The sequence below is a fragment of the Archocentrus centrarchus genome, chromosome 10, assembly GCF_007364275.1.
Source record: "Archocentrus centrarchus isolate MPI-CPG fArcCen1 chromosome 10, fArcCen1, whole genome shotgun sequence".
Taxonomy (NCBI): Eukaryota; Metazoa; Chordata; class Actinopteri; order Cichliformes; family Cichlidae; genus Archocentrus; species Archocentrus centrarchus.
This window is the reverse complement of record NC_044355.1, coordinates 20,511,389-20,655,567: the sequence shown is the minus strand read 5'-3', so window position 1 is coordinate 20,655,567 and position 144,179 is coordinate 20,511,389. Positions and strand designations below refer to the sequence as shown.

At 40.6% G+C, this 144,179-nt stretch overlaps 1 protein-coding gene across 1 annotated transcript; it reads right to left on the bottom strand.

The window, feature by feature from the left end:
* Positions 1-31,792: 31,792 nt before the first annotated feature.
* On the bottom strand, positions 31,793-119,439 carry LOC115786450 (glutamate receptor 3). The gene is made up of 16 exons (XM_030738599.1): positions 119,224-119,439; positions 118,627-118,785; positions 95,264-95,503; positions 71,299-71,486; positions 58,598-58,651; positions 57,365-57,526; positions 56,439-56,606; positions 55,974-56,078; positions 53,856-53,960; positions 51,741-51,947; positions 49,360-49,733; positions 48,650-48,848; positions 41,234-41,481; positions 40,351-40,465; positions 35,804-36,051; positions 31,793-32,976 (listed from the first exon to the last, which is right to left on the bottom strand). Exons 1-15 carry the CDS (start codon positions 119,300-119,302, stop codon positions 35,806-35,808), a joined length of 2,649 nt encoding a protein of 882 aa, XP_030594459.1. The 5' UTR covers positions 119,303-119,439; the 3' UTR covers positions 31,793-32,976; positions 35,804-35,805.
* Positions 119,440-144,179: the final 24,740 nt, after the last annotated feature.

The window sequence follows — 144,179 nt, the reverse complement described above, 5'->3', positions numbered from 1 at the left end:
TGGTAAGAGTTAATGATTGGCAGAACAAAAGAGGAGAAAGAAAATGTAAGGCGGGAGGAGAAGAAAAGAAAGCGTTGGAAACAAGAGGAGAGGAGGAAAATGAGAAAAAGAAAAAGCTGCCCTATTAAAAGAAATGACACCGTCATGGTTCACTGAACACCTGCACTGGGCAGCGGTACTCCTGTGCTTAATGCTCTCTGGCTGTCAGCACCACAGTCAGCAGCAGTGGCTGGACGCTCCCAGGGGGAAGCTGTGTTGGTCTATGCTCTCGATTAACTCTGCTGCTTATTAGAATAGATACCAGGGAAGGACTCAGCCAACCAAAGAACAGGTCCAATAGAAGGAGGACGCCGCGCTCTGCAATCATAATGTGAAGTGTAATTTTGAGAGTTCCTAAGCAAGTCAGACGTGAGGTTTAGATACTGCATCAGTTTCTTTTTGTTACACCCAAATCTGAACTCCTTATGCGCTGGTTTTGACTGATACACAGAGGCATTTTAATTGCCATCACATTTATATTCCTTGGATGAATAAGTAGATGTGTCTGTCAGGGGGATGTAAAAGCTGGCGTGCATCTGCATCCAGAAGAATTTGACACCTTGTGCTGAGACTGTAAAAGCACTAGTCTCTCTCTCAAATTCTTGTGGGCACCCTGGGGATTCAGGTACACTGAAAGAACTGTCAAAAGAAGTTTGGAGAAACAGCTGAAATTATAGCTTTCATCCACATGCAAAGCAGATAAAGGCTCTCGAAATTGGCTCTTTTCAGTGCAGCACAAAGAAAGGTCACTGCATTGGTGAATTGCAACAAGGTATAGTGTTTAATAACATCCCCCTTTCTTTTTTTTTTTTTGTCATGGATGATGCAAAATTCACACAACCGCTGACCTTCTCCTACATTTGTAGATACTCTAAATAAGTCGGAACTAAACTCTGCTTTTGTGCACTCCTGGTAAAGGAGACAAGGAGCGAGTGCAATTTCATCCGTGAGATATAAAGATGTGAGGCTGGGAAAGGCTGACGATGGCGCACTAAGTTGCCATATTAGCATTTCAGAAGGAATAGTAGAGGAATCAGCTAAGAAACTAAAAGGCTGGTTCAGCACTGACTGACACAACCAAGGACTAATGTTCAGTAAAAAAAAAGAAGCAAAATCTCATCCTCCTTCTTCCCTTCTGCCTTTCCTTCCAACTCCACTCAGCCAGAACCAGCTAAAGATGAATGACTGCCAGGCTTTCATTGTGGCTGGTCCTTTTTAAAGCTAGAGTCATTGTTGGTGCAAAGACTTATTCGTATTTCCACACATTCACGGCCGTTATTTTCGCTATAGAAAAATTATGTTTTCTGTCTCTAGTGGTCAAGAAAAGGTCAAAACCAATTATAAGCGGTGAGAAGTGAAATAATTTACTGCCGCGCTGCACTTGAGTTGAGGTATTTCAATTTTATGTTACCTTATACCTTTACAACAATTAAAGCTCCTCCACATTTCACTTTGAACTCCAAACATATGGCCATTTTTAATAAACACAATAATAAAGTTATGCCAGCATACATCACCTTTAACCATGCTGCAACATTAAAAGGCTGTTTTTTATGCTTGTACAGTTCTTACATGGTATTCCTTTTCTACTAAAGATATCTAGGAGATTTTTCCGACTTCCTGGAAAGTTAGCCATTTTTCTCAATCCGAACAGACAGTGTGACCATCTGTGTTTGTATGCACAGCTATTTACTGTATGTTTGCAGATCTATCACTGGCTGAATATGCTGTTCTGTTCCCTGATGTGTGTAATGTGGCTTCAGGAGCTGGCATGCCAGTTAGGCAGTCTACATGTCCCCTCATTCAGTCAGATTTCCTTGAAGATGATCGGGGCACAGGGGTCCTGGGTGCTGCCCTGTCAGCTTGACCTGCTTTAAAAAGCTACCATCATCAGAGGAAAAGAGCCTTGAAATGCCTGTTAGTGCTGAGTTCCAGTTTCCTATTCACAGCCCTCTCAAAGCGCCACTCATCGCAACCTGATAACAGCTCCAGGTGTCTGGGTGGCATCCAAATAGCTGCCTATAGTCTTCAGTTAGAAAGGCTCAGTCCTAGGGCCCATGCTTTCACCCCACCCCCTTCACTTTTTTCCTCACTCTGCCCTTATTATTCTCTCTCCTACTCCCCCTTTCTTACAGCCGCTCATCTTCCCTTTGCCTCTGCCTGGGAAACCTTACTTACAGGCTTTCTAAAATGATGATTGTGCATTGATAAACATGGTCACCAAGTTTCTTGTCAAAGTCACTTCAGTCTGTACAGTCTTCAGTTCAATGCCTTTCAGCACCGGTTAAACTGCAGGCTAAGATGGGAGTCATATTTACTGCAGTCAGCAACTTTATTATGGATTATATTGCTCTGGAAGCTGCAGTTTTCATATATTTTTTTTTGTAATGTCACATCTCTTGGGATAGTTTGTATAAGGCGAGGTAAAGCCATTAAAGTACTTTTTTTTTTTTTTTTGCTATTGTATGGCTTTTGTGCATTATTCATGTGCTGGGCCATTTTGGGTAAATTACTTTGGGGCATCCCTGTTCTCATATTAAACCCATAGGAAATGCATATTTCTCTTATTTTTGTTCTGTATTGAGAATAACACACCATTTTTTGTTGCAAATGTGAGATTTTGGTTTTGATAACCTTGAGTCAGTGAGTCTTAGGGACTGAGGTAATGCTTACAACTTCTCTCCCCGCCTCTTCTATCCCCTCACTGCAGTTAAGTGGTCCAACTAACTCCTTCCATGTTCTGCTGGAAAACAGCAGTCACCAAGGTTCACCGGCTGAATTAGATTTGGCTGTTTTAGTTTCCACTATAAAGATGAGAGCTGTAATACTGTAACGCCATAAAACACTATACTGCAATTTAGTGCAATCCACTAATCTTCTTAAACTTAGCAGAGGTTGTATTGTTTCAAAGGTAATTTAGCTGTGATTTGTATCTCGCTCAAACAGTCAAGAACATTTAAAAAAAATGCAAGCATTGGGAAAATCTATTTAAACAAAAGTATTCTTCATGCAAATCAACCTTCTCTGTGTTGTATTTTAATATAACGAGTACATGCTCACGAGCCAGTATTGTTTGGTTTGTTCGTGCTGTTGGCAAACTGATATACCTCATCATATTAAGGAAAGTCAAATAGGGGTGCATGCCTAGGTGCTCGGTTTATACACCTGTGGCCATGGAAGTAATTGGAACACCTGGATTCAATGAAACCGGGATGGGTGAGTGAATAATTTTGGCAATACAGTGTAGGTAAGAATCTTTAGGGGCCTAAGATGTGCCTGTTTGCTTAGCTTGGTTGCTGAACTCCTGATTGTGTAGGAGGAGTTCAAGGGCAGAGAGAGACAGAGATTTGGTGTATTACAGTAAAATATTGGATTATTATCACTGATGCCTTTCCACATAAGCAATCTGGAGACCCATCAGCCAGTCTGCAGACTTAGCCTCTGGAGGCAGCTATCAATTTTTCTGAACTTCCACTGTAGTCAAGCAATATCTAGCCCAGAGCTTCCTATTTCATCTGCCAGTCATTCACATTTACATTTTTAAAAATCTGTGAAATAGCTTAATACTCGTCAGACAATAGCCAATGACTCCAAGACCACTTCAGAACTTATAAACATGACTTGGGGTACTTTAATTGAAATGATGAGTCGAATGAGTTCATTCAACTCATTAAACTTAAAAAAAGACAGTATCCAAGAATTAAGCTTTTTTTCTAAGGTAAAATTCTCCAGACTTTAATTGTGAAGAAAAATATGGAGAAACTTACTTGAATTATTCTTAAATCATTTGTGTCTACTAATAACAATAAAAAAACTCTTAATCATATTGGCAGATGTTAAAATTCCCTTGCTTCCCCAAGTGTTTAAAATAAAAAAAAAGTGGGAAAAATTGGAAGTTGTTATTGTTTAATTAAGAACTGACTCTTCAAATTGATAAAATGTGAGTGGAAAGCAAATCTGACTGTAATGTTTGTGAGTGTGACTTAAGAGCTGTTGATTAATCTTGAGTTTGTTTTCTCCCAGTTAATTTAGCTTAGCTGGTTTAAAATTTTTAAAATTAATTAGGAGACTAATTGCTCCACCTTCGAGTTCAGTTTGCTCATATTTTCAAGGCAGCTGGGGAACTTGGGTTTTTGAACTTATGCCAACTTATTTATAGTAAATGCAAATGCTCAGAAGTTCTCCTTCCAACTGAAATCATGAGACTGGAATATGAGAGTGGTAGTTTGACCCAGTTTCTCTATTATCACAAAATGTTGAACACGCAAAAAATGGGAAGATGAGCCTTAAAATGAGAAGACCCAGTATATCCCCGAGGCATATGGCTGGAATGAAATCTACCCGACCCAGGCAATGTGTTTGCCAAGGAAGGAGACATTCAAGTCGTTTTGATATATTCATGTTTCATCCGTCCACCTAGCACCTGTCTTCATTTCCTCCTTGCCTTCACTTGCTTTTTGGCTTCCTGTGTAGATGGCGCTTGTCCCATGAGCCCTCTGGCACTTTAGGTAATGGAAGTATGGGGCAAGTATAGGTTAGACGTAGATTATGTGAGAATTCTCAGCTTCCTGTCATAGGATAATCACGGTGTCATCTTCCTTGACCAAGAGAACACCTTCAGATGGCTGATAGGCTGCTAAGGGGTGTCGTTACCTATTGGATAAAGTTCTGACAGAAATAACACATTTTACATATTTAACACCGCTCCCACATTTTTAATTTTGGCCTGTCAGTGCTGACTGCAGCACGATGAGGAAATGATTTAATAGTCCCATTAAAATGCTGTCATTAATTTCAGTTGTGTTTGCATTTGATTTGCAGAATTGGCAGCTAAAAGACACTCTGAGCTTATTCGAGATGAGATTCTTCTTTCACAGCTCAGCAAAACTGTGATTAGTCAAAATGCAGTTGACTATTGGCGAAACCCCACCCATCAACAGTGATGCTCTCATTAAGCGTAGCAAATGTAAATGGGCCCAACAGATCTGTCACTTTGAATTATTTTGCCTGTATCTGTTTTAGATTCTATATTTTGAACTCAGCTTTAGTGTTTTGGTCAATGACATCAGAATCAGAATCAGAAGGTTTTTATTGCCATATGGGTGAACAGGTTCACATCATCAGGAAATTGCTGCGGTACTTCGTGCTTACATAAAAAACAATAAGTATAAAAACTATAAGACAATGTTACAAATATACAAATTACAAATATACAGAGGTATTAGAACTATAACTATAACGCAATGTTACAAAATATACAGTGCAGAGAATAATTAAAAGATAAAAGAATGTAAACTATAGTCCAGCTTTATAATATGTACATCAGTGCAAACAGACAGGTGCATAAACATAGGGTCATTGGCGTTTGTGGAGGGTGGTGGTAACAGACTTAGGGTTATTGTTCATGAGTCCAACAGCAGAGGGGAAGAAACTGTTCTTATGATGGGAGGTTCTGGTCCGAATGGACCGTAGCCTCCTGCCTGAGGGGAGAGGGTGAGAGTGGTCGGGTGTGGTCCGACCTGCACGCCCCAGTGTCCTGGAGGTGTACAGGTCCTGGAGAGATGGGAGGTTACAGCCAATCACCTTCTCAGCAGAGTGCACAACACGCTGTAGTCTCTGTTTGTCCCTAGTGGTGGCTCCAGCGTACCACACAGTGATGGAGGAGGTAAGAATGGACTCGATGATGGCAGTATAGAACTGCACCATGGTCCTTACTGGCAAGTTGAATTTCTTCAACTTCCGCAGGAAGTACATCCTCTGCTGGGCCTTTTTGACGACAGAGGTGATGGTGGGCTTCCACTTGAGGTCCTGGGTGATGGTAGTTCCCAGGAAGCGAAATGAGTCCACTGTGGTGATGGGGGTGCCAGTCAGGATGATGGAGGGCAGAGGGGCTGTGTGCTTCCTAAAGTCCACTATAATCTCCACTGTCTTCTGGGCGTTCAGCACCAGGTTATTGTGGCTGCACCAGGACACCAAACGTTTGACCTCCATCCTGTAGGCAGACTCGTCCCCGTCTGAGATGAGTCCGGTGAGAGTCGTGTCATCTGCAAACTTAATAAGCTTGACAGACAGGTGGTCAGAGGTGCAGCAGTTGGTGTACAGGGAGAAGAGCAGAGGAGAGAGGACACAGCCCTGAGGAGTGCCAGTGCTGATGGTCCGGGAGTCCGAGACATTCTTCCCCGGCCTCACGTGCTGCTTTCTGTTCGTCAGGAAGTCAGTCATGCTAGCTTTTTTGGAGCTAGAAGTTATATTTTGATGTGAGGGTTGAGTGCTAATTTATCAGCTAAGGTTAGCAAGTTGGATTCAAAAATAGTACAGTTATGTTTGGCACAACAATGCATTCAGATCACAATTCTGCTTGCAAACAGTGCCAGACATGACAGGCTGTAAGAAAAGAAAAAAAAAAAATTGTACAGTTAGAGGCACAGACCTGAACTGCAGTTATTGCTAGGTAACAAACCAAGATGGATGTTTTGTGACACCACCCATTAGTTTCCAAAGCCCTCTCTGACTTTGCCTTTTTGGTTGCAAAAAAATGGATGTGCCAATAAGGGGTGGGCCTGACTGTGAAACTACACGGTCACTGGCTAATGACTAGCAATTGACAAGTTGTTAGCTTAAATTTAATACGTGACTGAGCCCATAAACTTTGCAGGAAGTGTTTATAGCAGTCAAGACAGAAAGCTGTTTTCCCATAGACGTCTATGGGATGGAAGTCTTTTTGTAAACACAGCTAAAACCATCTGGTGGCTTTCAGGTGGAATGAAAGTTAAAGACACTTTCGCTCGACTGTTTTGGAGCCAACCTGGAATAGTGCTATTGCAACTTTTTGTAAACATTGTAAACATTTAAGAAACATTTAAGAAAAAAAATAAATCATGTTTTAGCATAACCCAACACTAAAAAAATACCAAAGGTTTCCACTTGCCACATCTACCACTGATATTCTTCTGTGCATGGAAACTTGCACAGAAAACAGTAAAAGGGGAAGCCGGTTCATCCAGCAATAGGCAGAGCATTATGTGCCAGACACATATTAAAAGTGACAAACTTTTACATATAGCAAGTTCCTCCTTAGAATATGTACTTCAGTAGAATTTCTTGTTATTAGCTTCAAATCCAACATTTATGCTGAAGTAATGGAAAGGGCTTAAGTTGTCTGGAAGAGATGAAAAATCAATGCTGGCTAATAAATATGTGCAAAAAAAATCTAATAACACCGTCTCACCCTACAAATTTCAGTGCATGCGCGCACACAAACCCATGAACATTAAGCTTCCTGTGATGCCAGCTGTAGTGCGTATTTCTGCTGCTGTTTATTCCCCCCCATCCCTCTCACTTATCTATGCCTTTCACTGCAGATGGTGCAACAAACAAACTGCAACCATTTGAGTCATGTTTCATAAAGGCAAGCCAATTACTGAAAACATATTCTTTCAGCCATTTTTCTATGAATGACTTAAATTAAAGCATTTTGGAGCCCAGTCCTCTTTGCATCATAGAAATTTCTGTCTCTGGGTCCAATTTGCAACAGGGTGTGCCGATGGAAGCATTAGGCTTCCTTGCCGCAGTAGGAGGGTGGTATCATGATTAATTTAGGCTTGTTTTGTCAGCGCAGGAAGCCACAAAAAAAGCTCATTACAATCAGCTGGGTTTTGTCACAGTCCGGGCTCCCTCTTATCCCCCATAGCGAAGCAGAGCGATGCAGCCTCCGTGAATATGCATTGATGATGATTGCATGATTTATGCATGAGCGTCATGGAACCTTAAGACTATCCCGCCCAATAGAAGTCCTTGAAATCATGAAATTAGAGCTTTTGTCTCTGTTCTTAAAATGTTTGTGTAAGCCACTCAGCTACATCACTCACAGGCCATTCTCAAATGTGTGGGAACACAACTGAATAAGTGGAAGTATAAGATAACAGTGGCTTGTTTGTTTTAATATTTACTAAGTGCTTGTACAGAGTTATTAGGAGACTGTTGTAAACTGCCATGTTTCCTTGCAGTCTGCATTTGGTATTCAGTTTGTTACATGTCTCTGTTTGACTTTGGGCTTTCACTGACATTACCTGCAATTAGGCTGTCATAATTGCATAATTGGGTGATATAATTGACTTGCCGGCAACAGACTTGAATCAGGATTGTGATTTATGGGTGTATGAGCATTATGGAAGTGATGTGTGCACTGACCTTCCAGTGAGCTCAGCTCATGTGGGTGCTGACCCTTCGATAAACACAGACAAGGCCTCCCAGGCAGCCTGTGTGTATGTGTCTGTTCCAACATGCCCTAGAGTTTTCCTGTTGGCTCTGATAGATGATAATGCACTCTTCTACACAGTTCCTTCCATGCACAACACCTGACTTTATTATATGCAGCTTGTATTATATAAACCTTACAATTACATACAGACCTTATATAAAAATTGTAGGTGAAATATGAAGCAAAATCTGTCATAATGAAACAGTGATTATGAGGAACTCAAGGTTAGCCAGTCTAAGCACGGTCATATGATGCCGATGTGATGTTAAAATTTGCACAAATTCGAGTTCTGTCAGGACAAGCAGTGCTTGAAAACAGTCACCAATTAAAACCTGCTAAAGTGAAAGCGATCTCTCTCCTTGCATCTCAAACAGCATTCTGTCATTAAGCTTTTGCTTGTTTGCATCCATCCATTAATTTAAAGCTGTCTTGTGGCTGCAGCTGACTGTCTCTGGAAGCAGGCTTGACTCTGCTGGAGTCTGATTTCATTGGAATCCACAGTGTGATGTTCTGATCGCCACGTCTGTGTCCCATTAACAAAGGTTTGAGCTTGCCAAGTCGAGAGGCCAGCGGCTTTTTCTGGTTTGTCCATGCGTGTTGTGGATAAACCTCTGGTCTTTTCTTCGGAAACTGATGGGTGACCAGCGTGCTGGACAAGATGCTGGTGGCTCTGTTTTCACTGGAAAACAGTGGAAACACTGGAAACAGAGCTAGCATTAGAAAGTAAATGAGCTTCTGTGATTTGCCATTTATCAGCAGATAAGTTTCCTCTTCCTAACCACCGTGGCTGACATGTGATCCAGAGGAATTCGAGTGTAGTGTGAAGAAGTTTTTAATAACTCCTTCAGCACAATAGCATAGAAAACCATGGTGCTATGTCCAGTTTATTAACAGGCAAGTTTGACAGGTGCAGGCTCAAACAGCACTTTCAGATTAGAACCTATGACAAATTGCTTGATTGACCAAATGCAGTTTAATCAGTTGTTTTGCCAACACACAACCTTAATTTTTCATTAATACTTTAACCTCCCTGAAAATATAGATATTTAACTATGTCACAAGGTAAAAAGACAAAAAAAAAAAAAAAAAACTATGTCACAAGGTGTAGGCCTGTTTTTATGAGCTCATTTAAAGCTGTGTTTTTAGTGATAAGTGGTCCTCACAGGACAGCCACAGAACAAACGGAATATGATGCCTCATCGTCTCAGGGTTACAGTATAAAGCAATGAAGTGTGAGAAAAATCCTCAGCTCTGCTGATAGTATTCACCTCCTTGTTTCTGCCCAGTCTGTCCGCTATATGGTTAAACAAGCAGACGCATAAGTCACTGACAGATTGACCAGCATTGCGACGGACCTCTCCCTCCCACTACAGGATGAATGATGGATGGAGGCTATCCTAACATCTTTAAAGAAAAAACAAAAAACAAAAAAACTCTGTCTCTCAGATAGTGTTTCCTCCATTTGAAGAGTAGGCTGCATGTGTCAGTTACATTATTAACAGCAACACGAAAAAATACAAACCAGCCTTGAGCCTCTGATGTCTGTGTTCATAGCAACTTTCTCACCTCTCACCGCAGACTCCAAATTTCCCTTCCACCCATTTATCCCCTCCCACTCTCACTTTCCTCTCCAACTTTCTTCTCTCCCCGCTCTCTCATCTCCCTCCGCTGAGCCAGATCTCTTCCATATTCCTTTTGCTCAGGTCCGCAGGCTGAGACAGACTTATTTAACAAGCGCCTGGCAGGCTGGGTGGTGGATGTGGCAGCTGTGGAATAGAGGTTGATGTGGCCCTTTGTACCACAGGAGAGTGAATCCCAGGGAGGGAGTCTCCAGATGGGCTCGGTTTGAAGCGGTTCACCCCGGTTTTCTGTAAATGAATACCGTACGGGATAACACTGCATATTTGAATACTAAAAAGCAGATTGAGTGTAATTAATTACCTGACTATATTTTGGTTTCTATTTACATGCTGCATTGACAGAATTTCCACTTTAGAATATGCAATAATAAAGCTAATTTTATATCCACACATAAGTGGCTGGAACACTTTTTTTTTTCCCCATTCATGCACACAAAGAAACTGACCTCTGCCACCATGCATTCACAATGTGTGACAGATGCTTTGATCTATATCTATTTATTCTTTTCTAACTTGTCCAAGCTCCTGGTATTCTCCCTGCGTGCTGCTGTGCTGACACTGCTTTCCTCTGCATCCCATTGATTCAGGAGCCCTGAGTGATAGATGGGTTTAATAAAGCAAGGTGCAGTCTCCCCAAATAAATGAGCAAACGCAGGATTTATTACCAACATCTGCATTTTAAGGGGAGTAAACAGGCCCTAAGCTGGGAAACAGTTTCATGATACTCCTTCAAACCAAAGTCTGTGCCAGAAAAAGTGTGCACACAGTTGTGCACATAAACGCTCAGACACTAACATGCTTACTACACACCCTGGCTCATGCACATACTTCCACTCATTGCTTTTTTCCCGTCCGCTCTGTTTCAGTCTATCCGTCACTTAATTCTCACATCTTCTGCCATTTGTCTTTCCCTTCAATAAAAGGAGACCTTGGCTCTTCTGGGCATCTCTCGTCTTCTCACTTCTGCATGTTCTTCAGTCTTTTCTTTTTTCTTTTGTCTTTCCACTCTTATTCTGACAGACATTCCCACCCTTTGAAGCTGCAGAGCGTTTTCTCTTTGAACCAAAGTGCTCATCACTAGTTTGCCATCATATATAATGGTCTTTTTTGTCATAAACAGCAGCACATTTAATTTGCCCTCTTGCTTTTTTTTTGCTTTTTTCCCCCCTCCATGGCAGTGCTACAGGCTGCTTAGTGGTGGTGATTTATCCATGCACAGTGCCAGTGGAGCTAAATCTCTTCTCCCCTTGGCACCCAAGCAGTAGCGTGCATGGTTTAATTTCAGCTTTGAAAGACTGTCGTGCTGCAGTGATAATGCAGGCCTGTTTGCCAGTGATTGGACTAATTAACAGGCTCACAGATGATCCGTGACTGTCTTAACCAGTCACAGCGGAGGAAGGTGAGAAGAGAGAGAGAGGGAGAGAGAGAGAAAATGAAGAAGACTGGAAAAGTAGCTTGACCTGCGAAGCGCTTTTAAAAAGCATCACCTCACTTGTTCATTTCCGTGTGTACTTATGGGGCTCTAGGACGCACAATGCCAAATTATTTCACTCACAGATAAGAGACTTTCCCCCCCCAAGCATGTTGTTTTTCAGATTAATGACAATGCAGCTAATAATTACAAACACATTTGCGAGGTCTTTCATGGGGCTCACACACGTTTTTTTTCACTGTAAACTTGCGGCTGTTCCTTTCAAATCTGATACCCTGAAAGGTTCACTGGGGACTTTTATCCCTCTCTGTCTCACTGCAAACAACCTACCAAAGCTCTGAACAATGAGCGTTAGCCTGATAGCTATCCCTCTGTGTAATTACTGACTGAGCTGTGACTAAGTGAAAGAAATGGTATGTTTACCACGCATTCATTAGTCAGCTATATGTTTCACGATGGGGGAGTGTAATGTGTATGCACACTCCTGACACTGATGTATGGCTATAGGGTAGAACAACTGGGCAATTTGTTCTCAAACCTTACCTAGGCAGTCTAGAATTTAAGTGCTAGCCTGAAGTGTACAGTTTGCAACATTTGCAAACTAATAAGATGTGAACTTATTTGTCACAAGTGTCATGCACATGCCCCCCCCCCCCCCCCCCCCCCCCGACAGTTTTAATATGTAAAGCGCTTTACTTCAATATATGCACTTCAAAGAACAGTTAGTAAAACAAAGGCAGCATGAGGGGTTTTTAACAGAGGGCGCCACACTGCAAAGAGAGATTCTCAAATGTTTGCTGCAGAGTGCTTCATACTCATCTGATTAACCCAGTTTATCCAGTGTAAAGGCGCAGCATGTGGGCAATGTGCAACAATGAAAGTACAGATGTATTCAATATAATCGTGCTTGTGAGACACTTGCATAGATGTGAGGGTCCTGGTGATATAAGAAAACGTGCGTCGATGTTTTGGAGTTTTTTTTTTAAACACAGGGCTGTGATCACCTGACATATTGCACTAATTTAAGGACACCCCAGCCCATATCGCCAGTGCTGCTAGACTATTAATGAAGCCGATTGCATAAATCATTACTGACCCCGCTGCCTCATTTTCATGTTTTACTGCCAGGCTATCTGTATTACAGAAAGCCATCAATGTTTTAAATGCAATCTTTTCATTCTGTCATGTCCAGCAACCTTTTTCATGTTCACAACTTCCATAAATGGAAATCTACCTGATCTAGTGAAAAATTCCTCTCTTTTTTTTCTCCAAGATGATAATTTGATTTATTTTTTCATTAGGTCCAAAATCTAATATGAATTGCACGAAGGACAAAGAGACTGTGCTTACTTATGTCACACACACACACATGATCAGTTTAACTTGTCACTTTTTATGTCAACACAATCATAGGTCAGACCAAAGTTATTAGATTTCTGTAACATTTCTACACTCTTTGAACCAAATGAATTTATGGTAACGTTAAAGGTTGTAGCACATATTTGAAGGAACTGTAATGGCACCCAGATTATATTTCTCTTAATATAATGAAGGAACCATGTTGTTATGGGATCACACCATCCATGATGCCAAAGACTTCCCAGATTGCGTCCATCTTTGACAGATTCATTTTGATGTTTGATGCCACATAGCTGCAAATTTTTGTGACTGCATCTCTGAGGGCTAATTTCATATGGACAAAACTGCTGCTAATAAACGTGCCGATTCTTGATGTATCAGTATATTATTTATCTATTATCTGATTCTGTAATGCAATATCTGCTCACGCATGCCTAAAACATTTTAAGAAAACACCAATCTCCTTTGTAAAAGACCTCATATAACTGCAGCAATAACAACAGGTCATTTCCTTCCAGTTACACTTAGTTCTGAGTCATTCTATTAAAAAAAAAGGAAAATAGCTGTGACCATGTAATCTGTGTACAAGATACCCAAATCTGAAGGGCATAGGTGTCTTATCTCAGTTACTTTAAATGATGCAGATGAGATGTTTCATATTCAATATCTTAAAGAGAGTTAATGATTAAGTTTGAGTCACTTCACCTTTAGGGAAATGGATAATTTGCAATTCACTCTCTGGAACCTCCCTACTGTAGTGCAAGAAAACATACAAATATAGTTCACAACTGTGAGGGCCAAACGCAGAGGAAACTCTTATATAACCTTATAAATACACCACGAAAATTGGAAGAATTCATTCCCAGCTTTTTTATGTGAGAAATGTTACACTAGGTGGAAGTAGCCCGAGAGCAAGGGAGTCCTTGGTTCAAATCTCAACAGGGGCCTTCTGTTTGCATGTGAGGGTTTCTCCCTTGACCAAGCCATGGCCTTACACCTTCAAGGCTCAATAAAGGACAGCTTACCTTATGCAGAGTTTGACTATGTATTTGAAATAATATTAACATTTCATTTCCTGTCTAAAAGCAAAAATAAATCTTCAAACAGACTTTTGCAGCTCTAACTCTTTGAAGGTCTCAGGCCATTTCCTGGGATCACAAAGCACTAGACCACCAAAGAACCTGCTGCACAGATCAGTCCTAACTAGCCAACCCTAAATCAGCTACAAAAGCACCATCAGGATAGGAAGAGTGAAGTCAGCCACGACCCCTCAGTAAGCCCTCTCTGTGGGGTGAAAAGTGTGCAGCACTGCCTTACCTACATAACATTGCATTCCTACATGGACATCTGGGGTCAAAATCATTGTGTATTCCTGAGCCACTGGTTCACGGTTGCTTGGGGGGAGTTGGAGAGCACAGCAGCATGTTAGCAAGCTGTTAGAGCACGGCTGTAAATGATTCATATTGTACAGGCAGGCACGTTCATGCTAGCACCGATTTTAAAGCAGCAGCTGAATGATGTCCTCTAACTCAAGGTCTGGGGTCCCTGAGCAGATATTATGCCTCAGGTTAGTCCTATTAATGAGGAAGAAGTGATTTCCCCCTTTCCCTGCAATGTTGTTCACATATGTTTCAGGAGACTTTTGATGAAATGTGGCATTGGAGGACCATTAGTCCAGGCATGCTCAAGTCACTGCAAAGCTGATAGTAATCTGCTCTGGGACAATCTGCACTGGCACCATTCCTCCCAGTGGGAATGTGACAGTCTACTAGTAGTAAAATGAACACCTCTCTCGTACTTTATATTCCTCTCCCTTCTCCTTTCTCTTGGGGCTCGTCTTCTTCTCTTCTCTTCTCTTCTCTTCTCTTCTCTTCTCTCTCTTCTCTTCTCTTCTCTTCTCTTCTCTTCTCTTTCTCTTCTCTTTTCTTTTCTTTCTTCTCTTCTCTTCTCTTCTCTTGTCTTCTCTTCTCTTCTCTTCTCTTCTCTTCTCTTCTCTTCTCTTCTCTTCTCTTCTCCTTTTCTTTCCCCCTCTTCCTCTATCCTGAGCATGTATTCTACCTCAGTCATCCCCAAGAAGATGGAGTGGCAGGATAAGGTCGCAGCATCTGTAAAGGCTCTCGTTGGGGCTTAATGAATACCATTAATTCAATCACGGGACTTGTTGGGATGGCCATGGCCTTTGTCCAGTCATGATTAAGCGATGCTATCAGTTATCAATCGTAATGAGCTCTTGCAGCTGTGGGAGACGAGAGCTGGCTGGTGAAATAATAACATCTTGCTCTGATGATAGCGGGTAAGGCCAGACACCTATCATCCCAACCTAATGATATTGAGGCGTGTGTGTGGGATTGGTATATCTCTTAGCTTAGCACAAGTCAGATGGAAACATTAACACTTTGATGCATTATTGAGATAGCAATGATAAGATTTCATGTGACAGTCTTTCTTGTTGAAAACATCTGTGAGTTCATTTCCTTAAGGCAGCTATAATCAGTGCTGTTGCTATAAACAATGGATCCATGAAAGGCATGGCTCATAATGACAAGCATATAGATTTATTAACTGAATCTAACACTTCCCTTGGCTTTATGGAGCTTTAGCCCACCGTTAGGTGTCTTTTCTAAAACGATACTGTTTTTGCGTTCTCTTCCTACTTTAATTGCTTTGTTTTTAGCCACAGCAGGTATCTCTTTTCAGTAACAAACCACTAGCTGTGGAGCATTTGGTCCCTACAGGGTTTGGTATTTCCCTCTGGAGTTGGAAACTAAAAGAAAGGTAGAGGAGAATTAATATTGGGCTTACATTGACCGGGTGGCAGCATGATAATAAAAAAAATTACGTTGCTTTGTAACTGGTACTCCTCATGTGGCTTTTTCTGAGTGACTCCCCAGTAAACACCAATGTCAGCAAGTTAGACCAAATCAGTTTTGTGTGATATAAATCACAGGTACATTAGAAAAATGGAATCAAAAGTACACCCTCTGTCAAATCTGAGGTTTTACTTAAAAATAATCTAACAAATAATAAATAAAAAGTATAAAGTGCAGAAGCAACGTGTGAAAAGCTAAGTACAGCCTCACTGCCAGATGCTGCTAATCAAGTGCACTTGATTAATGGATCATCAGCATGTGTTAGCTTCCAGTCTCCCCAAGACTGGACGTTCCAGAAATTTTAACCCAAGGTCAGACTTGTAACACTCAGAGAAACTGCAAAAAAAGCCAAGAGCTACAACCCAGACACTACAGGCCTCAGTTAGCATGTTAAATGTTAAAGTTCATGACAGTACAATTAGAAAAAAGACAGCATATCAACACAAAGACCTCATACCAGCGGTGGAGGGATGATGATTTGGGCTTGTTTGTTTGTTTGTTTGGGCACCTTGCAGTCATTGAGTTGAGTACCATCATTGAGTTGTAAACCAAAGTATTCTAGAGTAAACCGTGAGGCCATCTGTCTGGCAGCTAAAGCTTGTCAGAAACTGGGTCATGCAACAGGACAATGATCCCAAGGACAGCCACAAACAGAATAGCTGAAGGTCCAGACCTCAACCTGACTGAAATGCTGGGGCAAGACTTTAAGAGAGCTGTTCATAAACAAATGCCCACAAACCTCAATTAAATGAAACAACGTTGTAAAGAAGAGTGGACCAAAATTCCACTACAGTTATATACGAGACTCATAGTCTTACAGAGAATAATCACTTAGTTATTCCTACTAAAGGTGGTTCTACAAACTGCTGAATCATAGGATGCGCTTACTTTGTCATACATTGCTTGTCATAGTCTATGGTGCTGATGGGACTCAGATGCAGACAGGCTTATTTTACAATGAAGCAAAGGCAAGATTTTAATAGCCAAAGGATTTCCAGCTGGTGAATCCAAGGCTCCAATACAAACAGGTCCACAAATAATTCTGTCCACAGGGAAAACTCTCTCTCTCTGTAACTCTAGTGATGGGACATACTGTGTCGACAAATCCAGGAAGTCTTTTATGAAGCACATGTTGAGGCTCGTTTTTTTTCAGGGTGAATACTGTACTGATGACGTATGAAGCCTCGCTGGTTCAGGTAGCTGTTTGAATGTTGGCGTGATTTAAAGAGCAACAAATCCCAGCAAAATTTGTGTGTTAGTGTTCGTGTTGGAGTTTCACTGAGTTGCCTGTGACACAGAGGAGCTTGTTTTCACAAAACTTGCTAAAAGAAAAAGGGGTTTCTCCTGCATGGCAACAGCTTGAGCGGATCTCACCCAATAAGGTATTACACATAATATGCTTGTAAATAATGAAATGTGTTACTACTATAATATTCACAAGTCTTTTTTTTCACTCCAAGGTGAAGTGTTGTTGTTGTGTGTCAAGCAACTTGGGTACAACAACAACGCCTCATCCATGGGTATCATCTAGGCAGAGGTGCGTATATCCAGACCTATACAGGCCCACTGTGGGATACTCGTGCAGCCCTGCCTTCTCAGTACCATGAAAGAATTTCTCCAAAGTCAGTGAGCTTGTTTTCAAAAAGAGAAACCGACTGAGTCCAAGCACATTGGAAAAAATATTATTTCTTAATAAAAATGAATAAAGTCACCGTCACCCCAACATTCATAAGCACTGCAACAGTTTTAATATCAACATCTCGCGTCCTACTGGATTCATTTAAACACTGACTGAAATTACACAGACAAGTTTTTTGACATTGATAGACCTCTATTACCATCACCCACACATTAGTCAAAAACAGATAAGATGAATGAACCACACAAAATCAAGTTAAGGTGTTTTCATTTCTATTCTCAGCGGTGATTATTCCCCTGCTGACACTGTTGCAAGACAGGCAAGAGGTCATCACAAATCAATGAAATGACAATAAAGGTTTTGACCAGCGGGGTGTGTGTGTGTGTGTGTGTGTGTGTGTGTGTGTGTGTGTGTGTGTGTGTGTGTGTGTGTGTGTGTGTGTGTGCGTGTGTGTGTGTGTGTGTGCACATGAAGCCTCAAGAAATTAACTCTTATTTTTCAACCAATTGGATGGAAAGCTTCAATGCTTCATCTGACCACCTCTACTGGATTCCTGCATAGAGGAGAACAAACAGGTGAGGCAAAGGCACGGAGTTGTAGCAAGCAAATGTTCTGATGGAAGGAGCCAACTTCATGAACTGTTTCCAGATTAACAATCAGCCGTTGACTGAAGGGCTTCCATCCCAGGATGATTACCAACAGGTGAGTTCATTAATCCCAGGCGTGCAGGACTGCAGGGCAGGTGCGGAGGTAGGCCCCGCCCCTGAAACGCACGGTGAGGTTAACTCAAACACCCACACTCACACACACAGAGGGAGAGAAGAGAGAGAGAGAGAAACTAAAGAGCAGTGAGAAAGAGAGAATGGGTGAGCCAGTGCAGGAGGACTGGAGGACCATGGCACTGCTTCTGCATACAAATAATGACACAGCATGATATGTCATGTGTTGCCATTTATCTGAGGCTCTATTTTCCTAATTTTAAGGACTAAATTTTTTTAATCATATCCTGATATGTAAAACCTTCGAACTGAAAGAGGGTACACTTTCTTTTCATCATGACAGTTTGTAGAAGATAAACATAGGTACTGTAATGTTAGCCAACTTTGTGGAGCCAGGAGTGACCATATCTGGATGATAGTCACCTAAACTGGAGCACATGCCTGGTGGACAGACTATTAAGATACAGTTAACCACAAGTTATTGTCAGATAATTGAGTTAAAAAAAAAAAAGGGAACAAACATCAAAAACATGATTGAGAGATCCAGCTGGGTGACTCCAGTTAACTAAAGTGATTAATAGCAGACAGTTAGTGGGTATACCTGCCTGTGTAACTACTCCCAGCTACTGCTGGCTTCAGTTTTCAGCCCTGGAAGTTGGTTAGCACAACTACTAGTTTTAGCAAAATCTATGTGCAGCATATAGCATGTTTTTAAAGTACTGGTAGATTATTTTCCCTTTAGATAGAGCTATGCCAGGTGTAACCTGTGTATCCAGTCTTTGTGCTAAGCTTGCTGGCTTCATGCGAATTGCTCAGACTTTAGAATGCTGTTTATCACTCCCAAGGTCAAAATTCACCAGCTTGCACTCAACATGAATGCACAGCTTAAAAACACTGAAGACCGGCATTTATATACAAACTTTTGTGTGTATAAGCAGATTTTATACCACAAAATTTGATACTGAGCAAACATTTTACTGATACATTAAGGCTGAATGTTTTTTTTCTTTCTTTCTTTCTTTTTTTTTTTTAGCAGCAGTGATAGCAAAGCTGGTATTCTTTTCATCCTGTGAGCCTGTCTGTGTTTTTGTGTCTGCTCATCTGTCATATCGCGTCATGTCAAATTGCAGTCCCGGAGATACTTTGGTAGGTGTTTATATATCCGTCTGCTACGTCCACATGAAAGCAACCCTCAAAGACGCAGTCACAAGACCGATCTAAACATCAGTAATTAAAACAATTTTTTTTTTCCCTCAACCATATAACACCCTGTTGCAGTTATGTGCTGAACTCCAGTAATCTTGTTAACCACCCTCTGGCATTTGGTTCATATTTACCAGAGAGATATGGGAGTGGGAGTTAATTTTCTGTCTTGGCAAGAAAGCAAATATGTCGAAAACATTTACTGTTGTTTTAAACAGCTGTATTGTGGCATATGGTATAACTACATGTGTATACATAAGCATGGCTAGTCGCATGCTTAGGAAAACAAACTAGGTCTCAGTTTTCTGTAAACTTCTTCTTTCTAAATGCAGATTACAGGTCTAAATGAAGATGATGCCCATCCCCGCCCATACTCTTTAAGAATGCAGCATGTGTATGGTTTTTGTCCACCAGATTTAAATAATTCACATAAAGCAGTCTCCATTCAGTTTTTATGAGCCCCCAGTGGCAGTTCAAGACAGTTCAGGCTGTTTATATCACAATCTCCCTCCTGTGCCCTCATCTTAGCCTTTCTTAATTTTGCATTTGGTTGCGGCCTCACAAAACCTATAACCTCTATGTTCTTCTCTGATTTTTAATAACAAGCTCCATCTCTATCATATAGATTCTGTGGCCTTTACAAAGAGCTGCTGTCTTTGTAAACACTCAGCACTACTATGACTCATGGCGCAAGGTATTTAAGAGCACAAATGACTTTGAATATAAATCCCAAGGGCGCATTCCTTGACGGCTTATAGGAGAATCAAAAACAAACACCTCATCACGCGGAGGCACCGGCAACTACAGGAAGTGCCTATTGTGGAGAGTGACTGAGCAGAGCTAGCTGCACCAGGCCCGGAGTGATGCACTACTCTCATCTCTCGCTTAACGTTATTAAAAGTTTGAGCCTGGAGGCCATGAAGGTTTAGCGGAGGATTATTATTTCAAGCTCTCTGAAAAATAAATCAATCCTTTATCAAAGTCCGCAGTCCCCATGAACTGCGTAATCAAATAGAACACTGTTCTAGGCTAGTATCCTGTTACTGTTCTATTAAACTGAGCTATTGCTGTGGGAGATGGCTCAAAAATAGCCATCCTCATAAGACATGGGTGTTATGTGCAGACAATTGAAAAATCCCATAAATTTGTCACTGTAAAGCATTTTTCCTAAAGGATCCTTTCTTTGAAGTTTTTCCTCTCTTCATTACCTTCTCAGTGTGAAAGATTCTTTGTGTTAAGGCAAAGTCTACAGTGTGTAGGGTTTGCTGTAGTGGTTGCATATCATTTTTAATATGAAAGACGCTTTACCCAGTGTACCAACTAAGTCTCCGTTCACTCTTAACTTTGCATTAAGTAACCGTAAATGGCTCCCTGACATTTCAAGCAAATGTATTGATCAGACCTATTTCTTTTGTTCATGCATTCCTGTAATGCAATTTATGGCCAACAGTGTTTTTCCCACTGCTCCGTCTCTCGCTCTCGCTCTCTCTCTCTCTCTGTGATTGGACGTGGCTTTCCTGCGGGCTTGGCACTTCTATTGAACCAGTCCCTGTTGTATAGCGTCCGTCAAGCGGCGGAGCAGTTGAAGTGTATTTGCTGTTATGGTCAATGAAGAACATGACAGTGAATTCAAAAATATGCTGATGACTCCAGTTGAAAGAGCAGTTTGCACTGAATTTAGACGAGGCAGTGTTTCCACCGCAGCCCCTCCGCTCCCTTCAGAAGCTCCCCACAATGTTGGTTGGGATTTCACTTTGGAGATGATGGAAAATGATATTGTCCCGCACAATGAATGCAATGTGTGACTGATCCCATGCTATGGATTAGTTTTTCAAACAATTCTGGGTTTCATTTTTTTTTTTTTTTCTTTATATTTTCAGTCCTCAGTGCCACATGGGAATACATAAACAAAGGGATGTAAATATTTTACAGGGAAAAAAAAAAACATCATAATGTTTGCATGTCAGTGACACGAAGTGTACAGAGTGAAGTAATTCTAAGGTTGAGAGATAATCAAGTTATGGGTGAATCCTGGCAAACGCTGCTACCCTGACCTTATGGTTTTTATAAAATATGAGAGTGCAAAATTTAGGAGAGAATAAAACATCACCTCATTAATTCTCCATTCAAAACTAAAGACATTTTTAACATTAAGCAACACCAGCAGAGGCTAAAACATCTGGTGTCCTTGACTGGAGTGTCAGTGTAGTAAAACAGCATAGCAGAATATCTCTTAAATTGACCTTTTTCTTCAGATGCATCAGATTGAAAATCATTAGTGACTCCTGCGTGCACAGACTTTTCTATGCCAAACACGCAGCATTGATGGCATTTGTACTTTGTACCTCATCTCCTGCAACTTAGCATGTGTGATTAAAAGGGATCGTAGAAAAGCAACTTACAGTCAAGCTTTGATATAACTTTTGATGATTGCTCAAAGGTGTTTTTTTTAGGTATATCCTCACTACCCACCTGGACGACAAGTGAGAGCCGCTTTGTCTTTTGTGCTTTAATTAGGTTTTAGTGGAGCAACTGTGACAAAAACATCACTTCCTTTTCAAAGCATGGACTGTGTCACTCATCTACTGTACACACGCTTTATTTCCAACAATAATGAGACGGGCACATTCGCTCAGTGCGTCTCATGCAGGTTTTGTGTTTTTTACATCCTCTTATTCAGAAGCTACATTTTATTTATTTGCTCAAGGGCTTGTCAAATTTAAAAAGCAGTGCTATTATCTTGTAACTGCTGTCAGTTGTGAATAGAAACATCAAACAAGTAGGGTATTACCACGTCTTTTTCTCTGCCTCTCACACTTGCTTTCAGACGCACTAACACACTGTTTTTCTTTTCTGATGCTTCGCTGAAAGGAGGAAATTACTTCTCTGACTCTGCTCATCCTCGTTATTCAAGTAACATCTTGGCCTGCACCTCATCTGACTTTGTTGCAGGAGTAGTTGAACCCTGGTATTTTAAAATATTGATGGGACTTCATGCACTTTCACAACCCTGACCCTAACAGCCCTTTGCTTTGGATATACGTAGGTCTGCTGGTGTTCTAACAGACTGGCACAGCCTTTATAAGAGTGTAATAGGTGTGTAGAAGTTCTTAATAACTAGTTAAACTAATATACTGAAAAATTAAAAGAAAAATGCCCTGAGTTGTAATCATGACCCTAGTTAGTCATGAGAAGAGTATATAGTCAACCACAATCATTGTGACAAGTTCAATTGCTGGCATTCTGTTCTTAAGGAGTCAAACCCACACTTTAATCTGGATAAAACTGGAGTGAAAAATATCCCATCTGCTGGTTCTCCATAGAGAAATGTCATTGCTCAACTTCGAGACTGTTCAGATTTTGATGCCATGAATGGCTGTTCATGCATCTCCATGATGCAAAAAAGTCCATTCTCCTTGGCAACTGCCAACAATACGCATCAGCCAGTCTTGATCTATATGCTGGAAAATGTTAAGGGCAGTTCAAAAGCAGGGATCTTTTTCCTCAACATTAAAGGAAAACTGAAATGCTTGAGCCCTAAAGTGAATGATCTGCTGTGTTGTGTGTGTGTGTGTGTGTGTGTGTGTGTGTGTATATGTGTGTGCATGCACACATATACAGTGCATGTGTACTGATGGAAATGGCCTCCTGCTTTCACAGGGGAATGGATTATTCACAGTAGTATAAAAGTTGGACATAGCTACCATGATGTGCTGGTTTCTGAAGTCCCATTTCAATTTTAAATTAGATTTTATTTATATAGTGCCTAATCACAACAACAGTCACCTCAAGGCACATTATATTGTAAGGTAAAGACCAAACAATAATACAGAGAAAACCCCAACCATCAAACAAACCCTTGTGAACAAGCACTTGGTGATAGTGGGAAGGAAAAGCTCCCTTCAAACAGGAAGAAACCTCCAGCAGAACCAGGCTCAGGCGGGGCAGCCATCTGCTGCGATTGGTTGGGGGGGTGACAGGAGGGAGACAGAACAAAAGACACACTGTGGAAGAGAGCCAGAGATTAATAATAACTAGGGGTGGGACTTTAATGCTTTAATTTTGATTAATTAATTACAGGGAAAATAATGAATAAAAAATTTTAACGCATTTTAATCGCACTTTGCACCGTGGAACATTTCTCAGTGCACGAGTTCCAGGCATACAGATTATATCGACACAATGTCCAAATTCAGGGGCCGCATCGTTCGAAGCATAGACATATACATGTCTATATATACTATGTATATATGTCTATGGTTCGAAGGACCCGGCCCACGTAGACCGGGTCCTTTGCAGTCCACGAAGACCGCAAAGGCCGGAAGTGAGCGCGGCTAGCCTTCATATCAGCATCGCCCGCCCTCACCTCTGCGTAGCTCATGTCGCCTAGCAAAGTGAGCGCGAAGCACAGCTGTGGAAAAGCAGCTGGTTAAACGGAGAACGAACATTTGCTCCTTTTTGTGGTTTAATTTTAATTCTTTTATTCAAAATAAGCTGTTAAAACAAGCATAACACATTTCAACATCAAGGAATACAGCTGAGCGAATGATTCATTTCCAACTATATTAAGTGAGACATTAATGTTGACCAAAACTATCCAGTTATGATGCTTAACTTTAATTTCAGGAGTTTCTTGTCACAGGAGCACTTCCACCCTTCGTTGGTCTGTGTAGTAGACTGGTGGGAAAATATACAAAATTTTGAAGTTTAAGCTTATGTATATTGATACATTCATCAACCAAACTTAAATGAATATTTATCATGTTAAATATTGAAATGTGATTAAAATGCGATTAATTTCAATTAATTAATTACAAAGCTTCTAATTAATTTGATTAATTTTTTTAATCGAGTCCCACCCCTAATAATAACTAATGATTAAATGCAAAGTGGTGTGTAAACACAGAGAGAGTGACAAGAGGTGAGTAAAGAAGAAACATCATGGGAAACCCCAGCAGCCAAGGCCTATTACAGCATAACTAAGGGAGGGTTCAGGGTCACCTGCTTCATCAAAAAGTAAAGTTTTAAGGTTAATCTTAAGGTAGGGAACCACAGGTAAGCCAGCACTATAAGAGTAAAGTTCTCTGTTTGGTAATATGGTACTATGAGGTCCTTAAGATAAGATTTGGCCTGATTATTCAAGGCTTTTATGTGAGAAGGAAACCAATGAAGAGAAGCCAGTATGGGAGAAAACTCTCTTTGTAGTCCCTGTCAGTACTCTCTCTGCAGCATTTTGGATCAATTGAAGGCTTTTCAGGGAGTTTTTAGCATAACCCGATAGTAATCAATTACAGTAGTCCAGCCTAGAAGTAATAAATTCATGAACTAGTCTTTCAGCATCACTCTGAGAGAAGATGTTTCTAATTTTAGAGATATTGCACAAGCATTTATAATGTAAATAGAAGTGGTCCTAGCACAAAACCCTGTGGAACTCCATAATTAACCTTAGTGAATGAAGAAGACTCCCCATTTACGTGAACAAATCTGAGTCTATTAGATATGATTCAAACCAGTGCAGAGGTGAATCCACTGTTAGAGGCCATGAGAAGATCAATTGTAACCTTCACTAATGTTTCTGTACTCTGATGAAGTCTGAAACCTGACTGAAACTCTTCAAATAAACCATTTCTCTGCAGATGATCAATTAGCTGGTTTACAACTATTCTTTCAAGAATTTTTGAGATAAAAGGAAAAAAAAAAGTTGCACACTAATTCAATATTAACTCCAGTGACCTCCAATTGATGTAACTGGGTGTCATTAGTGTCGATGTGAATTATTATTTTACAAATTCTACACTTCCTTAGCCAGCAGTTTCAGATTTCCATCTATGTTGCCTTCTCTGACTCCAAAGTTCCAATGGGAACAATGATAAAGATGCACAAAGGACAAATACCTCTAAAAGGTAAGACAGGTGCTGAGAAGCCAGTTGAATGGTATGGATATGATCCATACCATCAATGCATAGGCCCTACCAGTCATCAAATACTTTGCTGGAATAATAAGCTGGCCACAGGAGGAGATAGATGCCACTGATGCCAAGACACGAAAACTCCTCACACTGCACGGAGGCTGAAGTTCAGCACCCTGAGGCTTGATTTAAAAAAAAATTTTTTTAAACCTTTATTTAACCAGGCAGACAGATTCTTATTTACAACTGTGGCCTGATGAGCAATGGAAAGAGGGAAAGAGAAGATTAGTGAGTGTAAGAGCTGCAATCCAGGATGAAACATGGAGCATTTGAAAATGCATCAGGAAAATGGTCCCTTGAGATAAGCTGTTCCAGGCAGCTGAAGACAAAGGCTGATGAGGAATAGGAAGAGGAACTATCATGGATGACCAAGGGATGCACCATCAACTGATAAGAGGATGTGGCTAAGAAATCCTACGAGTGGCTAGAAAAGGCCAGCTGAAAGGACAGCACGGAGACTCTGATGGAAGCACAAGAATGGGCCCTAAGAACCAGATCTATAGAGGCAGGCGTCTACCACAATGGACTGGACCCAAGTTGCAGCCTGCGCAAAGGTACCCCAGAGACTATCCAGCACATAGTGGGAGGATGTACGATGCAAGGTGGGGTACACTGAGAGGCACAACTAAGTGGTTGGGATAGTGTACAGGAACTTCAGTGCTGCATATAGACCAGAAGCCCCTAAGTTCTAATGGGAGAAACCAGACATAGTGGTGGTTGACAAGGAACAGAAGAACACAGTTGTGATAGATGTGACAATACCAACAGACAACAACATCAGGAAGAAGCATAGAAGTAGCAGGAACCGAAGGAATAACTGGAGCAGATATAGAAGGTAAAGTCCAAAGTGGTCCCAGTGGTAATAGGAGCATTGGGAGATGTAACCCCAAAACTGAAAGTATTTCCAGCAGATTTTAGGCACATCAGAGGTCTCTGTTCAGAAGAGTGCAGTCCCAGGAACAGCTAAGATACTGCACAGAACCTTCAAACTCCCAGGCCTCTGGTAGAGGACCTGATCTTGAGGAACACACACATAGCACCCCCCACCCCCACCCCCACCCCAGGTGTGAGAAGGAGATTTTTTTTAAATATATGCACATATTCTTCCCACATATCCTGCCTTTCCTTCTCTCTCACTGCCTCTGAAAATCCCTTGTCTTCAGGCAGCAGTAGCATAATTTCCACCAGCACCTTGCTGGTCAGCAGCACCAGTGGCGGTCATTAACCTCGGTCTCTGCCGATCTCATATGGAAATCTAATTTCTGATGTTCTGCATGTTTGATTTGGCAAAGATTTTGCGCCAAATCTTTTTTCTGACACAACCATTCCAATGTTTCTGGGCACAAGGCGTACAGACACACACACACACACACACTTGCATTCACAACTTGAATTTGTCACCCGCCTGTTCAAATATTGTGAAATACTCTCTGAGTAAAACGGTTTTAACTTTTAACAAGAAAATCCAATAAGCAAAATCTGCCAAAATGTCAAACTATTCCTTCAAGGCAAAGATAATCTTAATGTGATTGTAATTCCATGTGTTACAATCATTTAAGCTTCAAGAAGCCTTTGGGAAGCATGGCCCAGATCAGGCTCTGATATTACTGCATATGACTCACATATGAGTGAAGAAATTCTGTGGTGACCTTTCGATGGGATAGTCTGTTTATTTATGAATACATGAGACTGTTATAATTCCTCACAGTTTAGTAAAAATACACCATGTAGTGATTTAGGAAATGCTACAGTTGAGCAACAACATACAGCTGAAATTTCAGCATCAGCCACTCAGTGGTTTCTAGGGGGCAGGACCACAGCTGACTCATATTCCCTTTTGTTATTGTGGGAAGTAATCATAGCATCACAGAAAAGCTATTATGATGTTTGGATTACACATTAGACTGCAGAAGCCAGTGCTGAAGACCAGTGACCAGCACAAACCAAAGGACTAGACATAAAGTGCAAATTCTTGTGTTTGAGAAATAAAACAGCTTGTGGCAGCTGATGAATAATGATGATTTCATTTCATAAATGTACACTGAAGTGTGCATTACATCTAGACCAATATATTTGAAAGGCTATGATTTTGCAGTCAGCTGTATGCCAAATCTATTTCTGTATAAAAGCCTGCAGCCTGTAGCTATAATGAACAAATGCAATGTCCAGATGTGATGTCACACTGAGCTACTTGTCAGTTCTAATGGAGCTTTAAATGAAGCTCTGAAGGCCCTCAGCCCCTCCTACTTTTTTCTGATCTTTGTGATCCAACACAGCAAATCCCTCCAGTGCTTTTTCTCTGTCCTCCACATGTTTAGTGAAAGTACAAACCTACATACATGAACAATCAAAGCTGGCATAAATCAGTTCAACACACTCAATAGTGCACGCAACCCACGCTGCACTGGACTTGCTTTTCCCTCCGGTTCATCAAAGCATGGATTCAGCTTGATGCTAAGAAGTGCTCTGCAGGGATATATGCCCATGCTGTCTCGCTGCTGTCCTCCAGTACCTGCAGGTGAAGATCCCGTTCCAACTCATCTCAGATTACTTATTTTGTGAAATACAAGTGAATTAAAAGAGGGATCCATCTTAACATACAGGATGTTGTAACTGTTTGTTATACAGGCTGTATGGCTGCAGCCAGTATCCAGACTGACAACATATGGAGACAGCTATTACAGACCTACACCATGGTTACAAATCAAAATAATACATGTAGCAGCATTGCAAAAATGTACTAAGTAACATGCTATATCTTGTTTGTTACAGAAAAACTCTCATGTAAAAATGACTTGTTTGCATGGGAACTGAAGAATGTGCCAATATTTCTTATATCAACAGCTGCAAACCTATAACAAATGTGTTATTACAGCTGAAGTACAGATGTCCCTTAGAATCAGGGTGCTAAGGCTTGCTAGACTCACAGCGAATACTAATATTGGGGTGAAATCCTTGTTGTAGAAGAAGAGCAGCCGATCTCTCCTCTGAGCTTTAGGAATCAATAATGTAATGCAGCCGCAAGATATTTTTGTGCTTTGAGCAAGGAGTCCAACATCATCTGAAGACTCCCTAAGCACTTTTTTTTTTTTTTTTTAAATCTTTGGATGGAAATGAGAGAAATATAAAAAATGATGACCTGAGGTATCAGCTGGGCAGGTTAGAGGAAAAACATCTGAGACCTTGCATTTGGGGGCTAGGGTTGTTGGTTGTGGCCTTCTTCTTTAGTCCACTGAGCCCGGAGAGTTCTGTCACATGCAACTGTCTCACAAATTAAGGCAGTTCTCCATTTTATTTTAGCCACTGATCACATAAGAATCGAGCCAGCATAAGTTAAAATGTTTTCTCTAGCTGCCCGCACGCAGCAGCAGAGAGGCTTTTGTTGGAGAAGGTGCCTTTTTATATTAGAAGCCTCTTCCTGAGGGCTTGAGCAGCTCTTTTCCATCCTCGTCTGACCTTTCACTTTGAAGTGTTTTGCTGTCAGGATGGTAGTCGACTGTATGTGTCTTGTATATTGCACCATTCATTCTCTATTAACTGTAGACCCTGATGCACAACGCTCCCATGAGGGCAGCTGTCTCTGCAGATCCATGTGCTGGCACATCTATCGCCAGTGATCACACTGTGTTCAAAGTCGTATCATGAGTCTTGCCCATTCAGGTTTGATCAAACAGTAACAGGATCTCTTCTCGCTGTCTGTCTGGTTTCTGTGAGTCACACCTGCATTATTCACTGTCTGGAGAAAGCAGGTTTTGCATAAATGGGAGACATGCCTACAAAAACAAAGCAAATGCAAACGCTTCATGAAAAAGTTAATGTTAAAGAATGACTTGCGAGCCACGGTTCGTGTAAATTATTCAGCGCAGAATACAAATTATGTTTTTGTGCTAATATTCATTTCATATCTCGTTTCAGAGGTGCCCCAGAGGCTCCATATGTGATCTCCATGTTACCTCTCTACATCTTTATTGTCGTTGCATTCATTAAAATGCACTTCAAAAAAGCTTAATGAAAGCGAATGAGAATTTGTTAATGCTAAAATATTGTAAACAGCAAAGAACAGAGCACAGAAGTAGCTGCAGTTGGTGTAAAAGTGCTTATGCCAAAAAGTCAGTGGATAAAAGTGCTCTAGGTGTAGCAAGGACTTTTTTTTTTCTTTCTTAAATAACAGGGCACATGTTTCGGAAGCTGATCAATGTCAACTGAACTTCAAGTGCAGGTCTCTTCAGGTGCAATTGAAGACAGCTGAAGAGCTAAAGTGGAGGAAAGAGAAATAGAACAACTGAGTTGGAATCTGATTTATTCATTGTGTCCTTGAAGAGAGAGACAGGGCGAAAGACTGCAGTAAGCGGCAAAGTGAGGGAGCTATTGAACCAGAAAGTTCTTTTATTCTACAGTAATCAAAGTATCATCCCCATGACATGTCCTCCTTCTGCCTTTTCAGTTTTCCCTCAGTCTTTCTGTTATTCTCTCATGCACGCACACACATGCATATATATATATATATATATATATATATATATATATATATATATATATATATATATATATATATATATATATATATATATATATATATATATATATATATATATATATATAGTGACAGAGCCCATGTTAGATCAGATTAGGTCTCACAGCTACAGGCCCAAAGAGGCAACGATCATGAGGAAGCCAGCCTCTGTTCGTAGAGTTCTGCACGTTCGAGAAAGTGTGCTACACCACAGTGGGGGATGATTAGTTGTCCTCTGGTGGGAGGAAATGTGCTCTCCTGCTCCTTTGATTAGGTTAACACTTCCTTTCCTCGTGTCACTTTCTGAATGAAAGGACTCCTCCTAATTGCCCCTTGTTTTTCTCCTACCCTTGCAGCACAAATGGTGCCACCATGTTACCCCCTTCGATAGGTGAGTAAACTAATTCCAGCCAACAGTCTCATGAGCACAGTTTACTGCAGTGCAGTGCCATCTTTGCACACCACTCCTCCACATTGTCTCATTCCTATTTGGAAGCAGTCCAGGCATAACAAAGAATTAAAAAAAATATACAAAAGGCAAGGCAGTGAAGCAAAGGAAGAACAAAAAAGCAATATCCTTTCATGCTTTGTCAGAAATGGGTTGTTTGGATCGTAGAGTAGCATTTCATGCAGCCCAAGTCTGTTCCACAGGACTGGTGCAGTGAATAAATCCTGAATCATAGAGTCTGCATCCAGAAATGAATAAAAAAAAAGATAAAAAAGAAAAAAAAAGCTGGGGTTTTGCCATGTTTGTTGGATTTGTTATTTGAGCTGTGGCAGGCAGCATCTCTGGAAAGAGGAATTCATTTTACCACACAATGCAGTCCCAGAGACTAGTAAAATGACACAGGCTGGGCAATCTACTGAGCATTGTGCTGGTTCACTCTATACTGTATGAGAATTTACACTGTGGGAATAAGCAGCTGAGAGTTCAAGTGATTAACTGCCCGTTTGCTGGATTTGTTTTAGTAAATGCACATGAAAGCATCCTCCCTGAACTACAGTTTTAAAAATCTTGAAACTTGTGATGGAATTATGGCTGACACGGCATGTGTGCGCAGTATTCTTTGCAGACAGTTTGTGGCCGTAATAATACATTATTGATTGTGTCGCGAAGCGTCGTATGAAGAGAGAGAGGGAAAGAAAGATCACATGCCAGATGAAGCTGTCAATGGAGCCCTCAATCAGCGGATGCAATGCAGAGAGAGCGAGCGCGAGAGAAGCAGATGGTGCTTACTATTGATCCAAAACATGCACACATGCTTCCACAGCTCAATATTGAACTAGTACAGGAAAAACTCCTCTCTCGGTGCTGCTGTTGTCTGCAGGGGGGCTGCCCACGGTGCTCGTACTCCACTGGTATCACATTTGAGTTAAAGTATGCAGCATGCTAAACCTCAGCTGAGATGTTTGCTTGTAATCCCTTCAGGCCACTGAATCAGCTGCAGTGTTTTGTTCGGTGTAGACGGGTTTAAACAATGTTGTGAAAGCACATCAACAAGGACACAGGACCCTTTCTGTACATTTTTATTTACAAAATGTATTAAAATTCTCTATACAGCGCCTCACTAATGAGGTTCAGCAAATTATGCATGCATCTTTTGCTCTTTTGTACCCACTACTATGCCTGGCGATATTAGGTTTTTTTGCAGAAGATGAGACTTAAGAAAAAGAAGAAGAAAAAAAAAAAAGGTGAGACTGATTGTACCAGGATTTCTAACGTTAACCTAAGGTGGCTTTGTGAGTAGCAGAGCTTGTCAAGCATCACTGATTTCACATGCAATTTTTTTTTTTAAATATAAAAAAAAGCAACAAATAAAGAAGAAAACGGGGAAAGCAATATTTCATTGTGTAATATAAATAATTCTTATTTATTTAAATGTACACATCTGTCTGTTTGATCTTTCCTTTTTTTCACATTGTCAGTTTTTTTATATATATTTTATATATATATATATATATAAAACTATCTGCCCATAGTTTCAGGTGATTTGATAAGTGTCTCCCTAAATCCTATGGAATCACAGTCTTTTTGAAAGGAAAGAAATTATTACAGCAATATGTAAATGTGCTAAGCTTCAGGACTCTCCCTGGTATAACCTTGTAGAAATCTATTTCCATTGTATTCATATTTTTTTTTTTTTTTTTGTGTGTGTGTGTGTGTAATTTTCATTTACTAAGTGAAGTCACTAAACACTAATGCTCATTAGAAGGAAAGGAAATCAAATCAAAAGCGAACCACAGCTCACTGTAAAATGTGCAACTGTTAAAGAAAATGGTAAGGTAATCCAAAATACTACAGTTTAAAAGCCATTGCTGTTATCCTTTAATTGGACTGCAGTTAATCTACAATTGAATTACCCTTTTTGTTTGGTTTTACTTTGATGTACAGAAGACTTCAATGACTCAGGAAAACACTGTTCAGAGCGACAAACCTTAGTGAGTCAGTGCTCCTTTGATATTTTACAAACTGTAAATCACAAACAGATTTTTCTTTACCCAGGCATGAATACTTCGCTTTACACACTCGTCATACAAAACACACTCTTGGCAGTATTGGAAGTGTGAATTATGACCTGGTCCCGTAGCGCGCAAAAGCCGAACCAGATCATCTTCCCATCTCCGTGAGTCCTGTCAAACTTTCAGAAGACAGTGGCAGCAGCACCAGAGTTAAGAGTACAAACAACACACGTCATTGTTTTGGGCTGAATGGCATTTTACTCTAATAAGATAAATCTATCTTTTTAAAACTAGTACATGGTCACTAGACGTGACTTACAGCAGTATAAAAGCTATTATGTAATTGTAATCAGTGTGTAACAGTGCACTGTGTAGATCTAATAAAATAATTTGAACACATAACCAGTGAAAATCTGGCAGCAGAAGAATGAAGAGTAATCTGATCGCATTAAATACAAGAAACCAATTATACACTTGTCATGTAAGATTCGTCGTCTTTCTGGCACTTCAAAATGTGCTTAGGGTTGCAAATGATGGCTTTAGTTCTCTCATTCATGTTTATATATAGATCTATATATCTATATAGATATATAGATATATATGGATTACTGCACCAGTCCTCTGTTTTGTATGAGTTTCAAGCAAAAAGCAATAATATCAATGAGTTGCATTGATTGGACTTGGAGTTCCATAAGGCACTGATAGGAGGGAACCACGTTGGCTCGTCCCATGACCAGTCCAGTCGTGTCGTCATTGCAGATTATCGTGCCGAGTCCGCCAAGGAGGATCTGGCTTGAAGCTCAATCCTCGTGATCCTGTGCCTTTCTTAGATACAGTCACAGTTGTAAGGGAAAATGGAAATGTTTCCTAAACCTGTGACAGCATAAAGAACAGAAGCATACATTGGGAAAATTAAGGTTTTGTTTTTCTGCAACAACTCGTGTTAAACACATGATTTTTATTATTTTTTTTTTTTGAAAGTCTGCAAATGTGGGAATTTTATTGTCTAAAATATCTTTTTTTATTAAGCTTGGTTTGAAACACTCAGCAACATTAAATATTTTTAACCATATTAACTACAAGAGGGAAAAAATACACCTTTTCTCGTCCATCCTAATCTGCTTGAACGCGACTGCACCAACACGGTTTGTGGGAAACAAAAGCAAACGACTCCCTCAGCTGTGATCAGATTTTGACTATTTGACGTACGTGACATCATCATCATCCAACCAAGCCTTGCCCACTTCAAACCAGTCAGAAGAACACAGAAAAAACAATACAGAGGCCTCTTGTGTAAACAATCAAAATGCAAGAGAAAAAAAAACAACAAAAAAAAAAGTGTGTGTTGGTGGATTCTTTAGTGAGAATGAGGAACTGATTGAGAAAATGTGTTCTGAAGGCAGTGAAAATCTGTTGACAAGTCACACTTTATGTCTGATGAGAGCACACATGCAAACAATCTGCTCAAATGCAAAATGAATATTTAATTGTGTGCTTATCAGTGCATGCTTATCTTTGTTCAGAGCAGTTCTGTAGTACTGCTGCAGAGTTGTACTCCAGCTTCTCACTAGCCTCTACTGATATTTTCTGTGCAGTTTTCCTGGAAGTAGTTATTTATTCAGTAGAAATGTATGTGGAAAAAGAGCCCACAGAAACAGGCCAGCGTGTTCTGGGGATCATTCAGAATGATGTGGTCTAGGTTTTTGGTATGGACAAGGTGGATGTTTTTTAAAGCTGCAAAACACTATTTATATTAGCGATGACTGTGTGCAATATGGTGGGGGTCGCTTGCAGTGATAAACCCTCAGAATTATCACACAACCCATATTCCTTTAGCACTAGATAGTTCAGCAGCTTTTGACTCCTTTCACTTGGTTTTCCCTTAGAATTCTTATAAATTATGACGGTGCCCACTGTTGCTTTAACCACTTGTTTGTGAATGCTTGTTTTTGCCACTTTGCACATTGCTGCCTTTTTGTTTTGTGTTGTCTTTTGAAGCCAGACATCACAAGAAAGAGGCGTCTGTCTGAGTATCTGAGGGTACTGCATCCAAACATATGCTGCTTTATCGTATGTTTCACTCTAAATGGGACCATCATGTAATAAATGATAATGGTAAAAGATAATGCTGTATTAAATAAACTAAAATTAGCAAGACTCTAAACTAATTAGGAACATTTTTACCGAGGTCATAAATGAAGGGAGAAGTAGGGTAATATCTCTGTAGACTTCTACAGTATATAGCTGGACTTCTTTTTTCTTTTTGCAACCTGCTGGTTATTAGTTATGTTTTTTATACATATATATAGTCAAGGGGTTTTACAAAATCTAATGTGGTTTGGAAATTCAATGCACTCTTTAATGTGCATTCTTTAACGCATGTGGAGGAATTTCTGAATTCCTCCACATATAGTGACAGTCACCTACAAAGTGACACAGGTGCTTGGCAACATTGCTTTTATATAGGAACATAACCAGAATCCAGCCACTCGCAAAGAGACGTGCCGCAGACTTGTTGGGTTAATCGGTACAGAGTGACTCTGACTGATTGCAATGTGTTGGCAATCTGACAGCAATTAATTGCAAACCTTCACCAATGTGTTCGAGAGTGACCACAGTCAGTCTGAGTAAGACTGAGAAAGGTTGGCTCCCATCAGGCAACCTGTGCAATCCTAGTGTGACTGAGCCATAAATGTCAAATTAAGTGAAGTATATAGATTTTTTTTTTTATAATTTAGGAGAACAAATCATATATATCAAACCGCAATCATAGATTCCTAAATATAAAAGTTTTTGGTATTGTTCCATAGCACAAAAGAACTCTAAACAAAAACTTGAATCTTTTGCAGTTGAGCTGAGCATTGCACAGTCTGACCTTGGGGTAAATTTGCTGGGCGGTCCAGTCCCGGGAAGATTGGCAGCTGTCTTGAATGTTTTGCACTTGTGAATAGTATCTCGCCCTTTAGAACGATGGGCTTCGAATTGTTTGGAAATAGACTTCCCAGATAGATGGGCAGCAACAACTGCATCTCTAAGATTATTGCTGATGTCTTTTTTTCTTTGGCATTGTGTTAACACACACCTGAATGCTGCCAAAACGTCTGCTTTTATAGAGGTGCTCACACTTGCTTATGATCAGTTAATCAAGTGTATTTGATTAGCAGCACCTGGCTGCTACTTAGCCTTTTAATTCCTGTGGAAACAGTAACAGGGCACTTAGTTTTTTCACGCACTGCTTTATTTTTGTTAAACAAATAATGACACAGTGTAATAGTCATGTGTTGTTTATCTAAGATTGTATTTACTTCATTTTGAGACTTGCTAAGAACCATTGTCATGTCCTGATACGTAAAACCTTAGAACTCAAAGAGGGCGTAATTGCTTTTTACTGTAAGCATATGTGTTACAGCACAAAACAAAGAACAGGATAAACTAGTAAGTTGATACGATCATGCACATAGCCCGAGGTGCTATCCACACAGCTATATGTTACATGGTATAAACAGTATCTCAGAATTTTAAAATTTGAGCGGGCGTGTGTGTTCTGTTTCGCCCAACATGACAACCACAAACAATTTCACAAGAAGCAGCTACATACCAAACACAGAGCTAAATAATTAACTGATATGGCGGGGAGCTAAATGATTCATCCCTCACAGTGCACGGGGGACCATGCGGACAGTAAGGAGAGGCGACATACCTCTAGATCTTAACGCTCTCGGTTCCGTATACGTTGTAGCCTTCTCTGTATGTGGCAAAGTTCTGGGTGTTGGTCGGGGGAGCCGGCTTAAAATTCTGGGCATTCTTGGCCATTTTCAGTCGTTTAGTTTCTTGTCGTGATTTATAACAGAACTCTATCAGAGCCACCATCATGGCCAGCCCCAGCCCTCCGACCAGAATATAGAAGACACCAGCCACATTGCTTAGGCTGAGAGCACTTGTCTTGTCCTGGGGGAAAGTGAATAACATCGTTAAGAGTTTTGCAGTGGAGCAAGGGCAGCAGAACAAAATGCAGCCTGCATCCTTCAAACTGAGCCTTGACTCAACAGTAAAACTGACTTAGTAGTAAATTATAATACAGCAGATTACTGATGCTACCAAAGGGAGTTTATGGTTACTAACAGCTACAAGCAGTACAAATTAAACATGTAATGAGGTGCTAAAGTTGTAATTTGGACTGAAATTATATTCCTATGTTACAAATTTATAAGGAGCGTCAGACTGCTAAAGTTAAACCATTCTCCTCTAAAGAAACTCTTAGCAATTTTTCTTTTCCTTTTTTACTGGTGAATGTAGAGCTACCCTGGTCCTATGCTTCATACATATAAAATGGCTTCTGCTCTTGACCACATAAGGAAGCTGGTCAGTATCGCATAGGTCGACAGCTGTGAAAATCCCTGTCCTTTCCACTAATGGCAACACTGTCATACAATACAGTCAAATTCATAGTAGATGAATGATAGCTTGATTAAAGAACACTATATCTCAAACCATTTTGCTGCTGTTTACCTACCAAACATATTCAATAAAATTTGTTCATTGGAGTTTTACTATTTGCAGTTTAACCCTATGAGCATGGAGGTACCATGAAGCTATCTAGCAACCCTAACCTGTAATCTGAGGCTTTGACTGGATCTCAGAGGGTTAAATAGTGGGTGTATTACATTCCTCGACTTCTTGTAATGTGCAAACAAACCCTCTAACCTCATCTGAAAGCAGCCACACGATTTAGAGGACACCCTACGGCGCTCTCTCCGCTTCGAGAAGTTGAATTTGTGTAAATCATCACAATAAGAGGCTTTGCTTGTTCATCACACCACAGGAGGCCAAAGAATCTAATAGACACATCTCGATGCAAACTAGTAACAACACAAATAAATCAAATTTTCATTAACAGTGTGGTAAATAGAAGCAGCAGCATAATGGTCAAAGTATCATGAATGTCAAGAATGAAAATGAGCAAAAATAGCATTTATCAACAACTATTAACTGCTGTGATTCAATCAAAAGAGTGTGTCTGAAAGGCACTTTAGAAACGTCCCCGCAGCATTATCATTACAGTTTTCACAAAAAAAAGAGAGAGTTCATGTTGTCAAAAAGTAGCTCATTTCTACAGTATAAAAAAAAAAAGGTGAATCTGGGGAAGCAGTGCCTTCAATTAAAGCCACCGTTAAGCTGAGTTACAGCTCGTGGCGGGAAAAACAGAAGAAAAGAAAGATTATGTGTGGCAAATAAACAGAATGCATACTATAGATGTTAGAGAAGTCTTGTCTTGCATATGAACAGTACGTCAAAATGCAATTTGGAATCAGTACAAAAGACCTGCAGCGACTGACCTTACTTCCAGAGTCCTTGGTTCCACATTCACCCTTATCGTACCACCATTTGTTTTTCAGCTTGTCTAAGATGCCTTGTTCACTGAGTTTCAATACTGCAAGGTTTACAGGAGTTCTTCACGTGGGAAATAACATAAATAACATTATATTATGTTATTTTATGTTATTCAACTTTTAAACTACTACATACTTTACAAAGCGATAAAGCAGGGCACCTGGCTATTCAACATCACAAAGAGCAGGCATTCTACCTATTACCTTTAAACCCCTAGTCTAAAGCCAGGACCTACCCATATCGCTTTGAGTAATCGGCAGACGCTGTTCATAGGGCGACAAGCAGGTACGCGAAGTACGATCTGCAAGTCTGCAAACGTCAAAAAAAAAAACAAAAGCACCAATGGCGCATTGGTTTTGGGGGTGAGTAGTCACAGAGGCTTTCAGTACAGCATCTAACAAGTTCGTTCCTACATGAGCGTTGTCTTAACAAACAGAAAAATCTAAGCAGACTACCTTTGCATGTGCAGTGTCAGTATAATCCTGTGATGGCCAATGCAGCTGTCACTGCACTGACAACAGTCAATTCTGGCGGTATTACAACCAATTTCCTATTCAAGCAGCTGTGCCCAAAAGTGAAAGCCTAATTAATTCTCGCATGTTCTATCCTGACATATCGCTAAGAAAACCTTATCTTCCAATTACACCAGATTAGTGTCAGATGAGTGTGTCCCAACTAAACTGCACGGTGCTGCAGGACTAAGCTCAGAAGAGTCAGTGGAATAACTCATCTCGTATTTGCCTGTAGCTGCACAAACTGACGTTTGACACAGCTGTTTCCTGCTGCATTGCTTTTTCTAGAAGCTATATCATGGTATTGTAATATTGTATGTCAATATAAATTTGCATAATATTCTATTGGGGTATATTTCCTTGGGGGGGAAAAAAAGAAATGCAAAGCTTGATAAAGATCACATTTTGTAGTCATATTATAACTATATTTGTTTGGGTAAATCTCTCTGTGAGAGCAAAAAGCAAATTGGAAGGAAAGAAAAAGTGGATCAATAAATTAGTGACCTGACGACTCCCTGGGAACAATGTTCCCCGGGGGGATCACTGCAATGCATAATGCACTGAGAGAAGATTACACCACTATATATCCCTCATCGTCAATCTGGAGAAACAGACTGTGAAGACCATACCATTGTCTTGGCTTGGATAGACATTGATTAACAATGCAATTACCCTGTAACATGCTCTGTGTCTGAAACTCAATCTAGGCTGCGCTGTGTTGTGCCTGAGGGCAAGAAAGAGCAGTGTTAACTGTGTGTGCATGCAGCTGTGTGCACGTCTATGTGCATCTCCTGATGTCGGCTGGAGCATGTAGTTGTGAGCGGGACGGGGCCAGGCGATTCACTGGTTGGAACACAGCGCTTCAGGTTGCTTTATTTCCACCTAATCAGACCTTTCCACTGAGTCCTGGAGAGCCAAAACAAGCCAGGAAACAGACAGACGGCGCGTACCTGTGCATGATAATAGATCAATGGCACCACAAGAGGCAGGTGCTTTCAAATGCTCTCAGCAGCACAGGGAGGCTTCCTGATCTCACTGACTACACAATATTGCAGTGTTAGTGACATATTGAAGAAAGATGTGACTTCTGAACAATACTTTCCAGTAATGAAACCTCCTTTTTTTTTTTTTTAACTTTATTTGATATATGCCTCATGAAGCCTCTTGTGGTGATTCCAAAAGTGAATTGCTGCTGCTTACCTGCTCATTGTAGTCCAAGCCAATCCATGACAAATGACAGAGTGCACAGACACAATCTGCACTTCATGGGATCCTGCAGCTTGACTATAATGTCACCAGTTACCCGACCTATACCATCATATGTGCGCTGACAGCATCATTTGTCATTAAAATGACCTGCATTTTAAAAGATGTAATGCTCATGCCTTATGGTCTATGTAACCTGGTGAATGTAGCACAATGCTTAATGGCACATAGGTCTAAGTGGCATTACACTAAACTGCCACGGAAAAGTCATCCATCATTTAACCACATGTAAAGATGGTGCGATCTGATGGTCAAAAAAGGGTCACAGCTGGGTTATTAATGTGTTCAATTAGAACCACATGTAGTGGAACCAAAGCACAGGTTGTTTATCAGATCTCCTAATAAAAAGTCTTTTTGTTTAATTAGACTTCTCACGTTTGCCTGCAATGCTTAGTCCCCTCAAGACGCCGCTGTTCCCCTTGCTTTCCTGTTGGCCTCTGCTGAGCATCCGTTTAGAGTGTCTTTAAGGTGAATTGGCTTTTAAGTTCACGGGTTGTGGTCCACTGTCACTGATGTGAAGCAATAGTGTGGCCATGTTTTACAGGATTAGCAAAACTCACCTCACCTACTTCACCTAAATGGAAGCCTTTTAAGTTCAGTGTCACTGGAAAAGTCTGTTCTTGAATTAGACCAACTGGCAACACTCATCATCACAGCTACCTTAAATAAAGCCTTAATGTCTGAGACTAGGTGATCTGTCCTACACGTGAGTCAGGGTGAATAAACAAGGCTCAGTCTCTCACAGCGGCAGGGGAGACATGTTTACACTTTTCTTCTTAAATTTTCCAGCAAATACTAGGAAACATATGTCCTAAGTCACATTTGTACTCTTTTCTGTGTAGAGGATTACAGTCAACATCCACAAAATATTTTTCTGTTGGTTAAGCAAGAGCTCCTTAGTTTGATCTGAGCTGGTAAGCCGTCTGGTCAGACTGTGGGTAAATTTGGTAATCTGCCTTGGGGGCAGCAGCAGGTTGGTTGGGGGCAGACATTTGGTTTGGTTCTGGTTGATTTGCCGTAACAGCCTTGCCGATTACTCTGCACTATGGTACCCGATTGTGGTGACATCGAGGCTGACCTTGGAGTCACCTCCCCCGCTGCCGCACTCTCCCTTGTCGTACCACCATTTGTTTTTCAATTTGTCCAAGAGGCCTTGCTCATTCAGTTTTAAAACTGCCAGGTTAACAGCATTTCTTGAAACGATAAAACATAACTTGTAAGAAAATGCACAGGTCCGTGAGAAATCTAATGCAAGGTAATAATTGTACTAAGCATCATAGTAATGGTTAATGGTAGAAAGACTACCACTGTCAAAGCAGGGGCTTATGCACAGAAAACTATCCGTTAAATCAGAATGGTCTAGGAAAGGACAAATTTTTTTAAAGAATTTCAGGGATATAGAGAGATAAGAAAGGCTCATATGAGGCAGAGACAGTGTTAAATCTTGGAAAAGGTGGCATAAAGGAATACGTAGTTTAGAACTGAAGTGTGCGGGATGGGGACACTTGTCATTGAGAAGAAAAGTAACAACAACAAACATCATGCAATTAACATTCGTCACAAGTGACAGCGCAGCTTTTAAAGGCTAAATTGAAAAACCATTGAACTGTTAAATTAAAAGTGACAACACAACAGTCAGGTAGGACAGCACACGGGACAGAAGGAGAGATCGAAGGAGAGAGAAAAGCAGTAAGAGAGACATAAATATGGAATTATTGTTAGCTTTAGCCTCATTATCTGGATTTGATTGTTCTACTATAAAATAGCAACTCTTTAGATATACAGCATAAATATCATTAATTAACTTTTGTATCCAAGTGCATTGAAAGGCATACAACCGTTACCTCTGTGTCCATAAAAAAAAACAAGAAGAGGAAGAGAAGAGAATGACAACAGGGGGACATCAGGGTAGGTGGAATACTATAACAACATAGGGGATATTGTTATATTATTCCACCCACCTTAATGCTGAGCCTTTGGGCGTCGCCACACCGTAGCCTTTCGAGTCGAGGTTCCCGCCAACCTTCATGGTGTCGCACGGCTTCCGCTGCTCGATGTACTCGTTCATGGTGGATTCGAGGAGAAAGGCGAACTTGCCCTTCGACTTTCGTACCCGGGCTACGCCATCGGGCGTGGTCTTAACAAACACCGAGGGTTCGGCCGATTTCATGTACGACCACATCTTCTCGTAAACTGCTATTTTGGATCGCTGCGCAGAGAAGAGAGGGAGAAAAGAAGCAGTTCAGAAAGGCGAAAGCCACACGTGTGCAATGGATTTTGTCAGATTTTTGTGCTTCGTGATCGTATCATTTTAAAATGGCATTGTGAAGTATTTATAGACATCTTGGAAAGTAATTGTGTGATATCTTTAAATACTTCCAGGGAATGGAGCTGGCAGACCTTTATGAGATCGTGAAGTACAAGAATGTACAAAATCCATTTCTTTTCATCAGCATACTGTAAATGTACTCTTTAAGTATGTCACTTGAAATCTGCTGAATGGAAAGACCAGTTATGCATAAAAAAGATCTTTAACAATTCAAATGGAGTGAATTGTAGGTGATGATCAGTCTATTCCAATAACTCGCACAGGCCTCGGATCCGTTTGTTGAAAGTTCAGCCTCAGTGCACTGAGCCCGAGTTTATAGTCCTAATTTAACTTGTATAACTTATTACATTCATTTATTTCAACAACACTGCTAATGAAATATCTCAACTGTGACTGTGCACTGTAGAAGAAGCAGGAGAAGCGAACAACACGGCAACTCATCACAAAGTGACAAAGATGAGCATTTTACCAGCGCCCGCAGACAGGCTTAGTGAGCCTGTAAAATCTGGGGGAGTTGGGTGCTATCTATAATAAGCATCAATTAAATTATTCAATGCCGCTGGATTTATTTTGGCATAGGCATTTCACACATCCTGGTGTGATCCTGGTCCAAGCAATGATGAGCCATACTTTCCAAGTGCCGCTGTGTGTGCTGAAGATTGGATCCCGCATTAAAAAAAAAATACTCTTTCTTTAAAGCAAAGGCCAGAAAAAGGCAAAGAGGCTGGCAAAAAAGAAAAAAAAAAATCATGAATTTGCATATGCAATTTAGATATAGCACTTGATACACCAATGTCAACCAGAGATACTTCACTGTGGCCTTTTTATTTGTACAATCTCATACCTCAAATCATTAGCTTAACAACAATGAATAATGTATGATGTTAGTCAATTTAGATAATAAGACTGTATCTGGGTGTAAAGGGAGTCAGACCTGCTTTAAACTATAATACTTACATGTGCCATTTTCTTAACATGTCTTAAAATGGTACTTTTTAACCACACTAAATGACACTTTATTTCTTTTAGTGTTTTTTGGACTGTTTGTTGCACCAAAAAAAAGCATTGATTTATATTTGATAGATTCAGCATGCTTAATTGAAAAGATAATGCCCATAATTGTTAGTTGTACAGCTTGCTAAAGTTAGGAATGCAACGTAAAAGTAAAGATCAAACGCATCAACCCCTCATCAGTACACAGGCCTTGAATTGGTAACACCCCCCCCCCCCCACCCCCCCACAACAAAGAACAAATCCATCTCTGATTCATCTCTGTTAATAAACAAAAGCATTAACCTTGACTTAACCAAAGTGCTTTACTTGCTTTATGTAATCATATACAATTTGTTTGCTGGCATCTGTCACAGTGCAACTGGGCCAGGGGTGAGGATGAAATGAGACAACAGCGTAACAAATTAAAAAGCCTGCATAAAAAGCTGTAACGATAGCCACTCTCCTTTAATTCAAACACATCAGATGAGGGTAAATAGAGTTAGATGTAATATATTTGACAACAGCCATGTTCAATGTCTTCAGTTTGCATGTGTCAGACAGCGTGAGAAGGATGCTAGTTTTGGAGGACATTTCCCCAAAGACACTGGGCTCATCTGCTCAGCGGTGGGAGAGCTCCAGACGCCTCCTAGAATGAAGAGAAAAGAATGGATCTGGGCATTGATTACTGACGACAGAGTGTGCTGCCTCAGTGCTTTATGAAGTCAATTCATCAATAGCAGGACGGGGAGTGGGGACCGAGTGCGACCAAAACCTAAATAGGCTGGTTTCACTGCTTCTACTAAAGTCGCCAGAGAGACGCTTAGAGCAGACACAGATAGAGAAAATAAGACACAGTGAGAAAGCCCAGCAGGGAAAGAGGGACATTTGATTATTGTCTGCTGGTGCACAAATGTACATACTGGCAACACATTGGCACGTACAGTGCACCCACATGAGCACACCACTAAGAGCCTACTTTCATCTCCCTCCCAATGTAATCATTCACATTCTCATCTATGGTGGTCATTTAAAATTCAATTAGGGAATAATGACCGTAAAAGCCCATAATCAATGAACAGACAATTTGTAGAGCAATTAAATACAGTCATAAATACAGATTTATACACGTGCCACGCCTTCACACTATATAATAACCCTGTTAGAATATACTACTGTGTCCTAAATGAGTTGACAGCGAATGGCTGCATTTGATGCCTACTGTAAACATGACTCTGTGTTGGGCTCCATACAGATGTCATAACCTTCCTCCCCTGGATGTCTATTAAATTACTAAGATCAATCACAATGTTCCTCTTTTTTTATAATGGAGTACCTAAGTAGTCAATCTCAGCCTACCCTCCTACCTACCTAAGCCACATTGTTACATCATCTGTGTAGGTGTTCATCCTGCAAATCTGTCTGAAGCTGTGAGTTTCCTGCATAAATATAAGCTCAGGTCTGTTATTTAAGCCTGCTGACCTATGAAGAGACATAAAAAGATCAGGATTTTCCCTGAGTAAGTCCCAGTTAGAGGGAAAAATGGTTGTTCTTTTAGCTCTGTTAGTGAGTCTCCACTAACTCTGGTGGATTCACTGTTTATGGATCGCATTTTCCCAGTAGGGCTTGAACATTAAAACACTGTAGTTGCTAGTAAATGACTCATATGCTAAGATATTCTCTGTGTTGCAATATAAGACAAGATATTTAATTAAAAGGGTATCCAGCCAGTAAATGTTGGCCCGCATCATTAATAATTAAATGGAAGTATTGTTTTTGTTGCCTTAATGGAAGCTGACATTAGAAAACCAGATTTCAACTCTAAGTTTGAATAAAAATGTCTTTAAAAGATAATGTTGTGATTTTTTTGGAATATAAATGAAAGAATGTTACAATAATTAAATACCAGCCTCACTTGAAGATCTTTGTTTTTTTTTTTTTTCCTTTTTCTGTTTTTTTTAGAAGAGCTGTTAAGCTCTGGTAAAATAATAATTTCTTAGAACAAGTGTTGTAATAAACAGTAATTGATCTTAGAGTACAAAATGTGGTTATTTAAAAACAAAAAAACAAAAAAACAACAATGACTGGTGAAGAACATGTTTCACTGAGATTGCAGAAGCTGGTGAAAGATCGTCTTCTTTCGATTTACATAAGTCTTAAAAAAAAAAGACCCTGTTTTTTTAATCTGCCACTGGCCACTATTCCACCTTAAACTGCTTTGGAAGCTACAACAAGATTTTCCTCTCAATCTAATCAGGTTAGCCTGTAGGTATCTCTTTGCAGTCTAGAGAAGAATGCCTATTGGCCTGAAAACACTCTTTAAAGCCTCCTGTGATGCAGAAGAAGAGAAACAAAAGACAAGCAAGATTTGCATTCCTGCATTTTGAAGATCATTACCAGTAAAATCATTTGAACATGTTATTATTCCAGCATCTCCAACAATGTCATTGAAATGTCCAAGGAGAAACAACAAGTGATTAAAGTCCAAAGTCAAAGAAACTGATCTCTCTGTTCTAAATAACCGCTTAATCCGTATTGATTCGGAATTACGCTGCGTTTCCAGGATGCTGTCCACCGCCCTTCGAACCGCAACCTGTTTTTTATTCTTCCGTCGGCATTGCCGGCTGCTTTCATTATAGCCTCCCCTGCATACGCTCCACTGCTTGTGTATCTTAAAGGCCATCTCCAAACACCCACCACTACATTTCATTTGACTTTACTTCACTTCCATTTTGTTTGTAGACATCACCACTTTCCTCCAATATCCTGTATGCCAAGACTACCTGTATCTCAAGTATGCAGAGATGAAAGTTGAGGCTCTGGGGGTGTACTTTGTCATTGAAGTGCCACATGCTACACCCTGAATACCAACTGCTCGTCTTTGATGCTTGTTGCCGGACTCCAGTAACTGCTCTCACGCCCGCTGTTGCTGCTGATCTAATGTTCGACCGGGCCCTCTGAGGATGGCGCTTTCCCTCTGAGGTTATGCCTATCTTGCATTAGACACTTTTGTCAGCTTTCTCTTTTATGAAAACAGCCTCTAATCTTTATAGGAGCCACCGCTTTACCCAGCACTGTACTGAAACACAAAGTGACAAGAGCTCAGGGAGTTGTGTTACAATGTGCTGCATATGATTGCGGGGCAACCTAAGAATTTCTTGCATAAATCTCCTTGACTACTCTTCTTCATGCTACCCTGCCCAAATGCAGGTCTATTCCGCATAAAAAAAGCTACTTATTAAACATTGCGTTAGACCTTGCCGAAGCTAGTGTGTCTGTGCCACGGCAGCTGAGACGTGAAATTGATTTTCATGCTTAGTAAAATGCATTGGTGACTGCACTCAAGCGGCTGTTCTCATCTCCAACACACCTGCAGATCAGTAAGATGCATGATGTTTGCTCTTGAGGCTCGGGGGGTAATGTGCAGTCTTATGAGGACAATAGAAAACAATGCTGCACTCTCATTTCTCCGTGCAATTATCATTCTTTCATTATTACACTGTTAAATGAGGTGCATGAAGGGACAGCAGTGTGGTTGTCTTTGATGGTCTCACCCCAGTCTTTACACATAATTAAACAGCCACATCAGCTCATTTTATCATCCCAGCCATTATTATGATCCAGCTTCTGCTTCCATGTACATTTCAAAATGTAACCGAGCCAAGCCTTTCTGATGGAATAAAACCTCATCAAGAGGATAAACATGGCCTCGCTGGTACAACTCATCATTTTCTAATCACCCAAAACCCAAATATTCAAATGGCTGCATGAAAAGATCCATGACAGGAATTCAAATGATGAAACAAACCACAGTGGAGCACCAGAGCATGACAGCTGCTGTGTTGAGGAAGAGCATTACAAAGCTCGAAGCTATCCCGCACTGTCTCAAGGTAAAGCAGCACACGGGCTGGGAGACAGAGGAGAAGAGAGGGTGCCCAAACTAGCAGGGTAGTCTTGGGAAGAAGAGCCAAGAACGGGCAGAGGCAGTGCCAAACGCCTAGAGCCAGTCAGGCTTCCACTGGGCACGTCAGCGGGCTCCCTGGCCAGCTGTCCTATAGCTGGTTGTGAGCAGCAGAATCGGGGCTTTCTGGGGGATGGACTCTTAACACTGAAAATTCCTCTACAGCTTTTCTAAAATTTCCATCATAGATGCACACAGTGATGGCAGTATTTTCACTGTCAGCTCTGTTATCAGCCACTGAGAAAAACAGCCTAGGAGGGATGTCTGAACTGCAATAGATAATGGGATAATTCATTTGATATTAATACATTGAAATCACATAGGAGTTGGAGAGCTTGGCAGCTTATTATAACAAGCAATAGTTTTTTTCTGTACTTTTTTGTATTAGAAAAGAAAATAGTATTTTCCAGCAGTGTTCTCCCTGTCAGGGAGCTCTGGAAAAGAAACCAGGTGAAATCATAAAAAATTCAAGGCCAGCGGTGTCAGATATGATGGCATATGTCTTGTTTGAAACTTTGGACTTGATTTAAAATTTCCAGCTGGTTGATGCCGTATGGGTCTAATTAAGCCTGAATGTATTTCCTGAAAACAGATCTGAAATAGAACTTGAACTCCTATTAATCAGTGTGTTTTTTTCCTTGTCAGCTTTCTACAGCTTTAATTAAAAGTCCCTTGGATTAGCGGCTCACACATGTCATTTCCTATTTGAAGACTCTGGGATGTATCTAGGACGCTCATTATACAGAATACAAGAAAACTCCGACTTCCCGACCACTTCTCACACTGTTCCTACCAGCAGACCTCTGCTGGCTCTATTGTCAAACTGGAAGCCTAATTTGTAATTGGCATCCATCACGTCTCCGACACAAAGGCGTACAGTACACTGTTTACCCACCTGTGCCGCATCTCTGGTGAAAGGGAAAGTGATGACAGATTTATGAGGTGTTGCAGAGAGAATAAAAAAGATGCGGCCATGTGCCACGTTTCCTAGAATATGCGGCGTTACCTTCGAGTACGCCCTTTTATAAACAGCCCCGGAGTTTGCAGACTTGAAACAAAAGGATTTCAAACATTAAGCTGCGCAGACGCTATCTTTCCCCACTTTGTCTAAAAAAACCACAGATTTGACTCTGTATTTTGTTGTTGTGAGCAACGCAACCCAGGGGTAATACAAATGAAGTGTTCTTTCTGCCAACAGGCTGCAGCTGTGAAACATATGAATTGTTTCTCTCCTGCTGATGAGTAATGAGGGAGCGTAAGATAAAAGACTGTCATATTGCCTTTTCGTCATCACAGGCAGAGCGCTGTTTCATTAATTCTTGGACTGCTAGTGTAGCCACAACCATGAGCTAAGCCATCTCTGCATTTCACATCAGAAGGTCGATCACCTTAGATATGAGCGCTAACTGCTGCATAGTGAGCATGCGGTTGCCTTTCAGAGACTAATACACTTTTGCATCAGATTTGAGTTAATTTATGATCTAATTGCCGGCTTAGTCCCTCACGCCGACGGCCGTATTGCTTATTGCATCTAAAATGTCTTTCAGACCGCTCTGTTTGACCTACAGGGCTCTTCTTCATCAGGTCCAATTTGCCTGCCATGGCCAGCTAGCTAATTATACTTCATGAACTGACCCTTCTGAGTTTGAGTCTGATGTTGGTGCTTTGATTAGCCTCCTGTTTTTATCACCTCTGAGTCTTCCATGTTGTTATCACGCTTTCTGCTGACAGGCCCTGTGCCTCAAGGTTGCACACTGCAGTAGTACTGCATAAATTTCACGTTCATGTCATAAGAGTTCAAGAACTGCTTCTGTGTCAACACGCCTCATTTGGAGCAATCTTGCACAGGTCAAGAGTGCTGCACTAAAGGTACAAAATGGAAAAGTTATGAGGAGGAGTTTATCAAGGACATTACACAGAGTAGATTTCATGATTCAGTACGCCTGAGTGCAAAATATTTAAACCAAATGCATTATTTGCCATTTGAGCTGAAAGAAAAAGGAGCCACTGGCTGATTAGTGTGATGCTGTGTGTGTGTGTTTGTGTGTGTGTGTGTGTGTGTGTGTGTGTGTGTGTGTGTTTCCTGGCACTACTCACCCTAAAGAACTCTTTTGTGGAGCCTGAGTCTAGAGTGCCATATGCTATCTCTGTCTGCTTGGCCAGATCTTCAGCACTTTCTATAGGAGAGACCATTCTTTCTACTGTCAGGAAGGCAGCCAGGTTGGCTGTGTAGGAGGAGATGATGATGAGGGTGAAGAACCACCACACACCACCAACGATACGACCTGACAGAGACCTGCGAGAGAGGGGTTGATGACAGGGAAACACGGAGTGTAATTACACAGTGGCATTTGGTGGCCATCAACCCGCTAAGATCTACCAGTTGTGTTTAATGTACCTAATTGCATCAGTCATCAGAATTTCCATGTAAATCATTAACAACAACCTGGTGCTGCATCAGCGCTCTAAAACAGCACATTTCCATGGAAAGCAGTGCAAGTTGTTTAAATGTACTATAATCCAAGTCTTTAATTGAGTGTGAAACAATCGGGGTCAAAAGTCATTTCATGGCCGGTAGACCGTATTGATCCGTCTATTATGGTGATGAATATTATATCTTACACACTGACAAACTCAATTGGACATATGATACCTGCAATAAACGTAAAACTAGTAGAAGTAATGAACACATAAAGGAGAAGGACAGGAAAATAAAGATCCCTGATGGACCCGTGATGTTAAAATTTCATGTAGCAGTCAGATTTGTTTTCTACTTTCCTCTGCTGTGTCTACTGGAGCTGACCCACCTGGGGGAGATGTCACAGCCCTGCTGCATGAAGGCGCCCAGTGAGAACCAGAGTGAATTGAAGATGCCAAAGTCATTGGGAGGGTCAGGGGGAGTCTGAGGGTCTTTGGTCTCATCCTGTTCCTCGAGGTTCCACTCATAGGGACTAAACCGACTGACCAGGAAGAGGACCACGCTCACCCCGATATAGGCAAACACTATACACATCCAGATTTCATAGGCCAGAGGGTCCAGGAAGGAAAAAACACCAGGCTTGGACTTTTGCGGCTTCTTTATCATAATGGAGATGCCCAAGCTCATAAACGGCTTGGAAAAGTCTATCACCTCTTCTCGCACCAGAGTAATGGTGAGAGGTGCAATGGCTATATCTGCTCTCTGGAAACAGGGACATGCACAGCAAGTGTTAGTTATGACCTGCATAAAGAAAGAGGTTATTTTTAAATATTTGAATGGCTGGAGCTGAGGGGATTTAAAACAACAATTTTATCACATATTATACACGTTCTTTCCATAAATGAGCCACCACATTTGAAGACAGGCTGCAAAATGCACACACACAGACACATACACACACACAATCACACACGGAAAGAAAGCACAGTCACATTTGCGCTGTGTGTTTTGTCATGACCTGGGATATTAGCCAATGCTTGGAACACTAAATGAATCAAAATAAACAGAACTGTTTGCAATCAAACACAAAGCAAAATTAAGTGTTAAGTGTGTGCGCTAATTAGAACTGTTAACTTTTAATTTGCAAAATGTAAACAGGTTGCTGTATAGAGAAATCTGCAAGCCCTCCCTGTGTACACTTCATCACATGGCATTCAGCACGCTGGGTTTCCCAAACAGTTTATTCTGGCATTAGCTCCCCCCCCCCCCCCCCCAAGCTGTTTCTCTTTATCTCTCTCCTTTGCTCTGTTGCTTCAATCACATTATATTATCAAAACACATCCATGGAGGTGGTGCTGCCTTTTTAGAAATCACAATGGGTTTCTCTGTAAAGGCAGAAGAAAATAATTAATCATGTTCAACAGTGTTCCTGCAGCTTGTGTGTGTGTGTGTGTGTCTGTGTGTGCGATTAATTAAATAACTGCTCCTCTTCAAAGGAGACAATACGTAGAAGACAATTCTTTGTATTTGGCCCGCATTGTCTTCTTTGCAGCGAAACCGAGAACACGTTGGATTGAAGCAGCGCGAGGCAGAAAGTGTTTCTTACAAGGTCAGCCGAGGAGCAACACAAATAGAGCCAATAAACACGACTGTTTTCTTTGCCCTGTCAACACAACATTGTGAGGAGCTATAACCATTTAATCCTGGTGCGGGCGTAAGCAGCACTCAATCAATGGTGAGGGAAACAAAGCAATAAAGAGCAGCCTCAGGCCTAACCTTTAAAAGACAACTAAAATCAAATTAATTTACTGGTCAAAAGGTCAAAATGTGCAAAACTATTAGTCCCGGCCCACCTGCTGGAAAATTACAGGCCTGGAAAGACTTGACAGAAATGTGATTGGGAGATTTTTTTTTTCTTTTTGCCCCCCCCCTTCCATCTGCAAGGAGTGGACTTTTCCCATTTGAAAGATAATTTGGTGGCGATAGCACATCAAACCAGGCAATCTCTCAAGCTGATAGTTAGGAAATTGAACAGATGAGGAAGCCAAACCCTCATGCATTTTGCATTTGGCCCCCACTCAACTGTTGTGGCCTCGAAGAGGGGTTAATGGGTCAGTGGGGGTGGATAGGGTGGGGTAATTTTGGAACGCTTGAGGTGTCGCACGGGCCCGAGCGCTGTCAGATGTAAAACACGGTGTGACCCTTCGCTAATGCGAGAGGTTCAACATTTATGGAGCGCTCCACATATGGATCTTGTTGCTCCAAACCGCAAGCCACAATTTAGCTGTTGATTCTAAAGCAGATTTTCTCAGCTGTGAATTTACAATGTGGCGTATTCATCATACACATGAAACATTGAGCGTAATTACACAATCACTTCAAAGGCATACAATCTTTCATTCATCAAAGTGATCACAGTGTGTTTGCCATATGGACTCCTTGTTTTCCTTCTACCTACCTCGGTATCGCCTGTAAGAGAGTTACGATTTTCAGGCTAAAGCAAAGAGCATTAATTGCAATGAACAGCACTGAGAAATGATTTCATTTTCTCCGTCTCAAGATGATCACCAACTCCCCAATGCTTGAGGCTGCATTTGACAAATTCACTCACAGCTGAGCTTCCTGGGACAACATTAGGCTTTGCACTGGGCAAGAGCTGATGAGTTCACAATGGGTTGGTGGTAACCTTAAGACAGAAAAATGAGATCTCCTCTCATGTTGAAGTTCCTTGCAAACTGTCATGTAATCAGTGAGACTCCCAGTACTCACCCCATAGACCAGTTCACCCACCATCCCGTTCCACGTCTTGGTCTCAGGGTCTCGGGCTCCGTACTTTCCATCCATTACTATAGACAGTTTGTACTTAATTCCAACATGTTTGGCAATCTCAGATGCTAAATCGACGCAGTAGCCTTCATATCTGTCATTCCCCTCCAGATGAAAATAATTTTTCTTGTACATCACATAAGGAGCTTCCTGTTGATTCAAACACACACTGGTTTATTCACTCCCATGCCCTTGCACAGATTCCATTATACAGATGTATGCATACATGCTCTCACATAAATCCATGCGCACACACACACACACACACACGCACGCACGCACGCACGCACGCACGCACGCACACAGAGAATGAGAAACTGCTATAACCACATCCATGCAGCCGTGCATACACAGATGATGCCCTGCGAATGCACAAATATGCACTGATAACAGCAGCGTGATCGAGTGGTCACACTGCTCTCATCAAGCGGTGGCAGCCAGCAAACACCAAGGCCAATGCACCCAACCCATTTTGAGCCCAAGGGTGCAACTCTGTGGCATAATAAAGAGAGTTAGTAAGAAAGGAGGATAATGTTTTTCATTTCAGTAGGAGATAATTTTTTTTTAAGTTTATCACTTCTTAGGGAGGTCACAGTAGGCCAGAATGCACTTTAATAGGGTTGGGAGTCATTGGTAAGCAAGGTGTAGGTCAGCTCAGAGGTGGGTGGGGATGGGGATGGGTTTCATAAGTAAATGCCAGTGACAGGAGAGGGATCAGAGAGTGCCCATCGTATCTTAACATATTCAAGCACATTGCATCAATGCGCAGTTAAAGGCTGTTTCATTCCAAAAAAAAAAAAAAAATTGAGAAATTAAAATTAAAAAAAGCTGTTGTTTGCCATCTAGGGAAAAAAAATGCAAATGAATACTCCATAAAATAAAATAACTACATCAGGAGAGCAGGAGCGTGCTAGTGTTCCTCTCCTTTTCAAAATGCCGGTGCAGCTCATCTTTTCTCTTACTGAGCACATCATCATCATTATCAAACAATAGGACCGCTCAGGAGAGCAGGCATTGTCATTACAGCCACACACAATTAGAGTGCAAGTAGGAGAGCAATGGTTTGTTTGTTCTGTGCTGAATGTATCCCCTCACCTTGGATCCACTGAGTATTTTGCTCTCGTTAACACACGTTTGCCTCCTGACTGTATTTTTTTAACCTGGAGATGTTAAATGTTTCCTCTTGCTATTGAGTGATGCTGGCTTACATCTTGGAATACAGATAAAGATCTAAATGCGCACAAATCCCACAGATACTCATCACTTTTCCAAACATTTTTCTTCACAATTTCGAAATGTTTGTTTGAAGAGAATGAGGTACTGCATCAGGTAATTAGAATGCCATTAAACAGTCAGTAAATATGCTTGCAGTGGAAGCTGTCCAATAAGCCTGAAATGTTTTGTTACTAAATACAGTTAAAAGAAAAATAAATGTAAAAATATGTCTGGTTGTCATGTGTTGCTTTGCGAAAATGCCTTCAATATGATCCTCCTTTAAAAATCTAACAGGAAGCTGCGTATACTTCAACACAGAACACACAAAGGAGCAGTACAAAATAAACTGAAGAGGTGATAACAAGGACAAAATACAACACCTTCTCATCCCCCTCCAATACTGTTTATTTCGCTTTGCCCCACTTGGGAAACCATTGCAGTATCATTCTGTCGTCATTCTACGGCCAGTCTATCCCAAGTGTCATTGAACATTTACTTGATGAGGACAGACAGGTCTACTTACGTATGCGTTTGTATGCTTTTTTTATATATATAAAACTGATGGAGTCAACCATAATCATTTATACCATTATTGTGATGTCACTGCTACGACAGGCCACTGAAGTATGGAAAATCAAAATGCTTTGACACCCACACGGATACAGTTGAAACACTCCTCCGTGTCGGACCGACTGTTTCAACATGTAGTGAGTGGATGGAAAGCAACACAAAAAAGATGTGGTTCTACCCGCCCAGGACAGAATGTATCACTCATTGGAATCAACACCATGACCTTGAGTGGCAGAATACGTGAAACATTTAAATTTTGCATGGAAAGTGTACCATAATAGTAGTGACCACAATCGTTCGGTTTTCCACTGAGGAGTCGTTGGAGACCTGCAGGTCCATAATATTTACAAATCGCGAGTACTCATTCCAGTACCCGATCTGCAAAGAGAAAACAGTGGTTAGTGATGCACCCAAACTCACAGTCAAGATATAAGTGAGCATATAGAAGAGAAATGAACAAATATTACAGGGGAATGCAGTGCTGCAGTGCTCATTAAAAAAAAACAGATCATTCCCTAGAGGCCTGCTGCCTCTGCCCTGATATTCAACCAACACAGTAGCGACTGAGCAGAGTACTAAAACAGACCAGATAAACACAAGTTTCACAGTAATCCAGACACAGGATACTGCATTTATACTTCTGCATTCAACATGCAGATAACTGTCACAATTACAAATTGTGTCTTTTATGATCTACCCAAATTCAGATACCCAACTGTGCAGGAACCGAACTGCCTCTTTGCAATACATGAGCATATGGCAACTTCAATCCCTTCCACCTTTTTATGGTAAATAATTGATATTCAGACCTGTGAACTGCATACACATTTAATAATTTAGCATAATATTGCAGTGGCTCCACAGTTTCCTCTGCGCAGTCCTGCCGCTGCAGTTATTCTGCATTCTGCTCTACAGATGCTTAAGTCAAACCAGTGTCAAGTGTTTGTTTGCCCATCTGAAATAATAGCTGCTCTGGCTCATGATGAAACGTGTTGCATATGTTGTTGCCAATAGTCTAACTGTTGCTGGCTTGGATTTTTCTTCTCTTCACATCTGGTCTGCATTTTTTTTTTCTTTCTTTTTTTTTTTTTTTTTTGCCTGAGATCTTTCATGTTTGGGACAAACAGGTGTACAACAGAGATTGAACACCAAGTGGGGGCGCTAGATAGCAGCATACGCCTCGAACTTGAGCTCCCAATCGTTACAGTTGTGGCTGTATTAAGTGCACTTGGCAGACTGGGGTGGGACGTTATTAAATGTTTATTCCAAGCTCTAGTCCTTGAGTGATATTTGAGAGGCTTTGCTCGGGGGACACGGCTGCTGGGACCTGTGTCATGGAGTGCTGCTCCAGTGGCACTGTCCCGATCTCACCCCAAGCAGCCGGGACAGACATCAGCCCATGCATCAATCGTGACAGTCACAGCTAAGAACCTTCATCCTCTAACTGTCACTGGGGTGACTGGGGCTCCAGGTCCATGACAAAGTGCCGCCCAGCCTGCCCAACTTGTCTCATCGTCCCTCGCTCCCTCACTCTCTCCCGCTGACCTCCTTTCTCCCCGGTCCCTCTCCCTGCTCTCTCCTCCTCTGTTTGACAGTGTGGGGATAGCTGTGAGGGCTTTGCAATGCTAATTGAAGTGTGGGCTTTAGAGGCCTGGGAGGCAGGCAGCATAATCACACATCACATCACACTGAGCCCACACTTATCCAGCTAACGAGAAATTCACAGCTGTCTCTTGGAACTCCAAAGAGGTTATGAAATAAAACCAGAGGTCATCATATGGTGCTGGTTATAATATGAATGTACCACTGGGAATTAGCATTTTGAAGAGGAGCCAGAGGAATTCTTGGATCCTCTTTACAGTAATTGGTTATTTGAATGGTGATTGCTGTCAGAAGAGGACTAAATATCAAATCTGTGCTATCCTACGGCAATGAAATAGCCGTCTATCATTCTTTTGATAGGGCAGTTTTAGCTATCAGATTGCAGGCTATGTGTGATTTGTGGGGCTTGTAATACTTGGCATAGCTCATCAGTGCTGCTACCTAACAGAGGTTGAGAAAGGCAATCAGCATTACTCTGTGCTGTCCTCTCAGCCCTGCTGGTCCCACCTGGCCCTCAGTACTTTAATAAATGGAGGCAGAGGCTTGCTTGAAAATGTTTTTCACTTTTGCACAATCATGCATTTGTCTCTAAATGGCTTGAAGCAACATGTGACCAACAGTAACCGAGTTCTGTTCTTTAGGGCAGAGAAATAAATCATTTATGAATTACACTTTGGCTAGATTCCATGATTTTGATGTGTGCCAGCTGTTTTTGAGAAAGCTGAGAATTACTATTTTTTTGATCAGGTCTGTATGTGACAGCTGATAGAAGCCACCGGTCTCTCTTACCTTCCTCGGCCCACCGGTTTTCATTTCATAAACATCTATGGTGTAATTGGTCCTGCGGCCATAGTTGTCAAACTGGATGTTCCCAGTCATCCCGTGCACTTGGACCTAATGGACAGACAGAAAGACAAAGCAGAATGTGCAGTAGATTTAACACAGGGTACATACTGTAGCTGGTATTAAGGTACTTTAGTCCATGGAACTACTGAAGTGCATGCTGTCTGTTAATCAAATGATGAACTGGATACGCTTTAATAAAAGATGTAGTTTTATGGTAATGAGGGCCTGGATTTGAGTGAGCTCTGTGCAGAGATATCTGCAGGCACAGGGAGGAGAATAGCTCTACACTCGCTTCCCTTCTCTCTGTCACTTTCCATCTTTATCACTCTCTCACTTGCTATTTGTGCTTCACTTCCTCCAGCCTTTTCTTTAGTTTTTAGCTTGTCACTCAGTCCCCCCTCCCCCTACCGTTTTGAGAGCTCTCTCGATGTCTATGCCTTGGCTCCAAGGTACAGCGGGATTGGCCAGGCAGTCTCCAGCACTGCCTCGACGAGAGACATCCACACGTTGGCGCCGCAGGTACCTGAATGCCTCTGCTATCACCAGGATTGCATCATGGGTCAAAGCTGAAGTGTACTGTACACACACACACACACACACACACACACACACACACACACACACACACACACACACACACACACACACACACGAAAGTCAAACAACAACAAAACACATTGAATTGGTGTGAAGCAAAAAAAAAAAAAAAAAGAGTGCTGCTTTTGTAGTAAAGCTGTTAAAATTAGACAATCCTGGTGGAATTGGTGCAGTCTATATGTTGCTGTCATGACTTGCATTTCAGCGCTTGCAGGGTGGGTCAGTGCGGGTGAAACCTCTGACAGCTTGCGCCTGCTAAAAATAGTTTGATTAGATAGATCGGATTAGAAAAGCCAGGACTTCTCTGAGGGTCAGGACCTCTTTGAAAACTTTTAGCGAGGAGAATTAAATAGAGAATTAATGCATGATTTTATCTCCCACGCACTTCCCTTCCAACTTCGCCTGACCTTTTCACCACTGAGGGTAGAGCCACTTGTTTGTTGACCACTGCACCGTGACAAAATCTAATTAAATGCCATTCAAAATCCATTTCTTTCTTGATTATTGTTTAATTAGATGTAAATTGAAGCAGCTATATAACCTTGGCTTGCACTGCCTATCAATATATCGATTGCTCTGAGGGATGCAAAGCTAAGACGGAGGAAGCAAAGGGTGGGAAGACAAGAGAATGACAAAGGCAAACAGAGGATGAGAGGAGAAGAACCAATAGACAGCACTTTAGAAGGGATGATCGTTGTACTCTGCATGCACAATGAAAGGCCTTGCAAGCATAGCACCTTCAGAGGAGTGTTTCGGGCTTCTGGGAATTCTCTTTCATCTAGCCGCTCCCAGCGCTGCATAAACTGCTGCACAATCGGGTTCTCAGGGTTGACTATCTGAAACCCTGAAATGTTGGCTCCACCGGCGAAGACTTTGTCCAGGCTCACATTAGAAAATCCCTGAGACGAGACAAAAGAGAAACGGGGAAGGATGAGACTCATGTAACTTGTTTTTCTTTGAGGATTTTTAATATAACCCGGGGCAAAGCTCCACAAAATATTAGCAGCTATTCTGGCAGTGCGTAAGGTGCATTTTATTAAGGATCCTGTGCTGTAGGAGAGAGCAGCATGTGTTTGCAATTACACTGAAGCAAATGTTTCTCTTCACACTTTGCGGTGTAACCTGAATTCATTTTCACATACACAACCAGCCAGTAGATACTTTAGAGTTTGTGTCATACCATGTAAAGACTAAATTTTTTACTTGAACCAGCTGGCCTACTTTCATTCAGAAAGCCTTGCCATGTTAAAAAAACAAACAAAAAAAAACTAACACTTTTTAATGCATTTCAAAAAATTATGCCGCTCCAGCTGCCTTTAAATTTCCTTCTTCACCCTGGAGCTCTGACAGTTATTTCTTTTTATGGTCAAATCACTGTTTTTTAAGTGCAGCATTGTGTCATGTTGTGCAAGGACATGAGTCTGACTGCTGCATAATCACATCTTCTAAAGTCGGAGAAATGGCAGCAGGAGATCAGCAAGTGAGAGCAGGGCCAGCCTTTCAGTTAAAAACGCTCATGCTAATATCAAGGCTAAATGAACATTACATTCCCAAGAGTAAGGGAAAAATATGGCTGCCCTCTACGGATCATTATAAAGGTTAAATCCTGTTTATTTATTGCTAAGGATGCTTGTTGATATTTAAATATGACTGTATTTTAAGCAGAATTGCAATGTAGTATAACTGTGGGACTGTGAATTATAAAACATGAGCAACAAACTTGAAAAGCCCTATATATATATATATATATATATATATATATATATATATATATATATATATATATATATATATATATATATATATATATATATATATATATATATATAAACTATATACAGCCCTATACAAAAGCCTTTAATCCACTTATTGTCCATGCACATTTGCGCTCCAGGCTGAGACTTAGCTCCATGCAGAAAAAAGCAGGTTTCACCCCCCACCCCCAGGGGAGCTGCATAGTTATTACTCACAAGATTGGCCAGAATGTAGTGGTAACCACGGCTGTTCTTCCCCAGGGTCACAACCTATGGGAGGAAAAACATCAATACAGTAAACCACCCATGAGATGAGAGCTAAGAACCAGGGCTAATGTAAGTGACTACAGCAATCTCAGTAAACGCAGCAGCGTCCGCCGAGCACACGGGATGCCGCCGTCATTTAAACAAAGCAAATTTTCTATGGAATAACAAGAAGGGGAGCGGTTGGGGGGAAGTATTCATTAAAGAGGAACTGATAATGAGAGAGAAACAGTAGCAACATGGAACATCCTTAAATATTCTGCTCACTTTTAAGTCATTCATGGTGCTGGAATATGAGTCCTGGGTAACTGCTGGACATAAGGTAGAAAGATGTTTCAAAGGAATTTATAGTGACAGAGTAAGATGTAGATCTCTCACTGCTTTGAAAATATCACACCTTTGGAGCATAACAGCATGTTTCAACCCACACAGTTTGTCTGAAAATAGTAAGTGGTGTTCTAAGCCATTCCATCACTGTGGTACTAACCATATGCTGCCTTTTATTCTAGATTTTCTTCTTTTTTTTTGCCCTGCAGATAAATCCAATAGTGAAACTCTAAACAGCCCTGGCTTTTCTGTGCATTACATGCTGGACAGGATTTTCAGCTGGACCTCATGAGGTCTGTTATTTATGAGTTTGCAGCCTTATGCGGACGGACTTCTGAGTGGCTGCCATGCAGAAACCTGTCAACCATGTCTCAGTTTTCATCTGCGTTCTACAAACAGAGCAACACAAGTTTACAGCAAAATCAGCATGTTTGCACATGTTCTGGCTCTGTCACAAAAACAAACTGTCAGTTTATCATCTGTTTGTGCACGCGTGTTAGGCTGGGGACGTTGGATATTTGTTACTGTGGATCGTTTATGACATTCCCGCAGAGTAGGAGAGAGTGATGAAAAGCACTCTTGCATCTTTGCATCTTTGCACACAGAAATTTTTGAAAAAGCATTTACAGTTTTACTTGTATTAAATACAATTGCGGCATCATTTTAACTCACCTGTGTGCATTGGTACGCAGTAGCACCAAATCATTAGACAATCTCCCTCACTTGGACTGAGTATTCCCCCCCCCCACCCCCCCAATAGAAAAAATAAAAAACAAACAAACCACTTGTCTCCTTGTGGACATTTGAAGGTTGTCCGTGAAGGGAAGAGACACACAGTGGTGCATGAGGGAGCGCAAACACACAGAGCCTTTCACTCATGCCATCAAACTGTTTGGGTGGGTCTGACAGCTTCCCCATCATTAAGGCTTTAAACTTCCACCACAGCAGAATGTCAGACAGACAAGTACAAACCAAAAAAAAAAAAAAAGGGAAATAGAAACAAAGGAGAAATGAGCTGATTATAATACAGAAATAGCCAGAGACGACTGTTAGAATCCATCAATCTCCTTCTAATGATTAAGTGACACAAAGCTTCATGAAAATAGCTCTCGGCAACACTTTTACTGCAGTGAAATCACAGCTAGACAGATCAGAGTAATTCTTCATGAGCCAATTTGAACTCTGAGCACTGCTGCATTTCCGTTGGACAAACAAAGCAGCTCCACTTTTCTTTTTCTTTTTTTTTTTTTTTTTCCACTGTGTGCTAACCTTGACTCTGGCCATAAGCCTCATCACACCTGCTCAGGAACTGGGCAAAGAAAGACCTCACCACCTGCCTGCAGCCTACAGCTCACAGCCAGCCTGGCAATAGCTACAAAAGGCAACCTTGGGATGGAGCGCAGTGAGACACTGATGACAGTGATACACATAACCTCCAGCCAGAGTACAGAAACCTTTCCCCTCAACCTCTTTAATTGAGCAGACAGAAAGACCCTTGGCTGCTCCAGTTGACACGGACAGAGTTCATTGTTAAATGAAAATTTCTTTTTAAAAGTCCATTTGAGAGTTATTTGTGTAATATCACAGTATTAATACAAACAATACTTAATCAGTTTGGAGAAGGAGAAATAAGTTCTAGTGTGTTTGTATTAGTCTTGAAGGGTAGAGCTGGGTATGACACACCTACCCAAACCTACATCTAGGGTATATAAGGGTATATAATTCTAATGAGCTTGAATGTCAATATTTGGTATGAATGCCTTTATTCTTCAGCACAGTCTGAACTCTCTGCGGCAGCTTTCTTGTAATTTCTGTAGTCTTCAGGAATAGTCCTCCAGGCTTCTTGAAGGACATTCAGAGTTCTTCTTTGGATGTTGGCGGCCCTTTGTTCTGTTCTCTGTCATGATGATCCCACACTGCTTCAATAATGTTTGGAGGCCAGTCCATGACTGATGCTGTTCCAATGTGCGTTTTTCTATCCAGGTATGTGTTTACTGCACTGGCAGTGATCAGTGTGATCATTGTCATGTTGCAAAATTAAGCCAATCAGATGCCACTGGCTGAAATGCAGCACCAAACCATGACAGAGCCCCCACCGTGTTTTACAGATGGCTGTAGACGCTCACTGTTGTACCTCTCTCCTGAACTCCTGTGTACATCTTGACGATGATTTGAACCAAAAATTTGACATTTGGATTCACTCCACAAGAACTGATTTTCAGTCCAGTTCTTGTGTATTTTGGCATGCCTCAAACTTTTCTCCGTTTCCCTTCCTTAAGAATGGCTTCATGACAGCCACCTTTCCACTGAGAACATTTCTGAGCTGGCTTTGGCAAAGAGTAGCTGCATCAAGTGAAGGGCCAGAAGCATCTCTGGGGTAGCTGTAGTTCAGGAGGTAGAGCAGGTCATCTACTAATCCAAAGGTTGGTAGTTCGATCCCTGCCTGCTCCAGTCTTTATGCCAAAATAGCCTTGGGCAAGATGTTGAACCCTGAGTTCCTGATGTGTTTGTCGGAGTGTGATTATTTGTATAAATGTTAGATAGAAAGCACTTAGACATAGAAAGTGCTTGTGTGAATGAGACATGCTGCATAAAATGCTTTGAGTGCTCATGTAGAGTAGAAAAGTCCATTTATCATCTCTCAGTTCGTGTGTCAGGGCTTTGCTGGATTTCTCCTATTTCTTAAGGACATGACTTTCAGACACTGTTCTTCTTCTGTAGATAGTTTTCAGGCTCTTTTGTTCTCCAATTTCCTCAAAATTTTTAAAGACACACTGCACACCATGCTGAGAGATGCCAAGTTTTCAGCTAATAGCTCTTTGAGAATCACCGTGTTGCAAAAGTACTATTTTATACCTGTAAAACCGTGTTATCTTCGCCATTTTTCAACTAAAGGAATTGGAACGAATTATGTGTTTTTGCAACAGGCTGTTTGCAACAGAGTGCCTAAATATATCATTTAAAATGGGTTCTTTACTAAGTTGTCCATTATGTGTAGACACAACCCTGGTTCTTCCCTTGAGTTAGGTGACTTTTTCATGCTTGGATGATTCAGTCAAACAAACAAAACAAAAAAAAAAACTCTGAAAATGATCAGGTGCAAGAACTGGACTGAACATGAGTGGAAAAGCTCCAATGTTCAAAGAAAAACTTTGAAGGACCTTCAGAAAGGCTGGAGAACTACTGCTGAAGATATAAATATATAAAGAAATGAGGGACTTGTGTACAGCACAGTGCATATATACTGTATCTGCAGAACATCAGCATCAGCCTTGGTGACTGTTATCTCTATACTGTATCATTACTGTCATTTTTATCAGTGTCAGTTTATCAGCTTATCGGCTGCTTCCCATTAATTTTGCGCTTGCAGATGTTTAAAGATATTGTCACGATGAACTAAAATACAGCGCGGTTCTCTTTATAATGAATATTGATTGGTTTCCCAGGGGAGTAAATGACAAAAAAAATCATAAACATATCAGTATTGATACTGACTATCAGCTAACTACAAAATTGTTATTTTGAACACTGATATTGACGTCTGCCCATTAACGTTATTCATTCACTCTGTAGGACATTCACTACATTACACTATATACAAAAATAGAAAGAATTACTTTCACTAAGTCCACCTACCAACAGTCAGTTGCAGTTTTAACAAATGGCGTACAGTGTATTAATTAGTAAGCTTCAGAGGTGTTGGTTGATGTTTTGCTGTTTGACTTTAATCGGGGCTAGCTCTTTCACCTGCCTACACTCTTTATGTAAATCTATGCTGAAAACAATAATGTGATATTTAATTTCACATTTTGCTCCTCAAAATAAATTGAGCTGTTGTTTACCATTATGTTTGACTTGGCTGCTGTAATTTTATCTTTCACAGATAATACAGACACCCTGGAATATTAGAAAACTATATTTAGTTGTTGATCCCCATCTTTAGAGGACACACTGCACTATCCACACAAACACGAGCTCACTGACCAATTATTCCATGTCCCAGTGACACTGAAGAGAAGTGCGTTTGGTGTGTTTACCCCTTCAGTAATTCCTCTTTTTAGTACACTTTACCTCTTGCACATCGATCCACTAGCTGGCCCCACTGCCATTTGTTCTGCTGCTGAAAGAGAGCCTGCATTTTGCAGACTGGAGTTTTCTTGAAAGCCTGACAGTTAGGATGACCTTGACTTTACCCTCATCCAGTCTCTGCCTGCTTCAGACCTACCAGACAGAGAGCCCTAAATGCAAAACTACAGCTACACATTTCTACTAAACATCTTCCTCCAGGTTTGACCTTTCCAGTGCAGAGTTTGCCACACAACACAGGAAGAGACAGAAGGAAAATGATATGTTCCCCAGAGTTTGAAAATCTCATACCATTCACTGTGAGGCACATGAAAGACAAGCAAATAATGATGCAGTGGTTTTCAGCCTCTCCCTGAACAATGAAAGCCCAGAATGTGTAACATAATTAACCTCATACAGTAGATTGTTATGGGGCTTCATAAAATAAATCTTTATCTAGTCTTCATAGTTTAAGAGTTGATTGATTATTTTAACTGAATGATGATTTTTTTTTTTAAGATTATTTAAAAAAAACAAACCCTGTTCAACAAAGAATACAAAGCACAAGGAAGAGGCTCACATTTTAAAAGCAGAAAACAGTGTTGTTTGATTTAACAGGCAAGCACTATTAAAATTAATTTTCTGTCAATCAACTAATCCATGTGCTGTAATTGGTACAGATCTGTGTTTTTAGTAAGGGTTGTCGGGGAAGGGGGTTAAACGGCGCAGCTGAACTTCCTCGAAAGAGTCAATACTCCATCAAAGGGAGCATTGACAGCAATGATGTGAAATCTGGTCATTCATTGATATATCTGTCATTATGCAAATTTCAAATGACCTAAAGTAATAAGAATTTTACAAAATTTTAAAAACCATACCAAAGGGTTTGAAAAAATATTTTGAAGTAATATATATTTTTACTCTAAAGCCAAACTCAGGAACAGGAATAGGTGTAAGGAAACAACAGCTGATAAATATTAATGCTTATGCTGCTGCAACTCACTTTTAGTGATAGTGGCTGCATTGCTGTGCTGTGATTTAATATTAAATGTCAGTCTGAGTAAGTCACATAGAGTGAAAGCTAAAATGTGTTATTTTCAGTCTCCCTTTTGGCTGATGAGTTGACATTAGCTAAAATTTAAAATTCACAGACTGGAAGGCTGCTGCTCATCTGGTGATCAAGATGTTGATGTGATATGCCTAAAGGTGTAACCCCGGGATTCTGAGTTTTCCTCTCCTCTAATGTCAGATGTTGGTTGCTTGTTTTTTTGTCAGTCTCATGTCACCAGAACTGATGCTTACAATATTTTTAAAAAACAAAATTCTGAAAAAGAAATGGAACTTGTTTTTTTTTTTAACCATAGGCAGCATATGTAAACAGTTAAACTGCTGTAAACAGTTGTTACGTAAACAGTTATCATAAATGTTAATCTGGTTCACACACATGTTAATTAGCAGTTTAACCATTCACAATAACCCACATTAGCCATCTGCTATGTTATCATTAAGGTAGCAGCTAGCAGCTTTGGATAATAAAACAATAACGTGGGAGCAAGGATCTTCCTGGGTAGTAGTATCGCAACTAAAGATTATTTTGGTAGTCGACTAATCTGTCAATTTTTAATGGATTAGTTGATTAGTCAACGATTATTTCAAGCTTACCTGCCCTGTCATAGTTGTGGGCCAGTGGCCCAGTGGGTTGAGTTCCTTTTTGTGCAGTTTTGTTTTGTTGTATTTTTCGGGTTGTGTTTCTGTCTATTTAGTTATTTGCATGTTATTCAGGTTTCTCTTCGTTTATCTTCCTGTCTGTGTTGTTCCCGTGTCTTGGTCCTTCTTTGTTTAGTTTCCCTTCCTGTTGTTTCCTTGTGTCAACATTCTGTCTCCATTTTCTTTTATTTTCTCCACCCTCCTCTGTTCCTTATTTTGTTCAGTTACTTTTTACGTCGTTGGTATTGTTGTTATTGGCAGACAATGGAGGGAATACTGCCCCCATATCTTCCTGTAGTGTATTGCAATTACAAAATCACGTACTGTACTTGGTTTTAGAATATGACACGTCGACATTAAAATTCCACATCAACTATTTTTATAGTCGCCATTGTCGATTATGTCTGTGAGTAGTTGCAGCCCTAAATTCCAGTGTTGTGACAAGCCTGCTGCTTATTGACTAACACACATTTTTTTTCCCCAAATATGCATAGAAATATTGACCATGTGTGTTTTTAAATATCCCAACAATACAAAGTGGCAAACCTAATGGCTAATTGAACATACAATAATTTGCAATGCAAATTTACACAAAGCATCTTGACATAGTTTGACTGTACTTTAGAACTCTGTATAAAAATGCCTGTAATTCTTAATGCAGTATTTATATTCAACCCCATCAATTAAAGCTGAAAGTCTGCACTTCAACTGCATCTTGATTGCTTCATTTCACACCTATTGTGGTAGTATACGTGGCCAAAATTGCGTGACACTGTCCATTGTTCATTTCTGGACCTCGTTGTATAATCTTGTGACGGTAGAGATGCCTAAGTGTTCCACTTCAAATAGGATGGGACAGAAGGGTGAATTTTAGTTTTATATGCTTTGATGTAAAAGGACTTTCGCCTTCTTCGGTCTCCCATTTTCACTTCAAGGCGCTTGTGGAAGTGCTTTTAGTGGAGCACTCCAATTAACAGCAAGTAGCGGCTGTGGCTGAGATGCTTTTCTTGGCAGCGGCGATATATGCCCCTGAAGAGAGCACAAGTGTTGGCCTTCCCCCAAATGCGGAACATTTTAGAAACACCTGACTCATATTCAAATGATTATGTCTATCATTGCGCTGAGGTACAAGAACAACTTAGAGTTTGATACCTTGGGAGGAAGAAATCACTGGAAATGTAGCTGAGACAGCCTCATGCTTGTGTGCCAAAACTCTAAAAGGGAAAGATGGCCTACTCTGTTTTTATTGAAAGTGATCGAGGTAATTTTGCATGACTGATAAGGTGGAAAGGGTTCCTCTGGTTTATATATTGCAATATTATACACATACAGTTATGGCAACATGTTCAAATCTCACAGTCACAGCTCATGGGTCTTAGCCTCTCATTCATTGGTTGAGTCAGCAGGTCACATTCTCTTTAATGATAACACTTTAATCCCATTTAATTCTATAATCGCGGTTAGTAAATGGCCCTGAACACCCAAGGTTGGTGTCAGGGATTTGAAAGCAGCACCTAGCTTTACATCAAGCAGGAAGGATTCAGTTATATTTCCATCAGCCCCTCTTTCAGCAACACGGGGACAACAAGCTGATTTTGAGATCAGAAGCGTCTTTTATATCAGTAGAGAGATTAGCTCACTTTCTTAGCAGTTTCCTCCTCCATCTGTTAGTGCAAACTCACATGCCAGGCAGTATCTCTTGGAAAAAAAAAAGGGGGCAAAGTAATCAAAGGACGTCGAATGCCGGGGAGGGTTTAAGGTGGTGCTTTATTTGTAACTCTGACATTGTCAGAGTGCATTTATTCAGATATTTTTTTTTCTTCCGTTCTTTAATACCTTCAGTCACATCCATGTTTGCCTGTATGTCACAATATGTCATCCCTGGCTTTTCACTGAGTCACCCACAACATTGATTGAGACTCTTCTTTTTATTGCAGACACTTTTCTTTTGTCTGCTGCTGGCGATCTGTCATCCATTCTTTCCCTCTCCCACTACTTCTTATCTCTCATGGTAAAATGTCCTACCCTTCTCTTAAATTTGATATCACACAAAGACTTGAGATTCTATAATACGTCCAGCTGTGGGTTTTCTCAGAATTCTTCACTGAGGAGCAGAAAAACGGATGGACGATCTCCAATTCTCCATGTGGGGAGGCAATGTGGCCACCCTTAATGCCTCTACAGGCAGCAAAATGTTGTTCTAACAAATCCCCCAAATGCACCTACTTTTTTTGTTTTGTTTTGTTTTTTGCTCTTTCACTGAATCCTTTTCACTTCTTATTGTTTTTTTTTTTTCCTTTTTCCTGCATGAAAATGCAGCTTTGTGGCTGGCAGGGTGCTCATTGCCAGCCTGTCTTAGAACAGCTTGCTTGCCCTGGGCCTGTCCAAGATGCCATTGTGTTTTTTTTATTTTTTTATTATTTTGCTTTTTTTTTCTTGCCTGCCTCTCTTTACACTAGTGATGAGCAGGTTGTTGCCTCTGAGCAGACTCCAGTACAGAAATCCCAGGAGAAGAGGCAGCCAGTGAGGAGAACAGAAACTGATAGATCTACGAGCAATCTCACTGATGAATCAGATTAGGCATGACAACACATACAGTCACATAAACAAGCATACACTCACGGGCTGAAATACATATACTCACAATTAAAACTGCCATCATAACAAGTGGTAGCAATACAGAGATGATCACTATTTGTTTACAGCGCTTCTTTAATACCATAAACATTTTGGTCCACGTATAGTATCATAAACCTAGACGATTCAATGAAACACATTGATTGGATATGTTTAGGAGAGCAGAGCTGCCAGAGATTCTAATATTTTAGTCGTAAGGGAAGGATTGCCATAGGGTTAATTTATCTGCAGTGCAGCATTGATGGAGAAGTCCTATAGACGATAAATCCTGAGTGGTTGTTACAGCATAAAATGATAATGGCCCGGGTATAGCATTCTCCTCAGCATCCCAAAACAAATTTGTAGGGACGCTCACTCAGCTCTCGTACAGGTAAACAAAAGTCGGCCTGATGCAGCAGTATGCAAATACTTCTCTTATGAAGCTTTTACATCATGTCGAATGAAAAACGAAGGGAATAAAAGTGATGTTCAGCCGGGTGGGTGGGTGGTTGCGCTCCGACCGCAGAAGAGGCGCGTTCTGTATCTTGTGTTTGTATGCAGAAACCTTCCTTCCCTTCAAGAATATGGTATACGAGCTAAAGCAAGTCAATTAATTGATTATGATTCCAGAAGGAGAGCGCAACTGCTTAAAATAACAATTTAATCATAGTAATTTAATCAAGAAAAAAAGGCCTTCTGGCTTCTCAAGTGTAAGTTTTCTTTTTTTAATCTTATTCATATGTTTTGTTATATTGCAAAGCTTTTTAAAGCTTTTAAAAAGCAGAACAGCCTTGCTGCTGAAAGCTGCTACACACAGAACTCCCCTTTGCTTTTATATAGTCAGTTATTCAGAAGAACCTGCAGATAATTAAGACTATTTTAGTAGATGATTTCTGATTAGATAATAAGCAATTTTCTTCAGGCGCAGCTATATTACATAGCAAACAAATTCTTTTTCTTTTAAAGGTAACCTGACAGCTAACCTGTCTGTTTGCTGTGTGTCTATACAACTAGTGGTAATACTGTTTGTAAAGCTGATGGTACCTGAATGGAACTGTGCACACAGAGATCTTTGACTCTTACATTATAACTGCTTCGCAGAATTCCCCACACTGCTGTTGATTTTCTTCAGACAATATGCTCTTAACACGCCGATGAATATATGTAGGCTAACCCTGAACTCTAGTATATTTTACTGTAGTACCGAGTTGTCTATGGCACAATATGCTGTACTTAAGCTACCGATATTACAAATACTCATTGTGCACAATGACCCATTTTTAAGTGTGCAGATTTGTGTCATGACTGTGTAACTGTAACTGTGATGCATTAACATGAGAGCAGCAGTTATTAGCTCTTAAAATACAGAAATACAGAAAAGAAGTAACTATAAATATACTGAAATTATGATGGAATATGATAGATATGTTATATCTGCGGGTAATCTAATGATATAAAGTAAAAAAGCAAACCTTTGAGAAAAAAAAAAACATGTTTAGGGATGTATAGAATAAATATACTTTTATACTGTACTGATATTTGGAAGAGTGAACCAGCAGAGCATTCACAGGAACTGTAACAAAAATGGTGTTAATGATGAGCAGTAACAGAGGTTTCTCTTTCTGTGCAATAATTGTACTGAATTGTGCAAGTTTGTGACTTTCCTATGCTAGATAACTACACTTCATGAACATCACTGTCTGCTTAAAAAAAACAAAACAAAAAGCAAAAAAAACCATCCATTCTGCAGTGGGATTACTCACACTGAAATCATAAAACTAAGCCACCGAACTGATTCCCATTTCCCCCAGCAATCAGCTAGCTGGATCTGCTCTGCGTCATGATCCTCTCTCAACAGGCAGTGACCTTGACAGATTGGAGCAACATTACAACACACAGACACCAGCCCCTGCACACCGGTTCTGTTCAAACTCAGCCACCAGTCCACCACAGATTAAACTCTCTCTGTCGACAATCATTGGTTAATAGAACTACTGCAGCAGGTAGAAGCAGTGGGTTTACCACAAAGCAGACAGTGGGTGCCATTTTTGGCATGATTGCCCTCATGGGAGACAGTCCATTCCTGTTTCAATGTATAATGGCCCGACAGGAGGCAGCTGCAGAGTGAAGTCCAGCAGCTTCCCTGAATGCCTCGTGACTCAACCATATTGGCAGAGCTAGCCGGATTATTTCAATTAGCTCTAACAAAAAAACAATCCCACGCTGAGGTTGTCACTGAAACAAGGGGCGAAACTGTGCACGCTGCTGCTTTGAAGGTTAGCTTCTGCAAAAAGCTACATTTCCCCTTTATATATTAGAAAAAGAGTTAAGACCGAAAAATGAATGATGATGATGATCGTCGCATGTTGAGGAGGAAAGAGATCAACGGGAAAAAAAACAAATTCATTAATGGGAACAAAGACAGGAACAGAATAACATCAAACAGATTACTGCCCCGCATCCTTATTATTGTTTACAGGCGAAAAGCAATTAAAAACGCAACCGTTAATATGCCTCACATGTGATTTGTAATGAGTGTTCTAAGCTTTTCTTAAAAGCTGACGCATATTCTTTCACTTTAAAGAGGAAATGCATTTCAGTATAGTCCCCGGATTGTAAAGGGAGGAAATTTGCAGCTCGAGAATTAAATTAGACACAGCAAATTAATACTAAAAGCAATTCTGTTTTAAACTATGACTCTGGGATCAAATTAGATTCATAAAAAAAACAAGTGAAACTAACAGTCATTGAGGGGATATTGTGAGGCAAAGAGAAGCCAATATCTAAATGAATGTTAACGAGCAGAATCCAATTCAGGAACTGATTGCCTTATAAGCAGGCAGCAGCAGGCAAGGGGTGCAGGGTGGAGAGGAGCAAGTGAGCAAAGGAGATGCATGGCATAATAGCCACTCATCTATTCATGGTAATTGTGTTTCCCCTACTACAAGGACTGGTGGACCTTTCATTTTCTCCTCAGGCAATGGACGTGATAGAGGAACAGAGGGGTTTTGGGTTGTTAGGAGAGGATTAAAAAGGCTGCACCATCAGTGGTCTCTTCAAATGGCTGCTCACTCTCAGACCTCTCTACCTTAGGCTGCTGGGCGGCTTCAGTGCACAAAGATTTTCAAATAAGACAGCATCAGCCGCTGCAACCAAACAATACCAAAGAGAGCTCTTCAAATGGGCAGGGTTGCTGCTGTGTCTCAAAGGCCTTTAGGTGGTCCCAAACTCACTAACTCACTATGTATAGGAAAAAAATTATTACCTTGTTCCAAAATTAGATATAATGATTAAAACACACACATGCAAAACATGCTGTAGTATTCACAAAAACCTGAAAGGCTCAGATAATGAACCATAGACAGATGGATTTTATCAGTATGTTGATTAAGTTGGGATCGCTGCCTTCTGCAACTGAAAACAACATTAACTGGAATAAATTTAAAAAGGAACAAATGAATTAAACCTTGATAAAATACAGTGAAGAGGAACTTCACAGTTCTGGAGGTTAACCACTAGTGACACCTTTCACGTGGCACATCATCTCTGATTTCAGAAGCTTTAATATAGACACAGAGATATCCTGACTCTAAGTATTATGAACCAGTACCCCAATGTACAGAGCCTACATTTCCCTTAATGCAGCTTTTTTTTTTTTTTAAATCTTGCCTCATAAATGCACATGTTTTGTTACACAGAAGTCTTCCAGCCCAGCTAAAGACATGTACTCAGATTCAAGTAGTATTCAAGAAGGCTACTAAATTAACTTTGGTACTTTTTAATATCTGCTGTTTTGCAAGTTAAATTTGTATGGAAATGATGCTACTACTGGAAGCAAAAAAAAAAGAAAAAAAAAAAAAGAAAAGAAAAACTGATATAGAGTGTAGCCGTTTGGTGATGTAATGAACGTGCCTGTACATTGAGGCTCGGAGGCTAACCTGTTCCAATATCGTGTTGATCCTGTCCACCTCGCAGTCAATCACATAGCGCTTCTCCTGCCTCCTGTCCATCTCCTCAATGATGCGCTTGAACTCCGCCGCGTCTGTTGTGCTGCTAACAGAGCGAGCGGTCACCTGCCAGTTGTTAGCTACTGCTGCCTCCATGATGGCCTGCAGTATGGAGAAACCTAGAGGAGAAAGATGCAGAGAGGAAAAAGAGAATAACGCAGAGGATTAAAAAAAATAAAAATAAAAAAATCGACCGGCGCACAGCAAAAGTTATGCAGAACTGAGTGGCTTCTAATTTATTCTGGAGAGGTTTTTGCTTGAATCCAGAGGTCAAAGGTCATCTCATTACAATCTAAAATAGCATTACAAAGTCTGCAAGCCCACTAAAATATTGTCTAGAGTCTAGACTTTGTGTGCCTATGTGTGTGTGTGTGTGTGTGTGTGTGTGTGTAATTCACATTTGCATATTGACAAGGCAGTATCATAATGAAGTGAAAGGACAGGAATCATATCTCCATATTATTAAAAGATCAGTGGGTGATGTTATTGCGCTTGGCATCAATTAAATTATGGCATTTAGCTCAGCCGCATGTTAACTTTGACAGTGCAGTGAAACACACTGCAGCCTGCGTCTCCTTGGAGGATCCTGCCAACTCATTTTAAGATAAAGACAATGAAAGATTCATCCAAGCCAGTGGTAGAAAGAGATCATTATAATACCAGAAGAATGGAGAACGAGCCCTTCTAATGATTAATTCACACGTGAAATATTTTCATTTAACAGAGTGCTCAGAAACAGTATGGTCAAATCACATACCACAGAATGAATAATGTAACCATATTTCTGGAGGGATAGATTGCATGTAGCACAAGCTGAAATAAAAATGGCTTAAACTGTCTCCAATGTAGAACAAGTGGGGCTGAACATGATGGAGATTATGAGTGAAAAGCAAACATCATTAGGCCAAGGAGAATGCAGTAGTAACATTTATGTGCAGTAAGCTCCTTTTCCATATATATATTATATTCACATTATCTGTCATGTGGGTAACTGATACAGAAAGGGAAAAGAGGAAAAAAACAAAAGCTTTCAACAACAGCGTGCTCTGGCACACATGTAGACAAATATAGATTTTGTTTCTGTGCAGCATCATCACAGAGATGTTGGGGGCAAAAAGTAACTCTTAAAGGCAGCAGAGCCAAGCTCCAGAGCCAAGATGACAAGGAACAAAAAGAAAGATGGATGGAAAATGTTAAATAATCCAAGGGAATCATGTGCCTATGCTAAGAACAGAAGACGATTATGAATCCAGACCACTAAATGGGTTCTGAGTGGTCCTAAAGCCAGCAACATTCTTTGCAGTGCCTACTTCACAGGGTGCCTATCCTTAAAATGGTGTACACTTATGGCGTATCCCAAACTTTATCTCTTGCACATGAAGACAAACATCAATTTCCATTCTGTGATAGGACTAGACTAGGTGTGGGGTGGGGTGGAATGTGGAGTGGGGGTGGGGGTTCTTTTTGCTGGCCATGTAGTCAGCGGAATATCTGGCTGTGAAGAAGAGGGATCACGAGCTTCATTGGGGTCATCAGGTGGGTACCCACCTTCCTGGTGTTTTGATGATGAGCCCACAACAGCTCCAGAGGGTTCATCAGCAGCACCTGGCGTCCCAAGTGTGCCCCCCCCCCGCTTGAATATCCTCTTCTTACACTGCAATCAGTTCTGCTCTTTTGAAGTCCAGGTGGTATCTCTCCTCTTAAGCCAGAGCCAGCGACCCCCACTCCACATTCCACCCCACCCCACACCTAGGACTGCTGCAAGATTTCACCTCTAATTCCTAAGTCCTTCAACAGCCTGGTGGTTGATATGCCCACAGACCCTCTGCAACCCTCATCCACTAACTCCTCCCACAGCACCGTTAATTCAGTAATTAAAGCTCTACAAAGGGAGGAGATCCACAGCGCAAGGTTGGGTTGTAGATTAGTTTCTGCAATCTCCTTAGGGAAGCATAGTCACTGAATTAGGTCCACCATCGGCTTCCAGTCCCCCGAAGTGGCTGGGATGTTATTACAGGAATAGACTTAGGTGGCAGAAGAGGCAGGGCATTGGTGGATGCCCTTCTGGTTTTAATAGCAGCTGCAAGGCACCTCAACACCTGATTGTGCCACCAGGTTTGTCTTACAGCCTACCAAGATGTGTTTTAGGCTGACTGGAGAAGAACAGAGCAGGCACTTTGGATCTTCTCCATACTGTTGCTTCAGGTTGAGTGGAGATGGTAGGACATCATATGTGGAACAAATAAGGAGGTTGATTCGGTGAGCTTTCATGCTCCACAGTTCCTTTCAATTAAGCCTCCTCTTTTCAGTCTCTTCCCACTACATCCAATACCCGTGCTTTGCCTGAGTAACAGCTTTGGCACATCTCACTGCGTGTTCCTGTCAATGTACCTCTTCAACCTCTGTGCAGTGCAGGGGTTGCTTTGGACCAACTCCAGACCCCAGACCTCCTCTTCCTCGCTGGATGTGTCTGAGGGCAGGCTGTGCCTGCTGGATAGCCACAGCTAAAGTCCACTTCCTTCCAGTTGACAGGACTGTTGACAGCAACATTTGGGTCATGGGACTCTGTCAAGGTCATTTCCAATCTTACCTTGGAGAAATTGTATGCACATAAAGAGTCTCATCATTCTGGAGAACAAATTTTTTTGACATAATCAGTGTGGTCAGAACTACCAAGGCTTTCATGTTATCAATATCAATATAAAAATCTAAATTTTATTCAACTGAACTGGACTGACTATTTACCTCCACCAAGGAGTTTATGTTTTTGGTAGCATCTGCATGTCATTCTGTTTGTGAACATGATAGCTTGAAAAGATTTGAATGAATTCTGATTAAAGTAGGGGTGGAGTAGTGGGGGTCATGTTAAAGATCCATTAAAATTTGCCTTATAGGTCAACTTAATGATTTATTGGTCGAAAACTCGGGATTCTAAATATCACATTACTCTGGACCTCTGACCTCTTCTTCAAGGTCAAATAAGGTCAAACGTTCATAAAATGTCTTCTATCTTTAAAGCTCTGCTTAAAATTCTGCTGCCTGTGTTTGTATTGGCAACATTTGGAAAATTATGTTGATATATGGGGATTCTAAATATCACATTATAGTTTGCATCCAAATATCATGTCACATTTGACCTCCTACCTCACTTTTATATTTCACATCTGCTGTTCTTTCAAGTCAACCCCAAAATGTGTTCTATCTTTAAATAAAGTATTGTCAACAGAAAGAGAATGAGCTGCTTCAATAGTTACAAATATACTGTAGTATAATGTTATATAATAAGCTCAAGTTATTCATGTCCAGTTATTTATAAATCAATACCTATTATCCGTTACCTACTCCCACATAATGTTTGCGTAATCAAAGTAATCATCTGTCATGCTGCCCTTATCTGATTTTTACTGCACAATCAACTTAGTATGTTTATGTTTATGAAGAACAAAGAAACCAAACTGAATATCTACAAAATACAATATTATTACCTTAAAAGTAAATACTGCCCAGGGAGTGAGCTGCCTTGGTGGAGGTTTGCGCTCTCAGAGTATTTCTTGGTTTACAGCAGCTGTTACACTTGTTTGATTGTGGCAGGTCGAGAAGTATGCTAACCTTGTCATAGAAATTTTTACATTGACTAAATTAGTCACAAACATTAAAACTAAAATCCTGCGCTATTATTATTAAATATGGAAAGGATAGACAGGCTCAACAATCAACTAAAACATTCCACTTGAGCAAAATGTAAACCAAGAGCATGTTAACAATACATTAAAGTTTTTATAGTTAGCTTCTTTCAGCTAATCTTTGATTTGATTAGCAAATTTACTGCACGGGCCATTTCATTCAGAGACCTGTCAGTCAACTTTGCTAGCTAATATTTTTTATAACGTTACATTGATATGGAAATGAAAGGCAAAAAAAAAAAACAGATTCAGTTCTGATATGGGATTTAAAATGAAGTCAGCAAGAAACTACAGACAGCATTAAAAAGTTGATAACAATGTTTGACTTCAATCTGGTGACTGACTACCAAATCAAATTTACCCTCTGAATACACCCAGTGGGTTTTGTGACTATTTAAACCTGTCTATGGAGTCTATTGTGCAATATTATCACAATATGGAGAGAAGTGGGCAAAGTAAACATTTTACTTTTATTTATTTATTTTTTACTTTACCTTTGTTATTTATTTTGAGCCAATTTTCTGCACAACTTTATCGCCACGAACCGGCTGCAGGCAGCCAACAAAGCCAGCATAGAGACCAAAGAAACAACAGCAACAGCTCTAACAAGCAAGCCACTTTGTGACTCTGCACTTCTCTTCTGCATTTCCTTTTCTTTTCAGTTGGTAAAGTAGCTCTCTCTCTCTTTTTTGTTTTTTTTTTTGTTTTTTTGGACTTCAACATACTTTGAGACGACTGCACTGTACCATGTGTGTCTGTGCTCCTGGTGTGCCAGCTCTGCTTTAGCACGCAGCCACATTTCCACCAGATGACCTTTGGGCAAGCAGCAAAGCAAGTAGTGGAGACCGACACACACTGTGTCATCTGTCCAGAGGAGCGGTGGCATGCTGCCTAGAGACATTAAGCTGCCAGCTCTCAAGGTTATGTGGCAACCTGATTATCAGGTCACAGGTCTCTAAGGGTTTAGCCCATGGTTTTTAAATGTAACCTGTAGCAAAAATCAGCATTTACATGCTACTCAGAGGTGGCAAAAGTACAGGCATTCTTTACTTAAGTTGAAGTACAGATACTTGTGTTAAAAATACTCTGGAAGTTGGAGTAGTGATTCAACTTCTTTACTCAAGTAAAAGCACAGGCTTTGAACTGTACTCAAAGTAAGAAACTAAAAGTAACTCTTTGGAGGACATTTATATCAGCTATTTATGTGCAAAGCTGACTGAACCTGCTATAATAATATAATAATAAATAATATTACAAAAGAATACAAATGCTATTCCAATCTACATTCTAATGAATGTCCTCAGCTTGAATCTGTTATGTAGGACACAAGCAGTGAAAGGGCATTAAAAAATAGCTTTATACTCTGTCACCTACATTGTAGAGGGTGACTCTGTGTCCACATCTAAACCAAAAAAATGAGTATAATCAGGGGTTAAAGTGGGATTCAGCAGGTGGGGAACTGTAAGGCTGGTTGTAGTGATGCCACATAGGGGGGGAAAAAAATCACAATAATTTCTATTGTGCACTCAAGTAGATTTTCTTTGCATACAAGTTGTGATCAGCTGACATGTTGCTGCACTGCTCTGAGGTTTACTGCTCTTTGTGGATGAACTGAATTCAGCAAGATATAACCCAATATTTCATGAGCTATCTTGGCTGATTTCCATCTCCTACACTGACAGTATAATGTTTATACTGACAGGCTGAATTTAGTAAATTAATCTAATTCAAACTGCTACACATGAGGTAACCTAACTCTGACCATGAACACCACAGCTGCTGTACACCAGTCCAACACAGAGCTTTACTGTAAATACAGTACAGCAAGCTAACCTGTTTATGCTGGACTGTTTATGCTGCAGTATCTTCTTGCAACCTTTGAATACCATGAAGTTAATAGACCTCTTTTGTTTTTTTGTTTTTTTGCAGAATGTTTCAAACTTCATATATATCTGATTAAATATAACTGAGGAAATTACATGTATGCTTTGAATTTCCAGTTTATCAAATGTCCCTGAGCAGTCCCTACCTTTAAATCTAACCTCTCTTCTTCCTCTCCTGTCCTCTTTCTTACATATTTCTCCATCTCTGAGAGAAGTTGTCTCTCACTCTGGGAAACAGCAGCTGGACTTTTAGCTAGCAGCCACACACAAACTATTTGTGTTTGCTGATAGAAACGTTGCATCTGAAATTACCTGCCACTTAATAAACACTCCCTTTATGCTTGCTCCTCTTCAGTGGCACTAGCTAGATGCTGAAATACTGCGACAACAGCTTATGGCCATTTGCACTCGGTCCGGTCCACTTTAACCCCTCATATGGTTTTGCCTCTTTCATCTCTTTGTATGTGATAAGCCATCTGATGGAGGCTACACTAATATGATTATCTTATATAGTGATCCCTCCATTTAGGCTCAAACGGTATGATGTTTGAAGCTGCACAGTGACATGAAATGAAAACTCCCCTCAAATGTGTTAAACCTAACCTAAGTAACAAGTCTGCTTTGAAAACATAAGAAGTAAAAAGTTATTTGTGTAAAAAAAGATATTTGTGTTAAAATGTAGGGAGTAAAAGTAAAAAGTTAAATATTCAAGTAAAGTACAAATACCGGAAAATTCTACTTAAGTACAGTAACAAAGTATTTATACGAGGGTGGGCTAAAAAGTTCATAGGCTGACTAAGAAGGAGTTATCATACAGTAATTAAATGCTAACTGATTTCTTTCCAGATAAACCCACATTGGATACAGCTGAATACAAGAGGGGTAGGGAGAGCCTTGAAGTTAACCCAAGGTCCGGGTGTCCTGCCACAGCCACCACCCAAGAAAACACTGACTGTGTTCACTACATGGTGATGGATGACAGATGTTTAACTGTTAATCAGATAGTTAATGCTGTAGGCATCTCCTGTGAATGAGTTGAGAACATTCTGCAAAACGAACTTGGCATGTCAAAGGTTTCTGCTTGGTGGGTGCTATGACTTTTGATGCCTGATCAAAAGCGCACCTGGTTGTGTCGCAGGTGAACTTGGCACTTTTTGAACCAAATCCAGCCAGTTTTCTTGAACATTTCCTCACCCCAAATAAATGTTGGGTTCAAAACTTTTAGCCAGAGACCAAACGGCAGTCTTTGCAGTGGAAACACCCGTCTTCTCCCCCACCAAAGAAGGCCAAGGTGGTGTCATCAGCAGGGAAGGTACTGGTCTCCATCATCTGGGACGCAAAGGGCATTGTGTTCACTGACTACCTTCAAAAAAGGCCATACTATCAATGGAGAATACTTTGCCAACTTGCTGAAGCAGCTGCAAAAGGCAATCAAGTCAAAAAGGCATGGAAAACTGACGAAGGGGGTCCTGTTTCACCAGGACAACGCTCCTCCACACAAGTCCATGGTTGCAATGGCTGCTGTGCGCAACTGTAGCTTTGAGCTGGTTGATCACCCTCCATATTCTCCTAATTTGGCACCATCTGACTATTTTCTGTTCCCCAGCATGAAAAAACACTTGGCTGGAAAGCAGTATCAGAGTGATGATGAGGTCATCTCTGCTGTTGAGGACTTTTTTGAGGGTCAGGATGAGAGACTCTATACCACGGGAATCCAAGCGCTGCAACAACGATGGAAGAAGCGTGTCGAAAAATAAAACACAACACAAGTTTGACCGTTGCATTGTGGTCAGCCTATAAACTGTTCAGCCCACCCTCGTACTTTGTTACTTCCTACGATGCTACTGCATGTAAAGGATGAGTCTATCCAATGTCCAAAGTTTGAAACTTTACACTGTGCTGGGATAACAACAATATAAGTATATATAAATGGATATAGATGTAAATGTCAGAATTTTTACTATAACAAGAGACACAGTTTCAGAAAAAAACCCACAACAACAAACATGAAAAGTGAAGTGAAAAACATCTTAACCTCTTCTAAACTACCGTCATTTTTACATGAGTGCAGCAGCAGCCGCAGCCTCTCATGTGCTAAACTTCCTCAGATCTGCTTTACCTAAAGCGCAAGTTAGGGAATGAAGGTTTGAATAACATGGATGCATTATTCATTTTCCTGAGGCATATGCTCACAACCTCACCAACCACAAGCCAGCTGGATAGCATGGCAGTCTTCCCGGCAATAAAAGCTTCTCACATTAAGAGATGTCACGCAGATTAACTGGGTCAAAATGGTCTCTATTGGTTTGGAAACTGTTAAGAAGGCTGGTAAAGGTAAAAAAAAAAAAAATGCCAGTGTATCATTTAACACGCGCTAATCACATTGGGTGTACGACATGCCATGCATATGGGTTAAAATGATAGGGTGCTCATTTTGTTTCAGGGCTGCATGTATCTATTTGTTTAGCGTAGTGTAATCGGTGATTCCTGGGCTGCTTGAATGGCAAATAATATGCCTCTGAATAATTTTAAATGGCAAAAAAAAAAAAAAACCTAAATTCTCACAGTGGGAATGATTTGGGAATTTGGGCTTCAGATATGTAAGCATCTACAGTGTGCTGTCCAAAAAAAATATATATCCTATTTTCACTTTTGAGATAAGTGCAAGGAAAATACGAATTATGCTCTTCTGCGGAGGAAGGATATACCGTCCTGTCAATCAGATTACAATCACAGAGTTCTTTTATTTTGAAATTGCTGATTTGTGCTGCATTTGTCTCCCAGAGCCGCCCACCCCACCCCGCCCACCCCCCCTTACGTGCCTCTGGCAAACCCTGGACTGTGTGGGAACAATTGGATTCATTTAAGATTCGCAGAAGATTCCATGCCTGCCTAGTTTTACATTTGTATGGAAATTAAGAGATGGAATCTATGGTGGTAAATAGTCTGTCCAGAAAAGGATTAGGACTGCTTTTTTTTTGGCTCCTGTTTTCTCAGAAGTCAGCATAAAAGTTTATGCATTCTGATTCAGACTTTAAAAATCAAAAAAAATGAACAGAATCCTTTGAGCGCAACTTAAGCTGACACCCACAGCAAGACTGATAGTTCTTTCGTCATCTCTACTAGCAAGTAAATATAATAAATGTCTTTGGTACGTCAGGCCCCTCTGCAAAGATTTACATCAGCCACTTAGCTTTCTTGGACCAGAGTCCATCTCCAGATTCAGCCAATCAGTGAATTCATCCCTCTAAAGAGCACTGGAGACCATCATAAATGCTTTTGAGAGTAATATTTATTTCCAATACGGAGAAAAGCCATAAATTCTACACACTTTTTTTTTTTTGCCAACAGGAGCCCCACATCTGTGCTGCATCTGAAAATGTAACACAGTCAACTACATAAATTATGGACGGTAACAACAAGGTTTCCTTATCACCACCTATAAATCCCTCCAGTACAAATGCAGCAGCATGTTTCTGCTGATCAGGCTCCTCACTGCTAATCATGCCATCGAGATAGGGAGACTTTTCACACATCACTTGCTACTCAAACATAGCGTGTAGCATAATAAAATGTGGACAGTATTTGTTTTATACAGCATCTATACTATGATAACTCAAACTACACACTCAAGGTAAAATCTAGTCACAAAAAAAAATGCCAATAAAGCATTTTATGCACAACATAAATATTAAATTGTGACATATAAACATTTTATATAAATTGTATATGATATAGAATTGCATAATCCACCTTCACATCAATATTTAAATACTCAAATGTTATATTATATCTTATTATTATCTATTGTGATCTAGTAGTCTGATATTTTATTGTGTATGTGAGAAATGAACCTGCTGTGATGTGTGGTTTGGGGACGGTGGTGCTGATGAACAACAATTCTGTGGAATACACGTGTCCCTCTATTACAACCCCCTCACCCTAAAGAACGAGGCGGGGACGTTTCCCACCAGTAATGCTGCAGTGTTTTTTTTTTTTTCTCTGATAAAGTGCATCAGTGTTTCTACTATATGTTGCCAGGATACGGGCCAAAATAAATGTTAACTCTGACAAATGAATACTGCAGCAAAAAAAAAAACAAACAAAAAAACACACGGTTGAATTTGCCAGTGCTGAAACATCCCTGGGCTACACATACAGGTGAGGTCAATCAGAGATGTTTCATATTTGTATAGGCTTGATTAAAACATTTATGTGTGTGTGTGTGTGTGGGTGTGTGTGTGTGTGTTTTTCCTTTGGAGTCTTTGCGACCTATGGTGACTCATAACAGCCTTCTATGTGCTCAGTCATAATGTGTATCTTCAAAAGGCTCATTTCAGCGAACAGTGAACAGGAATCAGAGTTAAGATGAAAGAAGCATAGTGAGCGCTGGAGAAAATAGTTCAGACAGAGGAGAGGGGTAACTTGAGGGCGGAGGGGCAGTGCTGTGTGTCCACATCAGACTTTAGTTTTTCGAATATGCAAAGGTGGGGGTTCAAGTTAGGAAGGGGAGTTGGGTTGCGCTTTAATCTCAAACCATACACTTGTTTCAAGTGTATGGTTTGTGGAGCATGCGGTGTATAAACCGCTGCAATGGGTGAAAACTCAATTATTTCTGCATTTTCCTGCGATCAAATCCAGACGGAGCCTAAAGACGCCCCGTGTGCTTATAAATCAGAACTGTTGCGAATGAGATGTTGTGGCAGTGTAACGTACAGTGGCTGAGTGAGAGCCGCAGTCCTCTTCTTCGTCTGTGAACCGGATCTTAACAGGATGAGTTTTGAAGCGTCACCCGTGGCGGCTCAGCAGTAATTGAATTGAGTTGCATCTAATCTCATTGCCCAGCTCCTTTGGTTCCCTGCCTCTCATTAGGGTTCGATGCAGAGTGTCACAGGCCTCCATCTCTCTCTCTCCCTCTATTACTCACAACCCTCTCTCATATCTCCCAGCCGATCCAGCCTAACTAGGCAATTCAGAGAAATATTGCAAATTCCTCAAACCACACACCTCCGTATTAGCCACAACTGACTATGAGCTTCAGAGGCACAACAACACCACCTGCTCATATTACCCTGTATTATGGTATTATCACTGCCCTTACAATAATCCACACCATGCCAAAACGCAATCTACTACTCTAATCAAATAATGAAATGTAAGTAGATGAGTCCACACCGTGGTACACAATAAATAAAGGCAACCACAACTAACTAAAGCTACCAGTTAACAGCAAAGAAGGGAGAGATGGATGGTAAAACCAGTGCAATCTGAACCAATTTCTGAAGAATAAATCTAAGAAGCACACATGAAAAAGAGGCGTTGTCCACTGAGCCAGCAGTAAATGTGGCTGCTCTTCCCTCTAGCTTGTCAATCCTCTGTTAAATGAGAGTCTCTGGAGAGCTGAAATGCCCTGCTGAGCACTGTTCACGGTCTGAAAGGGCATCTTAAACAGCTGAATAGAAACCATGAAGATAATGCCTTTGATTCTTAATTGCAGGCTTGATACTTGAGTTGCAATGAACATCTGTAGAGACAGTTGGAAAGTCATCTTTATGCATTTTAGATAATTACATATGTGTGTAGCCCAAGGGAAAACTGATCATTCAGCCGCAGGTTTTTTTTTTTTTTTAACATGTACACCATTTACCTCGGCTGGCAAAGTCATACAGATAAATTTGGTTTTATCCAGATTTCTAGATACACCTCTGATAGGGATGTTTATTTAGCTGCACAATATTGTGGCGTAAATGACAAAAGAGGTATCTCAAGTATTCTGCATATCTAGATATCACAGTTTTATGGGCAGATATGATGTACATATAAAGGATTTCCATCAAAGTTAAAAAAAAAAAAAAAAATATATATATATATATATATATATATATATATATATATATATATATATAAAATTTGTTTTTATTATCCTTATTATTTAAAATTATGTAAGTTGGTCCAGTTTTAATCACATTTTGATTGATTTAGAATACAATGTGTTGAGGCACAGACGCAGAACAATAAAAAATAGTTTTTTTTTCCAACATGTTATGGACCTAGCTGTATATATTTCATAAGAATGAAGTCATAACATCCACATTTTATATATATATATATATATATATATATATATATATATATATATATATATATATATATATAAATATATATATATATATATATATATATATATATATATATATATATATATATATATATATATGTATATATAGTGTGAAACTAGCCTTGTGTATTTTAGGAAAGCTTGCTTAGAGTAATTTTTATACTTGGTATCATTTCTTTATTAGCATACAGCTACATCTAGTGCCATTAATGAGAGGTCCTGGATCTGGTTGGAAGGCTGTGAAACAACAATGAGTAACAATCTGTTTAAAATTCTCAAGCTGTCAAAATCTCACTCTTCATTAACTGTGCTTGTATTTATTTTTTATTATACAGAGATTACCATGTCTGTTTTTTTCCTCTATTGTCTTATGAGGAAACCAGAATAAATGCTTAAAATATTTAGGGCCTGGTGAGTATTTGCCTCTGGGCTAAGTATGCTCACTGGGCTCTGAGGATCCCTCTAGTGTTTGTGCAGTGGAGATCAAAATCTTGGGCTCAAGAAGAAGGCTTTATCTAGCGTGATTTTAGTATTATCTGGCATAGCCACACAACCTGTATACAATAGGCTGCGGTTACCTAGTATTACAGGTTCTGTATTATTGACTTCACCAGCAAACAGCTGAAAAAAAAAAAAAACTGACATTTTAACCCTCTGACAATTAATAGATTTTGAAACAGATCATCTGAACTCATGTTTTCAAAAAAAAATCTTACGGAGAAAATGTTAAAGCTGATGTGAAATCAGGTCACGCTATAGTAGAGCTCCTCAGCTTCCTCCTGCCCACAGGAGAAGAATGCTTTAGAGACGTAGCATTCGCCGTGAAGCAAATGCCAAAGTAGCCCAAAAGTGTGTAGCCAAGGCTTTGATGTGGTATTTACAGTAGGCCTATAACCACAACAGTTTCACTGCCAAGTGTTGTCCTAATCAGAAAGACTGCGCATGTCAAATCACACAGAAGCAGCATGCTGTCTGCATCTTTAGAAGTGCATATATGCAAGAGGGAGAAGAGCAGCTTCTCCACTCTGAAAATCCTCCCACAGATTTTTCAGAGCTTCTCCATCTCCCCCGTCAGTCTTTGTTGTCTCTCACTCACACGTACTGTGACATACTATCAGCACATACTACATACACAGAGGGGCATGTGCACACGCACGGAGCTGCGTTTGTGCGTGTCTCAAGGGGTTGATCGATAATGATGGCAATAGATTGATTGCAAAGGCAGTTTTTCTAATCAGATGAAACAGCAAGAGCAATGACAAAATAAGTTCAAATATTATTCTACTCTTGTGTTTACTCTCCAGGATGACATTTTAGTTGTCATTTCAAACAAACAAATTGGCCCTTGTGACACAGACCATCATCAAGGCAATCTACTTCTTCTATGGCTGCTTGAAGCAAAGGCCAGGACATTTTGTTATAATGAAAAAAGAAGCTCCCAGCAGTAATTTCATGGTTGCTGAAGCTACCGATGGGTAGGTGGTAAAATGGCTTTATTCCAGGTTCAGTTAAGAGGACACAGAGAGAGCACAGGGTTTACCGTGTGCTTATTGTGACAGACGATGGCTCTCATATGACTTTTTTTTTTTTTTTTAAGTTACAGGTGCTTGACTTGTAGTTTTTCAAGAGGTTACTGAATTACAGAGGTTGTTGCTGCCGGCTGGATTATCTGTATATTGAGACGTCACTTTGGAAGTGATACCACTTTATGTGTGCAAAATAAAATGAGAGAAAGAAGGCCAGTGTTGTATAGCTTCCTCCATATTTCTTTAATATTATTTTTCTTGTGCATTTTATGGCTTCTCTGATGTGCCCTTTCTTGTCAGTGTGTCCAAGCTGATTTATTCTCCTGATGCATGCATAATTTAGTTTTTATGAAGCCACCGTGAAGGAGAGGGCCACGAAAGCACAAGACGTGTGCATGTGTGCGCGCATGTGTGTGTATAAACTCTCAGCTGGGTGCAGCTGATGTGCCATTATAATGACTGTGATGAGACCACAAAGCTGAGGAAGCAAAGTGTAGTCTATGATATAGACATGGTTGCAATAGGGAACTGGCATTCACACTTATTATCTCACATTGTGAGCAGAGAGCATAAATCAACAGTTGCGAGTGACAATATTGCACTTGACTAGACATTATTTGTGTGAAATTTGCTTAACAAATTGAAAAGGGGGAGAAACAGCTAATGGTTTATAATCTTAACGTGAAAAATATTGCTTTGGCTTCTGCACACATACGAAAACTGAAGGTTGAAAGATAAAATGCAAACTGGAGAACAAGTGCCCATAAAACAACAGCTTCGCACAGCTGAGGGAGGCTGTAACTCTTTGTCACCAGGCAAAAATTCCCTAATAACCTTTCACCATAGTTTAATTTAAGAGATCTAAAAGGAAACCAGATCACTGCATCGCTTGGCTCGGGCAGAAGATGTTGGCCAATTGCAGAAATGCAGATATGTCCCTTGAGATGGTGGAAAATGTGAATAATTGCTGAAAAAATGTTTGTGTAGCACTGCGGTTGTCAAACTGTGGGAGCCACTGCATTTTAGGATGTAAGATGAAAAAAAAATATGCAGTGAAAGCTAAAAGTCGAGTAAATATGGTTTTTGAGGGGCAAATAAACAAAGATTTGTAATGTTAATGGCCACATTCATCATTTGTGAGGGGCTTTGGACAGAGATGTAAAAGCTTTCTCTAATGGTAGTCAGTTTTTTTTTTTTTTTTTTTTTGGATTTTCCCTAATCCAGATATCTGCCGCCTACCGCAGTTTGCACCGTTACAGTGCAGAATAATAAGCAGTAATATCTCTTCTTTGTGTGCTGAATAACTGTAGTTTGGACTATCTTTAGTGCTTCTGGTAATATGTCACATCTCTTAATTTGTTATGCTGTTTACACCAGTGAGAACAATGCCAAACCACTTCAATCAAATTAAAGGCCAGAATTGGTTTGGTTTGCCAGCGAAGGCATTGCAGGAGAGCAGAGGGAGGCATTTATTGTTTGACTCTTTTGGAGAACAAAGGCAACTGTCTCTGGATAGCCAATTAGAGGGATCACTGAAGAATAGGGAGTAAAGTTCGCTTTGGTTACAGTACATCTGACTGTGCCTGATTGCTCACCCCTCCACATATCTGCCTTTTTATCTCTCTGTGTTCTGTAGCTTGGCAGGAACTAGAAGAGACGAGGCTAACTATGTGCGATCATCCTCCCATTCAAAAGCCTCCTGGCCTTGTTGGCACATTACTTTGCCAGTTGTGCCAGGCCAGGAGTTATCTTCTCTGCCTGTTTAACTGTGTCTGTGGAGGGTTATGCAGGTTTAATACAAAGCCAAGTGGTCTTTGATTGATGCCTCCAGAATAATATTAGTCTGACAGATTTTACACATTTTAATTAATATACTTGCAAATCATTTTTGCATATAGTTCATTAATATTAAGTACATATAGAAAGAAATAACATGATACAAAGATTACAAAATTTCTGAGACAATAGCCTGGTTTATGTTGCTCATCAAACAAAAACCAACTGCAAGCGCCAAAACTTTTTTGCATAAAAATGACAACCGTACCTGTGACTTTGCTGAAAAGCTGAAATCAGTCTACTGACACTGGATGCTGCGCTTCACTGAAGTTCTACACATCACACAAGTGGCATGTCAGCAGTGTGAGCATGTCCTCTGTCAGTGTCGCACTTGTTCCAGTCAGTCATTTTTGTCACATGTAGTCACCATCTTCTGACTGAGACAACAAACCCACAATACTCTCAATAATGATCATTCGTAAATAAAGTGCATATGCAAAATGGACATAGCCACCATGGCGTAGCCTGCCTGTTTGCACAATGCGCTTTGAATCCTTAGAGTTTTGTTTTTTTGGCTTTTTAAAAGCAGACATGAGTGAGAGGTGGAGAGGTGACTGAGGTGACTGAGAAAATGAGGACACTGCACACTTACACAGCAGCCAGTTGTCAAATACAAGGTAACCAAACTGTGAAACATGCCCTGCTTAGTTTTCTATTTTGCTCTATAATTAAGTATTACATTAAGTGACCAATCGAGGCATAAACTCTTCAGGAAAATGTTTATGGAGGTCATAAATCAAGGTGAGATGCAGGGTTATTTTCGCCTTCTTTTTGCTCAGACAGAGGAGTCACCCCCTGCTGGCCATTCGACAGAATGCAGGCATTTCCAGCATTAGCTTTACTTCCCGAAGCTACGTCCAGTTTACGCTGAGTGAATTTATGCTTGGAATCATAGCCTGACAATGACAACAAATGAGCTGATAATAAACAAGGTCATAATTTGTGTGCTTCTTTTAATATATAACATCAGTTATTAAAAATTTAGCATTTCTCCTTTTCTGTCATTTTATTGTCTCTCCTGGGAAACTTGATTTACAGACAGGCTCTCAAGAAATCATTCACAAAAAGAAGAATCTAAAAACAACAAAAACAATACAAAAGAATCACAAAAAAAAAATAAAAATCAAATACACACCCAAAATATACAAAATAACAAGATATAAACCTCTAGTAAAAAAAAAAAAAAAATGCACAAAAAAGACAAAAATGGTACATGATAAGGTACAGATGTCACATAAACTGACTGCACTCTACTTCAGATTCTACTGGTTCTGGTTATCTGGTCATTTTGAGTTGGGTTTCAGCTTTCTGGACATTTCAAACTTAAAAATAATGCTACAGTAAGTGAACTATTAAACAAATGTAACTACATCTTTGCTTAATTATGTAAAATTTTTCCATGTAGGGCAAATGATTTAACAAAAAAATCTAATTATTTGCTTTTTCAAAAACCACAGAAACTAATTATTGCTTCTATTATGGAAACCCCAGACTGACTTGTTTGTTCTAGGTTTAGGTGCAGACTGTTGTCTGGGAGACAGCTGCCTGGGTGATAATGAAAGCACAAGTAACTTTTGTTTAGGAAGTAAATATATTTGTCTTGGGGACAGCTTGGGTGCAGTTCAGCTTAAAATAACTACTGTGATGTCTGCACATAATCAATCAGAATAAGCTCGCAGACATTTGCGTGTTTTATAACAATATATTCCCACTGTGGCTGCAGCAAGCTCTAATCAATACTGCACATGCACCTTAGTGTTGCAGATAGGTTTGCTGAAGTGACTCAGCTGTAGTTGGGGTCATTGGAAATATTGACAGAGTAAATCAAAGACATGCTCTGGGAATGTTTTTAAGACTAAAAGCTGGAATAAAGCTTCCACCTGGCAGATTTTTGCTCAGAGAACATTTGACTTCTTTGTGCTGTAATGGGGCTAATGCATCGAACACTATAGTTTCAACTGTCAGCAGATAAATGATAAAAGTTAAATAGGTCTGTGCTTTCTGCTGCAGCTACGTGTTGGATCATTTTCCCTCTAACTGTATCACATTTAGAATATTGATTGCTATAGAAAATGATGGGATTCTTCTCATCATGTCACGAGTGCTTTGGTGTGGTAATGGATATTATAAGAAATGCTAAAATCCTCTGCCTCATCATGATAGATTTAAAGATGTACTGTAGCAGCTCCGGGTCTTATCACAAAATATAGCTGGAAGTGAATTTCTTGTGCGGATTTTCATTCACATGTCAAACACAATAAGTGCTTTCACACTGTCAGAAGGCTCAATCGTATTTACGTCATCATTCATAAATGTTTTATTTTTATTTATTTATTTCGGTTGTCTTGTTAGTCAAGATTGAAGTTTCGCAAGTCTGCCGAAAATAAAATAATGTAAGAAGGTAGCACAGTGAATTAAACAGCGTTAGAGCAGGATGACACAGCAGAGATGAAAGAAGAACGAACAGGCAGCGGTCCTCCTGAAGTCTGAGCTCCCCTCCTATAAAGACTGATCAGGTCTAGCTTTGCAACAGTAACTGGTCACAGCAGGCTTATCGAGCTTTGGATTTATAGGTGTACGCTGCACGTTAACTGTTTGTATAGGCGCGCCTTTTTACATCCTTTCAAATCCCAAAACACAAGAGTTTTAGGATGGAATTATCTGCCCTAATAATACTGCTATTGTTAGCACAGCTGGCTAACTAGCTTAATACACTATAAAAGGCAGAAGCATTCACGCTAATTCCATAATACTGTAAATAAATCCTCATTTGTAGTCTTGCAAAAAATCCCATTGATGACATTCACAGGGTTGCATTGGCCCACCCGGGGTGAATACAACTGAATGCTAACAGAGTTTAGGGCTTATTAGTAACTCCAGCCAGCTGTTTTTATTGGATCTTGGAAGCTTACGCTCCAGCAACCACAGGCAAACCTATCACACACGATGTTTGCCAATCATTTCGGTCAATCATCACCATAAATATTTAACAGACAGATATGTATGGATGCTAAGCAGCCAAACAGGGTTGTCTTAGCATTAATGAATGTGTTACACAGTACAGTGCAAATGTTTTGAGCCACCGCTTTATATTTTGGTTCCAAGGAGCCCAACTTTCTTGTTATTTTTTTAAACTGGTCTTCAATAATAGTTCTCCAGGTTTTCTGAATGTCATTCAAAGGTTTTGTTTTTTGGGACATTAATGACACTGGATATTACTGAAGCAGTGTGGGATCATCTTGACAGAGAATGGAACAAAAGGCAACCAAAATCCAAAGAAGCCTGGGAGAATATTCCTGAAGACTACTAAAAAAGTAGCCTAAGAGAGTTCAGGCTGTATTAAAGAATAAAGGTGGTCATACCAAAAGGTTTACAACCTCTGTTTTTGCCTTATATACTGTATGCATACTTCTTTCACATTTCAATAAACTGCTACATCTATTTGCCATTTTCCTAGACAAATATAAAGAAATGAGGGGTGGCTTACGACTTTTGCACAGGACTGTATTTTCGCGTATTATATTTGTTTATTGTAGGTATAATTGCTGACTAGTTATAAATTTCAAAATGAAAATAATGCCACTTTATTTGATGACTTCTAAACAAATGATCAACTGGTGTTCGTAGATGTTTGTAGATTCTCAGTCATCCAGGTGATGGATGAGGTCATAGAGTGGGACAAGGTCTCACACCTGAAAGCCCTGATGGTAATGACCCACACCTTTTTTCACACCTTGGCTCATGTGATGATGCACATGAACAACGGTGGGTCAGCGACCGCCTCCAAGGGGCTAACCTCCACTAGGGTTTAAATACCTGGGACTCGCCACTTTTTGGTTTTAGAACTGAAGAACCTCTTGGATAAAAGGTCTTAAAAAAACTTAAAGAAGACCAGTTGCCTGACATTCGAAATCTTTCTGTTGTTTTAATATCAACTGTACTGCTTATTCATGTAATACCCCTTAAATCAAAAAGTAAAAAATAGCAGTTACAACCAACCCAAGAACCCTAATGTTAGCAGCTAGCTGCAGGTCAAAATTGTCATTCCAGCGAACAAAATGTAATCGAGTACGTCTGCTTTTGCTTACATCTGTTTGAAACAAACGGCCAGTTGCTTCAAAAGTGTCACGAACACGGCAGCGCTGACATTCTAACTGAACTAACTGAGCCTGAAAATTCCAATTTGTTTTCCTTTGTCAAACATGCACCGATTTTTATGACTGCCTGGAGTTTGTTTCCCCATTCATCATTTCTTGACCACTTTGTGCTGTGTCTATTGCACAACGATAGTCACGGTGAGCTCAAAGCTAGAAGCTCAGGAGGAAGAGACATAAGAGAAAGCTAAAAGCATATAAGGAAGAGGTATAGAAAGAAGTGAGATAGGAAAGAAAGAGACAGAGAGACTCATAAATCAAGTAGAGGTGAGATTGCTGAATCAGGGTTGATTGTGCCTGGGAGAGACAATAAAGCCTGTAATCATCTGTCTCTGCTGCACAGACCTGGCAATTATCTGCCCATACCTGACCGCCAGAACAGAAAGGGCAAGATCCATCTACCTTCACCCTATCACCCTATAGAGCTCCAGCTTTTAAGGGGGAAATTCATGTACTGATGCAAGCTGAAAGCAAAGCAAAAGAAGAAGAAAAAAGCAACTCCAGGAGTGCTATTTATAGTGAGAAGAAGTGCTGCTGGGATATTCTTTTTTTTTTTTTTTTCTTTTCATGTATGAAATGTTTGGGGTTGAATTAAAGTAGTAGCTGTTTGGATCTTTCATCTCCTTCTATCCACACACACACACACACACACACACACACACACACACACACACACACACACACACACACACACACACACACACACACACACACACACACACACACACACACACACAAACACGCATAATGTATCCTGTCAATATATTACCTCAGATAAGAGGAGAGTAGCCACTCATTAGGCTGGTATAACACTGCCTGCGGAGGCTCCATTTGCTTCCAAAGCAGTTCCTTCATCATAACGTCTGCTTTCAAACAGCTGTCTGATATTGGCATTTAGGGTACAAATTTACCTCCATTTCCCTCCAATACATCTGAGCCTGAAGCATATGGACCATCACTCTCCGGCTGAAAGCACTGCACTGAGGCCTAAAAGCATTTTTTGCCAGTCCAATAACACAGCCAAATGAATAGCGTGGCTGTAATTAATCTTTTCTATTGACTGAGTAAAATCTCTTGGTGGAACTCGGCTATGTGATTTTTTTTTTTCCCTCTGTAGTGCTGTGTTTTCCCTCCCTAATAGAAGAGTTTGGAGAATAATTGCAGAGTTGCTTCCAGTATTATGAATGATCAATGCTTTTATAAAGCACAAATTAAAAAGCAAAAAGGCACTCAAGAAAATAATACGTCGAAGCAGGTGCTTTGTGGCAAACATCATGAGCCTGAAGCGGAGCAGAGGGTCAGCTGTAATTTCTCGATTTTTTTGTTCATTTTGCTGTTTGCAAAGTCAGAAATCTGTCACAGCCACCTGCACGCTGGGCTTATGCACTAATACATAATTTAGACTATTTTAATAATTAATTACAATCTTCAAACATAAAAAAAAAAAATTAAGAGACCCGGAGCTGTTTTACTATGACAGATTAAGGTGTTAAACATACTATTCTTATCTGTACCCAAGGAGGCCATCTGAAGCTGTTAGAAGGGACAACTAATTTAATATAATTATAATATTAAATAATTATTTTAAAAAAAGAATAAATTGATGTGAGGCTGACCTATGGTGTCACAATATAATCAGCGAGCCGCCGGCTAAAAGCGACTAACTGCACAACAGACCTCCCACTCACATGAGTCAGCTGTAAGTCAGAGCATGAGAAGTACAAGGTTTGTACGTGAGCAGAACTTTAAATAGTTTCCTAAAAGTGAGATAGATTCAAGTTTAAAAAGTTAGATAATAAAAACTGTTGAAGTACAGTAATGTGCAAAGGTCTTGAGACACCCGTCGTTTCTTTATAGTTTGCTTCCAATGAGAAAGATATTGGGCAGTTGGAGGACAAAAGAAGAAGTGGGGAGCCTAAAAAGCTATCTGCAGCAGATGAATAGTATCTGAAAGTCATATCCTTAAGAAATAATACAAAAGCAAAGACCTGACACAGGACCTGAGAGATGCATCTGGCCCTTAACTAGAACCATCTACTGTTCACTGAAGCTTCATCAGAAATATTCTCCTTGGAAATGTGGGAGTCAAGGAGTCCTTCTTAAGGAAGAGAAACAGGGAGAAAAGACTGGGATATGCTAAATGACACAATAACTGGAGTGAAAATCAGTGCCAGCAGTTCTTATGGAGTGATGAATCCAACTTTGAATGTTTTGGTTCAAATAGTGATCAGTATGTACAGAGGAGGCCAGGAGAGAGGCACAACAGTGAGTGTCTGCAGCCATCTGTAAAACACGGTGGAGGCTCTGTCATTGTTTGGAGCTACATTTTAGCCTGTGGTGTTGAAAATTGATGGAATCATGAAGGCAGAAATGCACCGTCTGCTTGTGGTCCACCACGCAATACTGTGGCACAATGGCGTCATCTTTCAGCATGATAATAAATATCCCAAATGCACTGCCAATGCAGTAAAAGCATACACACAGTAGATCACTACAGGTCATGGATTGGCCTCCTCAGAGCCTGCTCAGAAGAAAGCTGCCTAAGAGAGTTCAGGCTGAGTTGAAGAATAAAGGTGGTCGTACTGAATATCGACTTTCAAACTTGTTAGAATTATGCAAACTCTTTTTTTTGTTACATTCTGCATTTCTATTTATGGACACTCAAAGATATAATAATATAATAAAACTTCACCATAAACAGTTAAAACTGAGTAGTAGAAAGTAGTATATAATGAGCTGGAAAAAAGTTTAAACCTAGCAGTTGAAGAATATCTATTTGTTTAGTATTGCTTGAATTTTCAAATATTCAAATAATGAAACAATGAGCGGTGCTGATAACAACACAGGGTTTTGGGGCATATTTTAGTAATAACATTGATAGCTCAAAGTAATACAAATACAAAGAGGTGCCTGTCAGCTTTCTTTTGCTCCAGAGAGGTTAAAAAAAAAAAAAAAAAACATGCGCCGTTGAAGACCATTTCCCCAGTCGCTCCTCTTGGTTTAGCCAGCAGTCAGTGTCCATATTGCCAGGGGAGCTGCACTACCTGATAAGCAGAGGTAGAGGTTCTCTGACACATCTGTCTGCTTGATGAGCCAAGTGTCAAAGCCCCCCAAAGTGCTGGATGGAGTGCATCAATAAACGACTTTAATCCCCTCCTGGGGCCAATGTCCTCCCACTAATAAGGAATCGTCTTACACCACTGGCAGTAAGGAGAGAGGTAAAAGTGGCTTGGCAGGGGCTTCAGCACGGGGATGTACTGTACACTGGGAATTGTCTGTACACAGGTAACAGGCTGTAAATCACACGCGCCTGCTGTTGCTTTAATTGCTGGATGAAATTGGTGTTTTGTTTCCGCCTCCTCCTTATTTTCCCTCCCTCTTTTGCCCTTTATTGCCCTTATTTTCTGTTTAATCTATATGTCTGTTTGTTATCGCTCTCTTTCTATAATGCCGCCTCTGTTTTTTTTTTGTATCTCAGGCTATTTTGCACACCTCCGCTATATATCCCACTCTGCCCCAGACAGTCTAACTTGCCAGACAGAAGTGGAAAAACAGAAGGATGGGGGGACCGGCAGTATTGGTTGCGCTGAAGGACGAGTGGGTTGCGAGCATCCGCAGGGAAGATCCAATGAGTGTCCTAGTCAGAGTGACCCTAATTAACCACATATTATCTGCAGGCTGTGTAGAGGATTAAGGCCCTCAGCTCTGGACCCTACAGGCCTAGATACCCATGGACAGGGACTCTGTGCTAAAGCGCACTTCATATTCTGCCTCAAAGCAAGATACAGAGAGGCGGGGGTGTGAGGCTGGACCATAAAAAAAGAACCAAAGGAAAGCAGAAATCTTGCTGAAGGGAAGACAGGTGGCTTGAAGCACATCTGCAGGTCAGGACTTTTCTATAATGAGGAAATAAACAAGGCAAATAAAAAAAAAAAGTGCAGGAAGAATATGTAGCGACTATTACTGGCACCTTCACAAAGAGGAAGACACAGTTTGGCTTTGTCTGTCATATCCTGAACATATCTACCCCCCACCCCTCCCCCGGCCGCCCAGGTGGTGTTTGAATAAATTGAAGTTTTTGTAGGAGGAGGGGATCATTCTTCTATGAGAGATAATGAGCTCATTTTCTCATCTGACTTTAGAAATCCCAGAAATGAACACTTGGCTATGTTGACAGGTTGTCATATACACGGCGTCAACAAGGCAATGCAATCTGGGAACCACAGAGAGCCCTCATTGACACAACACAATAAGCAGCCCCCACAGGCAGGCAGAGACTCCGATTTCTGTAGAAAACATTTTAGCAGCAGCTGTGACATACCTCATTTCAGATGAAAGACGAGCCAATATCAACAACAAGATTAAACAGAAGATTAACTGACACCAAGCAGCCAACTGTTTGAAGAAACCAAAGGTTATAGCTCATAGAGCATGCCGTCTCTTAAAGTGTAATAGTTATTACCAGTGTTATGAGCTGCTGGTGAATTTATTTCACATTTACATAACAGCCAAACCACTGTGTAAAATAGTGCAGTGTTAACAGTTCAAGCATTTACAGGGCTTTCATGAAGCATTACAGGGTAAATCTATCCCTTACTAACCCTGCTGTTCATCTGTGATTCTGAGCCACTGTAACACGTTTCCATGATGTAATTCTAGCTCTAAGTCCCGACTCAAGGCTCGCGCTGTCACCTACCTCGGTCGGTGTCGTAGAGGTAGACAAACTTCTGCCATTTGTAGTGAGAGAGGAGGCTGAGGACAGCACCCCGGAGGGCAGGCCGCATCTGGATGACAAACTGCACCTCATTATCGGTGGGGTAACTGGGTGTGACAAAGGAGGTGTGCAGAGCGCCGCAGAATGAGGTCAAGGTGTTCATGGACTTCTTGTCGTAGAATCCGAAGATGGCGTACACCCCGCGGGAGAACTGAGAGCAAACTGCAGGGACAGCAAAGGGCAAGCGACACACACACACACACACACACACACACACACACACACACACACACACACACACACACACACACACACACACACACACACACACACACAAACAAAGTCATCAGCAAAACTTACAAATATGAACATCATCACTTTCAGCAGGAAAACTTTATTTGGGATTTTTGGTGCACCAATAATATCCACTTGGACTCTAAATGTGACTCTAAATGAAGACCAGTGCACTTCGTAAATCCTGAACATGATATCCAGGGAAATAAAAATACATAAATTACCTAACGGTCAGAATCATGATGTTGTTGTCTTAGTTTGTTATGCTGTAGAGGCAAGTTCATGTGCGGTTTAAAAACAAACAAAGCCAAAACCCCACTGATTTCTCAATATGTAAATAAAAAATGTTTTAAATCACAATTTAGGTCTTCTTAAGCACAAATGACAAGAGCAAGCAATACCATGTTGTTCCTTTTGTGTACAAGAAGCTTGTGATGGGCATTTTCTTCCATTTTCTAATATTTTAATGGACAAACAATAAAAATATGTCATATGGGTTCAGTCAGATTGGGTTTGGAGAAAACACAATATCATAACGACTCTAAGTTACAAGGAAACTCAAAAGTTGTGAACAGTAGAAACAGTTCAATAAAGACTCAAAAGCATTTGTGGCTAAAATTATTATCCATTATTTTATAAACTCTTTTGAATCCTCCAACTTTGGAACAACCCTTTAATTTAGAAAACAATCTATAAAGTAATCAATACAAAATAATTCTCAGATGCCCCCCAAAATGCTTTCACATTTCTAGGACCACAACCCTGTCTTATACTAAAAGTATAAACCATTTCCTCCCCCAAGGTCCTTGCAGTGGTTATTGAAAGCAATTTTTAAGAAAAGTGTGGCACATTCAAGAGGACACCACAGTGACTGAGTGCAAACTGAGCATTTGTTGTGCTTTATATCCGTTCCATCAGATACGGTAGTTGGAGTCAGGTTCGGTAGCCCCAGCTCCTCCAGTCAGCATGTCAAGTATCCTTTGATAAGATACTGAACCCCAAACTGCCCCTGATCCAGGTGTGTGTGTGTGTGTGTGTGTGTGTGTGTGTGTGTGTGTGTGTGTGTGTGTGTGTGTGTGTGTGTGTGTGTGTGTGTGAGATAGGCAAAAGCATTTTCATTTGAATTTTGATTTTCAGCAGTAATAATATTTTATTTCTACAATGGTGATGCGAATCCTCCTAGGCATTACTTATGTATGGAGGCTGCAGTTGTTCTGTATTGAGCTTTTACTGACTGAACTTGGGGTTTTCTTGTGGCTAAAGGGGATAAACGTTCACATGAAGTGTGCATAAAGACAGCATTCTAGGGGGGGAAGGGAAAGGGAAGAGATCTGTTGATAGTGGCTCGGATATGCATGAACTGCAGCATTTGTGCGTATCAACTGTGGTAGAAAAGTGGCAGCCAAACGATAGAAACATCATGCCACTCTCTCAAGGTCTCCAGCTCCCACTAGGCGCTCCCACCAGTTATCGCTTTGCTCCTTCTTCCACAGTGAACGGCTCACTGCAGCACTCACAGCAGCTGTGAGCGTACCGCTGCCTGTCGTTGCTTCTGTTGCCTCCCACGAAAGAGCTGAGAAAGACAACTCTTTCTGCCTCGAGTGAAAAGTGAATCTAGTTTCACTTTCAGTGACCTTGCACACCCATGTTTGTGTTTGTTAATACGAGTCAGCCGGTGGAATTTCTTCCCTCCTAGATAGTCCACAATTAACTGTAAGTGATATTATTACAAAGTGGAAGCATTTAGGAACCACAGCAGCTCAGACACAAAGTGAGAGACAAACATGAAGTTACAGAGCGGAGTCACCAGCAGCTCTGCTGACTCAGTTACTGCAGAGTCCCAAACCTGCGCTGTCATCATCAGCACAGAAACTGTGCGCCAGGAGCTTCACGACATGGGTTTCCATAGCCGAGCAACTCCTGTAGGTGTAAATGTGAAGGAGGCCCAGTACTTTTGTCCAAAGTGCAATCCATAGTGCTTCATTTACAGTCAGATGAACCCTCAACAGTGCCATCTGGATGAAAGATATCTAATGTGAAAAGCGTCAAAACAAAAAGACAAAATTGTTTTAACAATAAAAAGATGAAGAACACATTTAAATACACCGACACAGAAGGTCAGCTTCTGTGGGAAAAGCAACCACTTTAACGAGCTGCGCATAACAAAGACCCTGTTTCATGAGACTGCTATCTAAGGAGACCAAAGGTAAAAAGGAAAATAAACAATTACACAATCACCTTCACTCTAGCAAACTATAAAACAACCACTTCAGAGAATGGACATCTAAACAGTCAAACAGCATTTTTTATCAGCATGTGTTTGCAACAGTTCCTGAAAGACCAAAAAAAAAAAAAAAAGGTTGGAGTTGTTTGTTTATTCATCGAGCACTCTGGTGGGACAGCGTAAATTGTTAGGCAGGGGCAGCTTCCATTCAGTCAGAAGCCATTAATGTGCAAACTAATATTTAGAGCTACAGGTGTGTTTTGCTTTCCTACCCTATCATGAATGACTGTTCACTTATTCTGATTGACTCTCAAGTGTTCCCGCTGGGTAATCAAGCATTCTTAACATCCGTAAACACTTTGAATATTCCAGAGCAATGGTGGGATGGCAGGGAGGAAAGCTTTATCCAATCTTATGTAATGACTATGTTAAAAATTAGTTTTTGATTGTCTGATGGATATAAATTTAATTCGTATGGTGGGAAAAATCAGATATTGCTTTGGCTCTTGTTTGCTGCTTTAAATAATCTCTGTTAGTATTCTTTGAAGTGAAAAAAAAAAAAAAAAAAAGAAAGAAAAAGAAATCCATCACCAAAGTGACAGCTGGCATTTTGTGCCTCCATCCTAATCAAAGAGAAGATGCAATCACACACACAAAATAACACGCTTTCTTTTCCTGCATCTGCAAGAATTCATCTGTCTTTGTGAGGAGCCGCGCTACAGCATGTGCAAACCTTTCTGATGCTCAGGACAACATGACAGCGCTTATGTATTTGACTCATAAGCACAATTGCTGCGTGAATAAGAGATCTGCTGGGATTTTCCTCATCCTCTTTAATTCTGTTCCCTCCCCTATCTGTCCGTGTACAGACACCTCTTTCAAGGTATAAGCATCCATTCTCAGACACACACATGCGCGCGCGCACACACACACACACAGGCAGGCACATGCACAGATGCAGACATACAAGCGCACACACAGACACACAGACACACAGCCACATCGCAGCTTCTTGATAAGTGAATCAACAGATGGACAGCAGTATTGTGGGTAAGTGCTGCTGGGTGAGTGGTGCAATCTCCCACAATGAATGGGAGCCAGTAGGAGTTCCAGCTCTCGTCGAGGCCCACTTTTCTCTGCACTCCCTCTTAATTTGGCCCAGTACTGACACAGAACCTATCCTGCGGGACCAGATCTGGCAGCCTCTTTCTCTCTGCTCAGCTGTCCTCTTCTTATTAGGTTGAGCTTTGAGCGAGCCCAAGTTTCAATAACATGTATGCCCATACAATCCCTTCTTGTTCTGCTCACACTGCTCTTTTTGTTCTCATCTTCTTCCACAGTTTGCCACCTCACGGAAGTGGAAAGAACCATGTTGCAGTGATCCCATGAGGATAGGCGCTCCCAAAAACTGATATATTCTTTTTTTGGGGACATGCACCAGTTACACACACTGCAGACCTGCCAGCATCCTCAACCTCCGCCTCTTAGACACAACTCACAGTGAACTCTTTTTGCCTCAAGAGCTGCACACTGCTTTCCTCAGTCTCCAGCTACTGTACACGCCTCCAGAGTTGGGCTTCTTCATGTGAAACAGGTTGTATCACATGATATAAAAAGGCTGCCCTCTATAATGAATAGGGCTGCCTTATGAAGCCACACCTAGCCACATGCATTACCATATAGACCAAGCATGAGTTATTGTAACCATGCATACAAATAACAAAAACAATGCTCCTGCTGTGCTGTCCAGATAAGTCTTGTGTTGTCATTTTTAATCAGTACGTGCCACCAAATGATGCCACAGCTTGAGGCTTAGAGGTGTTTATGTATCATAGCCCGGAGGTGAGCTGCAAACCCATAAAGCTAAAGTTCAGCAGAGATGCTGTCGATTTTGAATGATTGAGGAAAAAACGTTATCTCAGCGTAATCACTAAAAGTGATCCTTTTCTTTGGCAAGTTTTACAAACTGCTGTAAGAAAATACTTACTACTGTTTAAGTCAGTGCAAAAGGAGAAAAAAAAAAAGATGTGTTTGCTCTTATCAATACCAGCAGGGAACTCACACGAGGGATGAGTAAGTGCTTTTTAAAAAAAAAAAAAAAAAAATCAAGGCACCTGTTTTTGTATGATATTGTAACTTGCTTTTTAATTTACATTCTACTATCGAAAGCAGAACCAATTTCCTACTTCGCTACTTTGCCGGTAATTTTAATAAAATAAACTCTAATTACTATACTAATTATTTGAGGGTGAGTAACAAGACAGCGGAGCAAATGAGCAGAGCACATACAGCACACTGGGATGTTTATTTATACCAACCAGAGAGCGATCAGTAGAAACAGCGATCAAGCTGAGGTAGGTTCTTTGCAGTGAAAGGGGAAAATTCAGTGGGACAAATATTATCAACTTGCAGGGAAACCTTTGCTGTCTCAACACAAAGGACTTGTTGCACCTGTACTTCTTAAATTTCAAGTATCAAGGTGCCCCTTGTGTGTGATTCTGAAGATGCAAACTCAAAACTGACTCTGTTTTTCAAGTAATGCCATACTCTATGTATTCTCCCACTCACTTTCTTACAGAAATACCACTCCATACAGCACTTCTCTCCATGTCCATCACTGTCTCTCTCCGCTCTCTTCTCCACCATCCTCGCCACCTTATTTGACCTCTTTTGTTGGCTGTTTTTTGCCTCAGCCATCTGGTCATCCCCCAAAGCACACATCTTCTTCAAGCATGGCAGGATCTCTTTCCACCTGAGCGCCTCCCTCTTTCCACACTCGAATTGTTCCCTCCCCATAATATTGCCCCAGTCCATCAATAGACCGAAGATTGGTGTGTTTTTTTTTTTGTTTTTTTGTTTTTTGGGGGGGGGGGGGGGGGGTGCATGGTACAGTCCAGGGACAGAGCTACTGTGGAGAAATGTCCTGGCCTCAGCTTTGTGTCTCCGTAATTAAATAAACATGATATAAATGTTCTGCTCCGCGTGGAAATAAGCGGCCTGTCTCCAACTCTGAAGAAATAACACATCAGATAATAAGATTCAATGGTTCTGTGTCACCTTGAGTTTCAATAATACTAATTTACTCAAGAGTCCTCAGACAGCTGTGTGCATGTAGAGTCATTAAAGGAGCTTGTATGAGGACTGTGTGGTAAACAACGCAGCACAGATAACTCCCTCTCATCTGCTCCCCCTCTTTTCCTCCTTCTCCAATCTCATTTGCCCACTTTTATTTTTCTTCCTCTACAGCTAACTGTGCCTCTTTCACCTCCTCCCTCTGCCCCCACCCCCTCCCTGCTGCAGGGAACCATGCATCCCATCTCCAGTTCACTGGTCAAACACACACAGTGTGCTGCCCTCATTCCCTTCCGTAATCAGGACATTCGGCAGAGCTACAGGGATGTTACATTTCTGATGCATCACTTGAGATGCCTGGCCTGGAATGCTAGTTTAGAGGGATATGTGGTTTCCTGTAGGCATGCACGGCTAATTCATAAAAAAAAAAAAAGGGTAAAAAAAAAAACCTTTTCCGGCACTCAGAGTATTTGGACTTCCATGCTCTTTTGTGGCCTACACGCCAGGGTCTTGCGCAGCCTTGGGATGGGGGCTGGTAACAGTAAATGTCATTGGTGATTGTATCTTTTTAGCTCTTTTCCATTTTTCCATTCTCATTTTCTCTCTTTGGCTCCATTCTTTCTTCCCTCAGCCAGTTGTCCTCCATTTCCTGCCTGTGTCTGGGTCTACTTCTCCCTCTGGTCCTTGCAGCTCCTCTTGCTGGTACCCCCACCCTCCCTCTCCCCACCCCCTGCCTGCCTACTTCAGGACCAGTCAGTCCTGCTCTGAAAAAGGGATGCTGTCACAGGGAGATAGCTTGTAAGTGCCCTGGGGAATTGCATCAACTCTTGTCATATAGAGATGTGAAGTGCCTCAAACCGTTAACTCAAATGGTAGAGCCGGATTCAAGAACTACTCAACTGCAGTAGTGCCGCAAAACGTTAAAAGGAAGCTGTTACTAGTCCCGCTGAATCAACGTCTAGAATCTATTTATACTTCACATGATATGTTGGGCTAAATGACACCCGTGCACACAGTGTAAAAAGTATAAACACTCACATGTTTCAGTGCATTTGTAGTTAGTATTAGAACAGGGCTATATTTTAATATTATGTGATATGTGATTCATAATTATGTGACCCAATAATGCTCCTGTTTAACAAAGCTCTGTGTTTTGTGTTAGAGAGCTGAGTGCTGTGAATTCACATGTAAACAGACAAAACACAGACTTAGAAAATGGCAACCCAGCCACGGAAAAACAGACAAAAACATGATAACTGTGCAGAAAACTCTAGAAAATACAGAATCCGTCAGTTTTCCTCAGTGATATTGTGTCTTTATACATTTTCAAAACATTAACAAAGGTGTCCCATGGAGTTTCTGACTACTAGCTGGCCACTGATAAGTGATTATAGGTGATCCTAAAACATGCCAGTGTTTTGCACAAAACTGTGGCAGTAATGTGCACATAAAAAAATGCATAAGCAATATGCAAGGGGGGGGGAAAAGGACTGCAAGGCCTTATAAAAGATAGGACATGAAGTCAGCATGTTTGAGAGTTCTCAAGGATACAGTGAATGTAAAGCGGGACCCTGGGAATCCCCACTGCTAAATATACCTGCTCTGCTGTGTGGGCTGAAAAAAAAAATACAAGCACAGGGATGCAGCTATACATGTATCCTGAAGCATATATGTGACTGTTAGAAAGGTGGAGTGCATGATGGATGATAAGGGGATATAGATCCCAGCCTAGGGATACTTTGCCACCCTAACCCTTAAAGCCCACCCACTTACAGATCTTGAAGACAGGAAACACACACACACACACACACACACACACACACACACACACACACACACACACACACACACACACACACACACACACACACACACACACACACACACACATTTATATATATAAAATATATATACACACACACACACGGAAGAAAAAGACTGCAAGGCCTTAAAGAGGAACACTGGGAATCCCCACTGCTAAATATACCTCATCTGCTTTAAAGAGAGAGAGAGAGGGTGATAGATATAGATATAGATGTGTGTGTGTGTGTGTGTGTGTGTGTGTGGGCGTGTGTGTGTGTGTGTCTGTCTACGGAAAAAGGATTTTACACACTACTGAAATACAGTGGCTTTTCTGCTTAGAGAGAAAATTAGCAGAGAAAGAACATCTTTCATATTTTCCTTCACTTAGGTAGCAAATAACAAGAATATGATCTGAACGTGAACAAATATCTGCAAAACAACCAGCAAACAGTTTCTCTCTGATGCGGTGCCACTGAGAAGATTTGCAAAGCATGCTAGCTGTTTCATAATGTAAGCATGCGTTACATCATGGTGTTCTTTATTATGTCCGAATAAATTATTATAACATGTGAGTACTGGCCTCTCAGTGTACACTTCTACTTTCTGTTTTCAACTTCATCAACTTTATCTGAATCAGTGTATTTAGGCCACAGATAGATTTAGGTACATTAATTTGAGAGTGACAAGGAGTACTACTGACAATAACTTGCATCCTGTCTCCCTATGCTGTCTTTTGTCTTTTCTCTTCTCTCCCTCCCCTCACCTGACGGGTGGTCAGGCCAGATGGCTGCCCCTCCCTGATCCTGATTCTGAGGTTTCTTCCTGTTAAAAGGGAGCTCTTCCTTCCCACCATTGCAAAGTTCTTCCTTACTGGAGTTTTCTCTACTGCAGCGTCTTTACCTGAGAATAAAAAACTTGGGGCAACTGTTGTTGTGATTTGGTGCTATATAAATTAACCTGAATTAAACTGAATCCAATATTGTTTCTGAAGCAAATATATTAAACTTTTAGTCGTGGACTACACTCATGGTGTATTTCCACAACTCCAACCTATGCTCTCTCGTGCATTCTTGTATTCTGTTGTTGTATTGTATCTCTTGTATAATTACACAACGTTCACACATTTAAGCAACTATCACAAATCAGTTTTACTTCTGGGATTATCAGAGTGAGGTTTGAATGGTACAGTATTCTCACCGAAGGCTGATATACTGTACAACCTTAAAAAAGAAAAGTCCAAAAAAGACATGACCACTTGTTAGCATTGTTATTAGAGACAGGATTAAAAGAGAAGAAATTATATCTGAATTAAGTTACACAACTGTTTCAAATAGCTGCAGATTTGGCAAATTAGGCTCAGTAATTAATTATAAAATTGATGGTTATAATTTTAAAATAGGAAAACTAATACTAAAGAAGGACTTAAGGATTAGTTTTAATACTAAAAAGTAGGTCTATATACAACTACATGTAATAAAATTATGTCAATATGGTATTAGTGCAACATCCATGCTCAAAAAGATGGCAATTTAATTAAAATATGAATGATTAATTTTTATTTATTCAAATTAGTGCTTATCCTTTCAGCAGAGGTAAGACATCTATCAGGTTTGCTCCCTGTCATCACTGTTTTAATAAGAACTGACCCAACATCATTTCCACATATTTAAAATGTCAGGATTACGTCTCATTTACTGACTGCATTCAAAACCCTTTGTGTCATTATTAATAACACCTGACACATCAAAGCTTTGACTGCTACAAATCAGAATTAAACAGTGAGCTGTAAATGTGAAACTGACCAGAGGACCAGAGTTACTGAGGTTAGATCTGAAGTCCATGCACGTATCGTGACTAAGGTTCATTAACTATGACTATATTTCCTCATTCCTCTCTGCAGCCTTTCGACCATCAGCTCCCTCTCCTTTCCACCTGCCATCTTGATGATATAGTCCTGTACCTGTGAGAGTGGCCCGTGAGCAATCCTCAAGGGAGTCAATGACTCTCAACTCCATCTCCTTCTGACAGATATTTTCACCTTCAAGGTCTTACATCAAGCTTTTCTTTGAACGCAGAACAAAACACTGAGTTGAAAAGGGCTGCGCAGAGGACCTGACCTGCGCATGTGGTGATGTCTTTATTATCATGGCGACGCCATCTGCTCATCGTGATGCAGAGCATGAGAGCAGGAGGTTGCATGAGAGTGCTGCTCTAATGTTCAATACACTGGACATTTCAAAAGTTCAGATAACATTGTAGTGGCGAAGCTGGAAGATTGGACAATTTGCCAAGCAACTCCGGGAAAATCAGTCTGATAGCACTCAAGCGACACATGCAGAAATCTCACTTTGCCTGGCCCTGTCCACTGCATGTCATTTCCTTGACACATGCAATTAAGGACTATCTCTGGAAGCAGATAACAGAACTAAACTCTTGGCCCTCGCTTCACCTTGACAGCCATGCTCTGAGATACCGGCCCATTACATTGAACAAATAACAATCTCTTCTCTGTCAGCCTCGCGTAATCTACCGTTTGCTGCAATGCAGAGGCAAGAGGAGTGCTACAGGACTTGTCTTATCCTCTCAAAGATGATCATTCCTTTCACCTTCAGAAAGATGTCACCGCTGTACACAGCAAGGACAGCTACTAAACACTGACCCTTTGAGTATGGCGGTGTGCATTTTTAAGGAGGATTCAGCAGAGTGTGAAACATGTAAGGCTTATGATATTCTGTAATTGGATTTCCCAGAAAGCTGGTGACAAAGTCCCTCACATACCACTAATCCTCCCAATCAGCACTGCGGGACTAAAGCATGCCCTTCCTTGCAAATGAATATGGAAGAAGAGGATGGTGCATGAAGGAAAAGCAGGGGGATCGTGGAAGATGATGGGTGTGGGGTACACTACAAGGATGGAGAGCCACTAAAGGTGTGCCAACACACGACTTTCAACAAGGACGCTGGGGTTCGAGTTACATGTGGTAGCATTTTTAAAACTTTAGAAGCTACATGGTCATGTTTCACAATCACTTGGGATAAAATAAACCCTTTTACAACAGTAAACATGCCAGAAAACATATGTTTCCAGGCCATTAGGGACACCAAAAGAGATTTTTAATGCACTTATTCATGCAGCTGCTAGAATTTGCTTAATTTTAAAACTACCGGTTGTAATAAGCTGCTCACATAAATGACCTCTAGGGTCGTTCTTTGTGGGAGAACAGTCTCCGATAAAAAGGGCAGATTGGCTCTGCTGAATCACAGGAAACGGCTCACCCAAGGATTGCCTTTAAGAAAAGAATACATAAGAAAGAAGCCTCTTAACTCCATCAAAGAGATTAAAGGAATAGGATAAGAAGATGCTTCTAAATTATTCAACTTGACTACAGGAAAGCTGGGCTTGCCTGAGTAAAGATTTGTGGTGATATTTCAGGTATAAAGTGCTGTGCCCAACTGACTTGTTTTGAATTCAATTCAACACAGGAGGAAAAATACCTGGCAGCTGCAAACCTCTCCCGTTCCTGCTCTCATTTGGAGGATTGTTAAAGAAAAGAAAGCAAACTCCATGGATATCTGGCAGGCACACATAGTTTTCCATCAATGTCAAAATGCTACCTTTCCCCCCCTCTGCCCTCACATATACCTCAATTCCATTTGTGCCTCACAAACCAGTTTGTGTTTGTCATTTTCTCTTTTCCTCAGTGAGAACAGTGAGAAGTCTTGAAATTTCCATGGGTCTGTTAGAGTGAACACCATCTGATTTTAATGTTTCTGACTGGTTGTTTCTGTCCTTTAGGGGAATTTCAGATGCCTGTGTTTCGTGCACATTAAGACTTAAATGCACCTGCAATGCCAAGAGTGTGCCACTGCAGGTAAACCAAGACGGGATGACTATCTGCCAATCTCACGAGGTCTGCTTACAGTGCATGTAAACTAAGCCTTCGCCTCTGGTGACACTAATCAAATTACATATTTCAATACATATCCTATGACGGTAAAACAATCCAAGTCGATCCATGAAGGATTTCCTTTGTGAAGCTTGATTACAGAGTACAGAGAATTTTAAAACAGCGCCTCTCCAAGACCATTCTCTCAGAGGCTTTTGTCTTTCTGTGAAGAATAATAGAATAAGTCAACGAGGACAGGAGATGGGACCAGTTGTTTAACCTTGAAGACATCACTTAAAGACTTCCCTCGCCTTCTCACTCTCAGTGCAGGCCTAGTTAAGTATGTAGAGTCCAGCACCACTTTTCATCTTATTAGTGCCCTTCCTGAGATGGTGCTCTGTCCCTGAATGATAATGCTAGGGGAGGTGGGAGAGAGACTGAAATGGAAAACAGAGAGCTGTGTAAGGGAATAAGTTGTAATCCCTTTATATTCCAGGTCCCGAACATGCACACTTTTTTTTAAAAAACAATTTTCCCACAAATACAAATACAGATTTTTGGTAAGTGGTTCACTTGAGATCCACTTCATTTAGGAAGCAAGAAGGTTCTTTTTTTTTTTTTTGCATCTGATGAAATGTCGTGCTATGTTTTATTCTCAGTGGACTCTTCATTGTCTGGATCTGCTGGGCACAAATACCAATTAAAAGATTTAATAGCAGTCTGATATATTGCCTGATATAGTCACCATGCTACAATGTAATCAAGTCATAATAAGCCATGGGCTTTGAAATATCTCCTTTTAGCCTGACAAAGACACACTGTAATAGATTCATTTTATGACGCTAAGAGATTAGGGAAAGCAAAATACTGGCCATTATATTTTCTGAAACTTAAACTCTAAGATAAATTGATGAACCGCCTGGGAAAAAAAATGTTTTGTGGATTGGTACATCCAAATTACAAAAGGATATATGATGCTGTACACAAACCCAGTAACGAGCCCGCTTCCCAAAAACGTCTGAATGTTGTGTAAATTCTAAATAAACAAACATTTAATGGTTTGTTAATCTCTTAAACCCTTTATTTAATTGAAAATACCACAAAGTTAGAAATTTTATTGCTTCTTTTATGCGTGTTGTTTTTAAACTGGATGACAACAGCTGTCCAGACCCGTCACCCAGCGAAAACATCATGAAACAAACGAGGCCCTGACCAGTTGAGCAGTTGAAATCATATATCAAGCAAGGATGGAAAAACATTTTCTTTTCAGAACTAAAACATCTGGCCCATTGTGTTGTGATGTAACACAATGGTAAACACGTGCTTGCATTAAGGTTTTAATTGTTTCGGTCCTAAAACTGGCAGGCCAGAAAAACATCTGCTGTGACAGGACACATGATGGCACATGCCATGGTTTGTTCTGAATCTGCTCCTGCAGACATCTTAGGATGTTTCAGTGAATGAATTCACTGCATAAATGTCAAAAAAAAAAAAAAAAAAAAAAGTGCCACTCCTGATTTCCACTTTATGTCTGGACACTGCATTGCCAAACAGCACTCTGGATCATGACTAAAGGCCTAGCTCTGTCTGCCAGTGATGATCCTCAACATGAAGCTTGGGTCAGTTTCACACAGAAATGATGCTTGCTCTCAGTGCAAGTTTGGGATACTAGCCAAATTCGAGTTAGGTATGGTTATTGCTTTTTGTAGGTATTGTCACTGACTGCACCTACAAAAAGCTGGTTTCAATTGATGAGATGCTGATTAACTTTTTTAAAATAGAAGCTCTGCATACACAGGTACAGCTTAGATAGCAGATTTGCCGCTCATCTTTGTTTTCTCTTTCAGGATTTTTGTTGGCCCAGTGGACCTACGTTTGGTAAAGCAGCTGTGCTCCAAGATATTAGCATTCACAAACTGCTGTTAGCGTAACCAGTATCGGTGATCGCTTGAAACTGCAACTAAAAACTCTTTCCGTCTTACCATTTTTAATAAATTTAGATTTTGAGTCCTCATTGCAGGCTTTGGATACTGGTTAACATAACTTCTACAACAGGAAAACCCTCATGCAAAAAGAGTCTTCATTAATCCTAAATATTTCATTTAGTAACTTGGTGTCCTAGGCCTAAAAAGCTTTACTCAGAGACAAACCGCACAAATTGGGAGTGAAATGTTCACTGAATTTTCACAAACTTTGGCCACATGAGAGCAATTTCCAAACTTAAGCTTCTTTGCGTATGAAAGACCCAGAGTCTATCCCCTTACAGCTTAGTGATGGTGCATGTACAGTAGCAACACTAGCAGCACTACAATGGGCAGAAGGAAAACAGAATGAACAAAGTCTTGAAAAGAAAGCAAAAGAACATAAAGCAAGTCTGATGAGGACTGTGTGCCCTTGACATATTCATATTCAAGAAATACATGTTATTCAGTCTTACTATCCATTTACACTAGAAAACGAAAGGTGCTGTTCTGCATCAACCCTTCAAACACACTGTACATTCCTTTATACAAAGTTAAGTCCTACTTTTGGCTCCTGTTCAAATCACAGTCACTGCAGTTCAGCTAGAAAAGGTGTTCAGCTCATCTGGAGAGATGTATAAAATCTAACATATCAGCTGGCAACATATTCTAGACACTAAACTCCAGTATACAAGTGGGGGCGACCGTGTTAGCTATTGACAGTCCAGTTCACATCACTTGCACATGCACAACCCGGCATCTGCTAACACCGTGGCTGGTCACTTCATCTTTCCATCTACTGTGCCTCCCTCGTCCACTGTTCCCTTCTTTTATAAGCATGGCTAAGCCACTGAACCCGTTCATGTCCTTTTTCATCATATTCTAGCACTGTCAGGGCTGCAAAGGGCACCGGCTTCTGTGAGAAGCTTTCCATTGAGGCCTCTGGAATGGATTCACTCCAAACGGCCTTTTCATTCTGCAGCTGCGTTGGATTAGCTCTGTCATGGGTCCAGATGAAGTTTGCCTTCCTGATCTGCACGCCACACTGCGCCACATAAAGCCACACTACCGACATAAAAAAGGAGGGGGGTAAAAAATAAAAATTAAGGAATGGCACTGACTGCTACCAAATAGTTGATGGTAGAATGATAGAAAACTTCTGCATGCATGGACACACTTACATGGACAGCGGCCTGGGAGCTACCGCCCACAGTTTTTACGTAGCCATGTGTGAAATAGCAAGAGCCACACAACAGCACTCTCCGAATTAACCGTTGGAGAGAGAAAGAGAGGAGGGTCATGGTTGAAAGAGCACATCATGTTCACTTAATTCTCACTCATGGGGATAGTGAGCACTAAGGACAGGAGAATACCAGTACGAAATATGTAAAGCACAACCACACCACCGTGCCACATGTAACCATTTTTCTCTTGCACATCTTCCTAATATCAGTTGGAGAAAATGATGGACAGCAATGGACAGCTACCTTCATCAGCACCAGCAGCACTTTATAGTTACCTATGACAGATTCAAAGAATATTACTCATGCCTAATTGATATTCATGCTTCTCCTTACAGCATTTGTGTAGGTTTGAACAATCTGAAATATATTGGTGCTCTTTATAATGTTGGCAGTGCAACTAAAGCCATCACAGTGATGCAGATTTTGCTCCTCATCGCTTGCCAGAAGATATTCCTGTTTCATCGTCATTAGCAGTTCCATCACACCAACTGACCCCCTCTCTGACACTGCTGGGCATTTTGTTCTTCAACTGTTGCGGTAATTGGCTATAAATCTGCAAAGGTGTTGGTCTGCATTATGCCTTACACAATGTAAGATGTGTTTAATATTAACCACATTCACGGCACAGCGTGTCTCGCTGGCATTTCTGTAACACTGCAAGGAATATGCTAATAATTTTATTTCCTCCTCCTCCTCTCCTTCAGCCTGTATGCTAGAGTGCCCATCCACTAGTTTCACAAGGTTATGATGCTTCAGTGGCCCGGCGACTGTGAACTGTCACAAGCAATCAGTTATGATGGAGCCCTTGTTTCTGCACAGACATGCCGCTTTGGCAGGGCTCTGCTAGCGACTGCCTCTTTTGAAACAGGCCAGAAACGTGCAGATCAATCTGCTCAGTCGGCAGACGGAGAGCTGGAAGCCCCGTCGCACTGTGATCCAATATTTACTCGTTGGGAGAGTACATCGTGACACTCCCTGTTGGGGTTTTGTATTCATCGCAACACAACAGTGACGTCCTCTTCATTTTTGACTGTCTTTAGCACGCAAAAAAAAAAAAAAAAATTGGAATCCAACACAGATATAGAGAGGAACGCCAAAACACTAAATGGCCCATCATTTAATCCAAGTGGTTGGGTATGTTTAGACAGTGCCAGGGGTACCAATTAATGCTTTATTCTAGGTTTTGAAAAATAAAAGTATTTTATTCAAAAGCTGTCTGACCTTGGTAGGACAATGCAGTCAGCAGCTCCCATCGAGGAAGATTACAGAGTTCTCTCTTTTTCTTTAAGACACAGTGAAGCCAAACCAATGCAAAAACCTTCGATGAAGCATGATGCGGATGTGCTCTTCCAGCTCAAGTAGGGGATGGATACTGATCAGTGATTACGGGTATTGTCAGGGAGTCTAGTGAATAGCCAATAGCTAGCTGAATGTGACTGCAGTAGCTGCGGGGAACATCGCTGTAATGGGCTTTGTGGAAGAGATTAAATATATATTAAGACATGGAGATAGAAATGAGGAGGCTAGAGAGGGGGGAGTAAAAAAAAATTTAAAAAGTGAGAAATGCTGACAACAATGTTAGAGATCTTTACAATGCCCCTCCTTTCTTTTTCTTAATCTACTCCCTCCTTGCCTTTTTCACGTCTGGTACATGTGGGTAAATGACATTTTGAAATGAAAAATTATCTCTGCTACAAACAACATAGCCCACTCGCCTCGAGAAGTTTTGCTCACTGAGCTAACAAAATGGAAAACAGCCATCACATGGAGCTCGACTGCTGGCATACATATCCCTGATGCACCTGAGATGAATTGTTTGTAAAAAAAAAAAAAAAAGGAGCTTCCTCCCTGTTGGTTTTACTTAAAATGCACAGCATTTAGACACCATTTCTTATCGGAATCAGTGTTTCCTTCCCAGCAGTGAATTTGTTTAATGGGCCACTAAGATTTTGCGGGGCTCCTCCTGTGTGGTCCCACACAGCGTTTCTTGTTGCCTTTTATATGATCAGCAAGCTCCTCTTGTTCATCACAGGGCAGTGTTGATATCATCTTCAATAATGGAACGCAGACGTAGCCTGTCATTGTTGACTTACAGTTCAGAAACCACACATCATTTGAGTTTGTGGTGAACTGATGTGTGGAGCATAGATGGGCTGCCATGTTGCCTCATCTCTTCTAGCAAAAAAAGGGGACTTGATCTACGGCTTGCACGACTACTACAAAGCTCACATGTGGGTCAGTGTTTTCCACAAATTAAAAATATACTTGGTAAGTTAGTATAGAGGGTTTAAGCTCTGGCAAGTATACTTTTTTGTTGATGCAAATATCCCCCACCCTTGTAGTTTTGTTTTTTTTTTAATGCGTCCCTGAAGCCATTTTTGAAATCCCAAAATTACTGCATTATTCAAAAATATTAAAGCATCAGTTATCATATTAAAACAATGAGAATTATAATCATTCTGTTTAGAAAATGCTATCTGCTGATAACATCTTCAGCGTGCCGTGACATTTCATCCATAACCACTTTCCCTTAATCCCTCTTATCACTTGCAATTTATGATGTTTGCCCAAGAAAACTGAGCAGATACATAAAGGAAATCAATAGAAAATTCAAAGACCCCAACATTCCCCAGATGGTCTGAATACTCCAAAAAAGATTGATGACTATCAGAGCTAGATAAATCTTTAAAAGGAGCAGCGCAAGTGTATGATGTGATCATGGGAATTTGTTGATTTCCAAAATCAAAAATCTTTCCTTACACTATATACTTTTCATGCTTCACAGCTGCTGAAAATGGCCAAATGCCCAGTGTTTGTGAAAAGATAAATGGAGATTTGAAGCCACCATGGTGGCAAGGGAGGAAATCTGTTGTTTTAACAAACAACATCTGCCAGCTACATTGATTCCAAGACAATAACACCCGACAGCAGCACTTCTCCTCAGGTTGGGTTTAAGAAGATCTTTTGATATTCTGATTAAAATTCATTGTGTTGAAACTGCCTTGGAGTGTGTACTGTGTTTTGTATTTTGAATCTCATTACTGGTTCAGCTATGTGCCTGACTTAATAAAATACAGTGAAGGGCATCTAACGACCAGTAAATTAGGTCAAATAACGTTCCCTTTGGATGTTTGGCCTTTGGAATGTTTCCAGCCCTTTTTGTGTTGGCTGTATGAGAAAGCCTCGTGCGACTGTAACAAACAGCAGCAGTGGCTGTGTAATAGTGCTAAGTATTTCAAGAAATTGCAAGAAATTCAGGATAACTCCTCAGAAACTGTATCAGCAATAAAATTAAGCATTGCTGCTGTGTGCTGCTAAACCAGTGGTTGTTACTGTAGCACTTGTGTTAACAATTCACATTAATTTAATTGAAAATTTGAAGAGTAACTCCTAAAGTACAATAATGATAATAACACATAAAAACTGTTACACAATTTGACTTAATTGGACACAGTCGCCATCCCTTTTGTGCCTTATCGTTTTCTATAATGGTTGTAAATCTTTTAAGCCCCATGGTTGCAATTTCCAAGTGGTACCAAGACCACAAATGAAATGCTGTTAAGTGAAAAATGCCACCTTATTAATCATATTTATGTTTAGTTACCTAATATATTTGAAGATAATGTTAATCGAGTTGACAAGAGCTTGTTATATTAATGGTGATGTCAGCAGTGTTTTACATTTCATCTGCTCACTTTGATCACTGTTCACAATCAAAATGAGGCTGCAAACCTCTGAAGCAAAATGTGCAAGTCTACCGATGCACTGCCTGACTTGTGATATAATACACACAGAACAGCACAGTACTGAACTGAAGAGACTGCAACCATAAATTTTCCAGTTATTTAAGTCAGTATCCACACCGTAGCTGACATAAATATCAGACCAGGGCATCCCCTAACTTGATAACTTGTCTATCTATGAATTCTGCTTTTATTTACATTTTAACAGTGTTATTTGGAAACAGTGCTGTCGGTCACACCCTCTGCCGACATCCTATTCCCCCACCCTGCAGCTCTCCAAGCATGTAACCTCATCCCCCGGCCATTTCTGCAGCACTCATTTGACTTAGGCCCATATCAAGCCACCCAAACAGGCCTCTGAGACAGCCCGGCCTGCTGGCCTCAAATTCACATCCCTGTAGGGTGGCTTATGTTAGCCTCAGAGGATTATGCACAGTCACTGTGCTTATAAAATGCATGTTTTAGCTGAATTTTTGCCCATTATTTTTATTATCTCTGCAAAAATCCTAGTCTGCATATATAACCAAATGTATATTTTCTAAAATTCTGCTATTTTGCACAGGAATCATGGGGTAAGCGCACAATATTTTTACCATGACCTTTATTTTTGATGAATGATGAAGTATGTCATGAGAGATTTGGTATAAAACACTGAGATATACCCAGAAACAAGTATGAAGATGGAGACAGGATGTGTTGTAACTATGCGTGACTGCATACACCTATAGTGTACATGGCTGTGTGCATGCCTCACTGCATATATGCATACACAAGTGTGTATATGCACGTGGCCCCTACATTCACAAACAAACCCCCATCTGTGCCTTCCAACACAGCTGGACTATGATGGCATGTCCTGGTACAACCCCCCCCCCCGCCCATAGCCTGGAGAACTCTCTCTCTCTCTCTGCCTCAGTCATACACTCAGACACACACACACACACACACACACACACACACACACACCACACACACACACACACACACACACACGCACGCACACAGACACACACACACACACTCTTAGCAGCCTTAAAAAATCCTTACTTATATTCTTTTCCCCTTGCTTTTTTTCACTGCAGTCTTTGTCTCTATCCCTCCTCCTCTGCCACTCAGCCCCCCCCCCCCCGCCTTCTCAGCTTCCCCTGCCATGTTCCCCTCGTCACACCTTTCAAACTGAGTTACAGCCTGCAAGAACAAGGAACGTGGCACCTCTACAATCACCTGAGGAGCTTCTCTCCGGCCATACCCTGTCTCTGTCAGGCCGAGCGCTGCAAAAACACGTCTCTCTGTCGCTTTGTTTACCATCCACTCCCACTCCCACTCCCACCACCGCAACAGCAGCCCCAAAAGCTAAAATATATGCAAAGATTAGTACGGGCCTTTTCAGTCTGTGCTCCGCAACATATGTCATTTGCACATGTGCTCAGTCATCGCGTATAGGCCCCTGGTGCAAAGAGGACTGTCGGTGTTTCTCGGCAACATGTGCAGATGTAGTAATCTCTCTGTGGGCGTAAAGGTTCAGTAAAGATGATTTTTTTTTTTTCGAAGGAAAGTGTCTAGACAAATATTAGGCATTGCTTTCTTGAGTGCTCATGATAGTCCTCATCAGTGATGCTGATATCCCACCTCAGTGTAAATACAAGCATCTGTTGGAGTTTTCCTCCTGGCCATTAAATTATATGTGTCTTAATAGGCTTCACACACACATTCTCCACATACTATCACTAGAGATCAGCCTGCATTATAGCCAATATAACACTGAGTCAGAGTGCAATACATAGATTAACAACTGTGCAAAGTGCAGAGCTGTGTTGAAGACATTTCCTTGATACTTGTATTTGCTTTTCCTGAAATCTTAAACTATCCCTTTCCTCTCATTTTCTTTCCATCTACAGTGACTCCTTGCACCTTCCAGGTATTCTCTCTTCTCTCTTGCCCCTCTCCCTATTCTGGCCACTGAAAATAACAAATACAGTCAAAATGTCTTGTTTTATCCTGTGTGCTTTTTCATACTCTTGGAGTGAAACGCCTTTGTCCATGGCCAACAATGGCGGGAGGAGGTGGGTGAATGGTGGAGCCAGAAAAGCATCTGCTACAGCCAGGGTTTAAGGAGCTGCAGGATTCAATAAAAGAAGGGTAGGACCATGTAAAAAGGCTGGCAGAGGGGACACACACCATTAGCTTAATGACAGAATGAGGAATGAGGAATAGTGAGATGAATTCAAAAGCCAAGCAGTGGCAAAATTTGCACTTTAACAGAACTCAAGGCGAGGTAATCTAATAAGTAGCGTGGCACGAAGAGGCAGAGCGGGCCTGCTGTTTCTTTGCCCCCCCCCCCCCCCCCCCCCCCCCCCCCCCCCCCCCCCCCCCCCCCCCCCCCCCCCCCCCCCGCGCCTCAGGTAAAGGAAGAAGAGAAGGGTAAACAGCAGAGAAAAGATAGTGGTGCCATTCAGTTGGCTAGCCGTGACCATCAGGAGCATTAATGCTGTCTGCTCTGCTTTCTTCAAACTGGTACCCTTTGCTTTGAACCACTCCTGCCTTCTTTGTGGGTATTCCTGGCTCCTAGCTTCCATGGCTATTATAGACCCCGCACTGGTAATTACACATTTCACAATTTCTGATGTCACTTCAAAGCAACAACAATGTTGCCACAAAAGCACATACCGAGTCGCTGAAGTACAAAGTGAAGCCTTAAGGATTACTGAAGCTGCACATTGTTTTTCTGATGGCCACTAATTCAATTAATAGCACGTGGTTTCAAACCAGCTTGAAAGAAATTGTTCTGACACGAGACCATGGCTTTGTGGATTTCTGTGTTTTGTTTCTGAAAAGCTCAGTAGCTAAACTAAAGTTTAATTTGAATTTGCACACGCCTTCCAGTTGCTCTCCCTGTATTATAATATATGCTAAAGGATGCACAGCAAATGAGGGGGAGTGATCTTTATGAGTCAGAGTGGAGAGCTTTGGCACTAGCGGTCCCAGACCAAAGAGGGAACGCACAATAAAGCAATATCAAATCTTAAACTACAGACTTTAAAAAAAAGAAGCCAGATCTCATCTTAATCACAGCAATGGAGCTTGTTTCAAAATACTCCCTAAACTCTGTGCCACTTTTGTAAAACCTTGCCTACTCATAAAGTAGATATGCTACTGCTGACAAAGGCCTGAGTCATTCACATGGGGCTATTGATGACAAAGGGAATTTGAATGTCCACTAAATAATTGTGACAACTTGCAGAACAAACAGCAGTGCTGACAAAAGTAAAACCCGGAGCACAAGAGGTCTTCAATCACTAGAGGCAAAATCCCAAAGGCCTGGAAGTCAGCAGATAAGTGATATTTAATAACCGTCATCTCTATTTTGTTCAGTACATTGGTAGAGACAATTGGAGGTGCTTGTGGACTGTTGTGAGCTCAGCATGAGCTGTCTGCGGTTTGCGAGCTCAGCTTGACAGGAGACTCGGGGCGTTCTCTTGACAAAAGCATCAGATTATGCATCGATTTTGCAATTAAGAAGACTTTTTTTTGTGTGTTAAACGTGCAACTTCTTTTTGGTATAATGTAGCAGGTAAGCACTCTGCCAGAGAACAAGTTATTAACATGCATTTCAAAGCACCAAACATTGTGACATTTAAGGATTGTTGTAGCTTTTCCATTCGTTTCTTTGCATCGTTAAAGGTTTAGAGTTTTCTCATCTGAAGTTTAAGGCAGTATTGAGACAGTGCTCTTGATGGAGATGCTAAGAAGTGGCAGCAAGAAACGGGGTCACGGCTCCCACAGGATCCCCTTCCTTTTGCTAAAACTCTGTCTGCCCCTGAATTTAATTAGATTCTGATATCAAGCTTTTTTTCTCCTATGCTTCCCTTCCTCTTCAATATGCGTGAAATTGCATGGCACTATCTATTATTTATTCACTCACATTTGCTTATTGTTTCTTATGGATGCCTTTGTTAAGGTACTTGCAGCTCTGCTGCCTGTGATAGGATGCTCTGCCTCATCTCCCTCACTGCTCAGACCCACCTCCTCTGCAGGTCTGAGCCCAACTCATTTGCTGGCGTTGGTTGGGGAGCTATGGATTTTTTTTCCCCTTTCACCCAATGACAGCACGGTGAGGTGCTATGAGGGCTGAGTGCTAATGAGCTGACTCTGCAATGCTGGGGAGATGCACTGTAACACAGGGGAGTCAGAGGATGGAGCAGGCGGAGACGCTCTGGCACACAGAGAGTCAGACGGGCCATTATGACCGTGCCACACAGGGGTTAGAGGGACACAACCTCGCCATCCAGACAGAGCTGTGTGCCCACAAAGTCAACCATTCAACCAAACTGAACTCCTCTGAAATGACCATAACAAAATGGCTCTCCGGAGCCTGTTTCTTCCAATTTTGTCATGTTTGTTCTGTGTTTCTGCTGATTTCAAGAAACTGCAGCCAAATGGATTCTAGAAAAAGGAGGATATTTACTACATCAGCCACAAAGCAAAGTTGTACCAGTTGCACAAGGGAATGATGATATCCAAATATTAAGACAAAATCGATGAAATTAAAGGCATTTACACAGCTTAACACAGACTGAAAAATCTATAAACTCCATGAAATTGGACTAGAGCAATGAGAACTCCTCCAGGGCTGAGCCCTGGACATGAGGTTTGTGCAACTGGCAGCATGTTTATTGCATGTTGCCAAGGGAACTTATTTTACAATGTGCGATTCATGTGTCTGTAAAATACCACCTCTGTAAAACTCGGACAGGCGCGGGTGTCATAAATGCGGTAATACTCTGTGCTCCCCAACTGCGGTTTCTGTCAGTAAAAATATTTGTGTCACATTTAAAAGTGTTTAACGGGATTTAACCATTTTTGAGAAAATCTTACAAAATCCAGGATAAATCGCAAGGCAAAATATTTTTACATTAGAGCAAAGGTGTATGTAAGTAAATGTCCTGTTATTTCCGCTGTGACTTTAAGAATCGTGGTGAAGTGAGAAGAACTTGTCTGTTTCCCCCCGCGGATGCGGCAACATCTATAAGCTCCGAGTGAGTTCGACATGAATAATTGTGGTCACTCTTCGTGCACAGAAACAGCGGCAGACATAAGTGACAAAGGAGCAGACTTACACGCATGGGTAACGGAGAAGCTGTTGGACGACTCGAGGTTGTCGACATTGTAGTTGAGGTGGAAAGGCTTTTCAGTGGTGTTTTGGTTGGTGTTGTAGAGTTGGACAGCGAACCTGAACGCGCTGTGCTCCTGCACCGTGGAACGCATGAACAGTCCCCCTGGAAGAGATGAAAACCAAGATCAGACAACGCTCTCACACTCGACTGCCAGCTCTGACCGGCATTTTATGGAGTGAGGAAGAACTCCGTATAGTGATTTAAAAGACACCGCTGTTATTTGAAAGAATAACAACCATGGGGTTTTTTAACCGGCGCGCTTGTTTATAACTCTTCGGACAAAGCAGATGACCTGCCAGTCTCATCGTACATCTTATTAAAAACGCCACTATCTTCAGGCAGCGGTGACAGTGACACAGTCAGCGGCAGCTTTAATGTAATTTTCCAAATTCAGTGGCTTTCAGCTTGCAACATATGGGAAATCAAGTTAGTCTCTTATCATTGCGCAGAGCTCCGCGCGCTGTATCCGCTATAAAACGGAATCTTGCAGTTCATATGTCGGAGAAAAAAAATAAAAATCACAAATCGCAAAACACTTACCGATATTAATTTGATTAGGGAATCCTGCAAATGAGCGGTCCAAGAGCCACAGTAGAAAGAAAACCACGCGCTGTGCCATTTTCTCCGACCTATCTGTTCAACTCCTTAAAAGGGTCTGCCTAAGCAAATTCATATGTTCTGGATTGAAAGCCGGGTGCAAAGAAAATCCAGCGGATAGATGATGGTCGCTCACAGTGCACCAATTCATTCATTGAGGTGCTGTCCAGCTGCAGAGCATTTTTTGCAACTAAAGAAAGAGAAGAGAACCGAGGGAGCAAGAGAGAGCGAGGAGAGAGAGAGAGAGAGGGGAAGGAGGAGGGGTGGGGTGGGGTGGTTGGGGAAGAAGGAGCTGATCTGGACTCCGATTGGATCCGCCGCGGCGGGCCAGTGTTGGTCAAACTTGATCTGATGTTAAATTAAAAAGCCTCAGCCCGCTAGATTAGCCAGCGACAGCAAGATATAAGAGCAGTACTTGCAATATTAGCCTACTGTGGGCTGAATCAATTAAAAATAATAATAATAATAAAAAGAAACCACTGCAATCTCAGGTGGCCAATGATTCCGTATAGCCTGACCCGTGTCAGTTGCTGCATTTCAAAGCTCGGCGGTTTGGCTGCGTTTGAACCATATGACCCAACCTGCGATTACTATTATTTTTTTTTCTCCACATTTGTGGCATATCAAAAAAGTTTGTGTCCAAGAATTTCACTATCACTGTTCGGATCCAATGTTGAGAAAATTACATTTTCAAGGCTACAACGTTGGCAAAACATCATGTGATTACAATAATAAGAGTTTTAATTCAGACCAATCCTCATAATGCCAGGACAGCGTACTGGGTACACGGAGCCAATAGAACTGTCCATGGTCCTGAAAGTGATCTGAAAGAAAGAAAGATTGAAAGAAAGAAAACACCACTCCCGTGTCTCTATTTACTTCACCTGAAACTATAAACATGAAAAATACATATTCAGCGTTCTTTGACGATTTGGGGATAATAAAATATCAGATGCTTATCAACAAACTCATGTTATTTACTTTAAGTTAAACTCCTCTATTGAAACATCTATCACCCCTGTGATTCTGCTCAAGAGAGAACAATTAAGGGATTACTGGCCCATTTATCACCCTCACCAAAGCGCCTTGAAAATTGAGTTTTTAATTGCATTCCAAATGACTAGGGCTTCCGCTATTGATATTGCAATCCACTGAGTTCCTTTTAACATAGGACAGACTACGTATTCTGTGTTTAACTTTCTGGTATTTTTTAGCATTAAAAGCCAGAACCACTGTGTAATCTGATTTCTTGTAATCATATTTCTTACTGGCATCAACAACAGCCAGCAGTGAGGTCTAGTATGGGGCAGCTGGTCAAACAGCACTAACAAATAAATCACATGTAACTGGGATTATGCATTTGAAGGTGTTTATTAGTCACCCATGTCAATTGAGCAATGATATTGTATGACCTAGTCATCAGAGAGGGACATTTCCTTTTCAAGAGAGGTCGGAGTTGACATCTCACCAGTTCTCTGGGGAAAGACTGTGATGACATCACATTGATTCTCTGGTCCCTACGGCTTCTATGTCCAAGTCTCAGGAAGTTGGTTACTTGACCCTAATGGCTGAAGTCATTATGAGCAATGTTAGACCATGACCTGGTGACTTTTCTAGTCTGTGATTTCCACACATTCACATCACATCATATCCTGTTTTAAAATGTCACTGGTAGTTTGAGTAGGAATGAGAGGCCACCTGCCGATTTGGTCAAATGGAACGCTAAACAGTTAACTGGAGAAATACTGAAGGCGGAATGTAATTGATCATTTACAGTACATGCTGATTCCCTGTGTAAACTAATCTAATCATGCATCATTTCAAACAAAACCTACGAAGAAAAAACATTATTCGCTACAAGGGGAGCCCGAGTAATTGAGATAAGACCTTGATTTAATTGATATTAAATGACGATGACTGCGCTGCATTATTTGCAATTAGGACATTTTGGCCATGCTGCATTATCGTCGTCAGGAATTACAGAGTGTAGAAATTTGAAGATATAATCTATATGAAAACAAATAATTATATGATTTGCCTCTTTGGATTTGAGAGGAGTGTTACTCAAGCAGGCGTAATGAAAAGACCAAAAAACAGTTGAAACGATGTTGCCTTTTATCTCATGATGGTGATGATTCACAGGCAATAGCTCAGAGCAAGGCAAGCCTTACCAGCAAGAATTATTCATTTGTTCCCTTCCTTCTCCTTCTAACCCAACAGGATGGAATCTTCCTCTTTGCCCGTTAGAGGATATGTGTGCAAATAAGTTAGAAGCTCTAATATTTATTAAAAATGACAGTGTGCTTCTCTGGGAGTCTGGAGGCAATAAGAGCAGCTATTTTTAGCCTTGATTTTGCTCATGATTGCTGGGTAATTATTTTGTCATCTCGGCATAACAAGTTTATGTTTTCTCATGATCACAAAATAATCTTGACATGTGAACATGTGTAATGTGGTAATCATTTATAATCAGCAGGTGGAAGGATTTTCTGTTATTTATTTGCAAAAAACTGCCTCATGTCACTAGTTCTCAAACTTTTTGGGCTTGTGGCTCCTGCCCAGCTGCAAAGTTTCTGCTATCTCTACTCAAGTCTCTGCACATCACCACAGTGGATTTGAATTCTAACAATCAAGATGTGATTGAAGTGCAGACTTTTTGCTTGTTTACCAATAATTTTCCATTAACCGTTTAGGAATTGCTTTTCAGAGGTTCAAAATTAATCAGGCAAACTAATATGATTTTAAATATAAGGATTGTTTTCAATACTTGATTTAAAAATCCTTTGCAGTGACTGCCGAAAGTCTAAAACTCATGGACGTCACCAAATACTGTATTTTACTCCCTTGGCATGCTCTGCTACATTCAGGTGCTGCTTGTTTGTGGGTCTCTCTGACTTCAGTTTTATCTTCAGTAACTGAAAAGTTGCTCTGCTGGGCTGAGATCAAATGACTGACTTGGTCACTGAAGAATATCCCATTTCTTTGCCCTGAGAAACTTTTGGGTTGCTTTTGCAATATGCTTTGCACTGTGAAGCTCAGTTCGATTTGCAGCATTTGGCTCAATCTAAACAGAGAGTATAGCCCTGTACACACTCTACAATGCATCCTGTCACTTCTATCAGGAGTCTCATCATCAATAAACACTAGTGGTCCTGTTCCACTGGCAGCCATAGATGCCCATGCCAGAACACTGCCTCCACCATGTCTGACAGATGATGTGGTATCCTTCAGATCATGAGCTGTTTCTCTCCTCTCTTCCCATCATCCGAACTCTGCAGACTCCTTTGGAGCTTTTCTGGAAAAGTCTAATCTGGCCCTCCCGTTCTTGAGTGTAACCAGTGATTTCCACCTTATTGTAAACCCTCCGCATTTCCATTAATGAAGGCGTCTCTTGACTGTAGGCCTTGACAGTAATATGCCTAGCTCTCTGAGAGTGTTCTTGAATTGGTTAGATGTTGCAAAATTGTTTTTCTTAATTAAAGAAATAATTCAGTGATCATACACTTTAGTTGCCTTCTGTGGTCTTCCTGGTCTTTTGATGTTGTTGAGCTGGCCAGTGCATTCCTTCTTTCTAAGAATGCACCAGATTTTTGATTTGGCCACTCCTAAAGTTTATGTTTATCAGCATAATGATGGCCTCCTTCACTTGCACTGAGGTGCTGGGCGGTTCTCAGGCACCTGCCTGTGCTGGAGGGTGAACCATTGTGTGTATTTTTCTACTTGTGCTCTGTTCTCTCTGTCCTATTATCTTCTTCTTCTGATTTTCTCCCCCTTTTTCTTTTTTGCTTTTTCCCCCACCTGTCAACTCTGGCATCGACACAATACATATACATTTATGTGAACAATAAAAGAAATGAACAAATAAAATAAAAGGAAAAAGACAAATAAGAGGTGCCTATAGAGAATCTATAGAGCTCACCTCAGAAAAGCAAATATCTTTGGCACAACAGTGCATTCAGACCATAATTCTGAATGCAAAAGCTGCCAGACAAGACAGGCTTAAAAAATTACAGTGAAAAACTCTAAAATACAAATTCAACACTTTGAATGAGCTTCAGATATTATGCTTCATTTGTCATAAAACAATAAGGGAGCAGGTATCACCTGGCCATGAGACGGCTTGTCAGTCAATTATCAAATTACTTCAGAGCATCTGAAAATGGGAAATTCTGTATAAAAATGTCTGTAAATAGTTCATGCAGAGTTTTTTGTTAAACTCTTTCTTTTTTCAGTTTTAAAGGAACACATCCTGATCTGCACCACAATTAAATGGATTCTTTCTTTTTTTTTTTTTTTCCATGAGCTGCATTTTCCACCTGGTTTCGCGGAATTCAGCTTTAAAATTTTTCCACAAACTCTGTGACAAAAGACAAACAGAGCACATCGCACAGTCTCTAACTTAGCTCCTGCCTTGGCAGATGAACTTGCCACCTTGCAGTTGTGTTTCTGCCAAGCAGTCAAGCTTGAGTTTACATCTTTGTTTCCATGTTGCCCATTACTGAGAGTTGTTCCTCATCCATCTTGACGGTCTAAGGATAGAGGGTGTCATTTGCTCTACAGCTTGTGAAGCCCCCTGAGGCAAATTCATCATATGTGATAAAGGGATATGCAAATACATTTTATTTGACTTGGCTTTCAGCTTTGCTGTTGTATATCTACTGTATTAGTGTGTGAGAGAAATTATAAAAAAAACAAACAAACAAACAACATTGAAGCCATGACAGAAGACAATGCTTCAAATATGGATGCAAGCTCACGAATGCTTCACATACTTTATTAACCTGGCAGCACAGAAGATCTACAATAGCACAGTTTAAAGGTGGATACTCAAGATGCAGGATGAGCATCACTAATTCAGTAACCAACAAAATGTGAAATATTGTGACAGTCTCTCTCCTTCTGTTCCTGAGTCTATTTTGAATTGTATAATTTGAAATATATTTTTATTCTAATACAACCAGAGGCATTTGTGCGATTTTCTTTTTCTTCATATAAATGTCTGAACACTGCAGAGATTTATGGCTACTTTCTTTTTTCTACCAAGGGCTCAAAACACAGCTCTGTAGCAGAGTTTAGGCTTGATTAATTATTTCCTTTTAGTCTAATTAAGCAAAAAACATTCTACAGTGTTGCAAGCACTCGGGAATCGAATGGCCCATATTTTTATATTCATATTCTTAATCCTAAATTTATCATTGGATGACATCTGGGCTGTGTAAAATGTTCATACCATGGTTTAATCCATGGTCACAGCGTCTCCAGCTCTACAAAACTCATTTGGCAGAGTTCACTTGAGCTGGTGACTCCTACTGGTTGATAAGAACATCTGTGTGGAGATGTGTGAGTCTGCAGGAGATTCTCTGAAGCTCTGCGTGTCCTGTGAAGCTCCTCGCTGCCAGGTCAAAAAAAGCAGCTGGTGACTCCATTTGTGTTGGAGACAGCATGTTGCTGCCCACACCCTCCTCTGGTGAACAGTGGGAGTCAGCACCGCAGGTCTTGGTGTACACAGGGATTTGGTCTTTAAAAACAGGGGGTGGGAGGGGGGACAGGGAGAAAAAAGGCAAAAAGAAAGGCAACCAATAAAAACAAAAGACTGCAGGTGAAAACCAAACAAAATGCTCATGCCACAAAAGAAAGCCGCTTTGATGATTACATTTTGAATTAATTATTTCACGATGACATGAAAACAAAGCTTGTTGTGCAGAGAGATAATTCTTCAGCAATCAAAAGTAAACAAATTTCAGCATAATTAATTGGTCCATCCTGCTCATGTCAGACTGGTGTGACAAAACCAGCTCAGTATGACACATCTGCTTGCACCCTCCCTTGCTACGATCAGAGGCTTAGCAACCATGACTTGCAGCTATTGAACCAGGTGTTTGGATAAATTCTTAAATCTGGTGCTGATTACCTTGGAGCTAACAAGGCGCTGAGACCATTTGTTTTAACTCATCAATGATGGCTTTAATTTGGCAATTTTCTGCCAAAAAAAAAAGAAGCATTTCCAGGAAAATTGCTTTTCTACTTAACAGTTTGCAAATTCAATATTTTTCTGACTTGTAATATATGATCAGGGCTTTTCAAACCATATTTCATGTACTTTTGTCACTTATGGCTTTACTCACCTTTCAATCTTTCATTTTTCCACCCTTTGCTGTACTTCCTCACATCAGTCCTGCCCTGCTGAGAAACTAATTTAAGTAATCATAAAAGCGAGTTCCTCTGGTGAAAGACACATAATGAGAGGGGGCCGAGTTAGTATTGTAGGAGGGATGCAGTTAAACAAGCATTATGCAGCTCAAACTCAATGATATTTGGAGAGCTTTTCCAAGAGCCCATCAGTCTTGGCCAGATGTTGGAGACTGATAAGAGAGTCTGCTCTCAAGGAGCTCTTCTTTATTCTGTCTCTGCCTCTTTCCATGAAAGAAACTGTGGGAAGGCAATGGCCTAAGGAGACGGAGAAGCGCTTGCCATTGTGGTAGAGTGTCACACAGATGTAAAAGAAACAACAAATCTAGTTGAACAAAACATTTTGTGCAAACACTGTACAACGTGGAAATCGCATTTGGTTAACAAAGTGTAAAAATATCTCCACTGGGATAAAACTCACTGTATGTCAAGCGGCAGAACCTTTTGATGGAAAAGATGTTCAGGCATAATCACTGTGAACTCCCCAAGAGGAAAATGAAAACACATCTCGTGGTGCAAAATAAATGACGTGACACAGTTCAGCACACGGGGAGAGAATGCCCACCCCACTTTCTCTGTATTTGAATGGCGCTGTATGCTGCGTCACAAACCCATCACGCGCTTTGGCTTCCCAGCAAACACTCTTTGGCCTGACTGTGACAGAGGCGGTGTTATCAGCTGCACAGGCTGACACACTTCAGTCTCTTGCCTCAGGCTTCGCACAGTCAGAACTATGAGACCGCAGCAGTCACTTCTCTGTGGCAGGAAGACATCTTCACCACATGAGGCTTGAGCTACATGGACGAGTCTGTCAGCACACAGAAGGGTACCCACTCGCCCCTAATTGACACACAAATATGTACAGGACAAACACGTTTATGCACACATTTGTGTGTGTTCTGGGTAAATCGCAGGGCATTGAATTATGGCACCATTACATAAGTGTGTCTGGTAAACCAGAAAAACCCAGAAACACACACACACACACACACACACACACACACACACATATATATATACAAAATACTGAATAATACTTGATTTATGTTGCATAAAGGGAAGATGAGGGGGGCATTATTTTATTAAACTTCCAGCAAGATATACCACAAACTAATTAGGAGGGAAACTGATCTCAGACCCTGCATGTGATCATCAAAGACCTGATAAAGGACCTACCTAAACAAATATAAGAATCCATTAAAAAAAAAAACAACAGCCTTTTACTGTACTTTTCATAGAAAAAAGGCAATATTTCCTGTAATATAAAGACAAGAAAGCACATCTTTTGCCTCTGGCTCAGGTCAGATTTCTGTGACGCAGTCATTCCAAGACCTCAAAAAGAGAGTGACAAAGGCTTGATAGTGAAGCAAGTTATGGTGGAGAGAATAAAGAAACAAAAATGCAGCCAAGAAATGCTCAAAACAATCCCTCAGCGGTGGCAGCAGCAGCAGCGGTAACAACAGCAGCCTGTTATTTTCCCTTCCCCCATGGCCTCAGTTGCCATATCCCAGTAATAGGAGATGGGTGTTGTTCAGTGCCTGCGTGCCTAATTGAGAGGAAAACAAACTGGTTGCTACAGATAATGGGAAAGGTGAGGCAAAATACCATTAATAGTCAGTGATCCTTTTAAATGATTAACAGTGCCCATTTTGTTATGGTACCAGCGTCGATCCCGTGATTGATGTTTCAGCTGTTACGGGCGTTAAAATAAACTTGTTAATGTAAAAGAAAAAGGGCAGTGTCGCACATTAACATGTATATGAGATTTTCTCCATAAGTAAATACTGGAGTTTAAGGTGATTTGACAAACATTGTTACATAAGGGTTTTGTGTAGGCTGAACGGCGAATATGATGAGCGGCACTAAACGCACTTATTCATAAAATGTGTGTGAATAATGATAACCACAGGCACATTAGAAAAGCAGGAGGAATGTTTATCTTTCATATCACCGGCATATGCACAAATTCTCACTCACATTTGATACACGATATGAAACTGATGGCACTTCCAGGATACCTGCATGTGTAACTGCAAAAATTCAAGGTCAAGGATTTTACAGGAAAACGCACCGAAGACAAGAGATGAGTGATAAACATTCTGGAGACAGACTCGGCCATACTTCTTTAAAATGCACTCAGTGTCTCTGTAGTCAGAATGAAACATTCAGTAGCTGGGAAAATTAATATTGCATGTCATTACTGGATCAAAGAACAAAGTGGTCAGGAGCCAATGCCAATGTTTTAACAAGTATGGGGTGAACTGGATGTCAGTTTCAGATGATTGGAGATATTACAATATCTTTCTTCCTCCTCTTCAGCTTTTTTCCAGCTGGTGGCACCCCAGGCAACAGTCCAGTCAACCGATACAAAACCAACTAAACAAAAAGCCCTGGAACTAAATATATACTCTATTAAGTGTTTGTGTGTCACTGTATGTCCATGCTAGTATGTGTGTCCGTTGTTTGTCAGGAGGGAGGCTCCTGCTGTTTGTTAGTCCCGCACAGACTGTAATGCTCCAGTTATCCCATTGTTAGTCGCTTCTACTGTACCTGCAATTAAATTTCCAAAGTCAGGGGAGCTTAACTAATTACTCCCAGCAAATGCCCCTTCTTTCCAATGCAAATAACATCACAATATGCTCTAATAGTGCAGAAAGCCATTGCACAGGCTTGGCGAATCGCACGCTGTCAATCAATACGAAATTGGATTTGCAACATAATGTTATGTCAGCTATTTCTGTGCATTCATTTGACAGATAAAACTGTAATCAGGCTAATGCAATGCTGTCGCAGGACGGCGTGGCTGTGCGAGTATAAAACGACACCGTTTTTTTTCCCTTTTTGTCCGAGCGGAGAGAGCCAAACTCACTTGCAATATTTCTCATGCATGATATTGACAAGTGTTTGATGAGGCCATGACCAGGCAGCTTGTCTGCACATGAGAATGAAGCCTTTTTTTGAAATCACAAATCATCCCAGATAGAGCACGTCGGAATATGAGCTGAAATGTAAATTCCCCATTTTTGAGGCATATTATAATCTAATATAGCGTGCTGTCAGTGGTAGCAGCGGGTGGCACTGGAGCAGGGTGAGGTTTCAGTGTACAGTTTGGCATAAAAGGTACTGCTATAATTATATTAGAACATCTGCAAGGCCACAGTCAGGCTATATATTTCAACTGCTGGATGCAAGGACTCCAAAACAATCTCTGCACCATAATACGACTCTGTGAACTACTGTAGCCAAGGCTGAGCTAGAGCATGAGCTGGGGCCAGCTCAAAAAGGTTACCATCAGTGGTGATTCATACAAGACGAACTAAGAAAAAATAAATAAATAAAAGAAACTGGATAGAAACAAGCCAAACAAAAGCAGAAAATAATAAATTCATGTGGTTCGCTATTGAATTTTATATAAAGATACATCAAGACAGATCAAGATCCGGCATGTGTTGGCACGGCTGACTGTAATAAGTGACTAAACACAAAACAAGCGTCCTATGAAGTATTTTAAGGATCAAATAAAAATTCAGTAGCAAACTGTTTTACGTATTGCCCACATCTCTTGTCTCATTGGCACCGCATGTACTGTTTGAATAATTCATTAAGTACACTGGCTACACCAGCATAGGAAATTCAGTACTGTATGTCCTGAATATACAAAGTAAGTACTTGGTACTGCAGTATTCACAAGACTAGTGTCACCTTATTAACTGGCAGCCACACAGATGTCCAAAAAGTACTTATTAAAAAGCAACAAAATAAAACAATTGATGTGTAAACAGCAACCATGCAAAAACAATTTTTAGCCTCAATTTTTGTTTTATTTTTAACCTCCTTTGTGTGTGAATGTCTTCTTTTTTTTTTCTTTTCTTTTTTTGGGGGCCATGCTACAGTTTATCAGATAACATTTCCTGAACATCATATTCCTCTTAGAGTCATTAAATTTTCACGTATTTTCCTTTTTTTCTTCTAAAGGTAAAGTGCACCAGTTGTGTCATCCGTGTGATCCAATTCACTCTGACACAAGCCCTTATAGCTCGGCCACGTTCACTCTACATGTTCGTATGTCCTTGCGAAAAAGCCCTTATTCATTTCCATTTATTTTGAACAGCGGTGGAGCCGTGGCAACACTGGCAATAAGACAGCCCATTTATTTGACATGAAAGCTGATGATTACTAAAGACAGTTAGAGTGGTGACAACAAAAGCAGTGGAAACCCAAAGAAGATAGGGTTGGATTGATCTGCCTTGGATCAAACAAATGGCCCTGTCACTGAGGGGAATAGCTATACTTTATCGTCTATTGCCTATCTAGTAAACCCAGATTTTTGTTTAATGTTATGTTGGAAACAAAAAAAAAAAGCACTTACCTGAGCACAAAGCTAATATGACAAATTTCCTGAGTTCTTCAAGAGTCTGGACTGCTGGTTGTTATGCAAGTCCCCAGATGGGTCAGTGCACCTGAGTGGGAGTTCTGCTTTAAAAGGGATTTCCAGGAACTTATCTGAACTATAACAAATTGCTCTGGGCTGTAAGATTCATCACTGTCAGACCTTCTTTCTTGCCACGTTTCTATAGGTCATCATGAACGCACTAAAACAGGAATTTTCTGAGAATATGGCACACTTATTTTAAAACCTCTTCACCTGACATTTTAAAAGGTTAAGCTCCCTGGAAAGGCCAAGCTAATTAAATAATTTCTTCTCAAAGAGAAAAATATCAGCTAATCACTGCGGAGCTGTGTCTCAGAAATATTAGATCATCCTTTAATAGCGCTTTAGAAGAAGCATACATTGAACATACTTTTTTAAACTGCTATTGTAACCAGTTCCAGTTCAGACTCTGTAAGTCAGTGACTAGAATTCAAAGCTCCACAGTTTGCCAAAGCCCTTCTCCCAAACAGCAATTGTCGAATTACAGGTTAACTAAGCACAGTAAACCAGTTGGGCTTCAGATTTTGACACACAATGAAGAAACATGAATGAAGCCGCTAAAGCAACTGTCTGCATAGTTAGCAGTGATTTCTGTTTTTTTTTTTTTTTTTAACCCTTTTGCTGCAATAAAAAAATATATATAATTAACCGCTTTGTCTTTTTTCAGGAGGCTTCATACTAATTAAACATAAGTACATGAGCAAATTTCAAAGTAAAGCTACAATTGAAATGTGGAGTACCCAAAGGCAGACATGTAGCACCTGCACAAAACAAATCTGAATTTCACCAGTTTATTTTGGCCACATCAAACAAACCTGCTAACGTTTCAGCCTCGGTGGTCATGGAGGTCACGTCATTTATACGCAGCAGTTTGGCAGATGATTTTATTTCAAAAGCTACATGGTAATTCACTTCCTGATCTCATACATACATTGTTGTATGTGTAACAAATACTAGAAATGAAGTAGTATGATTCTGACTGAGGTTGCAAGTTTTGTTGTAAACATTGTGTAGTTCTATATATTTTATATAAACTTGTTCAGGGGGAACATTTTAAACTAAAATCTTCATTCAGTCCAGCTCCAAGATCCAATACATTTTTCTCTGAGACAGCCGCTTTGACAGATTGGCCCCATCTGGCTGGAAGAGTTACATGTTCAAGTCCAGTGAAATAAAAGGTGGCAGGAGAGCCATGTTTGGCTTCATGATTGTGTTCAGCTATGGCATGCTCCATATTCCCTGTGCGAATGGCTGTTGTGTGTGTGAATTTTCAGGTTATCTGTGCTTTACTTGAGTATTTATTTTTCTGTCAATGTTTTACTTTTACTCCTTACTGAAATAAGCTCATTACTTTAGTTTTAAAACATCTGAAGGAAATTATTATTTCCCATCACCGCATGCCTTCAAACATCACACCGACTTGAACCTAAATCAAGGGAACAAAAGCACGTAAGAGACGATCCTATTGGTGTGCTTATCACACTTGAAGAGATGAAAGAGGCAAAAAACTTAATTTATGCATAATTCATAGCACTATACTCAGGGGTACAACCATAAGTTGTGGTCGTGGTACTTCAGCATCTAGCTAGTGAAACAGAAAAAGAGAGAGCATGAAGGGGTTAACATTATTAAAGTGGCAGTTATTTTCAAATGCAGCATTTCGAACAGCTCAAGAAATATCGTGCAGTTTGTCACAGTGTGTCTGCTAGCTAAAGGTGCAGCGGCTGTGTTTCCCAGGAAGAGAAATGAATGTGAGATAACTTCACGCAGACATAGAGAAAGATCAAAGAAAGACTGTAGGGGAGAGAAAGAAGAGACGAGGACTGATCAGTGAATTTGATAAACTAGAAATTTAAAGCTTACCAGCTTACTTCATTCATTTTAGAGTTTTTTAATCAAATACTGGATCTCTATATGATGTAATATGTCTTGCAAAACAAAGTTAAGTATACTAACTTACTAAGGTTACATGAAAACAATAACAAATACATTAAATATGTAGGAGCGCATTTTTGCATTTGCACAATAATACTCATACTTCAGTGGCAAATGTCTGTACTTTTGCCACCTGTGCTATTTATTGGGTTCCGGAGTCTCTGAAGACAGTGATTAAGTTCAGTGGTAAAAGTTATTCTTTCTTGTTTTTTCAGATAGGGTTTCAGGCTTAAGAAGTTTAGATCTTGAGGGCAAAAGTGAGTAAAATTTGGGTGAAGACCCTTTAAAAGTACTTGTGTTAAAAAAACACTTTGGTATAAGTTGAAGTACTGGTTCGGCTTCATTACTTAAGTAAAAGTAAAAAAGTACACGCTCTGAAATGTACTCAAAGTAAGAAAGTAAAAGTAGCTCTTTGGAGGATGTTTCTACCAGCTATTTTTGTGTAAAGCTAACTGAACCTCATTATATAATATTGTAATAATATAAAATAATACATGAGAATACAAACGTTATTCCAATCTAAATTTTGATCCTAATGAATGCACTCAGCTTGAATCTGTTATGTAGGACACAAACTGTGAAAGGGAATTTAAACACAGCTTTTCTGTGTCCTACATTGTGGGTGACTGTGCCTCCACACCTAAACACAAACCTGAGGATACTCAGTTACAGTGGGATTCAGAAGCTTGAGGAACCCTAAGATCAGCTGTAGTGGCTTTGCATGGGGAGAAGAATCACAACTTTCTATTGTGAGCTCCAGTAAATGATGTTGGTGTGCAGGCTGTGATCAGCTGACCTGCTGCTGCTGCTCTGAGGTTTACTGCTCTGTGTGGATGAACTGAAAAAAAATGTAACCCAGTATTTCACAGCTGTCTGAGCTGATCTCCATCCCCTACACTGACAGCATACAGGCCGTATACATGTTGGATTCAGTGAATGAATCTCAGTATCAGCAGCTTTGATTCAAACTCATCTCTGCTACACTTCATGTAACCTGTAACTCTGACCATGAACACAGCCTCTGTGCACCAGTTCAACAGAGAGCTTTACTGTAAATACAGTACAACAAGCTGACCTGTTTATCACACACTAAACTGTATTTTCGTACAATCTTTGCATTACACAAAGTTAGAAAGCCTCAGTTTGTTTTGCAGTCCTTACCTTTAAATTTAACCTCTCTTCTTCCTCTCCTGTCCTCTTTCTTCCATCTTTCTCCATCTCTGAGGGAAGCTATCACTCATTCTTTTCTCTCCCTGGAAATACAGCAGCTGTTCTTTTAGCTAGCAGACACACTGTGACAAACTGCACACAGTTGTGTGTGTTTGCTGATATTTGTTGAGCATTTAGAAACGTTGCATTTAAAATTACCTGCAACAAGTTCTCCCTTTATTTTTGCTCTTCTTCAGTACCACTAGCTAAGATGATGGAAATACCACGAGCACAACTTATGGACATCCGCCCGACCCACTGTAACCCCTGACTATAGCGCTATAAATGATATATAAATTATATGGTTTTGCTACTTTAATCTCTTTGTATGCGATAAGCCCCGGTGACAGAGCATACTCCAGTAGGATTATTGTTCCTTCATTTAGGCTCAGATCGTTTGATGCTTGACACAGTGACCGGAAATGCAAACTTCTCTCAGGCGCGTTAAACCTGAAGTAACGAGCCTGTTTTGAAAATGTAAGGAGTAGAAAGCACCGATGTTTGTGTAAAAATGTAGGAAGTAAGAGTAAAAAGTAGTCAGAAAAATAAATATGCAAGTAAAGTACAGATACCTGAAAAATCTACTTAAGTACAGTAACGAAGTATTTGTACTTCATTACTTCCCACCTCTGATCATTGTGTGTAATGGCTCAGTCACACCAGAGTAAAAACAGGATAGCAATCTTTGTTGGAGGCACACTGCAAATTGTAAATTACCTGTTCCTTCCAATGTGCTATGACCAGGAATACACAAGCTGGAACAGCTAATGTACATGTGGGATTTTAGTTACGCACCGTAGAAGAATATACTGGGCAAATTCAGGGAATTTTGCACTCAAGCAGCTCCAGCTAAAGCCCTTATCCAAGATACTAGTGGTCAGATACACTGGTTATTTGTCATCCTATTGGCCCTTTTTTCTCATGTCAGTAAAAGTGAATACAAACTATGAAAATACAAGCAGTAAAGCATAAACCTAACCCCTGTACTATTTATTCAAGTATGCAAGCTGATGCATACATTTTCTTTATCAACATAAACACACACCTAACACTCATGGGTTATCTTTTTCTGCTATGCATTACAAGAATACTGCTGTTTCTTCCAAGTGGATTCTGAATTGCTATAAGGATGCAGCGCCTCGATGTTGTTGCATCATATTACATATGCAGCTATCAAGTATACATGTTTATTATTTAGCCAACAAAATTAATAAATGTGTTGTTATGACTGACAGTGGACAAAGACACAGGCCAGGGTGCATCATTCCTGCAGAGAAACTGTAAGACCTTAAGTAATGCCCATAACTGGTGAAATATAAAATGTAATCACACAAATGGTCTGTTAAGATGACTAAATGAAAAATGGCAAAAGTCACATCACATGAAAAATTATGTACTTTTGCCCTCTGCACATGCACACAATAAAACCAGCTTCCAGTGGCTCCTATCCCTGATTAGTTCAAACTTCACCATCAGAATTCACACATGCAGAATAATTAAGTGATTTTCATATTTCACACGTTGATGTTTCACTCTTAGTGTGAGAACCTCTTCTTCTTCTTCTTCTTCTTCTTCTTCTTCTTTTTTATATTTTAAACAACAGGCCTGATGTCGCTGCCTGGAAGTGGGCCACATTGGCCAACTGCAGATGTACTGATTACCAGAAGTCTCCAGTATGAATATCACCTTAATAATTTCACCGAGCCATTATCAAGATCTTTGCATAAAATAATGCTCTGGCATGATTAGAGCAGTGGCAATACTACTGCAGTCTATGCGATTTCAGGTTTGACCCAGCGGGTGAGGATATAAGACTGGATCCTATCAGACAGGATGGAATGGATGGACAAGAGCGCTGGACTAACACAAAGTGACAATCACTCTCTCAGCAACTCCCCTAATGGCCCACAGATACATGTGCAAAACTGGGTGGCGTGAAGGGCACAGGGTTACGGGTTTATTCAACCACTTCTCTGTCTAGTCAGATTTGTTCTATTATTAAAGTGTGCATTTTACCAAAGATACAAGAGTCCATACAAAATGAAACCATTCTTTGTGGAGTCAGGGCAAACTTTGATTTTAATCCTGGTGTGGTTTTTGTGTGTGTGTGTGTGTGTGTGTGTGTGTGTGTGTGTGTGTGTGTGTGTGTGTGTGTGTGTGTGTGTGTGTCTGTGCTATTCTTTTTGTAAAGAAAATCTGTCTGCTATTTTGAGCATTTGTGCACATGAAAAAAAAACAAACCTGCAACAAAATCAAAAACTTTACCAGAGCACACAACTGTAATAAAAGTGCAAGTAGGTGTTTAGTTGAGTGACAGTATTCATTTATCATCTTGCAGACTTCTGGTGGTTAACTTGGAGCACAGGCATGGATGTGTGGCTGCTTGTGTGTGTAAAATGCTGGTAGCAGGAAAAAAAAAATATATATATGAATGCATGCTTTCTGTTATTTCTGTCATTGTACAGTTCATTAATTCAAATGACAAAAAAAATACTTACAATTTAATATTTATTCCTGACTCAGAATGGCCCTACGGGCAATCACTCCACACGGTAGTAAGCATGACTGCTGTGTACAGTAAACGCAATGAATCTATTACTTTATTTGACAGAAATCTATGCATTTTAATGTTATTTTTGACTATGTGCTGAACAAAAAGATCAATCTTACATGAGCAAATTAAACCCCAGTTAACAAATTTGATTGAAGAAAATAATTTTACTGTAACACTGAAAGGGAGGGAGAGGATTTCCCTTTGGGGCTCGGAAAAGCCTCTTTGGGCATGGAGTACTGAAAATTCCTCCATGCAGGAAAAAACCCTCTGTTTAATCTAACATTACTCCATGCACTGCAGGTGTCTTGCTTCTTTTGAAATTTTAGTTGTCTAGCTTTATTAGGGATAATGCTGTATCTACATCAGGGGGTAAACAGACACTATCACTGAGAGACTTCATCTGCTTTGCAGTACAATATTAAGATGTTATATAATCTGCCCCTGCAGTGGCCCAGAGCACAATCGAGGCTGAGCAGTACAACTACACAGTGGGCACCTGCCTGCAGAAAATACCCAGAAACTGAAAGAGGAGAGTGTTCGCTCAGCTCAGTCTTTTGACTCACTTGGTACTATGGGCTGCAGGCTGCCTTAAGCCATTAGATTATATACTCAGTAAAAAATAGCATTGTGTGTTTTGTGATACCAGTGTTTACATGTTTTGAGATTCTAATATCCATGTGTTTCAGCAAGACTTTTAACATATGATAAAGTATTATTGGAGTATTGAAGAATTTGATCAAATTTCTGTGTACTCTTCTGTGTACTCTCACCACCACAGTACAGATCAGTAATTTAATAAGAATGCAGATTCTGCTGGGACATGATGGCATGTTTCTCTCAACAAGCTCACAATTTAATATGAATTTGCCATGACATCTCTGCAAATTTGTAATGAATGTTTCATGCAAAAATGCATGAAAAAGTTTGTAAAGTGTCACAATGTATCAAGTTGCATTGTTTCTTCCTGTCACATCGCACGTCTTTAGGTCCAGATCAGAGCAGAAACTTGTTGCACGCAAAACCTAGAAACCTTATTTTAAGGAGCAAAATGATCTGAAGGCCTTTGATTAATTGACTGGTATTTAAATGGCCCTTTTCTTTCACACAGAGCTTTTACACAACAAGCTGCTTTCACTAATTAACGCTGTGCTTCACTCTATGCACTTTAAGTGCTTTTACCTATCACGCACACCCTGACACACTGATGATGCATCAGGGAGCAATTTAGTTCAGGTCAGTATCTTGCCCAGGGACACTTTGGCATGCAGACTTGAGGAGCCAGCGAACGAACCACTGACCTTCCAATTAGCAAACGACAAGACAGAGCAGGTCCACAACCGCCCACTTTTTTTTCCCTATTTAGGCCCCTTAAAGAAAGCACACACTTAAAAAGTAATGAACTTAGCAGATAAAGTTACAGCATTTGTTACAGCATATTTCTAGGCCTGTAAAAATAATCTGCTATTTGTAATGTATGATAGACATTTATAAACAGGTAGGTTGATAGTATAGAGTGAATGCAGTATGGGTCTACATAAAACCTACTGGACCAAATAAGATACATGTGAAGAGCCACAAGCTTAGCTTGTAGCTTGTTTTTCTATATTCAGATACACCATTACATATATTATAAGGCATAGCTGTCCTGTTACATCACTCAATATATACCTTTTATTGTACTAACCTGAAAACACATACATAGATGAATATGAGAAAGAACAGCAGGACAGCTGTCAGCAGGTGAGGGGATACATGAAACAACATGCTTCAGATTACATCAGTTTTAGAGCGACTACTCCCAGAAAATCCAGCAGACAAAATACTCACAAATATATTTAAATTGGCTGTTTGAATGTTGCCGTTATTTACATGGTTCTTGCTTCTTCACAGCAAATAATGAAGAAAAACGATTCCTACAAACAGTTGGCTGTACCTCTGGTTGTTGCTACTGAATGTTTTTTCTTAAAAAAACAAAAGAACCTGCATTATAATAAAGGCTTTACCCTCACGTGGTAACAGGCAGCCACGATAATTGGCAATGGGATTTTCACTCAGGTCTAAAGACAGAGTCAAAACACTGATGTATGAAGTGATTTACTTCTACAATGGCCCCAACTTTAACATTTCTGTTATTCCACAGAATAATATATGAAAGAAGCCACCTACAGCTCTGAACTCAAATAGCAGATTATTCGAAATGACCAGATTTAAAGGCAATTAGTAGGTGCAAAGCTACCTTTTCTGTTAAATGGGTGGAAGAAGATAAAATGCTGTCTTATAAATAACACCTCTCTGTAGAGCTCTGCCCTTATTTAAAAGGAAGAAATGTTCATTTGAAGCTCAGAGATACACTGTATGTGCAGTAGGAGGATATGCTTTTTCTTAACAGAGAAGTGCTACAAATTAAGCCAGAAGAGTGTTTATAATCTCCGTCCTTACTGACCCCCTAGAAACATCAAAAGACTCACTTACACAAAGCAGTGAGCATGACAGAACTACTACTGCTTACATGTAAGCAGTAGTAATTCTGTTTAAGACCACAGTTAAAATAACTATGCAACTGCAACATTGTCTTTTCGCTTGTATTATGATGACACGTGCAATGTAACGATTTATCAAAAAAGATTCAAGCGCATGAATTTTACATGAACCTTCAAATGGAGAATGGCAGCGTGGCGCACTCATCATCAGGCCTGGCACGCCCCTGAGGTTTCACACAGCTGAAACTGTGTCCAGCGGGGGTTGTAGTGTCTTTAAGAGATCACAGTTCATTGACATAAGCGAGTTGAACGTGAACAGCTTTCATTCCTTGAGCACCGACACCTCTCCCTGCAACACTCCTCAGAGTGTTACGCTCCGTTTGGGTTTGTCACCCAGAGCTGCTGCGAACGAGGTGAACGAGTGAAGGCAAGGCAATAGCACAGAACTGTTCCACCCATGAATCCGGATTACGCTGGGAACTTTGTCAAGGAAATGTTGAAATCTTATTAAAATTTTTGCAATACAGAATTCAATCATTATTTCTATTAGATTTCTGCTATATAAAGCTTTGCTATGTAAATGCAGCCCTTCCAACAGATCTTATGCGGACATGAGGGTGAACTTTCATATAATCATCGACTGAGAGGAATGTGTATTTAAATTCCCTTCTCTTTCTGGAAGATTCTTCTTTCTGTGTCTGTTTTTTGCTATTTAGTTTAGTTTTTTTTTTTTTTTGGTTCCCATTATAAGTCCTTAAAGTTCCTGATTAAGCATAAACAGTCATTTGGCACAGCGAGGAAACCACTGCCAGTTATTGTTGAACTTCACTATTGTTCCTGTTTATCTCACAGAAACAAATGTTTCTGAAAAGGTTTTTCTTTTCCTTTTTTTGTGCAAGTTTCTGGTCATATTGTAAGAAACATTGCACTCAGTTGAATCAAGGCATTCTTAACATACGGGTGTCGCACTAGTTCGCAGAATTAAAGACCTTGCAGACTTAAGCCTGCACGCAGAGCGATAAGATAAACTTCTAAATGACCAAAGTCTCCACTGGTTTGACATAAATGATTCGTACTTTCTCAGATGCATTTTGTGGTTTGTTACTGCTGTTTTGTTTGATTTGTTGCTTAGGATATTTTATGAAAAGTTTATCCTTCAAAATGTAATCTGAAAGTCAACACAACCAAACTTTCTTGATCACTGCAACCTGTTAGTATGTGTATACACAACCAAAAAGACACCAGGAAAGTAATGAGGTTTATTCAGAACAGCAGTTTTGATTAAAGCATTTTTTTTTCATCAAGTAACCAACTCAGCATTTGATCACATATAGGAGATTATGAGAATGTGATGAATGCTGTTTTATATTAATCCCACTGATTAAGAAAATATGTGGTCATGATTAAAAAACATGAATCTTGCAATCACTCACTGTAAATCATATTAGACATGCACTCATTGGACTTTTGGTTACCTTTTTGCTTTAATTCTTCATGGCACATATTCAACAAGGTGCTGGAAACATTCCTTAGAGACTTTGGTCCATTTTGACATGACAGCGTCACACAGCTGCTGCACATTTGTCAGCTGAACATCCATCTCCCGATCCACCACATCCAAAGGTGCTCTATTGGATTGAGCTCCAGAGACTGTGGAGGTCATCTGAGTACAGTGAACTCATTGTTATGTTGAAGAAACTATTTGAGATGATTTGGAGCTTTATCCTGCTGGAAGCAGCCATCAGAAGATGGGTACACTGTGGTCATAAAAGGTTTGACATGGTCAGCAACAACACTCAGGTGGGCATAAAAGATTTAAAAGATGCTCAACTGGTACTAAGGGCCCCAGAGTGTGCCAAGAAAATATCCCTCAAATGATTACACCGCCACCACCTTGAACTGTTTATACAAGGCAGGATGGAGCCATGCTTTCACGTTGTTTACACCAAATTCTAACCCTACCATCAAATCGAGACTCATCAGACCGGGCAATCTTTTTCCAATCTTCTTTTGTCAATTTTTAGTAAGCCAGTGTGAATTGTAGACTCATTTTCCTGGTCTTAGCTGACAGGCGAGACACCCACTGTGGTCTTCTGCTGCTGTAACACAGCCGCCTATCAGCTCGAAGTAGTCTGGCCATTCTCCTCTGACCTTTGGCATCAACAAAGCATTTTTGTCCAGAAAACTGCCACCCATTCTCTTTGAACCTCAGAGGTGGCATTGGGTGGGGGGTGAGGGGGTCCCAGTAGATCAGCAGCTTCTGAAATACTCAGATCAGCCCATCTGGCCATACCACATTCAGGTGCCGTTTACACGAGACCGTTTTCATTTTGAAACGGTGTCGTTTTGATGCGTTTCGGCCTTGCGTTTACACGACAACGGTGTCGTTTTGATGCGTTTCGCCCTTCTGTTTACACGACAACAGAGTGAAAACGATGTGTTTCAGAAACGGGGTCCAGAGTGGAGCGTTTCAGAAACGCACCGGCTTGCGTTTTCGTGTAAACACTTGAAACCGGGGTGATTTGAAAACGCTCGACTCGCACATGCGCACTATGGTTGCGACGGCCAGTTTTTCGCGCACGCGCAAACTGATAAACGGTGCTCGCGGATTCACGAGTGCTTCTTATGCTTTTCCTGTGTTTTTACCGTTTTGTAATTCAGCGTTGTGTGCAGCAGCGATCCAACCTCATCATCGGTCCACACAAAACCTCTCACATTGGCCGTTTTGTAAGTAATGAACAATTTGCCGCACTACCTACTGTCACTCCACGCATGCGCGTCTTGCATAAACAAACTTTGCAAAGAGAAAACCAACGCCAACTTATGGCCTGGCATGAGAACTACATCGTTTTCATCGTTTCACATGTCCTCGTGTAAATGCGGATCGTTTCTGAAACGCCATCGTGTAAACGAAAGGCTGAAACGCATCAAAACGACACCGTTTCCAGTGAAAACGGCTTCGTGTAAACGGCACCTCAAAGTCACTTATATCACCTTTCTTCCCCATCCTGATGCTCAGTGTGAACTCCAGCAGGTCATCTTGACCACATCTACATGCTTAAAGGCACTGAGTTTCTGCCATGTGATTATATCTCTGTTAACAAGCAGTTGATCAAGTTTACCTGAGTTTATGATATAAAGTCACAGAAATACAAGAAAAATTAAAACCGCAAGCGGTGATATCGGGCCCTCGCACTCCGCGCGCGTCGACCTGTGGCGCTCGTCGACCCGTGCCGCACTCGGAGGTTTTGTGATCGTGATGGGTCTCTAGAAAGTTGAATTCTTTTATAGGAAAAGGTATCTTTTGCTCTCGGCATAGACGCAATGGAATATTTGGGGGTGTGGTCACGGCTCCAGCATGCAAAATAGGGCATGGGTCTGATTGACTTTTTTGATGGGCTGTTTGTCTAGATGATGTGGAGCCAATTTGGTCTCACTGGGGGAAATGCCCTAGGAGGAGTTCATTCAAATAGCAGGCCTGAAAATGGCAAAAATTGACACTTTCAATTGAAGATGCTGGACTTCCTGTAGGGTTTGGAGTATGGCTCCAAGAGACTTTTTTGTATGTCTTAGGATGTTACATGAGTGTGCAAAATTTCAGAGCTGTAGATAAAATGTAACTCAGGGGCTAGCTAAAAAACATGGTATATTATGATATTTAAAGCTGCCAGTAGGGGGCGCTCTAACGTTTATGGACTTTATGCATATCAATGTGTTCAGGGCAGGAGGCTTATCAAATAGATGAGGATTTTGTAAGGAATGGTGAAAGATATTTCATGTATTTCAGAGCAAAACTAATTCTGTGGACGGTCATACAAATTTTCATTTGCTTCTGTAGGGGGCGCTATTGCGCCTACAGTCTTGAATCTGTAGTTATGGATTCAGCCTGGGTGTGTACATGAGTGATTAAATTTTCAGCCTGATCAGACAAAGCATGTGCGAACAAGTGCACAAACAATTTTGGTGGTGAGGGAGAAAAACAAAGGCCAAATTTAATGGCCTGGTGTGACAAGGCCGTTTAATATTTTTTAAAGATTTCCACAATATTTGATGGGCTACTTGTGTAGATGATCTGGAGCCAATTTGGTGTCAGTGGGTGAAATGCCCTAGGACGAGTTCGTTCAAATAGCAGGCGTGGAAATGGCAAAAATTGACACCTTCAATTGAAGATGGCCGACTTCCTGTAGGGTTTGGGGTATGGGTCCAAGAGACTTTTTTGTACGTCTTAGGATGTTACATGAGCCTGTACATTTTCATACATGTAGATAAAACGTAGCTCCGGGGCTACTCAAAAAACTTGCTATTTTAAGATATTCCGAGCTGCCACTAGGCGGCGCTCTACCGTTTATGGACTTTATGCATATGAGTGTGTTCAGGGTAGCATGCTTATCACACCACTGAAGTTTGAGCCAGATTGGGCAAGTTGGCTTTGAGTTACAGCCATTTTTGTGTTCATGGCGAATCATCAAACTTTGCCGTCCCATAAGGGTCACGCCCTTTTGTCAAAAAGTCACAGTTTTGAAAACACAGTAAGTCCAACTTCTTAAGGCTTTCCAGGTGAAATTTGAGATGGTTCTGCTAAACCACCTTGGAGCTGGACCTCCAAGTGTAAAATATGACATTTCCTGTTCCCACTAGGTGGCGCTGCGACTGATATTAAATATTGTCATATGTATGTGTTCAGGGGGGCACCCTCATCCTACTGGAGAAGTTTGATGCACATTGGATCATGTAGGTATGAATGAGAGGCAATCAAAATTTCATGGCGAATGATCAAAGTTCAAAGGGGCATAAGGACCCCTCCCCCTTGGCAAAAACTCACCATTTTCGAGATTTAGATTCCCCTGGGGGTGTAGGTTAGACAAACCAAATATGAAGATGATAACGTCTAAAACCTCTGAGTTATTAGAAAAAGTGTGAGGGCTGCAAATCGCCAAATTTGCATAATTAATTCAAAATAGCGGACTTCCTGTTGGGTTTAGGGCATGGCTCCAAGAGGATTTTTTGTGCGCCTGGACATGATATACATGTGTATGAAGTTTCATTCATGTACGTGAAACACAGCGGTGGGGCTCCAGTTTAGGGGGCGCTAGCGAGCCATTTGGGCGCGCCCTTGCCCGAGCCCATTAAAATACTTAAATTTTCACCAGGTGTGACGCATGTGCAAAGTTTCATGAGTTTTTGAATATGATAAAGCCCCCAAAAAGCCAATTCATTTGCCTGAATAATAAAAAAAAAAAAAAAAAAAAAAAAAAAAAAAATAATAATAATAATAAACGAAGCAATTACAATAGGGCCTTCGCACAGTTCGTGCTCGGGCCCTAAAAATATGTGTATTAGACATCAACTTTCTGTTTGTCATATTAACACTCTAATTAATAGCACTCCAAAATAAATGTTATTGTGACTGACCAGTGAGCCAAAACTTGATGATCACTTCACAAATAAAGCAAATAATATGCTGGCTTTGACAAAGGCCATAAATAATTAAATGTATTTCTTAAAACTAGAATATTTGAGGCTTTACTTTGTACTACTTTTTTGTATTGTTGATATAAACTGTATTCGGAGTGGAAGGGTGAGAGCCGGGCAGCTACATTTTTTTTTCTCTAAATAAAATTAAATAAAAATGGTTGGAGGCATGTGCACGCCTTCCCAGTTAATAACTTTGTAACACAATATCTAGTTTTACATTTGCTAAAATAAACAGCCAACCCAAATGACAGCATAGTGAGAAATTAAATTACCAGACAGCATTTTGGTTAGTTTAAGAAAACAGCAGAATAAAATGATGGTGCTGCCTTTGACAAAGCTCTCTTGAATACTGCTGTTTACCACAGAAGAAACAGCAGATTAGGGTATTTCTATGTCAAAATCCACCCATTAAACAGACAGTCATGTTTTTTTTTATCCCTGTCCACAGCTTTTAAACCACTTACTGTACTGTAGGAATTTTGACGCCTCTGGTAAAAGGATTTGCTTTCCAATTGCCGTTTGATATGGAAAATAGTGAGTCTATCAACATAGGAGCTCAAATGTGTTGAGAAAATTTACATTTCCTGGATGTGAAACATGAAAAAAAAAAAAAAAGCAACAAACA

Excerpts from the sequence above, each read along its gene's own strand:
- LOC115786450 (XM_030738599.1), bottom strand. The coding sequence starts at position 119,302 with ATGGCACAGCGCGTGGTTTTCTTTCTACTGTGGCTCTTGGACCGCTCA. Across the intron at positions 56,079-56,438 it reads TCGAGAGAGCTCTCAAAACG|GTCCAAGTGCACGGGATGAC; the intron begins GTAGGGGGAGGG and ends TCTGTCCATTAG. Across the intron at positions 49,734-51,740 it reads TGGGTGAACTGGTCTATGGG|AGAGCAGATATAGCCATTGC; the intron begins GTGAGTACTGGG and ends CCCTGTTTCCAG.